Source organism: Scardinius erythrophthalmus (genome assembly GCF_964197995.2).
Source record: "Scardinius erythrophthalmus genome assembly, chromosome: 1".
NCBI classification, from domain to species: Eukaryota; Metazoa; Chordata; class Actinopteri; order Cypriniformes; family Leuciscidae; genus Scardinius; species Scardinius erythrophthalmus.
The window spans coordinates 4,835,064-4,955,252 of NC_138221.1; the positions used below are offsets into that span (position 1 = coordinate 4,835,064).

At 38.4% G+C, this 120,189-nt stretch overlaps 2 protein-coding genes across 3 annotated transcripts; both read left to right on the forward strand.

The window, feature by feature from the left end:
* Positions 1-21,306: 21,306 nt before the first annotated feature.
* LOC308703142 (uncharacterized protein) lies at positions 21,307-110,240 on the forward strand. Of its 2 annotated transcripts, XM_081386453.1 has the most exons (3): positions 21,307-21,342; positions 21,854-22,007; positions 108,321-110,240. In XM_081386453.1, coding segments are annotated over exons 2-3 (1,356 nt in total). In that variant the 5' UTR covers positions 21,307-21,342; positions 21,854-22,006; the 3' UTR covers positions 109,676-110,240. The 2 variants fall into 2 exon arrangements, with proteins under 2 accessions (XP_081242579.1, XP_081242578.1); XM_081386452.1 differs by lacking the exons at positions 21,307-21,342; positions 21,854-22,007 and adding an exon at positions 99,163-99,423 and having other exon boundaries at positions 108,099-109,864.
* LOC308703163 (uncharacterized protein) lies at positions 58,101-80,519 on the forward strand. The gene is made up of 3 exons (XM_081386487.1): positions 58,101-58,158; positions 60,376-60,452; positions 78,833-80,519. The coding sequence occupies exons 2-3, from the start codon at positions 60,395-60,397 to the stop codon at positions 80,260-80,262; spliced, it is 1,488 nt and encodes a 495-aa protein (XP_081242613.1). The 5' UTR covers positions 58,101-58,158; positions 60,376-60,394; the 3' UTR covers positions 80,263-80,519.
* Positions 110,241-120,189: the final 9,949 nt, after the last annotated feature.

Genomic DNA, 120,189 nt, shown 5'->3' on the forward strand with positions numbered 1-120,189 from the left:
AGATGGTGCCATAATAGCAGTGATCTTCACCTTGTAGAGGGGCTTCAGTATTGCGCAATATTCCCTCAGGAAATTATACTCCTTTTCTGTGATGCATTTAATCCCCATTTGATTGTTTAAATCTGTAAGTGCGATCTGAGATATTCGTGATAGTGCATCATGCAATGAATTCCATCTCGTTGCGGTGGGGACAACGAGTTTTCTTTTTATTACATCCTCAACCAGCTCCGAGGCCACTTTTGAGCGGCTGGCTTTAATCCACAAACCGGAGCATTTGCCGATGACACTTCTGTAAATAGTTTCGGATTCACTTTTGGTTGTGGCCATTTTTCTACATCATTACGCGACACCAAATTAAGCGTGTGGGAAGCACAGCTCAGTTGAGGGAGAAGAGTAAACTGTCCATCAGACTGAGAGAGAGCCTGGCGGACATCTGTGAATGTCACTTCATCATCATCCAATTTGTCTTCAGAATCAGATTCTGTATCCTCAGCAGACTTGTAGGAAATTTGACCCATTGTCTGTGATGGTCACTGTGATTTTAAATGACAATCCAAATGCTGAATACACCTGCTCTATTTCACTTGCAATCACATCATATGTGTCACTTCCTTTGATTCTTTTACAGGCTAAGGCAGCTTTTTCACGGCTGAAATTCACAGGATTAATCCAATGGGTGGTCATTCCAAGGAAGCTTTTATTATTACAAGTCCATATGTCTGCGGTTGTGGAGACATACTCCAAACGCTTGAATGTTTTTTTAAGTTCATACTCCATATCCGCATAGCATTTATGTAGATATCTTGCAAATGTCTTTCAGTCCTGCAAGGGTACAGTCCTATCCGTCATGGGTATCATCGTAAGCAAGTCTCTAAATGACCGCGATTCCACAGTCGACAAGGGCAGCTTTTCCTCCACCACATACGCTGCTACAGCTCTCTTCACCTGTCCAGAAGTTACCTTCCCTCCTAATCCTGAACCAAAAATCCAATCTTGCACCGCTCTCGTCTCAGGTGTGGGTAACGTTATCCTCCTTGGCGACGAGTTTTGTTATAGAATGCATTCTGTTCAAGTGCTTCAACAAATTGCAGGTCGAGTTAATAGCGGTAGAAAGTTCTTTAGAAATTACGCACAGTTTGCATTTAATAGTTATATTTTTGTTTTTACGCTTAATGAAATCAAAATAATGTTTTTATTTTTTTAAATTAAAAAATTTAAAGGGATACTCCACTTTTTTTGGAAATAGGCTCATTTTACAACTCCACCAGAGTTAAACAGTTGAGTTTTACTGTTTTCTAATCCATTCAGTCGATCTCCTGGTCTGGGGGTCCCACTTTTAGCATAGCTTAGCATAGATCATTGAATCGGACAGGACCATTAGCATCTCACTCATATAAATGACCAAAGAGTTTCGATATTTTTCATATTTAAAACTTGACTCTTCTGTAGTTACATCATTTGTGAATTGTACATTTTTTTTGTGAAAACTGTTTACATGTATTTGTGGATCTTAATCTTTTTATTTGTTAATTTGATATTTTTTTGTGAAACTCTTTACATCCAGCCCAGACTGATCTCATGATGGCGTATGTATGACACGCCAATTCGTATTTCCATTTTTGGCGTGCTATCAACACGCATAATTGCTTTTCAGCGTGTTTATCAACGCCGTTGATTTACGTTACATTACTGTATAAATATGACCTACCCCAACTCCGTCCCTAAACCTACCCGTCTCTGGGGTTAATACCATTCCCCTACCATCCTAGGAAAAAAAATATCGATCCCCAGATGTAGATATACATTTTGCTCCGTTTCGCTCAGATATTTAACGGCGTACACATACACGCGAAATCACTCTGACATTTAACTGCGCAGACATACACGTGGAAGATGACGGTTCGTTTCGGCGTGAACATACACGCGGATAGCTCAAAATGCGTTTAGATAACATAGATGTATGTTTACGCAAAGTCATGATGTCATGTTGTCCAGCCTGAAAAGTGTTTTGGCCTGTAAAGTCCGGCTCAGTTTATTCTGTAGCGTCCTAAGACAAATAGTAAAGGCATGTTGGTAGATTAGCACCTGTAGAATTTCCTTTTGTTGAAACCCCAGATAAAAGTAGAAAGCTTCTATTATGTTTAGATCCATGAGGCAGTTCGACTAGCGCATTTCCTTACTAAAGAAAAAACACTGAAATAAAAATACTTCTACAGAAGTCTGTATTCTCATAACTTATACTTTATTCTACTAAAAGCTACTAATTACATCTTCAACAGTGTAATAAGATTATTGTACTATTTTTAAAGAGTAATTCCTTATTTTACTTTTAGAATAAAAAGTAATTAAATTACAGTAATAGACCCCTTCAATGTTTGTAAACATCGAACGCCTAGGTTGGGTGCGCGCGCAGCATGGGGTCAGAAAAATGGTGCGGCTAATACACCGGCATATATATGCACTGTATTTGCCATCACAGGAACGGGAACAGAACCATAATAAACTTGTTTTAGCTAATGGCGATTGTCTGCCTGATTAGAGTCCTGCACGGGTTCGGACGAGTGACCCGCAAATTTTGCTCAAACGGGTGAAAAATATCCAAAGTGTGTCGGGTCGGACACGGGGGAAATACGGGTCTAAACACGGGTTTAAAACAATCACATGCAAACGTAAAAATATATTCAGATTTTTAGGAACACGTCTACACAAATATGCCTGATTGCCTGTATTTCAAGTTGATAAAATAATTTAAAATCCACATCAGTTTATTTGCCCACGCGCCACGCCCTCCCAGGAATCTTTCACTTTTAAAAATGCATCATAACCGCGTGCGCGACCTGCTTGCAGTCGTCGAGATGGATGCTGAGGAGTTGAAGAAAGAATAGCTAGTGGAGATTGTAAAGTTGTCGACAGTCATCAAAAATCAAGTCCAGTGTGTGGGAGAAATTTGGAGTTATCTGAAGAAAATATTGTGAACGGCTTATTTGCTGCATGCATTTTCGTGTTGGATAGCCGCAAATGTGGAACTTCATCGCCGAGGAAGCACGCAGATAACTGTGGGAACAAACCAAGCAGTTCTGTCGAACAGTGTTTTTTTTTTTAATTTAACACTGTTAAGTATGTGTATTTTTTATATAATAAACGAGCAGACTGGGACAATGGTATGATCAAAGATGCTCGTGTTTATTGTGTTATTGACAGTTATTGTGACAACAACGGTATAGTTAAGCCCTGGTAAGTAAACAAATGTTTTCTGTAAACTGTAGACTGGTTTAATAGTTAGGTGAAGTTCGATATCTGGCATTAATTTGACCTGTGTCATGCTACTTAGCAGATAGCTGCAGTATCTGAACCATAGACTGTAAAAAAAATAGATCTGAACAGATGTCGTCTATTTTTATTTTTTTTTAAACGGATGAGATCCTGCAGGAATCTTGAAAAACTTGACTCCACAACTGGTGTGATTTTCACAGTCCACGACGCAACAATAAGGCATTTTTTCTTGACGAGAAATTCTCTGGTTAACACACAATTCAATGGGATGGAATGAACTTTCTGACCCCGACATGCGCACTGCGAACTTAGAATTTTCCTGTGACGTCGACCGCGAAGGGGTCTATTAATTAATTAGTTAGTACTGCATTGCACCCAACACTGATTACACAATTATGCTGATAGAGCACATCCTGTATTGTATTTGAATGACTATTTAATATTACCTCTAAACTTTGACTAGGCTTGGCATGTTGCATATTAATTGTTCTAGGAACCTCAGATAAATTATATTTTAATTGTTGTGTATGTTGTGCTACTCTATAATGATGGTCTAGTTAAGGTCATTTGCAGCATATATGTAGGGCCCGAACATAAACTCAAGCCCAGGGGCCCCAGACCAGATCTTTGTTCTTTTTACTTGCACTGTTTACTTGTCTTTATATTTATTAAAATACTTACTTTTTTTTTTTTTTTTTTGTGATGGGCCAAGGAAGATTTTTTTTTTATAAAACGGTTAGTTCCAATCCTTGATTCTGATTGGTCAATAGCTGTGCTTTATTCACGACAAAACACGGCTATGACCGCTTCACCCAACGGTTCAATTTATCACTGCGATTGTGAATGACATTATCCACACCGGCGCGGCGACTGACAGCCGCACAGAGTCGGCGCCAGGGCAGATCTACTGGAGGGGCATTGGGTCATCGGCGGGGGGGCACTGACGTTTGACAAATATTTTGACGCAGTGGCGACATCATAGTCCAACACAGCACAAATGCTATATAAAACTAAACACGTTTATTATAATTATTATTATTATTATTACAATTACATGGCTTGGTTGAATTCTAATATATAACGCGGTCTGTTATTTCTTGATAACAGCCGCTGCTAAGTATAACGTTAACACACCATTGCCATGAAAAACAGAGCGTTGCTATGGACGCAGGACTTAACCGTAGAGACGGAACGGATTATTTTCTTTAGCGGAAGCAATACAATAGTTTTTAAATAAATAAACTCCTTTTTAAATCAATATTTTGTGTCAAATTATTGATTTATTTTGTTGGTAGCCATGTAATACAACCGCCTCGCTCTACATGATCCCTTACATATCTTCTTACAGGCAGCCAAGTATACACAAATGCAGATATTACTACACATTAATTGCGCAGATATTAACATAAATAAATACATAATCTCTGTATTACATACATACTACATTACATACATAGTCTCCAATACCATCTCTGCTGTTCCTCTTCGTGCAAATTTTTTTATTCCCCAAACTACTTCAGAGGACACTAACGTTAACAACTCGCTGGCAGACAGGACAGACCAGCTTTTGATATGAAACAAAGTCTCATTTGGTAATTTCAAACACTTCAACTTTCAAATTTGGTAATTTTTTAAAGAAAAGTAAACAATACCGTTTTGTGGCTCTTGAATGTGTCGGACAGATCGCTGTAGAGCCTCAGTTAAAGCTGCTCGTGAACCAACCATCTCTACCTTATAGTTAATTTATATTTATAGCATCAAATAAACATGAATGAATATAAAAAGGAATAGTGTTTTGACCATGGAAAGACGTTTGTTGCCTAGTGCCTACCCTCCGTTTTTCAAGTTCAAATCCTCATGTTAATCTACTATGATTGGTCAGATCGCCTGTCAAACAAACTGCTGTTTGAATACACCAAACACTGATCCCTAAAACTACCCGTCATTGTAACCTTAACCAATGAAATAAGCTGCAGGGCGGGATTTCTGCTTAACTGGTTTGCGCCCAGTGGGATTTTTTAAAAATATTTTTATAGAAAGATTAAAAATACGGGAGAAATTCGGGGAAATATTTAAACGGGATGATAGCGGGATAGTAAGGTAAAATACGGGAGAATCCCGGGAAAAACGGGAGGGTTGACAGGTATGGGTAGGAGGGGCATCAATAACCGCTAGGGGGGGCACGGCCCTCGAATGCCCCACCACAGCGCCGACGCTGCAGCCGCACATTCTCCTCAAAACATTGGATTCATCCGCGCTGTGCCGTTTCGAACAACCCACATAAAGTTGATAATTCTGCATTTTCTTTATCCTCCAGGCCAATATAGCTGACCTGCTTTCCCCCTGATCATAGTATGTTTGCCTAGTCCACATTAAGCTTTTAGCCACTTTGTCTGTTGTTAATTTATCATAGTTAGCTCTCATGATAGACAGGTTATGTCATTTTTCAGGATTATTATCAATACTTATTTTAATTTAAAACATTTTTTAATTTGATCCTCTAGTTTTTGTAATTCCTAATTATGTCGTTTGTATTAACTAATAATTTCTCCTCCTACGAACACCTTAAACGCTTCCCATCTAATACTTGCCGTAGTTTCATTTCATATTTAGTTCCACAATCTGCGCGGCCCTGATTGGTTGCGGGGGTGTCCCGTACGCGCGTGGCCGCGTGCTTTGGAGGCCGATGACGTCACCGCTCGCTCGCGCCGTCTCTTCTCTCATTGAGAGTTTCAGTGTCGAGTCTTGGAAATTTTGTTCGAAACATTTCGATTAGGTGGGTCGCGGGGTGGATCCGAGCTGGGGGAAGCGGGTTTACGGACTTGCTGTCGGTGGCGTTGTGGGGAGCTCTTCAAGTTGAAATTGTTCCCTGGATACTGGAGACTTACCCTTTGGAAAGTTTACGCAGGAGGAAAAGTTGAAGAAGCGATGATAAAAGTTCTTCGAGTTGCTGTCACCTAATGAAGAGAAGACAAGGAACTTTATTGGAAGAAATGGGGAAACGTGACAAAGGAGTGAAAACGATGTCGGGTAGGCAAAGCTGTGCTGGAAATGGGCCAGAATGGGCTAACTCGGATGACACTGAGAATGAAGATCATATGGAGTTTAGTCAGGAGAGAGATAGAATAAGAGAGAAACGGGGTGGTGAAAGTGGAAAAGAGGGGTCAAAGAAATTCAAAGGGATGATGACTAAAGTAGATGGAAAGGATGATAATTTGAAGATAGATGATGAGTGCAAAGTAATACTTAGATTTGAGGAAGAAAATGGAGTGCTTGGTATGAATCCAGTGAAGTTGACTACGATATTAAAAAACCAAGTGGGAGATGTCAAAATGGCCAAAGTTTTGAGGGATGGAAACCTTTTAATAATATGCAAAAATGAAGATCAAAGAGAAAGGGCCTGTAGAATGAAGGAGATAGGAAGGTTTAAAGTAAGTAGCGTTAGTCGCGTGGAGAAGAGAAACATGTGGAATAGGGGGGTGATTTGGGGGATCCCTGTTGATGTAAATGTGGATGAAATAAAAGCAAACTTAAAAGGAGGGAAAGTGAAAGATGCCCGAAGAATGACCAGCTTTAAGAATGGGGTGAGACAAGTAAGTGAAAGTGTGTTGTTGGAATTTGAGGATGAAATGCTTCCTAACCGAGTATCCCTAGGATATATGATGTATAATGTGAGAGAATACGTTCCTAAACCTTTGAGATGTTTTAAATGCCAGAGGTTTGGTCACACAGCCATGAATTGCAAAGGGAAGAGAAGGTGTGCTAGATGTGGTGAGGACCATGAGTATGAGAAATGTAGAAGGGATGTGCAACCGAAATGCTGTAACTGTGGTGGAAATCACAGTGTGGCATATGGGGGATGTGAAATAATGAAAAGGCAGGTTGAGATTCAGCAGGTCAGAGTGAAAAATAAAATATCATATGCAGAGGCTGTTGGACTGATGAATCACAGGGATGAAAGAGTAGTAAATGAGGCAAGGGAGAATCTGAATAATGATCAACATGAACAGATAAAAGGGGGTAAAGTTCTGGTTGATCTAAGGAAATTAGTCATCTTTATAGCAGGGGTCATCAATGCTACCACTGAGGCAAAGTCAAAAACGGAAAGGATACAAATAATAGTAAAGGCAGCAGTGAACCATCTTAGGCTGAATGATTTGTCCTGGGAAGAGGTGAGGAATGAGTTGAGTGCTCAGGCCAGTCAGGAAGCTTCATCTGTTGGCTGATATTATGGTTCTTATTCTTCAATGGAATGCAAGAAGCTTGGTGGCAAATGGGCAAGAATTTAAGTATTTTATCAGTTCGTTACCAACTACACCTGATGTAATCTGTATACAAGAAACATGGTTATCACAGAAATTAGATTTTAGTATATATAATTATGTTAGTGTAAGGAATGATAGGGAAGATGGTGTAGGGGGTGGGTGTGCTACATTTATCAAGAAGAGTATTCCATATCAAGTTATATCAAAAGGAAGGGAGGAAGAGTATATTATTGTTAAAATATGGACTAAGCAAGAGAAGTTTTCTGTGGTAAATTATTCCATGTAGAAGATTAGATGGTAATAAATTAAATCAGATTGTTGAACTAGCAAGTGACCGCATTGTTTTATGTGGAGATTTTAATGCCCATAGTTCATTATGGGGAGGGGGGAGAACTGATGTAAATGGGCTAATAATAGAACAGTTGTTGGATGAGTTTGATTTGGTATGCATTAATGATGGGAGAAGCACAAGAATAGATGTTCACACGGGTAAATGTTCAGCACTTGATTTAACACTAGTGTCAAAAGAGGTGGCAGGTATTTGTGAGTGGGAGTTATGGGAGGAATCAACTATGGGTAGTGATCATTTTCCTGTTTTATGTAAGTTAGGTGTGAGAAAGGATGAGAGGGAAGAAGGAAGAGAGGATAAATGGATATTAAATAAGGCTATGTGGGGTAAATTTGAATATCTATGTGAGGAGGCGAGTAGTGAAATTGATTTAAGCCAGGATATAGATGAAATTGAAGAAAAGTTTAAAGAAGTACTGATTAGAGTGGCTAACTTATGTATTCCAAAAAGCAAAGGAACAATGAATAGGAAACCAGTTCCATGGTGGACGGAAGAGTGTGGGAAAAGCATTAAAGTAAGAAATAAGGCATTTAAAATGCTGAAGAGTAATCTTAACTTCCAAAGATTGATAGAATACAAAAAGGCCCAGGCTCAAGTTAGGAAAGTAGTAAAGAAGGCAAAAAGAGACAGTTGGAGAGAATATTGTAATAAAATAGGTAGAACGACTCCATTAGGAAATGTGTGGGGAATGATAAGGAAAATGAGGGGAATTAGAAAGGACTGGCAGTTTCCAGTTTTAAAAGCAGGAGAAACTATAGCAGTAACAAATAGGGAAAAAGCTGATATCATAGCTAAGGCCTTGGTTGAAATTCATAGTTCTAGTAATCTGTCAGAGGCTGGGAAAAGAGGAAGAGAAGTGACTAGAGATGCATACCCAGAGGCACTAATAAGAAAGGAAAGTACAGAGGATGCTATGGATTCCCCTTTTACATTAAGTGAAATGAAACGGGCAATAGATAAAGCTAAGGTAACTGCTCCAGGAAAAGATCAGATTAGTTATAGTATGTTGAAACAGTTTGGAATTTTAATGCAAATGAAACTTTTAGGTATATATAATAAGAGCTGGGAAGAAGGGAGATTACCAATAAGTTGGAAAGAGGCTATTATTATACCTATAGCAAAACCAGGTAAGGATTCAACGAATCCAGCAAATTACAGGCCCATTGCCCTTACGTCGCATGTTGGGAAAATTATGGAACGGATGATTGTAGAAAGAATGACATTTTATATAGAAAGTAAATATCTTTTATCCCCTTATCAAAGTGGGTTTAGGAAAGGACGGGGAACAATGGACTCTGTGGTTTGCTTGGAAACAGAAATTAGGAAAGCTATGATAAATAAGGAATCGGTTATGGCAGTTTTCTTGGATGTGGAAAAAGCTTATGATATGGTATGGAAAGAGGGGCTATTGATTAAATTAGATAAAATGGGTATTAAGGGAAGAGTTTTTAATTGGGTCAAAAGTTTTTTATCTGAAAGGTATATTCAGGTTAAAATTGGTGCTTCAGTGTCTAATAAATTCAAAGTGGATAATGGCACCCCGCAGGGTAGTGTGATAAGCCCATTACTTTTCTCTATTATGATTAATGATGTTTTTAGTAAAATAAGGTATGATATTGGGAAATCATTATTTGCTGATGACGCTGCCCTTTGGAAAAATGGTAAGAGCTTGTTGTTAGTTCAAGAGAAGATACAGGAAGCTGTAGGTTTAATTGAAGAATGGTCTTATTCATGGGGTTTTAAATTTTCAGTGGAAAAGACAAAGATGATGGTTTTTACTCAAAAGAGGGATAGGGTGGCTAAGGTGTTATTGTATGGGAATCAAATTGAGCAGGTAAATTACTTTCGGTTTTTAGGGGTAACATTTGACTCTAAACTAACTTGGACAGAGCAGGTAAGGATAGTAGAGGAAAAGTGTAAGAAGATTTTAAATATAATGAGGTGCTTAACTGGGATAGAGTGGGGTTCTAGTAAAGGAGCCTTAAGAGGGATATATGTGGCTTTAGTAAGACCAGTGATTGAATATGGAAGTATAGTGTTTAGATCTGCATCGAAAACATCATTAAAGAGACTGGAAATTATACAAAATCAAGCACTACGAATTTGTTGTGGAGCCATAAGGTCCTCTCCGGCTTGTGCAGTACAAGTTGAGGTGGGCGAGCTTCCATTAAGTTTAAGATTTGAGCAACTGATGATGAACTATTGGACTAATCTAAAAGGGCATAATGAAAGATGGCATCCTACAGTTAAATGTCTTATTCCTTGTTGGGAAAGTGGGAAGGCTAAGATAGAATGTTTTGCTTGGGCATCTAGTAAAATAGCAATTGAAATGAAATTGCTGGAGAATAAGTTCAGTCCTATTGTTCCTTTTTCAAGTACGCCGCCTTGGTTGTTTTCGCCACTAATTATAGACTTCAATATTCAAGGAGAAATAAAAAGACTTAATGGGAAAGGAAACTGGGTAGAAAAAGTGGAGGACAGAATAAGGTCTATATATAATTCATTTATAGCTGCATTTACGGATGGTTCAAAAGATCCTAAGAGTGGTGTTACTGGTTTTGCATTCACTATTCCAGAATTAAAGATAAATGTTAAGGAAAGAACCTCTGATCATTTGACAGTATTTACTGTGGAAATGTTAGCTATTTTAAGGGTATTACAGTGGGTAGAGGAAAACAAAATTACCAAGGTGCTAATTTGCTCGGATAGTTTATCAGCATTAATGTCTCTTCAGTCGTTATCATCTAATAGTAGACTTGATATTGTGTACGAAATTTATGAGACTGTATATAGACTGCAACATATTAATGCAGCGGTCAGATTTTTGTGGATTCCAGCTCATAGGGGGATTGAGGGAAATGAGACAGCAGATATGTTGGCTAAGCAAGCTTTGAAACTCGACAGAATTACAAAAGTGGCACTAAGTAAAGCTGAAGTTAAAGTAAAAATAAAGGAAAATATTATGAAGACATGGCAGAGACAATGGGATGAAGGGAAGAAAGGGCGACATTTGTACAATATTGTGCAAGAAGTAGGGAAAAGGAAATCTATAGATCGATGTACTAGAGAAAGTAGCATTATTTCGAGGTTGAAATTAGGACATACTGGATTAAATAAAACTATGTATTTATTGAAAAAGCACCCTTCAGGTTTGTGTGATTGTGGAGGGGGAGAGGAATCAGCTGAACATGTGATTAGTGAATGTGTTAAATATGGAAATCAAAGGATAAAATTAAAAGAGGAATTACTGAAATTTGGGGAAAATGTGTTGAACCTTAAAAATCTTTTTAAAATTGGAGAGCAGGTAATGGGAGCTTTGTTTAACTTCTTGAAAGAAACTGGTTTAATGAAAAGGATTATTTTTTTTTTTTGTCGCTTGTGATGCTTGCATTTTTGGCTCACACTCCAGCACAGTAGGTGGCGGTTATGCACCTTAAATGTCGGTTGCCACCCGCCAATAAAAAAAGAAAGAAGAAAAAAAAGAAAGAAGAAGTGTCGAGTCTTCTGAGGTGAGGAGAGCAGAGGGTTGTTCCATAAAAGACGCTTAGAAAAGCGGGGATTAAACTCCAAAACCGGACTTGAATGAGCCTAACAAATGAGTTGGGGCTAAAGTGGTTCCATAAAAGGTAATTGAAGCTCACGCAATCTCACTAATTTGATCCAGGTTTATCTAGTCTAGATAATTGCGTGTGCACGCGTTTCTTAAGCAGCCCTAGAGGTCGATCGTGGATCAAATCGATCCACCATCAAACAGCGTACATATTTTGTGCTGTTTTATGCGTTTGTGACATGTTTTTTTCCCCCCTCAGTTCAAAACTTACATTTTACAGTTATATTCTCCATCTGTAAATGTTCGAAAGCCATGCAAATGTATCCATTTTGCTGCTAATTTTCATATTGAACGAGCGCTGCTGCGCGCATGCGCGCCAAATAGGAGCGCAATAATTCTTAAAATCGGAAAATTCGGAAAATTAATATGCGATATTTTATAACACTAGAAATATCTTCTAATTATAATAATTTATCTTTAGGATGTTGGATAAGTTGCACTGAACTTCAAGCAAACAGAAGTACTTCAGTGAAGTAGCCTATAATTCAGGGAAGTTTATTTTAAGAAACTAAATGCCTATATAAATATACAAAATATAGTTTTGGGTATAGGACCTATGCTACTTAATAAAGATGATGTATACTTATTTAGAATGCTGAGAATTACAGCTTTTAATGCAATATTTTTTTGGAAAGCAAGAATCCCCAGTTTTAAATGAGTAGATTTAGTTTCTAAAGTACATTATGGAGAGGATAACATTAAATTAAGAGCAAATGTATACATTTTGAAAAGATATGTGCAACTCTAAAATCAAAGAATATTCCATAAAATAAAGGAATATATATTATTAACTACATTTTTATATAACACTCCCTCCCTTTTATTTCTAGTAATTTGTTCTTTTATTTATTTTACTTATTTAATATTGCATATTTTATATTCAAATAATATTACTTGAATAACTATTAGGAATTATGTGTCATTATAAGAGTTTGATATAAATATGTTAATGTTAATTTTTTATTACTATTTATTTATTGTTTTTTGTCTTATCCCCCTTAAATCATATGTAAAAGTGTCTATGAACTTTTTGGTTATTTTTCTATTCATGTGTGTTTTTAGGCTATGTGTTGGTGGGTATTATCACAAAAGAAAAAAAGTAGAAGGAAAAATAAGGAATATTTATTGGGGGAAAATATGATGTCTTTAAAGGAACTGTCAATTTGTATAATTGTGTTAAATGTGTTTGAATTGAAAGACATAATAAAGTACATATATATTAAAATTTAAAATTTGCTTTTGTAATTATTTATTTTTAATTTTGTGATTTTAACTTATGCTTTACAAAGCTTTTTTTAGATTGTGTTCTAATGTTCTTCTAATCATAAACATGTACTACAGCTGCCAAACAAAACCAGAGAGAAATGTATTCATAAATCTTTAAAACAATCTAATTAAATCTTGGGCACAAAACATTCAGCCAGTAAAAAAAGAAAACCTGTAGTATATATATATACAGTGCTATGCATAAGTTTAGGCACCCATGCTAAAGTTGACTAAAAAGAGGAATAAAAAATCATCTTTTGGAAATTGAACTTAATGCCTTAATTTAAAAAAATAGGAAAAATCCAACCTTTAAGAACACCAATTTTCTTTGTGAATGAATAATGTATCGTAAATAAATAAATGTTCTTCCTTAAAATACAGGGTGCATAAGTTTGGACACCCCTATGTTAAATTCCCATAGAGGCAGGCAGATTTTTATTTTTAAGTATTTAAAAAAAATTTTTTTTAGGATACTATGCATCCTGATAAAGTTCCCTTGGCCTTTGGAATTAAAATAGCCCCACATCATCACATAGCCTTCACCATACCTAGAGATTGGCATGGTTTTATTTCAGTTAGCCTAATAGCTAGTTTGATTTGCATTGCTTTATCAGGATGCATAATATCCTAAAAAAATTTTTTTTTAAATACTTAAAAATAAAAATCTGCCTGCCTCTATGGGAATTTAACATAGGGGTGTCCAAACTTATGCACCCTGTATTTTAAGGAAGAACATTTATTTATTTACGATACATTATTCATTCACAAAGAAAATTGGTGTTCTTAAAGGTTGGATTTTTCCTCATTTTTTAAATTAAGGCATTAAGTTCAATTTCCAAAAGATGATTTTTTATTCCTCTTTTTAGTCAACTTTAGCATGGGTGCCTAAACTTATGCATAGCACTGTATATATATATATATATATATATATATATATATATATATATATATATATATATATATATATATATATATATATATATATATATTATATATATTGTATTTAGGCCTATCTATCTATCTATATATATATATATAGGTCTATATTGACTAATTTATCATTGTAGCCTTATTTAAGTTGATTTTCTGTATACTGTGTATTTATTTTTGGACTAATAGTGGTTAATAAAGTCCAATAATGGTATGAGAGAGTGTCAGTGGTAATATCATTGTGTTCCTATTGGTCAGTGTTAGAGGATCTGTGTAACAACTGAGGCTTAGCCTGACAGTTAGCCTGCCCTGGACCAGGCTAGTTTCCCAGCATAAGTTGCCGGGGTAACTGAGTTTGAACTTTTTTAAGTTTGATTTATGAAACCGAATCTACCAAAAATAAGCCTGACTAACCGAAATAAGCCTGGCTTATACTCTAATCTTGGTTTATGGAACAGCCCCCAGTTCACGGTATTTCTCATATTTACACAACCATCACACACACTTTATACAGTTTGATTAAGCGACAGGCTCATTTCTGTATTGTTTTCATCGATCACAGCGATACTTGTGCGTCTTTTCTGTCGTCTTCCTTCTGAAATAAACATTTAGTGCAGCAGCAGCGAGCATGAGGAGAATATGTTGAGTTCATTCAGACCTGAGCGAGTTTGTGTTCGTTTGTGTGATTGACTCGATGTTTGTGTGAGAACTGTTACTTAATGTCAAGTTAAAGTTTGAGATCTGTGAGGGGAATCGATCCCAAGTGTTTCTGTTTACCTTTATTTATTATTGTCGACATCTTTGGCAGATTACATTTACATATTAAAATTGATGTAGACACTTTTATATTGCCCCTGTATGAGTAATGAACGTGGGAAATTTCAAATCTATACATACATGCATGGGAATATATAGATACATAAATATGTATTAATATTAATGAAGTTTGACACAGGAAACATTACATTTTCTTCATTTTTAAGAGTTTTATGATCATTGTCAGTTTCTGTACAAATAATACCATGTTAATGGAATTACTTTATTGCTATTAATAGTTATTATAAAGTCAAACTATATTTAGATTCACATATTATGGTGTTGTAGTGATTTGCCTGAAGAGGTTATATTTAATTATTTTGTTTTATTATTGGTGATTTATCACTTATTTTGGTGGTTATATTGTGAGAAATAACAGTATTGTCTTTCAGTAGAGCAGTTTTACAGGCTTTTATCATCTATCCTGACTCAAATAATGTGTTTCTAACAGCAAACACTCAGAATAAAGTGAGATGATCTGCTGATGAGCCTGAATGGCTTGTTGAATGAGTGTTGATAGTCTGAGGCTCATCAATATTAACAGATCTGCTGAAAACACTCTTTATTTCATGACAATAGTTCCTGTTTTCACCTCATTTATTATGCTGATGTCTTCAGATCTCCTGTAAATTGACACTTAAAGCTCATTTCATTGGTGTCAGCAGACTGAGGGGATTTGTTGGCTACTGTACGTTTATTTCTGTCTTTATGCTTTTAACTGTTTTTCTTACCATTATTTATATTTGGAAGAATTTCAATTATTTATATTCTTTTCTATATTTCCAGATACCTGCATTTTAATGAAGAAGCAGAATAATGTTAGGATAGTAATAAAAATAATGAAAAATAATGAATTGGCATCAGTTACTGTACGATAAGTAGATAGACAGGCGTAAATGCTTAGAGGTGTCATTTATTATAAAAACAAACTCAGTAATTTATATTTTTGATTTTGTCAGATCAGCTCCTCCCACAGTAATACATCATCAGTGAAGCTCCTCCCACAGTAACTCATCATCAGTGAAGCTCCTCCCACTGTAATTCTCCAATAAATGCTGTAAATTCCCATCAGCTACAAGTGAAGACTAGCATTAGAGCATCAGGAAGAGCTGAAATCTGCAAAGACTGAGTTTATTAAAGAGGACAGAGAGAACATGAGTGATCCAGAACCCTGCAGAATGAAACACACTGAAGATCCTGAAGAACAAAGAGGTTGGTGTTTATTCTTCATTCATTCATGATGCTGAAGAACATTCATGTTAGAAACCAGTGTTTCCCACAGAATTAGATTCTATTTGCTGTGGTGTGTGGTGGGGTGGGGGGTGATTAAGGCACAACAAAAGGGTTAAATATCATATATTTTTGACACGTATACACATTTCCATTGTCAACACTTAGTGTTAGATAGCTTAAAGACATTGCCATTGCTTCATTGCTATGCCATTGCTACACTTTCTATGACTGCTCCACAGACTTCTTGTAGCAAATTTTGCACCCTTTGAACATTTTGTTTAACGGGCCTTTCTGAAAAAATATTTCAATGCCCTATCATATGGGAAGGCCTCAGGACAGGGTCCATTGGTGGAGATCCTCAAGCAGATTTAAGAAGATGAGAAGCTGGTTTCGGAGGTCTGTTTTCACCTAAGGACAAAGCAAAAGTCTGCAGTCCTCCTCCTCTCCTACATCTCTCTCTACAGCTATTGCTTTCTGACTCACTCTTGCTGCTTCAGCTGCCACAGCTAAATCTTTGAAAATATTTTTCAACATTCATCTGGATTGAGGGAGCAAACTGTCCGCATCATGATTAAATACTTAACATTAATGTTATCTACTTGTACGGGCAGTCGATATTAACTAGCAGCTATTTACAGCGTGTTAACATTATGTATTACATGCTGTAACTGTTATTCTCATGTTAACATAGCTAATTATTAGCTAGGCTCCTTACATGCTTGCTAATAACTAAGGTGGGTCTCCGAGCCGCGTTTTCCATTACCCTGCAAATCACGTCAATTGAAATTACGAATTGAAAATACGCTCAATGGAAACACGTCAATTTCGGAAAAACTCCCATTTATCGCCAAAAAGGTTTTTCGCTTGCGTTTTTCAGGCAATTCGAAAAAAATATTTAGGAAAACTGTAATGGAAACAGTTTTTGCACATTTACAGTCACCTGACTTACAAAGCGCGGTGTGTTTGGACAGAATACGAGACAGAGTTCTGTATTAAATTCATAAAAGACAAAATAATTACAGGAATACTGGATTCTAAACCCCAAAGAAATGCCACATTTAAGACCTCGGAGGAGAAATGAGTGAGAAAACACCTCATATGTGCCGCTCACATTATAAGGGTCTTTACTTGCCATTAATGCCGCCACAAATTAATGAATGTATGGGAAACCCTGGAAACATTCAAGCACTTCATCACATTTAGATAAACAGTTCAACTATGAAACGGTACAGAATGTTCTGGGTTTTCTTCAACAAATGGTCAGTAAAGGGAGGTTTGAGACATTTTTATATTGATTTTCGACATCAAATCAAGCTAAATACTATTTTAACTGCTTTATTTTACATTTATTTTATATCGGTTACCAATTAGCAACAACGTTACCAGAATTTTAGTCATTTTCAACATACGTTTACAAAATTATTATGCCTTTAATGAGTAAACACCAAGTTACTGATAAAGTTGTATTTGTCAAATATTATATTAAGTTATTCATGGTTATAGAGATTCTTCTTACAGTAACTTTGGTAACAGGGTTGATGAATACAGTCAGTGCTACAGTTTGTGTAAAAACTGAGACAATGGATTGAGATTTTGACCAAAGCCTTCACCATACCTAGAGATTGGCATGGAGTACTTCCCATAAGATCATCTCTCAATGCAAATCAAACCAGCTATTAGGCTAACTGAAATAAAACCATGCCAATCGCTAGGTATGGTGAAGGCTATGTGATGATGTGGGGCTACTTTAATTCCAGAGGCCAAGGGATCTTTATCAGGATGCATAGTATCTCCAAAAAGTCTTTAGTTTTATTATATTTATAAAAGAAAGATAGGCTGATCCGAGTCTTTCCGAAAAAAAACGAGCGGCTGGAGGCGTGCCTTGTGGGCTGTGCTTATGCGCCGATAGCTAACAACACACAGGCATTTGAAGCAGTTTTACTCACCGCCTGCGGTTCCAACGCACGACCGTGTACCTTTATCGTTGGGACTGCTCCATCCTTAAGCATTAGAGCATCGAACTGGGCCTTGTTTATAAAAAAAATGCAGGGAACAAAGTCAAAGTCCTGTGACTGCAGCGAGCACAGCGCTTTGATGGTTTCGCTCTCAGTCTCGCTCTGGTCTACGGGTGCGCGCGAAGTAGGGTTGGGCAACGATTAATCGCGATTAATCGCATCCGAAATAAAAGTTTGTGTTTACATAATATGTGTGTGTGTACTGCGTATAATTATTTTGTATATATAAATACACACATATGTATGTGTATATTTAAGAAAAATTTGCATGTATATACTGTATACATATATATATTTATACATAATTTATATTATATATGAATATTTTATATATAAATACCACATTTTTCTTAAATATACACACACATACAGTATGTGTGTATTTATATAGACTAAATAACTATACACAGTACACACACATATATTATGTAAACACAAACTTTTATTATGGATGCGATTAATCACGATTAATCGTTGCCCAACCCTAGCGCAAAGTAGTGCCCTTAGGACCCGTATAAGGAAATTCCGCCCCATCTGACGTCACAAATGCCCATACTCGAAAAAAAACTTTCCGAAACTTGTGACAAACCGGAAGGAGTATTTTTGGCACAGAAACTTAATTTTTGAAACTTTCCAACTCTTTAACAGTGTAAAAAACTCAGTATGCATGAAATAGCATTTCACCCCCCCTTTAAGGAAGAACATTTATTTATGTGATGATACATTATTCATTCACAAAAAATTGGTGTCCTTAAAGGTTGGATTTTTCCTAATTTTTTTAATTAAGGCTTTAAGTTCAATTTCCAAAAGACGATTTTTTTATTCCTCTTTTTAGTCAACTTTAGCATGGGTGTATAAACTTATGCATAGCACTGTGTATATATATATATATATATATATATATATATATATATATATATATATATATATATATATATATATATAATAAATATGACAACGATCCCATATATAGATCACACTGTCAGAGAGTTTGGGAATACTAACACATAATTTATACTAGGGCTGACAGTTAAACGCATTATTAACGGCGTCAATTTTTTTATCGCACGATTAACGCCTAGCAAACTTTGTAGGTTTTTTTTCACATTCTTTTGCAACAACTAGTAACGTTAGTAAGACTACAACACCACACTGGATCTAGCTAGACCGGAAACAAAACAACAGGCACGCCGGCGCCACACACACTTGTTTGGGCTTGCGAGCCGGCCAAAGAGTGGACGAGAAGGACAACTTGTATCGCACATTGGACTGTACACTTTCTCAGTTTATGGCCAGCAATAAAAACGCTGAATGGCGCTGCCGGTGTGTGTACACTCATAGAGAATGTGTTCGAATTTTAAATACGAGGCACTGCGCTTCACTTCTCGTCCAGTGGCGACCCCCTTTAACGTTACGTTTTGAGTGGATGAATGATGAGCGCGAGACGCCAAAATGGATGCCAATAAGATCTGAATGTAAAGTTTAATTTTTAAAAAGTGGCCAAATGGTTCAATTGACAAGACCAAAGTGATCTGTGTGTTTTGTCGTTGTGAACTGAGCGATCATCGCAGCACGTCTAGTCTGAAGCACCACTGGATGGCCAAGCACACACACAGCTGATGCGAATTCTCCGCCCCCTCGTCAATATCAGGACCTCGTCAGTATTTCTTTCACCCTTTTATTGATGGATAGTGTTACATTGTGTGAGAGATTATTTGCTTCAAGTGAGAATGTTAGTGTGAAATTGAACACTACAGTATATGCCGATGTTGTTTTGTTGTTTATATGCCAATGTTGTCAAAAAAACAATTGCACAAAGCAAGCCAATCCACTTTTCCATGTTGATAAGAGCATTAAAATGAGAAAAAATAATGGGACAAAAAGAAAAAATAATGGGACAAAAAGAAGAGACATTTAGAATATATAAAAATGTGCGATTAATCGCGAGTTAACTATGACAGTAATGTGATTAATCGCGATTAAATATTTGAATCGTTTGATAGCACTAATTTATACACACAAAAACTTAAGATCAGAGTTTTAAAATCAAACAGTTTAAAAGAGAACAGTACATCACGGTTGTTTAAACCAATGAGCATTAAGCTGTGTCATCAGCAAGTCGGTGGAGAGCAACTGCAGAATCTGACACGGCCGCCTTGCACTCACGAGAGTTTCAGACACACGTCAGCATGACATCAGAGCAAGGCGGACTGCACTCGGACACATTTATAACCGGCGATCGGTTCTGCGCAGATTTTACTCATCAAGCCTATTTTTTTCTTGTCTTCCCATCATGCAGTAGAAAGAGCCCAGATGATGTCACTTCCTGAGTGTCACAGTATTAAGAAATGCTCTGTTTTTGAAAGGAGGAAAATCATGTCAGGAGTAACAGGGTTGAGTGAAACATATAGGACAAGTTTGAGCTTGTGAAGTTTCTACAGACACTGCAACGGCCATGAAAATGACGTCACATTCTGCGGCAGCTTTTTTACAAACACAAGTTCAACATATAACAAATAATAATAATTCAAAATGTAATAATAAACAATCCACTCCACTTGAATGCTAAACGCTTGTGTTATTTCTCACAGGGTAATTCACTTGAGCTTGTGTTTCTGGTGTCCCACTTTCACATGCGCATGAATGGAAGTCAGTGCAAGGAAAAGTCTAGTGTGAACGGCCATTAATAATTACAATGTTTTAGTCAAATAAATATCAATCTCAAAGTTGGTATCGAAACATGGCAGTATTGTATATTTTAATGTTAATATCATGTTAGATAATTGTGTCATTGATCAAATATATTCAATAGTTCTTGCTAAAGAAACGGGATTTGTGCCTATAATTTCAAATTTATTAAGAGGAAACCCCTTGAGATGTAACATCTCGTTTTGGAGGGGGCCTCAGAAAAGAAAAGAAAAACTTACATAACAGGTATACATACATACATACAGACAAACAAAAGACAAGATACAAAATACAAAAGTACAAAAGCTCTCCCTCACACCAAAACCACCCATACCCTCCCAATACCAACCACTAGGTATTCAACAGTTAAGGACTTTCGTATAGACATACACATATGTTCCCGTATAAACATACACTCATATACATATACATACATATACATACACATACACATATACATATACATATACATATACATATACATAAACACATACTGTGCATGCACATATGAGAAAATATTAGGCTATATTAGGCAAGAGAAAAACAGTTGCAGCTTGTATACAAGTAGAGATCTTAGAGACCCAGGTAAACTATTCCAGTCGGATGGTGCTTTAAATTTAAAATGTTTTAATGTTTTAAAAATAATAATTAGAAGATAAATTTACCTCGTTCATGGAAAGTTTCAAGGACATATAATCAATTATAAAAAGGCATCAAATTATCATAATATTTATAGCAGTTGTCTACTTTCTACTATTACATCAGGGCTCACTTTCATGTCCTTTCACTTTATATTTCTCTGTTTGAATTATTTTGATGTACTGAAAATTAAATGTAATATTTTTTTTTATTTCCTGTCAGGCCTGATGGAAGTGAAGGAGGAGAGTGAAGAACTGAGTGAAGTGAAGGAGGAGGGAGAAGAACTGAGTGAAGTGAAGGAGGAGAGTGAAGAACTGAGTGAAGTGAAGGAGGAGAGTGAAGAACTGAGTGAAGTGGAGGAGGAGAGTGAAGAACTGAGCGAAGTGAAGGAGGAGAGTGAAGAACTGAGTGAAGTGAAGGAGGAGAGTGAAGAACTGAGAGAAGTGAAGGAGGAGAGTGAAGAACTGAGTGAAGTGAAGGAGGAATCTGAAGAACTGAGTGAAGTGAAGGAGGAGAGTGAAGAACTGAGTGAAGTGAAGGAGGAATCTGAAGAACTGAGTGAAGTGAAGGAGGAGAGAGAAGAACTGAGTGAAGTGAAGGAGGAGAGTGAAGAACTGAGTGAAGTGAAGGAGGAGAGTGAAGAACTGAGTGAAGTGAAGGAGGAGAGTGAAGAACTGAGTGAAGTGAAGGAGGAGACTAAAGAACTGAGTGAAGTGAAGGAGGAGAGTGAAGAACTGAGTGAAGTGAAGGAGGAATCTGAAGAACTGAGTGAAGTGAAGGAGGAGAGTGAAGAACTGAGTGAAGTGAAGGAGGAGAGAGAAGAACTGAGTGAAGTGGAGGAGGAGAGAGAAGAACTGAGTGAAGTGAAGGAGGAGAGTGAAGAACTGAGTGAAGTGAAGGAGGAGAGTGAAGAACTGAGTGAAGTGGAGGAACATCATGTCAAACCTGGAGAAAAACCTTTGAGTCACTCAAAAACTAAACAGATATTTTTAAAGAAAAGAAGAGCCAAGAAATCTTTCACCTGCACTCAGTGTGGGAAGAGTCTAACAACCAAACAAAGTCTTGGGATTCACATGAGGATCCACACCGGAGAGAAGCCGTTCACATGTGATCAATGTGAAAAGAGATTCTTATGCAAACGATATCTTAAAGAACACATGAAAATCCACACTGGAGAGAAGCCGTTCACATGTGATCAATGTGGCAAAACATTTCTTAGGTCATCAGATCTGAAGACACACCTGACAGTTCATACGAAGGAGAAGCCGCATTCATGTTCTGTGTGTGGAAAGAGTTTTTCACAGCTGCCTAATTTACATACACATGAGAAAACTCACACTGGTGTGAGAGAGTACATGTGCTTTGAGTGTGAGAAGACTTTTACTACAGCAAACTGTTTAAAACTGCACCAGAGAATTCACACTGGAGAAAAACCTTGCAAGTGTTCATACTGTGACAAGAGATTCAGTGACTCATCATATCTGAAAACACATGAGAGGATCCACACTGGAGAAAAACCTTACAAGTGTTCACACTGTGACAAGAGATTCAGTCAGTCAGCAGATCTGAGATCACATGAGAGGATCCACACTGGAGAAAAACCTTACAAGTGTTCACACTGTGACAAGAGATTCAGTCTGTCATCATCTCTGAAAAAACATGAGAGGATCCACACTGGAGAAAAACCTTACAAGTGTTCACACTGTGATAAGAGATTCAGTCTGTCATCATCTCTGAAATCACATGAGAGGATCCACACTGGAGAAAAACCTTACAAGTGTTCACACTGTGACAAGAGATTCAGTCAGCCATCAAATCTGAGATCACATGAGAGGATCCACACCAGAGAGAAGTCGCACACCTGTGATCAGTGCGGGAAGAGTTTCTCTATTAAAGCTAACCTGAAGCGACACATGAAAATCCATGCAGTGAAGAAACCACATCACCGCATGCATCGTTAACCTGTTAACCCTCACTATATATATTTTTACATCACTATATTAACCCTCTGGGGTCTGAGCTGTTTTCTGGGCCCTGGAGGTGTTCTGACATGCTCTGACATTTCTGGTTATTTCTGTTACTTGTGACATTTTCATGGCTAAAGTCTAATTACACTGTATTCAGCACAAACTCTGCTACAATAATATATCAGCAGCATGTATGTAAAAGTTAGTAGTTTTGAGATAATGACATTTATGCGTGGTTTGTGAAAATACAAAAAAAAATTCTCACTGAAATAAGGCCATGAAACCCATACTGATTATTTCTTCACAAGACTTTTGAAAATTGTATGACGTAGCCTAGAATATTTGCTCCAAAACTATGTGAAAATCACCCTGACTGCTCATTCAGATAAGACAATATATTGATTTAAAAATTTTACGACGTGTTTTGTGTTTAAAAGCCTTATGCGGGACCTCATTAATATGAAAGCTTTTCTCACCTGAGAAAGACAAAGACCCTCCCCTAACAGCCCTATTAGGAGCTATCAGGGCCCTATCATTCTGAGCAACCTTGCACAATACTGTAAAGGAGGAGATTTAAAAAAGAATGGCTTTTAAATTGTTTGGATTTATTTACAACACAACATAATCCAAAGATACACAACAAATGCCAAAAAAGCACTTCAAAGACAGACCTTTGTGCCATTCCTAAAAACATTGTACATACCTTTCATTTCCAAGATTTTCACTTTACCGTGTTCACGTACAGAGACTCATGTGAATTTTGAAGTCCTCAGTGGCATCTGGGCCCTGAAAAAAAAAAAAGTGAACATACTGATATCAAGAGAAAGGCCTGCACGATTTTGGAAATAAATATTAGATTTTTCTGGTTAAAATTGCTTTTTAAAATTCACAGAATACACACACACACACAAATGTTTCCAACATAATATAATGAACACCAGGTTTGTTGTGCCTTGTAGGCATAAGGTATATGCGCAGTGCCGGAAAAAATAATAATAACAATAAATAACCTATAGCAGTATAAATCTTTCAAAAGATTTCAGTAACAACTAAGCTAGAGAAAAATATATTGATTATCATGTTACTTCAAATGTTTCCATCCGTTATGATGATATATGATGATATGAAATGAGATAATAATAAAAACATGAAGCCGTTTGGTGCGTTTTGCTTTCATCCAAAATATGATACATTCAAACGCGATCGCGCAGCAAAATATTATACATTCAAAAGCGATCACTATCCAAAATATCGATCGCTATCCAAAATATGATACATTCAAACGCGATTGCTATCCAAAATATGATACATTCAAACGCGATCGCTATCAAAAATATGATACATTCAAACGCGATCGCTATCAATAATATGATACATTCAAACGCGATCGCGCTCAAATATAAAACATTATGGTTACCATATACATATCTACGTTTGAGCAGATATCCACAAACACAGTAACATTTACATTTAGTCATTTAGCAGACGCTTTTATCCAAAGCGACTTACAGATTAGGACTTAGTTAAGCGAGTCATCATGAAGAGGCAAAAACAACGCAAGAAGTGCTCAAAATACGAAGTTCAGGCATTATTCAGAGTAGCATAAGCCCGGTAAGCGAGGTTTTTTAAAGGGAAAGGGAAGGTTTTTTTTTTTTTTTTTTTAAGAGGTTAAGTGCTCACGGAAGAGATGGGTTTTCAGCTGTCTTTTGAATGTTGTCAGGGATTCTGCATTCCGGATGAGGGTGGGGAGTGCGTTCCACCAGCACGGAACTGTGAATGAGAATGTTCTGGAAAGAGATTTTGTGGCTCTCTGTGATGGAACCACGAGACGTCGCTCGTTGGCCGATCGTAGGCTTCTGGTAGGGATGTAGGCTCGTAGGAGTGAGTGAAGGTAGGAGGGAGCTGAGCCTGTGATAGATCTGTAAGCAAGCATCAATGCCTTGAACTTGATGCGAACAGCGAGTGGTAGCCAGTGCAGAGAGATGAACAGAGGAGTGACGTGGGCCCTTTTGGGCTCGTTGAAGACAAGACGAGCTGCAGCGTTCTGGATCATTTGTAGAGGTTTAGTTGCACATGATGGAAGTCCAGCCAGAAGAGCATTGCAGTAGTCCAGCCTAGAGATGACCAGGGCCTGGACGAGAAGTTGTGTTGCATGCTCAGTAAGGAAAGGCCTGATCTTCCTGATGTTGTGCAGTGCAAACCTGCAAGATCGGGTTGTCTTTGAAATGTGATCTGTGAAAGTCAGCTGGTCGTCAAACGTTACTCCAAGATTTCTGACCGACCTTGATGGGGTGATTGATGATGAGTCTAGCTGGATAGTGAAGTCGTGCTGTAGAGAAGGATTGGCAGGGAGGACGAGAAGCTCAGTCTTTGCCAGGTTGAGCTGCAGGTGATGTTCCTTCATCCATGTCGAGATGTCCGCCAGACAGCTTGAGATCCGTGCAGCTACTGTGGGATCATCTGGTTGAAACGAGAGGAAGAGCTGTGTGTCATCAGCATAGCAGTGGTAGGAGAAGCCGTGTGCCTGTATGATGTGTCCCAGTGATGTGGTGTAGATGGAGAAGAGGAGGGGACCAAGAACTGAACCCTGGGGAACCCCTGTGGTCAGTTGATGGGCTCTGGATACCTCGCCTCTCCATGCGACCTTGAAGGTCCTACCTGTGAGATAGGACTCAAACCAGTGGAGAGGAGTACCTGTGATGCCCAGTGATGAGAGGCTGGACAGAAGGATCTGATGATTTACAGTGTCGAAGGCAGCAGACAGATCCAGGAGAATGAGGACTGAAGATTTGGAAGCAGCTTTTGCAATCCGTAGGGCTTCTGTGACCGACAGTAATGCAGTCTCAGTTGAATGGCCTTTCTTGAAGCCGGATTGGTTTCGTAGCAGTAACAGTAAACACGGGTCTAAATATTATAATATTCCCCATATATCTAGCAACAGTTCAACTGCAACGTGACATTTATGCAACAATAACAAACTATATGTAAGAATTTCTTACCTTATCTTTCTTGTCTTCAAATCGCGTTCTTCTTCTTCTGAGGTAGCCTAAATCCAATGTAAGCTCAGGCACGTCTTTCAAACTCGAATAAAAAATAATTAGGAAGCGTTTGAGAAGCTGGACATCTTGTTGGTTTTATACAAATTACTTAAACAGAGAATATTTGTTTTCGTTTTGAATCCGATCATTTAAAAGTACACACTTAAATGTTTATAAAGGTATATGGCTCATAAATGTAAACACATGAATAAATTATTTACAACACTTTCTGCATCCCCTAATCTAAAGTGTAAACCATTCATCACTTCTAAATGTGTTACACATCATTCATAGATATCAAATTATCATATTAGAATGATTTCTGAAGGATCATAAGACACCAAAGACTGGAGTACTTGCTGATGAAAATTCAGCTTTGCATCACAAAAATAAATTACATTTTAAAGTATATTAAAAAAGAGAACCATTATTTTAAATTGTGTGACAAGTATACGCTGAGTTTTGTTTCAGTTTATAGACGTGCTCAAGAAAAAAAAGTTCACCGCGACGGAGAGGCAGAACGCACACCCTGTTTATTTTCTTTATTTTACAAAAGTACAGTGTTTTGATTTGATTGTAAGTGGACACATACAAAAGTAGAAATATCACAGATTATTTTTTTATATTTCTTTTTTCTGTATGTCCATAAATGATGGAGTAATTTAAGTTTAAAGTGCTACAATGTGAAGAAAATCCAGCAAAACGCGCCGGCGCCAAACTGAAACAGATACAGTTCATGAACCCTTTGTACTAAAATAGAGGTCGACCGATTCATTCATCGATTCTGTCAGGGTTTTACAGAGGATGCAGACAAGATGGTAAGGTTAATAGTTTATTTTCAGGGAGTGTGGAGATGCAGACAGATGGTGAGTAACAGAAACACAGAATAACAGTGGATGCTTAGCTGGTTGGTAATGTCCTTGTCTTTCTTTCTCTTTGCAGATGATGTCGGGCTGAAGGCAGAACAGGATGGCAGGCAGGACGGATTGGAGAGGATGAAATGACAGGTAGGAATCCAGGTAAGTGTTCGGAAGTCTGTGGGTCATGTGAACATCGACGAGACCAGACAAGGAGTGAAGGGAGAGTGCTGAATATAAAGGGTGGTTAATGAGGGAGTGCAGGTGATGATGATTGGTGATTGGGTGAGTGAGTGCAGGTGTGCGCCATGGAGGATTCTGGGGAATGAAGTGCACACACAGATGAAGGCTGAAGAACGTGACCGTGACATTACTCCCCCCTCCCGTAAGGCGCGTCCCGCGCCGAAGAAGGCAGCATACGGGAGGGGGGGTGGGCACCCTGGAGTCCGTGACGGGAAGGTGGAGCAGGTTCAGGAGTACGGACTCCAGGATGGTGGCAGGACAGACAGAGGAGGTGATCAGGACGGTGCAGGCTGAGCAGGGAACCAAGGTGAAGCAGACTGATCAGGGGACCATGGTGATACAGGCTGAGCAGGGGACCATGGCGGTAAGGACCTTTCTGGTGGCCATGGCGGTGCGGACCCTTCGGGTGGCCATGGCGGAGAGGACTCTTCGGGTGGCCATGGCGGTGAGGACCCTTCGGGTGGCCATGGCGGAGAAGAACCTTCGGGTGGCCATGGCGGAGAAGACCCTTCGGGTGGCCACGGCGGTGAGGACCCTTCAGGTGGCCATGGCGGAGACGACTGATAGCCCCCCCCCCAAAATTCCTTTGGGGAAATATCAGGCTTTAACACTGGACTGGAAGAGGCAGGGGGCGAAAGCGGCTCTGGGCTGGACAGGACCAGTGATGAAGGCGGCTCTGGACTGGACAGGACCAGCGGCGAAGAGGACTCTGAGCTGGACAAGACCAGCGGCGAAGAGGGCTTGGAGCTGGACTGGTCCAGCGGCGAGGAGGGCTCTGAGCTGGACAGGACCAGCGGCGAGGAGGGCTCTGAGCTGGGCGGAACCAGCGGCGAAGAGGGCTGTGAGCTGGGCGGAACCAGCGGCGAAGAGGGCTCTGAGCTGGGCAGCGATGAGGGCTCTGAGCTGGGCAGCGATGAGGGCTCTGAGCTGGGCAGCGATGAGGGCTCTGTGCTGGGCAGCGATGAGGGCTCTGTGCTGGGCAGCGATGAGGGCTCTGTGCTGGGCAGCGATGAGGGCTCTGTGCTGGGCAGCGATGAGGGCTCTGTGCTGGGCAGCGATGAGGGCTCTGTGCTGGGCAGCGATGAGGGCTCTGTGCTGGGCAGCGATGAGGGCTCTGTGCTGGGCAGCGATGAGGGCTCGGTGCTGGGCAGCGATGAGGGCTCGGTGCTGGGCAGCGATGAGGGCTCGGTGCTGGGCAGCGATGAGGGCTCGGTGCTGGGCAGCGATGAGGGCTCGGTGCTGGGCAGCGATGAGGGCTCGGTGCTGGGCAGCGATGAGGGCTCTGTGCTGGGCAGGACCAGCTGTGAGGAGGGCGTTGAGCTGGACTGGACCAGCTGTGAGGAGGGCGTTGAGCTGGACAGGACCAGCTGTGAGGAGGGCGTTGAGCTGGACAGGACCCGCTGTGAGGAGGGCGTTGAGCTGGACAGGACCCGCGGTGAAGAGGGCGTTGAGCTGGACAGGACCCGCGGTGAAGAGGGCGTTGAGCTGGACAGGACCAGCTGTGAAGAGGGTGTTGAGCTGAATGGGACCAACAGTGAAGGCCCTGTGCAGGGCAGGACCAGCGGTGAAGGCTCGGTGCTGGGCAGGACCAGCGGTGAAGAGGGCTCTGTACTGGACGGAACCAGCGGTGAAGGGGGCTCAGTGCTGGACGGGACCAGCGGTGAAGAGGGCTCTGTGCTGGACGGGACCAGCGGTGAAGAGGGCTCTGTGCTGGACGGGACCAGCGGTGAAGAGGGCTCTGTGCTGGACGGGACCAGCGGTGAAGGCTCTGTGCTAGGCTCTGTGCTGGACGGGACCAGCGGTGAAAAGGGCTCTGTGCTGGACGGGACCAGCGGTGAAGAGGGCTCTGTGCTGGACGGGACCAGCGGTGAAAAGGGCTCTGTGCTGGACGGGACCAGCGGTGAAGAGGGCTCTGTGCTGGACGGGACCAGCGGCGAAGAAGGCTCTGTGCTGGACGGGACCAGCGATGAGGGCTTTGAGCTGGACGGGACCAGCGATGAGGGCTTTGAGCTGGACGGGACCAGCGATGAGGGCTTTGAGCTGGACGGGACCAGCGATGAGGGCTTTGAGCTGGACGGGACCAGCGATGAGGGCTTTGAGCTGGACGGGACCAGCGATGAGGGCTTTGAGCTGGACGGGACCAGCGATGAGGGCTTTGAGCTGGACGGGACCAGCGATGAGGGCTTTGAGCTGGACGGGACCAGCGATGAGGGCTTTGAGCTGGACGGGACCAGCGATGAAGAGGGATTTGAGCTGGACGGGACCAGCGATGAAGAGGGATTTGAGCTGGACGGAACCAGCGATGAGGGCTTTGTGCTGGACGGGACCAGCGATGAGGGCTTTGAAAACTCTGGCTCTGGCTCGGGGAGAACGACGCTCACTGGCTCTGGCGGGCAGGCGACTGGCTCTGGCTCTGGCGGGCAGGCGACTGGCTCTGGCGGGCAGGCGACTGGCTCTGGCTCTGGCGGGCAGGCGACTGGCTCTGGCTCTGGCGGGCAGGCGACTGGCTCTGGCTCTGGCTCTGGCGGGCAGGCGACTGGCTCTGGCTCTGGCGGGCAGGCGACTGGCTCTGGCGGGCAGGCGACTGGCTCTGGCTCTGGCGGGCAGGCGACGCTGACAGTCACAGGCGCGGCGGGCATGACGCTCATAGACTCAGGGGCGGCGGGCACGACGCCTACTGCCTTGGTCTCGGCAGCTCTGGCGTGAAGTGCGGGCTCGGCTGGACTGGCGTGAAGTGCAGGCTCGGCTGGACTGGCGTCAAATGCAGGCTCGCTAGTGCTGGTGACTGAATTCCGGATGATGATGGGTGGCGTGGTGAAGATGGCTGGAGATGGTGGTTGAGTGGCGATGTCCTCAACCTCACCTACGGTGAACCTTGAGCCACTCAACCACAACACATGATCTAGATACTGGGCAAATGAGCCTGGGATTGCCTCCGCTGGAGCTTGCTGGTACAGATGGTTATCCAGTCCGCCCCAAAATACTGTTTTTAGGACATCATCTGTCCAGCTTACCCCAACAGAAAGCTCCAGAAAGCCGGCGACATATTCCTCGATTGAGCAGCCATCTTGAAAACAATGAATCAGACGATCAGCTGGGGTTAGGGTGAAGTGAGCAACTTCCATGCTTCGTGTGGTCTGGTCTTCTGTCAGGGTTTTACAGAGGATGCAGACAAGATGGTAAGGTTAATAGTTTATTTTCAGGGAGTGTGGAGATGCAGACAGATGGTGAGTAACAGAAACACAGAATAACAGTGGATGCTTAGCTGGTTGGTAATGTCCTTGTCTTTCTTTCTCTTTGCAGATGATGTCGGGCTGAAGGCAGAACAGGATGGCAGGCAGGACGGATTGGAGAGGATGAAATGACAGGTAGGAATCCAGGTAAGTGTTCGGAAGTCTGTGGGTCATGTGAACATCGACGAGACCAGACAAGGAGTGAAGGGAGAGTGCTGAATATAAAGGGTGGTTAATGAGGGAGTGCAGGTGATGATGATTGGTGATTGGGTGAGTGAGTGCAGGTGTGCGCCATGGAGGATTCTGGGGAATGAAGTGCACACACAGATGAAGGCTGAAGAACGTGACCGTGACAGATTCATTCATCGATTTTTTGCATTTTTAACATAATCGGCATCGGCCAATATTCAAGTGTATCAAGCCGATTATTAGGCAGGCGCATCTGTGGGCAGCCTAGTGTTGTTGTTGTGGAACACGCGTTCGACGCACGCTGCACCTAGAGTCATTCTCCAGCAGAGTGAGCAGACCTCATCCAGTGCTTAAGGAAGGAGCTAAGTTCCTTGGAGAAAACTCCTTTATATTTAATTAAAAACTTTTGATATGTTACTGCCAACTTAGAGAAAAAACATGAATAGGCGACATGACGTTCGGCTACTTTGAAATTGATAGCGTAGTTGAGGTTGCATTATCACAGTAAGTAAGCAAGAACTTTTATTTGTTCTGTTTGTGTGTCTTATAGTTGAGAGGGTTGTCACTCAATGCAGAGAAATAAGTAATAAAAAAAGAGACCAACTATATGCTAGTGAAGGACTGGCTTTGCTTTGCTAGCGTCGTTGTCGCTAGGGTTGGGTAGCTACAGACAGACCCGGAGCTAATACGGCACTGGTGCCTTAACGACCGTTATTTACCGGACCGAATATCAACGCGCATTTCTGTGCTTCATTTCAGTGCTACTGTTATGTCTGTGCTTCTCTTGGATGCTCTGAAAACGGACGTTAGAATAACAGAAACATCGCTTCGCTGCACTTGACACTAGTCAGCAGTTAACTTTAGCATACCGTTAGTTAGTAGCTGGATTAAACACAGTTAAAATGCTGGCCAAACAGTAGTGTAATGTGTGACTGTATTTCACTGTAGACTAGGGGTGGAACGGTACATGTATTCGTATTGAACCGAAACGGTACAGGCGTCACGGTTCGGTGTATAAATTTCCACGGAGAATACACGCTATAAAAATAAATAAAACTCGCGTTCAAAGTAATGCAGAACTACCGTTAGATACGCGGGTTCTTGAGGCACACCTAATCTGTAGCTCCGCTTTAGCTCCGGCTGCGATGTAAAGATTGCAATGCTGGAATATGTTGTGTGTGTGTGAGAGAGAGAGAGAGAGAGAGAGAGAGAGAGAGGGGCGCGGGCGCGGGCGCGATCGAGATCGAAAAGTCGCGTGTGTTTAAAGTCGCAAAGTGTTTACTTATATTTGTGTGCAAGTGCGCGCGCGTGTGTGTGAGGCGTGGGCGCGATCGAACAGTGGAAACATAAAAACATACTCCGTCATTTTGTTTATCAGGACATCATTCAAACTGCAAAGTGTTTAAGTTACTGTTAATTCAAATGTTAAGGAAAACAAATATATTAATCTGAAATGTAGCAAATTAATTTTCAATTCATTCAGGTACAATTACCAAACATAACTTTTTATGTCTTTTGTACAAGTGCAGATTGGTAAAGTGTTCAATAAATGTTTTTGTTGAGAAATATTGTCTATCTTAAGTAATTATTTGTGTTACATTTTATCTTCCAAATAGAGGTTAAAAACAAGCACATAATCGGCCAAGATAAATCGGCAGCATTTATCGGCCATCGGCCGACCCGGATTTCAAAAGATCGGCATTGGCCTGAAAAAAAACATATCGGTCGACCTCTATACTAAAAGCACAAGTATGATCTCATTATGATCTCAAAAAACAACCCACGCGTAGCGGCACAAACAGCCTTCTTCAGGGCATATACCCTGAAGAAGGCTGTTTGTGCCGCTACGCGTTGGTTGTTTTTTTCCCATGTCTTTTAAAATTTTCTAACATGAAATAGCCAGTCAAATAAAGGCTTTTTATTAATTTCTAAAAGAAGAGTGCCTTGGATTTTCTTCTATTATTATTCACTGAATTCCCGACCCCAAAGAGCACCTTCTAAACAAACTTTTTTGAACTCCTTGAGCACCCTGGACATTTTTCTCTTTCCAATCATTGCAATCATGTTTATTGTCTTCAAAACATCTTTATCTGCATGTTACAACGATCTATCTGTTAGCTGTGTGTGTATCAGTGACGTCCTGGAATGTCACATGATTATGGCTCTTCTTCATGTTCTATAAATGGGTTATTATTGTGCATAATAGCGCCCTCAGGCTATTGGTATGAATTGAAAACACAGTAAATCAGCGTATGCAGCGTTCATAATGATTACATCGACGCATTTGGGTATAAATTCAATAAATATTATTCCTGTCAATAGAAATATGATGTAAACCTATGAGAATCTATCAATATTTCTCCAAATCTGCACATTTTTGAGCTAAAAGCCCTGAGGGACGTTGTTTTGTGAATCGCTGTCATGACGACAGCACAGAGTTTTTTTTATGAATGAAAGCGGCTGACGCGCATAATTCATATCAAAGGTATCGACTCATTTTTTCATTTCATAACTCCTGACATAAATTAAGAAATAACTTTCGCTATAAGTTTCTCAGAATACAATAGTGGTCAAATACTGAAACTTGAGTCTTATATCTTTTTAATGATGTATAGTTTGTCAAGGTATAACATTAAATCTGATAGTAACTTTGAACTAAATAAAAAAAAAACGCTTCAGTGCGCGGGCGCACTGGCAACGGTTAACAGGTTAAAGTAGTCCAACAGACTACAGTGGCTCAACCTTAAGTTTATCAAGCGACGAGAATAGTAGTTATTTGTGTTTATCAAGTGATTAGAATACCCCGCTTTCCCCTACGCAATATTTACATATGATTTGACAGTTTACTTGAATAAATACCTAAAATATAAAAGTAGTGCAATATGCCTGACACCTACATGAACACTTTTGGTTTTGTGACTGTAAGTCATTCTCTTCAAATGTTATTGAAATTAGAAACGTGTATGGCAATAATCTTATGTAACTGTATAGACGGTCCCTAAATTTGAGAACGTCAAACTTTATGCCAGTTAATCTCCTAAAGCCCAAAGTGAATTTTTTTTATTTTTTTATTATAAATGGGTGGGCACAGGGGGAACCAAGAACCAGTCAGGGGGGACCAAGAACCAGTCAGGGGGGACCAAGAAACTGTCAGGGGGGACCAAGAACCAGTCAGGGGGGACCAAGAACCAGTCAGGGGGGACCAAGAACCAGTCAAGGGGGACCAAGAACCAGTCAAGGGGGGACCAGGGACCAAGAACCAGTCAGGGGGGGACCAAGAACCAGTCAAGGGGGGACCAAGAACCAGTCAAGGGGGGACCAAGAACCAGTCAGGGGGGACCAAGAACCAGTCAGGGGGGGACCAAGAACCAGTCAGGGGGGGACCAAGAACCAGTCAGGGGGGGACCAAGAACCAGTCAAGGGGGACCAAGAACCAGTCAAGAGGGACCAAGAACCAGTCAAGAGGGACCTAGAACCAGTCAAGGGGGACCAAGAACCAGTCAAGGGGGAACCAGGGACCAAGAACCAGTCAGGGGGGTCCAAGAACCAGTCAGGGGGGACCAAGAACCAGTCAGGGGGGACCAAGAACCAGTCAAGGGGGGACCAAGAACCAGTCAAGGGGGACCAAGAACCAGTCAAGGGGGGACCAAGAACCAGTCAAGGGGGGACCAAGAACCAGTCAGGGGGGACCAAGAACCAGTCAGGGGGGACCAAGAACCAGTCAAGGGGGGACCAAGAACCAGTCAAGGGGGGACCAAGAACCAGTCAGGGGGGGACCAAGAACCAGTCAGGGGAGGACCAAGAACCAGTCGGGGGGGACCAAGAACCAATCGGGGGGGACCAAGAACCAGTCAAGGGGGGACCAAGAACCAGTCAAGGGGGGACCAAGAACCAGTCAGGGGGGGACCAAGAACCAGTCAGGGGGGACCAAGAACCAGTCAAGGGGGGACCAAGAACCAGTCGGGGGGGACCAAGAACCAGTCAAGAGGGACCAAGAACCAGTCAAGGGGGGACCAGGGACCAAGAACCAGTCAAGGGGGACCAAGAACCAGTCAAGGGGGGACCAAGAACCAGTCAGGGGGGGACCAAGAACCACCAGTCAAGGGGGACCAAGAAGCAGTCAGAGGGGACCAATCAGAAAATTCAACTGAAAATAAATACTGGTTTAGAAAATATTAAGCACGATTTCCAACATCTTGTGCAATGCCAAGTGTTCTAACATAGATGGTATTAAATTTTTGTATTTTGCATGGATTAGACAACACGGTTCTGTTCCAATAAATACAAAATAAAAATCACACAGACATTTAGTAATTTAACATTATTTTATTTACTTTACTTTTTACATTACTTAATTTTCTACACAAAATTAAATGTGTGTGTGTGTGTGTGTGTGTGTGTGTGTGTGTGTGTGTGTGTGTATGTGTGTGTGTGTAAACGTTCTCAGCATGAAATGTGTCTGTTCCTGTGGGTTAACTGCTCCATCACATGTGTTATGCTCTGCTCTGCCTCAGAACAGCTGTATTCTTATATTGGGTCCCTTAGTCCTACAATCTAAGAAAGAATTAAAGAGCCTAGGTGTCATTTTGGACTGTGACCTGAATTTTAAGTCTCATATTAATCAAGTGACAAAAACTTGTTTTTATCATCTGAGAAATATAGCCAAGATTCGCCCTTTTTTAATCTTTGAAACTCATTCATGCTTTTATCTTTTCTCATCTTGATTATTGTAATGCTATGTACATTGGCCTACCTAAGGGCTCTATAGCAAAGTTACAATTGATACAAAATGTAGCAGCCAGAGTACAAATTAAATTAAAAAGGAGAGAACATATTACACCGGTTTTAATGGAAATACATTGGTTACCAGTTCATCAAAGGATAGATTTTAAGGTTCTTTTATTTGTTTATAAAACTCAGCACAATCTGGCACCTTTATACATTTCAGACTGTCTGTCAAGACTGTCTGTCAGATCAATAATCTTCCGGCACATTATACAGTTATTCATAAAAGATCAGGTGGTGCTTTTTTTAGCCACTATGCTCCAAAAATGTGGAATTCTTACCAAGTGAAGTGAAAGAGTTTACTAGCATTCATATTTTTAAAAGGCAGGTTAAGAGAGACAAGTAAGAGTGTTTAGAGAGGTACTGGCATGGCTTTGAGTGTTTGCTCAACTGAGCCAGATGCAAGAAACCCTATTATGAGGAACCTTTTTGGTTCTACAGCTCAATGTAAGTTGTATATATTTTGTAATTCTATGTTTATTATATTAGCAAAACTGACCAAAGTGCTGTACAATGAATAACTAAAAAGACAAGTAAAAAATAAAATGCATAGAATCAATAATCATAATCATATAAAACATAAATAATAAGAAAACTTTCAATACCAGGGCACATAACACAGAAATACAAAAAACAAACATGAGGGCCAGGTTAGGGAACAAGAAAGGCCAAAGATTAAAAATGAGTTTATAACCTGTTAAGCTGCAACCCCACTTTTGAAAAATCCCCAGAAATGACATACCCAAACTGAAACAGATACAGTTCATGAACCCTTTGTACTAAAAGCACAAGTATGATCTCATTTGAAAGCTGACACCTGGCAGTTTATTGTAAATGTAGAATTAATTATTGTCATAATGAATTTTTTTTATAAATAGCTTCAAAGTTTTGTAAAGTTATTAGAAATTTATTTTTTTAAAAAACATCCTCATGAAAATAAAATTGAAGTTGGCACTGTAGCAATCTAGAAATGCACTACAGCTAAAGCCACATGTCTATGCATTTTATATTTAAAATCTGAAGATGGTACGTCTAAAACTCTGTATTTAGTTAAAAAAAATTCAAAATCATGTCATATGCCTTTATTTTGATTAGACGCTAAAATGCTACTGATGTTTAGTCATCATCTAAGCATCCATTCAGTCTTTTGTCTCTATTGTTTTGTGGTGCAAACTGAGACCATTCAGTCTCAGTCTCTCCTGCACACATTCACACCTCTCCAGCCTGGTTATGGCTCGAAATATGCATTTCTTTTGTCCATTTCTTTTGTCTGCATTATAGTTACTAACGACTGGCTATTCACAGGCTATTCATAGGGTTTCAATCCCTAACTTCTTTTATCAAAGTTCTCAAATTTTTTCTCAAATGCCCTTCTTGAATAAAGAAACATTTCAGTAAGCATTCATACTTAGAAAAAATCATAAAATAATAACTTCTAGGTGGCAGGTGCACCCAGGGCTAGCTAGCATGTTAGCTTAGCACACCATCAATACACGACAGGGCAATTCCACGCAAAAGTCATCCTTACCATGAAAAAATAAAGTTTTTACCTAAAGATCAAAACCCCTTTTAAGTTGTCCATTTAGGTCTGTAATATACTGTATTAATGTGCTGTATCAGAAATTTTAAGAAAATTGCCTTTTTTTTCCACCACATATGAGGTGAGCAACAATGCTAAAATTTTCATTTCAACCAGCCATATTTCATGCTTTCCAAAGAGGTATCAAAGACCCCCCTTTTAAAAACTTAATTTGAACATAAAGCATTTTGCTGAAAGATGGAGGCATGCCTGAGAAATAAATATACTAATTTGGTCATAACAGCACTGCCTGTTGAATTTATAAGGGCTTTAATAAAGAGGTCTCAACGCTTTAGTGCTCTGTCACGTCCGTAACGTTTTAAAGATTAAGTTTATATAATATAACAATTATAAATGCAAATAACTTGAAACTTTATATGCAAAGCTAAACTATGTTTATGCTTACTAGGATCGACATTTCATTCCACTACTTTGCTCTGAACAACCATAATAATGCGTTACGGACGTGACCGTTACGGACGCTTCACATCAAAACATATGCACTTGTGATCGGTTTCAGGCTTATCATATATTCAGTGCATATCCAATAATCGCAATAATATTTGTGCTTTGTTAGTTTTAATATGAAAAAATGTCTCAACTTTCAAATTCAGTCTATTTTATAACAAAATGTAAACAATAGAGGCCGCTCTTTAATACGGCGTGGTATATTTCTATATATAGCGCCTCAGTGCGCGGCGGATAAAGCGCACATGAATGGATCTTCTCTTCCTCTGCCAGTTACAGGACGAAATATGAATATCAGAAGGTAGTAGCCTATATGATACAGTACAACTTAAAGAAGAGCATGTGTCTTATAGCCATAGAAATATGGGATCCTTCCTTCGGGATGTCGCGTTTTTCCCTCTTGGTTAAAACATGAATATTCATCATAATCCCACGATCAAGCTGACAAAATAATAGTGATATTGCAATCATTTTGACTCACGACTTAAAAGTAGTTTAAAAGTAGACATTTCAGACGTCCTATAGATATATTTCTCAGATATGTGAGGCAAGGCTACATTATACGCGGAGTTTCGGTTCATTTATGAGGCGCGCTCCACTTCACGCGACGGCGCCTCTGTGTCCTGATTAAATTGTGTGCTATAGCCTATTTGCTTCTTATTTAAAAAAATCCAGGCAATTTGTTGATGAAACATTGATTAAAATTAAGATACAATTTATACAAAACGAAATTCACATTAAAGAAAAGCTTTCTACAAAAAAAAAACTAAAGAATTGGTCAAAATCATGTCTGCCCGCTGATATACTGAATCCGATATATTGCGCATCTTATGATCTTACTCATGCTGTTATCCTTTCATATAATCAACATATGAAATAAAAAATACAATTATTTTATTTAAACATTAATATGAGACTAAATGCCTACTCAAATGTAATGTTGGAGCGGGATTTGAGTGAACGCCGTCTTACCGGTGAGCATGTTGGGGGAGAGGTACGGTTTTCGAACAAACATCGAATATTATTTTTGCTTATAATACCAATCCTTAATATTTGGTGTTTTAAATGCCTGTTTGAGGTCTCTGTGAACGTTTTAAAGCAGTCTTTTAGTGCCGCTTTCAGAGTGGTCACGTCCGTAACGGAGAACTGTCACGTCCGTAACATTGTTTTTTCCTCATAAATGTGAAAACGAAAAATAACATAAAATGAATATTTTATGTTCTGTGGAGAGCCAACCCTTTTTCATTCGGTGGGTACTATTACTTTTGGTTTGCGCAGTGTAATTCACAGAATTACTAAAAAATATTTTGGCAACAAAATGTTAGAGATTTTTTTTGTCACGTCCGTAACGCATGTGTATTTCCCTCATATTAAATATAAAACGCATGCGTAGACTGATATTTTTCTAATGTCTGGACTCCTTTATTAAGGGAGTATGGATATATAAACAGACGTTTACAATATATTGGTATTAAATGCATTTTCTGAGAATTTATATTTCAAGTTTTGACTGCAAATGTCACGTCCATAACACTGGAATTGCCCGACAATATACAAGATTAAAACCATGTTTGTGCTCCAAACTTACTTTCTAACGCAAGTGGAGTGTTTTAAATAATCTTCTGTGATCTAATTTGGCTTCAGATAAAAAAATAAGACAGAAAATATATTATTTTATTGTATTCTGCACGATGATAAAGTCTATATAGATTAGCATTACATTTTAAATATGATCTATTATTATGAAAATACCTGGCATGGCTTGAAGAACACAGGCAAATCAAATATCATTGCAATCATGTTTATTGTCTTCAAAACGTCTTTATCTGCATATTACAGCGAGATTTCTGTTAGCTGTGTGTGTTCGAGGCTTCCTGGAATGTCACATGATTATGGCTCTTCTTCATGTTCCATATATGGACCATTATTGTGCATATAGCGCCCTCAGGCTATTGGTATGAATTGAAAACACAGTAAATCAGAGTACCAAACGCTCATAAAGATTACATCGACGCATTTGGGTATAAATTCAATAAATATTATTCCTGTCTATAGAAATATGATGTAAATCTATGAGAATCTATCAATATTTCTCCAAATCTGCACATTTTTGAGCTAAAGCCCCGAGGGACGTTGTTTTGTGAATCGCTGTCATGACGACAGCACGGAGTTTTTTTTATGAATGAAAGCGGCTGACGCGCATAATTCATATTAAAGGTATCGACTCATTTTTTCATTTCATAACTCCTGACACAAATTAAGACATAACTGTCACTATGAGTTTCTCAGAATACAATAGTGGTCAAATACTGAAACTTGAGTCTTATATCTTTTTAATGATGTATAGTTTGTCAAGGTATAACATTAAATCTGATAGTAACTTTGAAGTAAAAAAAAAAAAAAAAAAAACGCTTCAGTGCGCGGGCGCACTGGCAATGGTTAACAGGTTAACCTAGATTTGAATGCAGCAATGGAGGGGGCAGATGTAATATCCTGGGGGAGCTGGTTCCACAATCGTGGGGCAGCAACTGCAAAAGCTCTATCACCTCTCTGTTTAAGCCGTGAGCGCGGCACAAGCAGGAGCCCTTTGTTTGAGGATCTCACTGACCTTAAAACTGAGTATGGCTGTACATGGTCGGTGATATAAGTTGGGGCGAGCCCATTAAGTGCCTTAAAAACGAACAATAAAACTTTAAACTGAATCCTAAAAGGAACTGGGAGCCAATGCAAGGAGGCCAAAATTGGGACTAATCTGGACAGAACTAATCTGTTTGTCAAGGCAGAGTTCTGAGTCAAAACTGACACCCACATTTCTGGCATAAGATTTGATAAATGGGGTGAAGTGACCTAAATTTTTACCACAGTGCATCTTGCCTTGGGAGAACCAAAAATAATTACTTCTGTCTTGTCTCCGTTTAACTGGAGAAAGTTGTTAACCATGCAAGTTTTGATGTCTTCGAGACAGGCCAGAAGAGATTGTATGGAATCCCTAGATTTTATAGGCAAGTACAACTGTGAGTCGTCCGCATAGAGATGAAAAGAGATGTTATACTTCCTTATGATGTCACCCAGTGGGAGCATATACAGGCTAAAAAGCATAGGACCCAAAATGGACCCCTGAAGGGACCCCATATGAAACGGAAGCAGAAGATGAGGAGAGCTTGCCAATAGATACTGAGAAAGTCCTATCATTGAGACAGGAACGGAACCAAAGTAATGCAATCTCCATAATGCCCACCTGCTGATCAAGGCGAGTAAGGAGGATGTTATGATCAACGGTGTCGAAGGCGGCTCCAATAATATCAGGATGGCATTATCACCTGAATCTAGTGTAAGAAGAAGATCATTGGTTACTTTGAGCAGAGCTGTTTCAGTTCTATGAAGTGATCTAAAACCTGACTGAAAAGGTTCTAGTTTATTGTGGTTGGTCAAAAAAGGGGAGCAGCTGTGACAGAACAGTTTTTTTCCAGAACTTCAGAAATAAAAGGAGGCTTAGAAATGGGACGGTAGTTATTTAGGCATTTAACATCGAGATCATGTTTTTTGAGCAGGGGTTGGACAACCGCATGCTTAAAACATGTAGGGACAGTGCCGGATGCAAGACATGAATTTAAGATGACCTGAATGGAGGGGCCGACTACATCAAAAGCATCCTTTATAATAGAAGAGGGGATAGAATTATAAGATGAAGTAGTAGGTTTCATATGTGATACTAAATTCCTCAGTTCAGCGAGAGAGATGGGCTGAAATTGGTTGAAAGTAGCCAGTGCCCCTGAGCAACCAGGTGGAGTAACAGATGAGGTGGTGGTAAACACAAATCTAAAGTTTGCAATTTTATTAGTAAAAAAATTAAGAAATTTCTCACAGGTATCAGTGGCTACATCAACAACTGGGGAATCTGAGGGGTTGATAACAGAGTTTATAGTACTAAATACAATTTTTGGTCTGTTTGAGTGTTTACTGATCAAATCTGAGAGGTGCTTTGCTCTGGCTATTTTTGCTGCTGCCTGAAAAGAAGCGAATGCCGATTTACAAATTTGAAAGGAAACATTGAGATGATCCTTTTTCCATTTCCTTTCAGCTTTACGACAGGCCTGCCTAAGAGAGCACGTATCCTCATCTAATCAGTAATGAGATTTTAATTTGGAGCGAGTGTATGTGAAAGGTGCTACTGAGTCAAGTATGGAAGAGCAAGATGAGCGAAAAGGGGTAACTAATTCATCCGGACTAGAGGAGAACGATGCCGATGTTGCAATAGTAGATGCAACATTCCCACTCAAAAAACTATCAGAAAACTGAGCTGCAGTAAGAGAATGTATCTGGTGGGAGTAATGATCCTGAACTATAACAGTTTGCAGGGGATTAAAAAGGGTGATGTCAAATATAATGGGCTTATGATCAGAGAAAGTGGCCTCCTCAATCACATTATTATCAACATTAAAACCATAAGATAAAATTAAATCAAGTGTATGTCCCAGTTTATTTGTAACTTTATCTATATGTTGCGTAAGGCCAAAGGCATCTATTTCACCACAGAATTCGCTAACCACAGGTCTATCCGGACAGCAAACATGGATATTAAAGTCACCAAGTATAAGGAGACGATCATACAGTTTACCCCACCGCTACGGATACGCAATCTCGGTTGAGCAGGGCTAACTGGCATTTGAGGTCGATGCAGGGTAATGTATACGTGACAAGAGTACCAAAGATCCCACGAACGTCGAGCCACGTAGAGATCTTTCCGACCTAGAATGTCTGCAGAGAGCTGGCAGGGACCTAATTGTGCGGGAGAAGCAATCGCTTCTCTTCTGATCTTCACCCGGATGCCTCCACGTTTGCCCCGGCGCTTCCGATGCTTCCTCCGGTTAGAGATACAGCAAGGTAGCCGAATGACGCACTCAGCGATGGAGTAAATAAACAGAGGGTGACATCAGTCGTAAAGAACAGGGGTCACCAGTGCGTTTCTGAGATCCAACAAAGTATTCCGATCATAGGACCTTGTAGCAGCAACAGAACAGTACCGACATAGCATAAGTGACAACACAAACAAACATAGTAGAAGTTGACGGAGCTGACGGCAAGCCGACAAACACACTGGCGCCATCTTGCTCAAAAAAAGAAGATATATGTGTTGATTGTGATTTGTGTTTGTCTATTTGTTTAGAGGGTTCTCTTTTGGCTTCATTCAATGTGGACACTTCATCTGGACTATGCTTTCACACCTTTGTTGATTACCTGGACTGGTGCTTGGATAGGGTTTGAAACACTTTATGTTGGACTTCTATTTCTGGATTTCTATTAAAATTTTGGAGTATTGGAAACACTCGCCTCTTACCTGAACTACTTGTGGTGTGGTGAGAAATAGACTTTATTTCTGCCTGGACTCAAACATGTGTTAAACTGAAGTGTTCTAACATAATGAAATTATGATCCTTTTCTTTATATGTAATGATCTGTTGACAATATTGCTGTTGTGTATATACATGTGACATTTGGCCAGACAGAAACCTGGCTAAAACCAGACAATTACATTACTTTAAATGAGTCCACCCCACAAGATTACTGTTATAAACATGAACCTCGTCTGAAAGGCAAAGGGGGAGTATTTGCTGTAATTTATAGTAATATTTTCAAAACCACTAAGAAATCAAGTTTTAAATATAATTCTTTTGAAGTGTTGGTGCTTAATGTAAAAATATACAGTGTAAATGTTAAATCACTTTTGAGATTTGTGCTGGCTACTGTATACAGGCCACCAGGGCACCATACAGATTTTATCAAAGAATTTGCAGACTTTCCATCAGAATTAATATTGACTGCAGATAAAGTACTAATCTAATATTATCACATGGAATAAATGTTGATGCCATTGAAATTATGCAGCAGAGCGATGACATCTCAGATCATTATCTAGTCTTGTATAAACTTCATTTAGCCAAGGCCGCAAAGCCTAGCCTGGTTCTACCAGACTCTCGTACATTTCATTTGAGAGTCTGGCCTCTCTCCATTTACAAGCGTTAACTTCCTTGTAGGCGGGTACTCTGTTGAAGTTTAAAACTATTAGTCAGGGGGCCAAAACTTTGACGGACACTTTTTGGTACAAGTATACAACCTATCCAGTATTAATATTTAACTCCTCAACATGTGTTCTAGCCAGGTTGTCAGCTTAGAAAATGTTTTTTTTTTTGTCCATTTTAATACCATATTCTTAAAAGTGGTAAAAGCGGATTTTTTTTCCAAAGTGCTTCCATTTTCTTCCATGTTACCTACTGTAATTTTGGGCAAAGGTGCAATATAATCCAACTTATGTGCAAGCATGATCATTAAAAAATAATAATCAATAAATACCACAAGAGTATCACACCACAATGGGCACTGTTGTGTCAGCACAGCTGTGATTTGGCAGCAGATTGAGGCAGCAGATCCAGAGAAGATGATCACAGCAGGTGTCAACAGTACAGTCTGAACAAACAGCCTTGTGGACTAGGTGCTGCATTTTCAATGATCACTACAGAGACCGTTTCAAATTTAGTTATTATTTAACTTGATTGTTTTTGATTATCCACTGGTTTCAGCAGTTCTTCATAATTTTTCATATTCTTCTCTGTTTAAACTAACTCTTTGAATCTGCTTTCAATAGGTACCAGTCAGTAACTGCCCTTCTGCGTTCAATAGCGGAAGTTAAAGAGATACTTCACCTCTGGGAAGATGAATGTGTATTTAAAATAGGTAATTTAAGTAGAAGAAATGTGAAGAAATTTTTGAATTTGGTGCTTTCTAGACTGAGAAAAGCCAAAAAATGTATTTTTGGCTTATGTGGATGAAAGACAACAACTCCCAGAATGCACTTGCTTCGCTGCCTTAGGAGGCCACGCCTACCGGTAAGAGTGCGCAGTTGAAAACAACAAGGCTAGCCTAAGTGATGAGTTTGCCAGGGATTTAGAGACCCAAAATGTCCGGGATTCAGCTTTTGCGTTCTACAGTCGCCATTCATTCATTATGTTTACTGTGGCGAGCAGGACGAGCCTGACGGCCGCGGGAGAACGGCTCATTACTGAGACGCGCCGGGTCTCGCGTCTCTCACAGAGGAGCAGGAATTTTCTTAGCAATGGTAAAACGCACATCAACCGATTACTTGTTTAGCGCTCATGTAAACACTACATTCAGATTCACCAATCGGAATGAATTCAGTTAGATTGAAACAAAAAGTGTGCATGTAAACAATGAATGGCGACCGCAGAATGCAAAAGCTGAATCCCGGACATTTTGAACGATCTCGCCCGCCGGACAAGTCCGGGAAAAGGAGGATGGTAAGCCCTACTTAGCTTTCTCCTACTATTCAGCTTTCTCCACAGAACAAGAGCCTGCTAGCTTAGCTTCCAAAGAAAGACGGCTGAACTGTGTGTACATTCTGTGAGTGAGATCCCACCCTCTATGGGCGGGTTGAAAACATGTGGAACAACGCCATCTACTGGCTGTAGTCTTTAGCCTCTGGCCAGAAAATCCTCCGATGACGCAAAATGACGATTTTTGCGTCATCGGAGGATTTTTTCCAGACAAAAAAAATACATAAATCTCTTGTCTCAGGGGGATATGAGGGTGGAAAGCACGGTAATTCGAAAATACTACAGGTTTTCTACTAATACAAAGCTTAATGCTAAATCCTGAAGTATCCCTTTAACATTCAGTTAAAACTGAGGCTGGATATGGCAGTGAGAGTTATGTAAAAGCATTAATAGGTTATTGACATTGCAGAATTATATGGAAAAGGAAAAATACAATATAGGCCACAAGGCGTCTAAAGAGAAATTATGGCTAGAAAAGCAAAAAATGTTGGTCACTCCATTTCATTCAAAGGTAATTTTCTAGATTCAATAGAAACAATGTTTTTTAAAGGTCCCGTTCTATGCCCCTTTTCACAAGATGTAAAATAAGTCTCTGATGTCCCCAGAGTGTGTATGTGAAGTTTGAGCTCAAAATACCCAACAGATCATTTTTTACAGCATGTTTAAATTGACATTTGTTGGGGCTCAGAAAAACGAGCCGTTTCAGTGTGTCCCCTTTAAATGCAAATGAGGTGCTGCTGGACGACACAGGGGGCGGAGCTTCATGAGCTCGTGCTCAGTCTGTCAGGAAAAATTCATCTCACGGAATGATGATAATATCAGAAACTCTCAGTAACGGTGTTCATTTCGAGTCGGACAATAATGCCTACAGAGTCAGATTGCTGTATAGAGATAAAACAGGTATGGTTTAGTAGTTTAATTACGGTTATTATAACGTATTTGTCATCTGCTTGTAGGCTATGTATCCATTATTTTTTAATAGCCTACAAGTCTGCTGTCTGAATGATGATCAAACATATACTGATGAGTTTAATAAAGTTTATTGTACATCACACAAAAGATGAAGCGTCAGTTTTACTTCAGAAAATCACCGTAAGAGCTGAGTAAACACAGTAGGCCAAGTTATAAGAAGTGCGCAAGTAGCCAGTAGAGTTGAGGGAGCATTCCTGTGGGCGGAGGTTAGTCAAGAAACGGTTCTGGTGATGTCACTAATGCAGGATGTAGAGGGGTGTAGTCCAATCGAGCCGTTTTTTGTAGTCAACTTCTGTTAAATAAAATATCTCGCTTGGCATTGAACTTTGAGCTTTATAATTTTACAGATATTATTTATGCTCTAACAGCAACATTACACACTAACTAAAGTTTGAAACATGGAATCGCATGCAACGGGACCTTTAATTCTAAACTTTTGAAATCACATGCTGTCATCACCAGGGGTACGAGATAGAAAGGTTTTTTTTTTTTTTTTGTCCATGGATCAAAGATTGTGTAAAGATTTCTAAATCTTCTTTTAAATAGCTTATGAGCAACAACAAAAAGTTGGAAAATTGAAATTGTTCAAAGAATGACAAATTGCATTTGAGAAATTAAAACGTATTCTCTCAACTGCAATTGTAGGTCTATATGATTATTATTTAAAGTGTTTAATCTATTTGATTTTGAAAAGTTAGGTTTACGCTCACAGTGTTAAACTCAATCACATGGCGACTGCATCGGACAATTGAAAATTGTATATCAGACACTGTCGCAAGGGGAATGCCACAGTGTGTCTACGTTCAGTAGTTTCTGTCGTCGTCGAACGACTTTGTTACCGTTCAGATTTGGTGGTATTCCACTCCTAATAAAAATATGTTCCCCATTCAGTTCATAAACTGCTATGGCAGACAAGAATGTATGAATCTCTGGCCAGAGAGGGGTATCTGAAAGTGTGTGTGAAAGTGAGTGTGTGAAATATGGTGTTTCCAAGACAAATTATGTCAATCAAAGCAGCTGTATCTAAATTTAACGTGGGCACACAGGTTAAAATATAATACACAGGGTAAAATATGACCCAACAGAGGATTAAATTTACCCAACAAAATAACGACCATGGATGATTTTGACAAACTATCCTGGTCTGGGTTTATTGTTGTGGCAGAAATAAACAATGCCACACACGCGCAGCGTATAACTTTGGGAAGGCAGAGAGCAAGCAAGCTTGCCCTGTCCACCCCATATTTAACTTTTTACTTTTTACAGGATGTCATGATGGATCTCCATTCACAGGTTGTTCTTGTGGTTCATTCCACAAACAAGGTCCCATCTGGGGTGCGGTGACACGTCCGTCCAAGCACATCGACTTAAACTACACCAACCAGCCCTCACCAACGCCAACGACAACGCACAGCGTCAAGTGGGGGATCAAGGACGTGCTAGTAACGTTCCTCCCTTGCCAACGAGGGAAAGCCCATTGCAACGGTTCACAAAGAGTCACCCTGGTGAAGATGGAATGTCCATGGGGCAACGAGATGATCAACACATCTGGAGGAAGATGTGGACCAACTAATGGTTTAAGCTTAGCAGAATAATTAATTTTGTGTGATTTTTATTGATGTTTTATTTGGTTCAATCAAACTGTACGACTGAGAATTGATATAGATCTCATGGTTTGAACAATTACTGATGAATTCGAAAATATTTCAGGTATAGGTAAATTAAGAAGAGGAAAATCTCTTAATTCTGTAGAGTAGGGACTCTAAATAGGTACATTACTGTAAAGATGATAAATAATCTAGGGACTATTTTTGAAGAAACTTGAGGGTTAGAACCCCAATTTCCAATATCATAGATGCTTAAAAAAGTACCCTAAATGACCCTAACCCTAAAGAAGTGAGAGAGCAATTTTGTTAGGATGGAATTAATAACTATAGTGATATGTCAATTAAATATAATTTGTGTTACAACCTGGTACACTAATCAAGTCAAAAAGCACCATAGACCACCAACTACAGTTCTAAATTTCCGCCTTGACATTAAAGTATTATAACTTGTGCAGCATTGCACTGTCTCTCCCTACAAGCTTTAAACTTTGCTTGACTCATTCCCATAGATATGGGTACTGATTGATAGAGGTTTTGGGATGCTAGATTATGTTTTCCAAGCTGATATTCACTTTGAAAACTGGTTCTCTTTAGGTAGAGATAGTTTTTTTCATGTTCTAGTTTTGTTGTCTCTTACACTGTACAATAAATGTTCATTCTGACACTTCAACAGACATCCCATGAGTGTTGGATTTCATTTGATACCATTTTTATGAATATGGTCCTTGTGGTTGTGGAGATATTAAACATTTACTGTTGGCATGTCGTGTTGAGCAGGAAACCAAAAAATTGGTCAAAAAAAAATAAAAAATTCAGCTTGACAACCACCCTAATATCTTACCTATGGGTGTCTTCTAACTAAAAAAAATAGGGTGACAGCTTGTACCAAAACATGTCCACAAAAGTCTTAACGGAAGCCCTTTTCAGAATTGGCCCCCTGACTATATTGGATCTGACCAGAGTCACTCTGGATCTGCCATAACCAATCGCTAACTTTTGGTCGTGACATATGTCAACTCAAACTAGCGCATGATCTCAACGTCAGCATTCTCAGCCACTCCCTCTGTTCGCTGATTGGACCGGTTAAAAATTGATCGGAGAAAACCAAAGAATACACCACAATCCCAGACGGAGTTACTGAAGGAAAATGAAATTGAACGGAAGTACGCAGGAGGGCGGAGCCAGGCTAGCAAAGCCGACTCCGTGTTATAAATATGTTAGACCATCACTTCTGCCACTGAACCATCACTTTTGCCACTAAAGATAGCTTTATCAATAATCTTCTTAATCAGTTGCAACATCCCAGCACACCGAGCACACTCGGGCCATTAACCCTCTGGAGTCTGAGCTGTTTTCTGGGTCCTGGATGTGTTCTGACATGCTCTGACAATTGCGACTTTATATCACGCAATTCTGACTTTATAACACGCAATTGCGTGTTTATATCTCACAATTCTGACATCGTTTCTCAGAATTGTGAGATATAAACTCTTAGCCTACTCTGTACACTAACCCAGAGCCATAGAGAAAAATCTTCGCTCTGCACTTATCTATAGACCCAAACATAAAATCGTAAATTCGTTTTTATTCCGTAATAGTTTTGATAATATGTGTATGGCTTAACCTCTAAGCGCCAAAGTCGCAAAATTGCGACAAGACGTCATACTTAATAAAACAGGCTGTAGATCCTAATATGGTTTAATATCTCATTTGTATTCCCTACCACTAGATGGCAGACATGTAATACTTCGATTCAAGACCAAAATTACGTCATGTTCCTATGGGCTTTATGCACAGCTGCACTACTTCCTGAACTTCAGGCAGGTCCTTTGTTTCCTGTCTGCCATTATTGGACCAACTGATTAATCCAGGTGGTCAGGCACACCTGGATTAATCAGTTTGTCCAATAAAGGCAGACAGGAAACAAAGGACCTGCCTGAAGTTCAGGAAGTGGTGCAGCTGTGCATAAAGCCCATTCAAAAGCTGTGTCCCAAAGTGAAGGCTGCGTCCTTCGAAGGCCGTATTTGAAGGCCGGATGGCCGTATTTGCGTCACCGCGGCGCGACGAAGGATGTCCCAATTCAAAGGCTGCATCCTTAGAAGGTCGCATTTGAAGGCCGATTGCGTCACCGCGGCTCGATGAAGGCTGTCCCAATTCAGTTATGCATCCTTCGAAGGCCGTATTCGAAGGACGGTTGCGTCATCGCGCCGCGACGAAGGCTAAAAGCGACGCCAAATGCACCCTTCTTTCCCCGTGAAGGGAAGGATTCAAAAACGGATCCTTAGTGGCCTATCCTACCCCATAAGTCATCGCGCGCCGGTGACGAAAGCATTTTCATTTGAAAAAAATGAAATAAAAAAAATGAATAAGATCACCATGATCAAGAACATAAAAATACATAAAAATCGCATCTTCGTAAGGTAACTTAGCCTATAACTAAATATTTGAACAGCTTTATATGTATTTTGTATTTTCATAAGTAGCCTATCATAACATGACTCAAGTACAGTCTCAACTTGTGTACTCCAGCAATTAAGGACGCAACTTCTGAATTGGGATGCAGCAAACCAGTTTACTTTACCTGGCCACGGTCTTGACAAAGCCGGAGATACATCACCCGGCGGCGCCTGGGATGAAACATCCCCACCATCTCCTCCAGTAAAACATAAAATAAGAAAAATAAAATTATGCAGTCTTGCTCCATGTTTATTTTTAATTGATGCCGCATAGGATGGCAGCTCTCCTATCGCACCGTTGCTAGGCGACAGCATAATGGTGAACACCTGGTGGCAATTACAATCCTACGAAGGCTAGACTCGGAGCGTCCTTCGACGGCTGGGAAGGCTGGGTAGGCTGGGTCCTTAGAAGGACGTGTCCTTCGAAGGACGCAGCCTTCACTTTGGGACACAGCTAAAGTGTTGGAGGAAACAGCAGAGCAAGTGAGCGACTGTGTCATTGATGCGGAAGCAGTTCAGTTCAGAGCGTCTGAGTAAATTGTGAGATTGGTGCGGGTGGCGCAGCGGGAACCTGTGGTTTTTGTAGCTGCTGGGTGAGCCCGGACACCTGCGTTACCAGAGCCTGAACAGCGCGAGCTGTCTCATGGAGATTCTTCTCCTGCGTGTCCATCCTCTTCATGCATTGATTCAGGAAATCCTCCATAGGATTGGGAGGACCACTCGCTGCTTCCATGCTTAGGGTCAGATCGTTCTGTAACGGTAAAAGATGAGGAAGCAATTGCAAGTGTACTCATTTATTGAGAAGGCTGAACAATGAACAAACAACAGCTGGGACACAGGATGGCAACGCAGGGACCCCGATGGTCAGATGATCCAGTGCAGACGGTGAAGTGGTGCGGTGAGTCTCCCAGGTGACGAATAATCCAGAATCCAAAGGAACACGAACAGAACAGGAACAAGGTAGGCACAAACTCGACACGAAGACTGGGAACACAACCGGGAACCACATACAACGATCTGACAGGGGAAATGAGAAAGTGGTGAGTATTTATGGGGTGATGAGATGAGCTGCAGCTGGTGACGGGAGTGATGAGCTAATTGTTGATGATCGCTGATCAGACGACCCGCCCACACAATTAAAGCACAACACACACATGACAACAGGCACGAGACAAGAAGAAGACAATGGATTTATGAACCGTGACAGGGCAACCACCCAGTAGAGCATTACAATAATCTAGCCTTGAGGTCATGAACGCATGAACTAATTGTTCCGCATCTGTCATTGAGAGCAAATGGCGTAATTTAGATATATTTTTAAGATGGAAAAATGCAGTTTTACAAATACTAGACAAGTGACTTTTTTAAATGAAAGATTGGTATCAAAGAGCACACCCAGGTTCCTAACCGACGACGAAGACTTAACAGAGCAGCCATCAAGTGTTTGACAGTATTCTAGATTATTACGTGTTTGATTATTATCACCATGGACTTAAATCTTGGAATTGGGCAACAACTGTTTTGATTAACGACGATATACCCACTTATCTATTAAAAATGCATTCATGTTTAGACTTTATATTCTCTTAGCCAATCAGAAGTCAACGATTTGTATGTCCTTGGAAAAGGTATAATTGGTGTGAGATTTTGTGTAAGGTAGAGTTAGCTTGCGACCTCCTCGTGAGACTTTGACGCTGGCTCTACCAATTTAACTGCAAACTATTCTTCAGTAAATTTTACTTGAACTTTTACTTGAACTTTTTACTTGAATAGATTGATTGAACTTCACGACTCCTGGGGCCTCATTTATAAATGTTGCGTACGCACAAAAGAAGGCGTACGCCGCTCTCTACGCAATAATTCGTATTTATAAAAAGCAAACTTGACGGGAAAATATGCGGTCCTTCACGCAAACTCTGACCCAGGCGTACGCACAAAAACGGGTGAAATGAGAAATGGCGACACCGTCGGCAGATGTGAAGAAACACGTGAAAGTGTGTGAAACTGTAGACCGTTGTTTAAAAGAAATGGCAATACGGCCTCTCATAAATAACATGAAGACTTCACAAAGCAAATCTTACAATAAGCCCACCGGCAACTATAGTTGCCGCAGTGCATAGTTGTCATTTTCCTTTTATAAGTATTTTTCTAGAGGTTGTCCATGTTTTATTTCTCAATGGCATGCAAGCAAACAACCAAATAAAGGATTTCAAGAAAAAAAAAAAGGTATTCACTTCCTCCCTGTCACATGAGGCTGCAGGCCCGGCGCCACGAGGGGGCAAAAGGGGGCATTGCCCCCTCAGATCTGATTTGTGCCCCCTCAGTTTCATTTTTGTATTCATGGTTACAAATTAAATGTTTAACCTTTTGAGCGTTATCCGGTCTGTGCCCCTGAGAGTACGGTCCCACATATGGGATTTAGAATGTTCAGTGACGTGACATAACTGCCAGATTCAAATTGTGCTTTCGCGCGTTGGTTGGCGCTGAGCCAGAGACGGACGAGCTCAGCGCTCAGAGCACTGTCATATATCACAACTATGCAGTGTTTTCAACCTAATAATGTTTATTTTAGGTTTCAGCCATTTAAATATACATAAGCACTAGTAAAACAGAACATTTGGAGTTTGTAAAATACACACTGATGTCTGTGGAAGCAGCAATAACAATCTATTCAAATATAATTTGCCGACGTGTGTTATTCACATCAGACAAACATAGTGGAAGTAACTATAAAGTTTACTCTATTGTTCTCGGAGTTCATCGGACACTTTCTTGCATTTATTTCGGGAGAAACTGATGACAGACAGGACTCTCTGAACTGCGGCGCAAAGAAACATGGTGGCGCCCATCTCACGTTCAAGATCAAGATTATTTATAAAGGTTTTTAAACGACCAAACACACTCACTTACACATTTCTGAGAATCGGAATATCAGATAGTTGATGACATGGTAAGCAAGTTTGTGAGTATTTTTAAATAAAAAAGGAAAAAGGAAATAAAAGCGATCTGGCTGCGGTGTGTCACGTGACAAATTATGACGCGTCGCCATGGAAACATTAAGGGGGAACATTCTAAAATAACATTCGCCTTGAAAAAACTCACTCTGCGGAGTCAGTCAGAATATTTTATAAAATTAAGCGTGAAAGGGTTAATATATAATAAATGACGCTGGCTTATCTTTTTATTAAGTGAGTTATCAGTGTGTTTTGTTCATTGATGGTACAAAGTTAAGCCCCCTTAACAATTTCACATGCCCCCTCAGTCATTTCATCCTGCAGCCGGGCCTGTGAGGCTGTCAACTTCCTACCCCTACTTCCAGGAAGCATAGCGAAGGCAAACCCTCCCAAAGAAAGGTCATTTTCATGTTACTAATTAGTATTTTTTGTTGACATATATATACATAATCATGAAGGTCTCTAGAATCAACCAAACAAAACAAGTCAGATCTTTTCTACAGGTTTGTTCTGGTTCAGATTTTTACTTGCCCTGCAATAATCTTCACTGGACCCACCACAAAAAATATTATAAGTATTTTAATAAATATAAAGACAAGTAAACAGTGCAAGTAAAAAGACCAAAGATCAGGTCTGGGGCCCCTGGGCTTGAGTTTATGTTCGGGCCCTACATATATGCTGCAAATGACCTTAATTAGACCATCATTATAGAGTAGCACAACATACACAACAATTAAAATATAACCTATTTGAGGTTCCTAGAACAATTAATATGCAACATGCCAAGCCTAGTCAAAGTTTAGAGGTAATATTAAATATTCATTAAAGGTACAATATGTACATTTTTGCATTAAAATATCCCAAAATCTCAAGGCCAGTGTTATATATTTTGTTAAGTTGATTACTTACAATATCCCAAATGTTTCTGGACAAATGCGCAAGTTGTAGTTGTAGCGTCTATCAAGCAACAAACGTTAGCTTGTTCGTGCAGTCGTTATGCAACACAATTGATCTTTACCGATTGCAGCTGGTTCTGTCGACAAAGCATGCTTAATTTTATATTTTCCAAATGTAGCATTCGGTAATAGTTATGTTTATGTAAGGAAAGTATTATTGCTTTAGGTTTGTGTTTAATTATTGACATTGTTTATCACGTCTGGTGTTTATGGCCATGTAAATAAATATAGCATGTGTTATACATAAAGATTAATCAGTATTTTGGCAAATGATGTGGGTATGTTCGAATATACTTTTACAACAATTGTTTAGATCATGTAAAACTGCGCCGCGTTATCCCAACAATGAATTCGACATACAGTAACATCTATGATAACCAATTTAGTATTAAACCTTACTTTTCTTGCGGTTAATTCATTTTAATTAAAATAAAAGTGTGATGAGGTTCAAGAGTCAGGAAGGAAGAAGACAGGGGTCGGCGTGACTGGGACTCGTACTTTATTAAAATAAAACAAAACAAACAAAAGCAGCGTACAACGCGCATTCACCGTGGCTAACATTACCGCGTCGGCACAAAACAGTTCATAAATGAGAGCTCGGATCCACCGGTTTTCCTTCTCTGCGTCCTATTTTCTCTCCAGTCTCTCGTACGAGTCCTCTCTCTCTCTCTCCCTCTCTCTCTCTCTCTCGCTCTCTCTCTCTCGTTCCAGAACGGTCTCTCCACGCCAATTACTGCCATAAGACACAGGTGAGGGCTGAATTTAAATTGAGACAAAATCAGTTTGACAAAAGGTTAAGATATTTTAAAAGACAGTATAATAAGGGTTGTATTTTACAACTAGAGGATATGCATGCTTCCAACCCCCAACGATTTTGGGATCAGATTAGAAAACTCGGGCCCAAAAGATATAGGGGAGCGCGGGGCACAACGTAACACGGGGTTAGTTGTAACACGCTTGTTTTAAATACTTCCGCACATGCTTGGATGACGAAACTTTGTGTATTTACTAGTTGCCATATCAACACTATATAGAAAAAAAAATTCCGCCATTTTTTTTTTTTTTTGAAGATATCTATAGACATTTATTAAACCATAGCAAAAGTACATTTCTTACTTAAGTTAATTTTTCATCTCTATTTTTTGTGTTTTTTTAAAATAAGACAAATCTGATATTATTTTAATCTCCAAGATGTTATTTAACAGTTGAGATAGTTATTTAATGCTTCGCTAACTAGCAGAAGACACTAGCCGGGTTTAAATCCCAGTTGTGCAGGCGGGGGCATGTTGTAACACTGCGTCACAATCTGCCCCTATTAGAAATATGCTATTATATTCTATACTTTTATTAATTTTATTGAGAAAACGTGAGAAAAAGGTGAATAAAAACTGAGAGTCAATGTTCAGAAATTACTAATTATTTATTTGTTTTGAACTATGTTGTACAGCTGTGTTTTCATGTGTTCGTAGTCAAAGCTCAAAAATTAGTTTATATTTAATTATTAAAAATTGCCATTATTTTATATGAAAAAGTTTTTTAATTGTATTTTATTTAGAAAATATTTTATTTTGTTTTGTATATTTTTTTTTATTAGATCAGATAACATTTTAAGTTGTCATATGTCATGTTACAATGTGCCCCACCTATGGGGCATGTTGTCACATTTCACTTCTGTTCTTTCGGGGTATATCCAGAAAAAAGTATATACTGTATTAATAAAACAAAAACACATAATTGTACTAGACATGTGGGAAATTAATGTGGGAAAAAATAAATACTCTGAACCATAAGTAGATTTACACAAACTGAGAAAGTCAAAAAGCGTTACTTTGTGCCCCGCTCTCCCCTAATAAAATACCACTTGAAATATATGACAATAAGGGTCAAATAGCTTCAGATGTCTCACAGGTATTGCAGGAATGGGAAAAGTGTTTTTCAGATTTGTTTTCGGGTAACCAAGAAATGGATTGCTTTGATTCAGTTTTTCTAAATGAAATTTGTCTTTTTAATTGTAAGTTAGAAAGAGAATCATCTCACTCCTCTGATCATGAAAATGTGCTAAACGCAGATATTAATGAGGAGGAGGTGCAAAAAGCTATTGATGTCCTGAAAGTGGGAAAGGCTTCTGGTATTGATATGTTGACAAATGAAATATTGAAATGTCCGTTATTTAAAAATCTCCTTTCTATTTTATTCAAATTTTGTTTTGAAAATGGGCTCATTCCCTCTATGTGGTACAAGTCGATTATTAGTCCAATACCGAAATCTATAAAAAATGATCCCAGAGTACCAGCTAATTACCGGGGAATTAGCTTATTGAGTACAACATACAAATTATATACATCTATTCTTAATAACAGGCTCATGGCCTACCTGGAAGAAAATGATCGTTTAGTAGAGGAGCAGAACGGTTTCAGAAAGGCAAGAGCTTGTGTGGATCATGTATTTTCTATCACTACTGTAGTTAGAAATAGATTAATGCAAGACAAACCATCATTTGTTTGTTATATTGATTTTCAAAAAGCTTTTGACTCTGTAAACAGAGACTATATTATTTTATTGTCTTTCGGGAGAAGGGCTAGAGGGAAGGTTTTATTGGGCCTTACAATCATTGTATAAAGATCCTCAAGCTTGTGTTAAAGTCAATGAGTACTATTCAGAGTGGTTCCCTACACCACAAGGGGTTAAACGGGGGGACTGTCTCTCCCCTACCCTGTTTGCCATATTTATTAATAATTTGGCACAGGAAATAAAAGCTCTTGGATTGGGTATAAATTATGATGGGGATAACACACTAGACATATTACTTTATGCAGATGACATAATCTTGGTGGCTGAAAATGAAGAACATCTTCAGAAGATGTTAAAGTGTGCCGAAAAATGGTGTGGGAAGTGGAGACTTAGAGTTAACCATAGTAAAACACAGATTATGCATTTTAGAAAATCTGGGCATAGAAGAAGTAAGTTTCAGTTTTATTTTGGGGGTCACAAGTTGGATTATGTTGAACATTATAAATATCTGGGCTTTATTTTGGATGAGTATTTGAATTACAAGCATACGTTATTTCCTAGGAGTCCACAAATTTACCCCAATCTTAGCAATAACGGGTGACATGGGTTGGGAGCCAAGTGAAGTAAGGTGGAAAGGTAGTATGATGGCTTTATGGAATAGATTGGTGAAAATGCCTGAGAACCGAGTTGCTAAGAAAACATTCAACTGGGATGTGTTTTTTACCAAACGTAAAAAACACATCCCAGTGTTTTTTACCAAGCATTACCAAACGTGGACTTTTTCCACACAAACATTGATGTATTATTTTAATTTAATACTGTGAAGCTGCTTTGATACAACCTGTGTTGTGAAGTGTTTTTTTGATTATAAGGTATTTGCCCTTGCTCTAGAAAAAGCCTGGGCAAAGAGAACAAAACGTACATTTAGGTGAAACACTAAATCTGTAATTCTTTATTTTATTTTTTCACTTTTATGTACTTCTTTATTTATTTATGCATGTGTTAACCTACTGTGAAGTATGTTAGCATCTACAGGAAGTGAATGTTATAATTTGAAGTGGTTTGTGGTGTCTTATAATCCCGAAAGGGATGGGTCCTATTTGGACATGACACAATAATAAAATTTATTCATTCATTCATTTATTCATTCACAGGTGTTCGTCACCTACTTACGTCCCGCTCGTCTCGTTTCTCTCTCTCCCGTTACAGACCGCGCTGATCCACGCCCCCATTGCCACAAAAACATGTCATTATATGCAACATTTATAAAAATAGAACTTAGCCTCATCCATGAACATGATTTTTTGATTTTTTGACTGATTTACATCCATGGTGGAGTTGAAAACGACAGTTCCCATCATTCCACGCTCCTTCACATCGTCATCAAGCTACGCCGTTGTTGTTGTTGTTGTTGTTTGGAATGTAGCGCCCTCTTGCGGCAGATCTTGCATATTGTACCTTTAAAATACAGGATGTGCTCTATCATCATAATTGTGAAATCAGTGTTGTGTAATGCAGTACTAACTAATTAATTCCTTACTGTAATTTAATTAGGCCTACTTTTTATTCTAAAATTAAAATAAGGAATTACTCATTAAAAATAGTATAGTGTATAGAATAGAATAGTGTTTTTTCTTTAGTAAGGAAATTATTCTGACTATTTTGTGCTTCACTTGAAAAAGTTCCTTTCCCCTTTAGTAACTAGAGTCACTTCAGTTCTAAAATAGTAATAATAATGGAAGGCTACTAGTAAAGCTGAATCTGCGTGGCCCTGATTGGCTGCGGGGGTGTCCCGTACGCGCGTGGCCGCGTGCTTTGGGGGCTGATGACGTCACCGCTCGCTCGCGCCGTCTCTTCCGTCATTGAGAGTTTCAGTGTCGAGTCTTCTGAGGAGAGGAGAGCAGTTCACGGTATTTCTCATATTTACACAACCATCACACACACTTTACACAGTTTGATTAAGCGACAGACTCATTTCTGTATTGTTTTCATCGATCACAGCGATACTTGTGCGTCTTTTCTGGCGTCTTCCTTCTGAAATAAGCATTTAGTGCAGCAGCAGCGAGCATGAGGAGAATATGTTGAGTTCATTCAGACCTGAGCGATGTTGTGTTCGTTTGTGTGATTGTTTCGATGTTTGGAGTGAGAACTGTTTTCTGTACGAATATGTAACATGTTAATGATGGAATTACTTTATTGCAATAAGTAGTTATTGTAAAGTCGAACTATATTTAGATTCACATATTATGTGTTGTAGTTTTTTGCCCGAAGAGGTTCATAAAGAGAGGTTATTTAATTATTTTGTTTTATTATTGATGATTTATGTTACACTGTGAGATATCTTTCAGTAGAGCAGTTTTACTGACTTTTATCATATATCCCGACTCAAATAATGTGTTTCTAACAGCAAACACTCAGAATAAAGTGAGATGATCTGCTGATGATCCTGAATGGCTTGTTGAATGAGTGTTGATAGTCTGAGGCTCATCAATATTAACAGATCTGCTGAAAACACTCTTTATTTCATGACAATAGTCCCTGTTTTCACCTCATTTATTATGCTGATGTCTTCAGATCTCCTGTAAATTGTCACTTAAAGTCCCTGTAAAGGCAATTCAAAAAAAAAGTTCTAAACACATTATAAATGTTAGAAATGTATTGCTAAATCATATTACAAAGACTGTGCACTGTGAAGTACTGAATTGTGGAGTTAGACCGTTAAACAGTTTTTCACCGTTGCTGTGTTCCGGATTTTTTGGGCGGGGCTAAAACGGGGGCTCGATGACGCACTGAGGCCCCCTGAGCTATTGGACACGCCCCTACTTGATGACGCACTGGAGCCCCATTCACATAAGTTTGCAACTCAATCGCGAGTTACTGTCAGTACGATTATTTACTACATCCTACAGTTTGCTAGCTAGCTATGCCTTCGTCACGGAAATGCGTATTACCTGGATGCGATCACGTACAAAACAGATCGGTGTCCTTATTTAAATTTCCGAAAAACTATCATATCAACAAGAGGTGGATTAATTTTGTGAAGAGCCACATGATGGAGAGCTGAGGATCACCGCCAAAACCCGCCTCTGTAGTGATCATTTTACACGGGATAGTTTTATAAACTTTCGTCGGAGACAACTGGGATTCATTCACTGATAATCCGCAGTTACTGGTGAATGTGGCCGAACCGACTATCTCCCGCCTCGGCCTTCATCCTCCCGTCGCGCCGACAACTGGTGCCATCGTCGGCAGTGCGTGCCCACCAATGAGTGTAAGTTGCCTTGTGTGCTTATGTTATAATTATAGTAGGTAGTCCAGGCTCGAACATGTATGGCTTTGTAAAACAAATTAAGCTGCTAGGAGCATCCTTTCCGGCTGTAGCGGTGACAGTTGAGTGTTGTTGTGAGTCGGCGGCAGCGTGCTTTCCCGCGAGTGGGCGTGGTTTCAGCGCAGCCAGCGGACACGCCCCCAGCGTTTGAGAGCAGAGACTACTGCTCATTTTTTCAAGATTTTGATCGCTTATTTGATTTACTTGCCGGCTTTTTTTATCATTAAAATTTGACTGGGTGGCTAATAACACATTTTTCTGTGGTGTGACAAACTCAGAACACATACTTAATTTTGACTTTACAGGGACTTTAAAGCTCATTTCATTGGTGTCAGCAGACTGAGGGGATTTGTTGGCTACTTTATGTATCTATTATTTCTGTTTTCATGATTTTGTTCTGTTTTTCTTACCATTATTTATATTGGGAAGAATTAAAATTATTTATATTATTTTATCTGATGCTCTGATGCTCGTCTTCACTTGTAGCTGATGGGAATTTACAGCATTTATTGGAGAATTACTGTGGGAGGAGCTTCACTGATGATGAATTACAGTGGGAGGAGCTTCACTGATGATGTGATTACAGTGTGGGAGGAGCTTCACTGATGATGTATTCCATTGTGGGAGGAGCTGAACTGCCAAAATCAAAAATATAAATCACTGAGTTTTTTTATATAATAAATGACACTTCTAAGCATTTATGTCTGTCAATCTACAGTAACTGATGCCAATTAATTAATTATTTTTATTATTTTTATTGCTAATCGTAACATTTTTCTGCTTCTTCATTAAAATATAGGTATCTAGAAACATAGAACATGAGTGATCCAGAACCCTGCAGAATGAAACACACTGAAGATCCTGAAGAACAAAGAGGTTGGTGTTTATTCTTCATTCATTCATGATGCTGAAGAACATTCATGTTAGAAACATTCAAGCACTTCATCACATTTAGATAAACAGTTCAACTATGAAACGGTACAGAATGTTCTGGGTTTTCTTCAACAAATGGTCAGTAATGGGAGGTTTGAGACATTTTTATATTGATTGTCAATATCAGATCAAACTAAATACTATTTTAACTGTTTTATTTTACATTTATTTTATATCTGGTTCCCAAGCAGCAGTAGCATTTTAGTCATTTTCAACATAGTTTACAAAATATATATTTTTAGGAATAGTCAGTAAACACCAAGTTACTGATAAAGTTGTATTTGTCAAATATCATATGTTATTCATAGTTATAGAGATTCTTCTTACAGTAACTTTGGTAACAGGGTTGATGAATACAGTCAATGCTACAGTTTGTGTAAAAACTGAGACAATGGATTGAGATTATTTTCTTTTCTTGCTAGCAGCCATATCACCCTGTAGCCCAAGACTGGTTGTATGTATGTATGTATGTGTATGTATGTGTGTGTGTGTGTGTGTGTGTGTGTGTGTGTGTGTGTGTGTGTGTGTGTGTGTGTGTGTGTGTGTGTGTGTGTGTGTGTCTGTGTGTGTGTGTGTGTATACTGGACAAAGCATACTGAAGGTGCCATTACATTAGTATTTCAAAAGTTCTCAAAAAAAACAGGAACGTAGAGACACAGATTAATTCATTCTTAAATGAAATCCTGCATTACAACATTTTCTGATGTGTTATTGTTGAAATATGGTACCCAGAACATGCAACTATATGTGCCGACAAAGCATACTGGAGGTGTCATTACTGTATTATTTCAAAAGTTCTCAAAAAAACAGGAACGTAGAGACATAGATTAATCCATTCTTAAATGAAATCTTGCATTACAACATTTTCTGATGTGTTATTGTTGAAATATGGTACCCAGAACATGTAAATATATATGTGCCGACAAAGCATACTGGAGGTGCCATTACTTTAGTATTTTAAAAGTTCTCAAAAAAACAGGAACGTAGAGGCATAGATTAATTCATTCTTAAATGAAATCTTGCATTACAACATTTTCTGATGTGTTATTGTTGAAATATGGTACCCAGAACATGTAAATATATATGTGCCGACAAAGCATACTGGAGGTGCCATTACTTTAGTATTTCAAAAGTTCTCAAAAAAACAGGAACGTAGAGGTATAGATTAATTCATTCTTAAACGAAATCCTGCATTACAACATTTTCTGATGTGTTATTATTGAAATATGGTACCCAGAACATCCAACTTTATGTGCCGACAAAGCATACTGGAGGTGCCATTACTTTGGTATTTCACAAGTTCTCAAAAAAACAGGAACGTAGAGGCATAGATTAATTCATTCTTAAATGAAATCCTGCATTACAACATTTTCTGATGTGTTATTGTTGAAATATGGTACCCAGAACATGTCTCTCCATGCAACTATATGTGCCGACAAAGCATACTGGAGGTGCCATTACTTTAGTATTTCAAAAGTTCTCAAAAAAACAGGAACGTAGAGGCATAGATTAATTCATTCTTAAACGAAATCCTGCATTACAACATTTTCTGATGTGTTATTGTTGAAATATGGTACCCAGAACATCCAACTTTATGTGCCGACAAAGCATACTGGAGGTGCCATTACTTTAGTATTTCAAAAGTTCTCAAAAAAACAGGAACGTAGAGGTATAGATTAATTCATTGTTAAATGAAATCCTGCATTACAACATTTTCTGATGTGTTATTATTGATATATGGTACCCAGAACATGCAACTTTATGTGCCGACAAAGTATACGGGAGGTGCCATTACTTTAGTATTTCAAAAGTTCTCAAAAAAATAGGGACATAGAGGTATAGATTAATTCATTCTTAAATTAAATACTGCATTACAACATTTTCTGATGTGTTATTATTGAAATATGGTACACAGAACATGTAACTATGTGCCAACAAAGCATACTGGAGGTGCCATTACTTTAGTATTTCAAAAGTTCTCAAAAAAACAGAAACGTAGAGGCATAGATTAATTCATTCTTAAATTAAATACTGCATTACAACATTTTCTGATGTGTTATTATTGAAATATGGTACACAGAACATGTAACTATGTGCCAACAAAGCATACTGGAGGTGCCATTACTTTAGTATTTCAAAAGTTCTCAAAAAAACAGAAACGTAGAGGCATAGATTAATTCATTCTTAAATGAAATCCTGCATTACAACATTTTCTGATGTGTTATTGTTGAAATATGGTACCCAGAACATGCAACTATATGTGCCGACAAAGCATACGGGAGGTGCCATTACTTTAGTATTTCAAAAGTTCTCAAAAAAACAGGAAGGTAGAGGCATAGATAAATTCATTCCCAAATGAAATCCTGCATTACAACATTTTCTGATGTGTTATTATTGAAATATGGTACCCAGAACATGCCTCTCCATGCAACTTTATGTGCTGACAAAGCATACTGGAGGTGCCATTACTTTAGTATTTCAAAAGTTCTCAAAAAAACAGGAACATAGAGGCATAGATTAATTCATTCTTAAATGAAATCTTGCATTACAACATTTTCTGATGTGTTATTGTTGAAATATGGTACCCAGAACATTCAACTTTATGTGCCGACAAAGCATACTGGAAGTGCCATTACTTTAGTATTTCAAAAGTTCTCAAAAAAACAGGAAGGTAGAGGCATAGATAAATTCATTCCCAAATGAAATCCTGCATTACAACATTTTCTGATGTGTTATTATTGAAATATGGTACCCAGAACATGCCTCTCCATGCAACTTTATGTGCTGACAAAGCATACTGGAGGTGCCATTACTTTAGTATTTCAAAAGTTCTCAAAAAAACAGGAACATAGAGGCATAGATTAATTCATTCTTAAATGAAATCTTGCATTACAACATTTTCTGATGTGTTATTGTTGAAATATGGTACCCAGAACATTCAACTTTATGTGCCGACAAAGCATACTGGAAGTGCCATTACTTTAGTATTTCAAAAGTTCTCAAAAAAACAGGAACGTAGAGGCATAGAGTAATTCATTCTTAAACGAAATCCTGCATTACAACATTTTCTGATGTGTTATTGTTGAAATATGGTACCCAGAACATGTCTCTCCATGCAACTTTATGTGCCAACAAAGCATACTGGAGGTGCCATTACTTTAGTATTTCAAAAGTTCTCAAAAAAAACAGGAACGTAGAGACACAGATTAATTCATTCTTAAATGAAATCCTGCATTACAACATTTTCTGATGTGTTATTGTTGAAATATGGTACCCAGAACATGCAACTATATGTGCCGACAAAGCATACTGGAGGTGTCATTACTGTATTATTTCAAAAGTTCTCAAAAAAACAGGAACGTAGAGACATAGATTAATCCATTCTTAAATGAAATCTTGCATTACAACATTTTCTGATGTGTTATTGTTGAAATATGGTACCCAGAACATGTAAATATATATGTGCCGACAAAGCATACTGGAGGTGCCATTACTTTAGTATTTTAAAAGTTCTCAAAAAAACAGGAACGTAGAGGCATAGATTAATTCATTCTTAAATGAAATCTTGCATTACAACATTTTCTGATGTGTTATTGTTGAAATATGGTACCCAGAACATGTAAATATATATGTGCCGACAAAGCATACTGGAGGTGCCATTACTTTAGTATTTCAAAAGTTCTCAAAAAAACAGGAACGTAGAGGCATAGATAAATTCATTCTTAAACGAAATCCTGCATTACAACATTTTCTGATGTGTTATTATTGAAATATGGTACCCAGAACATGCCTCTCCATGCAACTTTATGTGCCGACAAAGCATACTGGAGGTGCCATTACTTTAGTATTTCAAAAGTTCTCAAAAAAACAGGAACGTAGAGACATAGATTAATTCATTCTTAAACGAAATCCTGCATTACAACATTTTCTGATGTGTTATTGTTGAAATATGGTACCCAGAACATTCAACTTTATGTGCCGACAAAGCATACGGGAGGTGCCATTACTTTAGTATTTCAAAAGTTCTCAAAAAAACAGGAAGGTAGAGGCATAGATAAATTCATTCCCAAATGAAATCCTGCATTACAACATTTTCTGATGTGTTATTATTGAAATATGGTACCCAGAACATGCCTCTCCATGCAACTTTATGTGCTGACAAAGCATACTGGAGGTGCCATTACTTTAGTATTTCAAAAGTTCTCAAAAAAACAGGAACATAGAGGCATAGATTAATTCATTCTTAAATGAAATCTTGCATTACAACATTTTCTGATGTGTTATTGTTGAAATATGGTACCCAGAACATTCAACTTTATGTGCCGACAAAGCATACTGGAAGTGCCATTACTTTAGTATTTCAAAAGTTCTCAAAAAAACAGGAACGTAGAGGCATAGAGTAATTCATTCTTAAACGAAATCCTGCATTACAACATTTTCTGATGTGTTATTGTTGAAATATGGTACCCAGAACATGTCTCTCCATGCAACTTTATGTGCCAACAAAGCATACTGGAGGTGCCATTACTTTAGTATTTCAAAAGTTCTCAAAAAAAACAGGAACGTAGAGACACAGATTAATTCATTCTTAAATGAAATCCTGCATTACAACATTTTCTGATGTGTTATTGTTGAAATATGGTACCCAGAACATGCAACTATATGTGCCGACAAAGCATACTGGAGGTGTCATTACTGTATTATTTCAAAAGTTCTCAAAAAAACAGGAACGTAGAGACATAGATTAATCCATTCTTAAATGAAATCTTGCATTACAACATTTTCTGATGTGTTATTGTTGAAATATGGTACCCAGAACATGTAAATATATATGTGCCGACAAAGCATACTGGAGGTGCCATTACTTTAGTATTTTAAAAGTTCTCAAAAAAACAGGAACGTAGAGGCATAGATTAATTCATTCTTAAATGAAATCTTGCATTACAACATTTTCTGATGTGTTATTGTTGAAATATGGTACCCAGAACATGTAAATATATATGTGCCGACAAAGCATACTGGAGGTGCCATTACTTTAGTATTTCAAAAGTTCTCAAAAAAACAGGAACGTAGAGGTATAGATTAATTCATTCTTAAACGAAATCCTGCATTACAACATTTTCTGATGTGTTATTATTGAAATATGGTACCCAGAACATCCAACTTTATGTGCCGACAAAGCATACTGGAGGTGCCATTACTTTGGTATTTCACAAGTTCTCAAAAAAACAGGAACGTAGAGGCATAGATTAATTCATTCTTAAATGAAATCCTGCATTACAACATTTTCTGATGTGTTATTGTTGAAATATGGTACCCAGAACATGTCTCTCCATGCAACTTTATGTGCCAACAAAGCATACTGGAGGTGCCATTACTTTAGTATTTCAAAAGTTCTCAAAAAAACAGGAACGTAGAGGCATAGATTAATTCATTCTTAAACGAAATCCTGCATTACAACATTTTCTGATGTGTTATTGTTGAAATATGGTACCCAGAACATCCAACTTTATGTGCCGACAAAGCATACTGGAGGTGCCATTACTTTAGTATTTCAAAAGTTCTCAAAAAAACAGGAACGTAGAGGTATAGATTAATTCATTGTTAAATGAAATCCTGCATTACAACATTTTCTGATGTGTTATTATTGATATATGGTACCCAGAACATGCAACTTTATGTGCCGACAAAGTATACGGGAGGTGCCATTACTTTAGTATTTCAAAAGTTCTCAAAAAAATAGGGACATAGAGGTATAGATTAATTCATTCTTAAATTAAATACTGCATTACAACATTTTCTGATGTGTTATTATTGAAATATGGTACACAGAACATGTAACTATGTGCCAACAAAGCATACTGGAGGTGCCATTACTTTAGTATTTCAAAAGTTCTCAAAAAAACAGAAACGTAGAGGCATAGATTAATTCATTCTTAAATGAAATCCTGCATTACAACATTTTCTGATGTGTTATTGTTGAAATATGGTACCCAGAACATGCAACTATATGTGCCGACAAAGCATACGGGAGGTGCCATTACTTTAGTATTTCAAAAGTTCTCAAAAAAACAGGAAGGTAGAGGTATAGATTAATTCATTGTTAAATGAAATCCTGCATTACAACATTTTCTGATGTGTTATTATTGATATATGGTACCCAGAACATGCAACTTTATGTGCCGACAAAGTATACGGGAGGTGCCATTACTTTAGTATTTCAAAAGTTCTCAAAAAAATAGGGACATAGAGGTATAGATTAATTCATTCTTAAATTAAATACTGCATTACAACATTTTCTGATGTGTTATTATTGAAATATGGTACACAGAACATGTAACTATGTGCCAACAAAGCATACTGGAGGTGCCATTACTTTAGTATTTCAAAAGTTCTCAAAAAAACAGAAACGTAGAGGCATAGATTAATTCATTCTTAAATTAAATACTGCATTACAACATTTTCTGATGTGTTATTATTGAAATATGGTACACAGAACATGTAACTATGTGCCAACAAAGCATACTGGAGGTGCCATTACTTTAGTATTTCAAAAGTTCTCAAAAAAACAGAAACGTAGAGGCATAGATTAATTCATTCTTAAATGAAATCCTGCATTACAACATTTTCTGATGTGTTATTGTTGAAATATGGTACCCAGAACATGCAACTATATGTGCCGACAAAGCATACGGGAGGTGCCATTACTTTAGTATTTCAAAAGTTCTCAAAAAAACAGGAAGGTAGAGGCATAGATAAATTCATTCCCAAATGAAATCCTGCATTACAACATTTTCTGATGTGTTATTATTGAAATATGGTACCCAGAACATGCCTCTCCATGCAACTTTATGTGCTGACAAAGCATACTGGAGGTGCCATTACTTTAGTATTTCAAAAGTTCTCAAAAAAACAGGAACATAGAGGCATAGATTAATTCATTCTTAAATGAAATCTTGCATTACAACATTTTCTGATGTGTTATTGTTGAAATATGGTACCCAGAACATTCAACTTTATGTGCCGACAAAGCATACTGGAAGTGCCATTACTTTAGTATTTCAAAAGTTCTCAAAAAAACAGGAACGTAGAGGCATAGAGTAATTCATTCTTAAACGAAATCCTGCATTACAACATTTTCTGATGTGTTATTGTTGAAATATGGTACCCAGAACATGTCTCTCCATGCAACTTTATGTGCCGACAAAGCATACTGGAGGTGCCATTACTTTAGTATTTCAAAAGTTCTCAAAAAAACAGGAACGTAGAGACACAGATTAATTCATTCTTAAATGAAATCCTGCATTACAACATTTTCTGATGTGTTATTGTTGAAATATGGTACCCAGAACATGCAACTATATGTGCCGACAAAGCATACTGGAGGTGTCATTACTGTATTATTTCAAAAGTTCTCAAAAAAACAGGAACGTAGAGACATAGATTAATCCATTCTTAAATGAAATCTTGCATTACAACATTTTCTGATGTGTTATTGTTGAAATATGGTACCCAGAACATGTAAATATATATGTGCCGACAAAGCATACTGGAGGTGCCATTACTTTAGTATTTTAAAAGTTCTCAAAAAAACAGGAACGTAGAGGCATAGATTAATTCATTCTTAAATGAAATCTTGCATTACAACATTTTCTGATGTGTTATTGTTGAAATATGGTACCCAGAACATCCAACTTTATGTGCCGACAAAGCATACTGGAGGTGCCATTACTTTAGTATTTCAAAAGTTCTCAAAAAAACAGGAACGTAGAGACATAGATTAATCCATTCTTAAATGAAATCTTGCATTACAACATTTTCTGATGTGTTATTGTTGAAATATGGTACCCAGAACATGTAAATATATATGTGCCGACAAAGCATACTGGAGGTGCCATTACTTTAGTATTTCAAAAGTTCTCAAAAAAACAGGAACGTAGAGGTATAGATTAATTCATTCTTAAACGAAATCCTGCATTACAACATTTTCTGATGTGTTATTATTGAAATATGGTACCCAGAACATCCAACTTTATGTGCCGACAAAGCATACTGGAGGTGCCATTACTTTAGTATTTCAAAAGTTCTCAAAAAAATAGGGACATAGAGGTATAGAGTAATTCATTGTTAAATGAAATCCTGCATTACAACATTTTCTGATGTGTTATTATTGATATATGGTACCCAGAACATGCAACTTTATGTGCCGACAAAGCATACGGGAGGTGCCATTACTTTAGTATTTCAAAAGTTCTCAAAAAAATAGGGACATAGAGGTATAGATTAATTCATTGTTAAATGAAATCCTGCATTACAACATTTTCTGATGTGTTATTGTAGACATATGGTACCCAGAACATGTAACTATGTGCCAACAAAGCATACTGGAGGTGCCATTACTTTAGTATTTCAAAAGTTCTCAAAAAAACAGGAACGTAGAGGCATAGAGTAATTCATTCTTAAATGAAATCCTGCATTACAACATTTTCTGATGTGTTATTGTAGACATATGGTACCCAGAACATGTAACTATGTGCCAACAAAGCATACTGGAGGTGCCATTACTTTAGTATTTCAAAAGTTCTCAAAAAAACAGGAACGTAGAGGTATAGATTAATTCATTCTTAAATGAAATCCTGCATTACAACATTTTCTGATGTGTTATTGTTGAAATGTGGTACCCAGAACATGTCTCTCCATGCAACTATATGTGCCGACAAAGCATACGGGAGGTGCCATTACTTTAGTATTTCACAAGTTCTCAAAAAACATGAACGTAGAGGCATAGATTAATTCATTCTTAAATGAAATCCTGCATTACAACATTTTCTGATGTGTTATTGTTGAAATGTGGTACCCAGAACATGTCTCTCCATGCAACTATATGTGCCGACAAAGCATACTGGAGGTGCCATTACTTTAGTATTTCAAAAGTTCTCAAAAAAACAGGAACGTAGAGGCATAGAGTAATTCATTCTTAAATGAAATCTTGCATTACAACATTTTCTTATGTGTTATTATTGAAATATGGTACCCAGAACATCCAACTTTATGTGCCGACAAAGCATACTGGAGGTGCCATTACTTTAGTATTTCACAAGTTCTCAAAAAAACATGAACGTAGAGGCATAGATTAATTCATTCTTAAATGAAATCCTGCATTACAACATTTTCTGATGTGTTATTGTTGAAATGTGGTACCCAGAACATGTCTCTCCATGCAACTATATGTGCCGACAAAGCATACTGGAGGTGCCATTACTTTGGTATTTCACAAGTTCTCAAAAAAACAGGAACGTAGAGGCATAGATTAATTCATTCTTAAATGAAATCCTGCATTACAACATTTTCTGATGTGTTATTGTTGAAATATGGTACCCAGAACATGTCTCTCCATGCAACTTTATGTGCCAACAAAGCATACTGGAGGTGCCATTACTTTTGTATTTCAAAAGTTCTCAAAAAACAGGAACGTAGAGGCATAGAGTAATTCATTCTTAAATGAAATCCTGCATTACAACATTTTCTGATGTGTTATTGTTGAAATATGGTACCCAGAACATGTCTCTCCATGCAACTTTATGTGCCGACAAAGCATACTGGAGGTGCCATTACTTTTGTATTTCAAAAGTTCTCAAAAAAACAGGAACGTAGAGGCATAGAGTAATTCATTCTTAAATGAAATCCTGCATTACAACATTTTCTGATGTGTTATTGTTGAAATATGGTACCCAGAACATGTCTCTCCATGCAACTTTATGTGCCGACAAAGCATACTGGAGGTGCCATTACTTTTGTATTTCAAAAGTTCTCAAAAAAACAGGAACGTAGAGGCATAGAGTAATTCATTCTTAAATGAAATCCTGCATTACAACATTTTCTGATGTGTTATTATTGAAATATGGTACCCAGAACATCCAACTTTATGTGCCGACAAAGCATACTGGAGGTGCCATTACTTTAGTATTTCACAAGTTCTCAAAAAAACAGGAACGTAGAGGCATAGATTAATTCATTCTTAAATGAAATCCTGCATTACAACATTTTCTGATGTGTTATTGTTGAAATATGGTACCCAGAACATGCCTCTCCATGCAACTTTATGTGCCGACAAAGCATACGGGAGGTGCCATTACTTTAGTATTTCAAAAGTTCTCAAAAAAACAGAAAAAGTAGAGGCATAGAGTAATTCATTCTTAAACGAAATCCTGCATTACAACATTTTCTGATGTGTTATTATTGATATATGGTACCCAGAACATGCAACTTTATGTGCCGACAAAGCATACTGGAGGTGCCATTACTTTAGTATTTCACAAGTTCTCAAAAAAACAGGAACGTAGATGCATAGATTAATTCATTCTTAAAAGAAATCCTGCATTACAACATTTTCTGATGTGTTATTGTTGAAATATGGTACCCAGAACATGCCTCTCCATGCAACTTTATGTGCCGACAAAGCATACTGGAGGTGCCATTACTTTAGTATTTCAAAAGTTCTCAAAAAAACAGGAATGTAGAGGCATAGATTAATTCATTCTTAAAAGAAATCCTGCATTACAACATTTTCTGATGTTATTATTGAAATATGGTACCCAGAACATGCAAATATATATGTGCCGACAAAGCATACTGGAGGTGCCATTACTTTAGTATTTCACAAGTTCTCAAAAAAACAGGAACGTAGATGCATAGATTAATTCATTCTTAAAAGAAATCCTGCATTACAACATTTTCTGATGTGTTATTGTTGAAATATGGTACCCAGAACATGCCTCTCCATGCAACTTTATGTGCCGACAAAGCATACTGGAGGTGCCATTACTTTAGTATTTCAAAAGTTCTCAAAAAAACAGAAACGTAGAGGCATAGAGTAATTCATTCTTAAAAGAAATCCTGCATTACAACATTTTCTGATGTTATTATTGAAATATGGTACCCAGAACATGCAAATATATATGTGCCGACAAAGCATACTGGAAGTGCCATTACTTTAGTATTTCAAAAGTTCTCAAAAAAATAGGGACGTAGAGGTATAGATAAAATCATTTCTTAAAGGAAATCATAAATTACAACATTTTCTGATGTGTTCTTTATGAAATATGGTACCCAGAATATGCCGCTCCATGCAATTTCATGTGCCGATGAAGCATACTGGAGGTCTCATTACTTTAGTGTTTCACAAGTTCTCAAAAAAAAACAAGCATGTAGAGTTATAGATAAATTCATTATTTAACAAAATCTTGCATTACAACATTTTCTGATGTGTTATTGTTGAAATATGGTACCCAGAATATGCCACTCAATGCAGCTTTGTGTTTCGGAGAGATTGTTTTATTTCTGTTTTTAATGAAGAAGGTATTGTTATTATTACTATTAACATAATTATTATTTAATATATAGTTAACTTTATATTCACAATGCATATATAATCTGGCACATTTAACAGACTGAAGCTTTAGCAGAATACATTAAAGGTGCTCTGGATATGAGGATGCACATAATGTTTCGTTTGTCCTTGAAGTGATACTACCGGAGGTAAGATCACTTGACCACACATAATTACTATGCAGATTCTGATTATATTTGCGGTCAGTGAAAATAGAAAGTTTATTCTGTGTGATTATTCTCTTTATTGTTTTAAAGCTTACCATAATAATTCTGATTAAGCTTGAAGAATTTAATCGATTTCAAGCAGAAAGGTGTTTCAACACTGGATTATCCTGTTATTTGTAGTAAGTAGATTATTAAGCAACATCCATTGTAGTTTAATGACAACTCATAATCGGTGCCATAGATTCATTGTCTGTGTGAAATAATTTATATATTTTTAAATTATCAGATGGCTTCTGAACATGACTGCACACAAGATGTTTGGACTAGGCCTACGCATTTATTGACTTCTTTCTTCATAAAAGATTGTGATTGTTAATTGTGTTACATCACATGTTCAATATATTTGTTTTATTTGTAATAAATGATTATGGTAGTGCAGTATTGTCTAAGTTATTCTTTATTGCGTTAGAACTGGTTAGGTATATCGCTGGTTTGTGGTGATAAATATTATAAAAAAGTGTCGTCTTTCTGGCTCCTTCAGACACAGAAACCACTGATTAAAGAGTCATATGCTGTGTGCATACTCTTTAGTGAAAGTTTATCTAGACCTGTACAGGCTCATTTTTGAGAATATATTAAATCAATTACTAAGTCGGCCCATACAGTTACATGGAGAGGCATATTCTGGGTACCATATTTCAATAATAACACATCAGAAAATGTTGTAATGCAGGATTTCATTTAAGAATCAATTAATCTATGCCTCTATGTTCCTGTTTTTTTGAGAACTTTTGAAATACTAAAGTAATGGCACCTCCAGTATGCTTTGTCGGCACATAAAGTTGCATGGAGAGGCATGTTCTGGGTACCATATTTCAATAATAACACATCAGAAAATGCTGTAATGCAGGATTTCATTTGAGAATGAATTTATCTATGCCTCTACCTTCCTGTTTTTTTGAGAACTTTTGAAATACTAAAGTAATGGCACCTCCCGTATGCTTTGTCGGCACATATAGTTGCATGTTCTGGGTACCATATTTCAACAATAACACATCAGAAAATGTTGTAATGCAGGATTTCATTTAAGAATGAATTAATCTATGCCTCTACGTTCCTGTTTTTTTGAGAACTTTTGAAATACTAAAGTAATGGCACCTCCAGTATGCTTTGTTGGCACATAAAGTTGCATGGAGAGGCATGTTCTGGGTACCACATTTCAACAATAACACATCAGAAAATGTTGTAATGCAGGATTTCATTTAAGAATGAATTAATCTATGCCTCTACGTTCATGTTTTTTTGAGAACTTGTGAAATACTAAAGTAATGGCACCTCCAGTATGCTTTGTCGCCCCATAAAGTTGCATGGAGAGGCATGTTCTGGGTACCATATTTCAACAATAACACATCAGAAAATGTTGTAATGCAAGATTTCATTTAAGAATGAATTTATCTATGCCTCTATGTTCCTGTTTTTTTGAGAACTTTTGAAATACTAAAGTAATGGCACCTCCAGTATGCTTTGTCGGCACATAAAGTTGCATGTTCTGGGTACCATATTTCAACAATAACACATCAGAAAATGTTGTAATGCAAGATTTCATTTAAGAATGAATTAATCTATGTCTCTACGTTCCTGTTTTTTGAGAACTTTTGAAATAATACAGTAATGACACCTCCAGTATGCTTTGTCGGCACATAAAGTTGCATGGAGAGGCATGTTCTGGGTACCATATTTCAACAATAACACATCAGAAAATGTTGTAATGCAAGATTTCATTTAAGAATGAATTTATCTATGCCTCTACGTTCCTGTTTTTTGAGAACTTGTGAAATACTAAAGTAATGGCACCTCCAGTATGCTTTGTCGGCACATAAAGTTGCATGGAGAGGCATGTTCTGGATACCATATTTCAATAATAACACATCAGAAAATGTTGTAATGCAGGATTTCATTTGAGAATGAATTTATCTATGCCTCTACCTTCCTCTTTTTTTGAGAACTTTTGAAATACTAAAGTAATGGCACCTCCCGTATGCTTTGTCGGCACATATAGTTGCATGTTCTGGGTACCATATTTCAACAATAACACATCAGAAAATGTTGTAATGCAGGATTTCATTTAAGAATGAATTAATCTGTGTCTCTACGTTCCTGTTTTTTTGAGAACTTTTGAAATACTAAAGTAATGGCACCTCCAGTATGCTTTGTCGGCACATAAAGTTGAATGTTCTGGGTACCATATTTCAACAATAACACATCAGAAAATGTTGTAATGCAAGATTTCATTTGAGAATGAATTTATCTATGCCTCTACGTTCCTGTTTTTTTGAGAACTTTTGAAATACTAAAGTAATGGCACCTCCCGTATGCTTTGTCGGCACATAAAGTTGCATGTTCTGGGTACCATATATCAATAATAACACATCAGAAAATGTTGTAATGCAGGATTTCATTTAACAATGAATTAATCTATACCTCTACGTTCCTGTTTTTTTGAGAACTTTTGAAATACTAAAGTAATGGCACCTCCAGTATGCTTTGTCGGCACATAAAGTTGGATGTTCTGGGTACCATATTTCAACAATAACACATCAGAAAATGTTGTAATGCAGGATTTCATTTAAGAATGAATTAATCTATGTCTCTACGTTCCTGTTTTTTTGAGAACTTTTGAAATAATACAGTAATGACACCTCCAGTATGCTTTGTCGGCACATATAGTTGCATGTTCTGGGTACCATATTTCAACAATAACACATCAGAAAATGTTGTAATGCAAGATTTCATTTAAGAATGAATTAATCTGTGTCTCTACGTTCCTGTTTTTTTTGAGAACTTTTGAAATACTAATGTAATGGCACCTTCAGTATGCTTTGTCCAGTATACACACACACACACACACAGACACACACACACACACACACACACACACACACACACACACACACACACACACACACACACACACATACATACATACATACATACATACATACATACATACATACATACACACACACATACATACATACATACATACATACATATACACACACACACACACATGTTAGACTGGAGTAATGGATAACTTCTTATAAAGAACAGAAATTACATTACATTAAATCTCAGTTGGAAACATGTCACGTTTCTCCATACTTAAAAAAAAAAACATTTAGTAATTACAAAATAATAATTTAACACATAGCTTACACCATTTATAGAGGCAGACAAGATAATCTTTTCAGGAGTAAGCTATTTATTTTCACTGTTAAATGAAAAATGCTGCCCGATCCACAGGCTTGCAATTCACATACAACTGTTCCTTTAAGAAATACGGCCAAAAGCACTGAGGGGGAGGGGTTAACAACCGTCCAACATTTTTAAGGTGGAATGAATAGTTCGACGAATAAGGAGCTGGCGAAAAAGGAGCTGGAGTCAGCCTCGTAGTTCTTGCTAAAGAAACATGGGATTCGTGCCTAGTCAAGTCAAGTCATCTTCATTTATATAGCGCTTATACAAGCCGGTCCCAGAATGAGCTTCCTTCAGACGGGCCGTTTCGGTGTCTGTAGCTTTAAATACTAATGAGGAGGAGAAAGGCGGCGCAAGGTGGAGGGTGGGTGTGGCCTTGACCATCTGCGGCAACGGTACCGTGGCGTGCATGTTTACGTTGGATATAGCAATGGCACGAAGACACACAGTCTTTCAAGCATTTCAGTTTGACCCAGAATCTGATCCGGATTGAGAAGCAACGGATGAAGAAGTTGCAACTCAGCGGCTCCAGCAGGACATTTCCGAATGGTTAGTTTAAAATATTATGTCTGGATACGGTACTTTATTCGGATGGCTTACAGTTATTATCATGTAGCTAACGCTAACCTACTGTTGCCTTTTCATGAGAGATCTGTAATGTCTGTATTTATCTTATTACAATTACATCAAGCTCTGCGATCTTGAAATGCGGATATCGCGCGCGCCATTTAACCAACAGGAAAACGGTTATCCAAATAACAAAGAAGTGTACAACACTCGCGTTACAGTGTGTGTATTCACACTCATAAACTGCATAGCTGCATGGCTAATGTTACAGCCACATTCTACGTGTAACAATCTAGGTGACCATAAACAGTAAAGCAACACACTTATATATCATTAGTTGACTTACTTGTCCGAGGTGTGTAGCTGAGCCAAAGAGAGTGATCCAGACTTTAGTTTCAGACGTTCAGCAAGCCCAGCTCTGTATTGACCCTTCGGTGTTCATTTGTACATCCAATTATTGAGCAATTGTTATGCTTCGCTCGCTCAAAAGCCATGATAGATCAGAGACTTGGGTTAGGTAAAGAATCCTAAAAAATGTCCCCCTCTTAATAAGAATCACAAGCTGAAATGTTGTGAAATACATGAAGACTGTTTTTTATAGGCTTTATAGACAGACAGATTGAGAGTGACTCTTGAAGGACCAGCACCATAGCCTCTTCTACCACTATTTGAAGAATTCATCTTCTAGAATACGTTTTAATAAGTTTTGGGAGTTTATTTTTAGTCCATCGCCTACCCTGAAGTCCGTTTTGCAGAGATGGACTAAAAATTAACTCATAAAACTTACTGTCAGATTCTGGAAGATGAATTCTTCAAATAGTGGTAGAAGAGGCTATGGTGCTGGTCCTTCAAGAGTCACTCTCAATCTGTCTGTCTATAAAGCCTATAAAAAAACAGTCTTCATGTATTTCACAACATTTCAGCTTGTGATTCTTATTAAGAGGGGGTCATTTTTTAGGATTCTTTACCTAACCCAAGTCTCTGAGCCCCTGACACCTTGCTCTTCTGGAGACTCCAGGTAGGTTGCAGTTCTGGAAAATGGTGGTGCTGAAGACTAAAGGGTTCCTGATGGTTTCACACTTAATTCTTCACCATAATTCTTCATTATTTTGCAGTTAATATGTGTCTTTTCTTCTCTACCTGTTTTTGTCTGACCCTGCTGACCCAATGAGCATTTCACTGTCCAATGGTCATGCCTTAACTGCAATCTTTAGTATTACATTAATATTGCATTGTTCTTATGGGGATTTAATAATTTTTGACTTTTCAGTCTTTGTTTAATCTCTTTTTTGGCTTATTTTATCTGTAATAGAAAACTTGCCTAATAATTCTGCACACCTGAAAATAAGGCATTTTTCATTTCCAGCCTTCATGAACAGTTATATATCACTTAAAAATGATTAAATACAAAATTAATAGTAGTTATTAAGATTAATATGGTTTGGAATTGGCAAAATATTCCTGGGAATAAAATATGATCAGAAAATCAACGTGCCTAATAATTCTGCACGCACTGTAGAGATGTGTCTTTAAACTAGCTTTGAACTGACAGAGTGTGTCTGCTTCCTGGACAATGTTAGGAAGACTGTTCCAAAGTTTTGGTGCTAAATAGGAAAAGGATCTACCGCCAGCAGTCGATTTTAATGTTCTAGGTATTATCAACTAGCTGGAATTTTGAGATTGCAATAGATGTGAAGGACTATAATGCGTTAAGAGCTCACTCAAGTACTGCAGAGCTAAACCATTTAGTGCTCTGTAGGTAATCAGCAATATTTTAAAATGTATGCGATGTTTAATAGGGAGCCAATGTAGTGTTGACAGAACTGGGCTAATATGGTCATTCTTCCTGGTTCTGGTAAGAACTCGAGCTGCTGCGTTTTGAACCAGCTGTAGTTTGTTTATTAAGCGTGCAGGGCAACCACCCAGTAGAGCATTACAATAATCTAGCCTTGAGGTCATGAACGCATTAACTAATTGTTCCGCATTTGTCAATGAGAGCATATGGCGTAATTTAGATATATTTTTAAGATAGTAAAATGCAGTTTTACAGATACTAGACACGTGACTTTCAAATGAAAGATTGGTATCAAAGAGCACACCCAGGTTCGTAACCGACGACGAAGACTTAACAGAGCAGCCATCAAGTGTTAGACAGTATTCTAGATTATTACGTGAGGAAGTTTTTGTCAAATAATTAGAATCTCTGTTTTTTTTTTCAGAATTTAGTACTAGGAAATTACTAGTCACCCAATTTTTTATATCAGCTATGCATTCCATAAATTTTGTGAATTGGTAAGTTTCGTTGGGTTTTGAAGAAATATACAGCTGATTATCATCAGCATAACAGTGGAAGCTAATGCCATGCTTCCTAATGATATCTCCTAATGGTAGCATGTACAGAGTGAACAGCAACAGTCCTAGTACTGAGCCTTGTGGTACACCACACTGAACTTGTGATCGATAAGACATCTCTTCATTTACTGCTATAAACTGATAACGGTCAAATAAGTATGATTTAAACTATGCTAGTGCAATTCCACTAATGCCAACATCATTTTCTAGTCTATTTAAAAGAATGTTGTGGTCAATAGTGTCAAATGCAGCACTAAGATCGAGTAACACTTATAGAGGGATACAACCATGATTGGATGATAAGAGCAAATCATTTGTGACTCTAATGGCAGCAGTCTCAGTACTATGGTACTTGTGAATTGGTAAGTTTGTTAGGTTTTGAAGAAATATACAGCTGAGTATCATCGGCATAACAGTGAAAGCTAATGTTTTATAATAAATGGAAGATACATTTTCGTCATTCATGGAAAGTTTCAAGGACATATAATCATTTATAAAAAGGCATGAAAGGCACTTTCATGTCCTTTATATTTCTCTTTGAATTATTTTGATGTACTGAAAATTAAATGTAACATTTGTTTCTTTCATGTCAGACCTGATGGAAGTGAAGGAGGAGAGTGAAGAACTGAGTGAAGTGAAGGAGGAGAGTGAAGAACTGAGTGAAGTGAAGGAGGAGAGAGAAGAACTGAGTGAAGTGAAGGAGGAGAGAGAAGAACTGAGTGAATTGAAGGAGGAGAGTGAAGAACTGAGTGAAGTGAAGGAGGAGAGTGAAGAACTGAGTGAAGTGACGGAGGACAGTGAAGTACTGAGTGAAGTGAAGGAGGACAATGAAGAACTGAGTGAAGTGGAGGAGGAACATCATGTCCATCCTGGAGGAAAACCTTTGAGTCGCTCAAAGACTAAAAATAGATTTTTAAAGAAAAGAAGAGCCAAGAAATCTACAACCTGCACTCAGTGTGGAAAGAGTTTCACAAGCAAACATAATCTTGAGCGTCACATGAGGATCCACACTGGAGAGAAGCCGTTCTCATGTGATCAATGTGGGAAGAGATACTCATGCAAACGTAATCTTAAAGAACACATGATAATTCACACCGGAGCGAAGCCGTTCACATGCGATCAATGCGGCAGAGCATTTCTTAGTGCATCAGACCTGAAGAAACACCTGAGAGTTCATACGAAGGAGAAGCCATATTCGTGTTCTGTATGTGGGAAGAGTTTTTCACTGCTGCAATATTTACACGCACATCAGAAAATTCACACTGGTGTGAGAGAGTACATGTGCTTTGAGTGTGCGAAGACTTTTACTACAGCGGACAATTTAAAACTGCACCAGAGAATTCACACTGGAGAAAAACCTTATAAGTGTTCACACTGTGACAAGAGATTCAGTCAGTCTTCATCTCTGAAAACACATGAGAGGATCCACACTGGAGAAAAACCTTACAAGTGTTTACACTGTGACAAGAGATTCAGTCAGTCATCATCTCTGAAAACACATGAGAGGATCCACACTGGAGAAAAACCTTACAATTGTTCACACTGTGACAAGAGATTCAGTGTGCCATCATCTCTGAAAACACATAAAAAGACACATACTGGAGAAAAACCTCACAAGTGTTCACACTGTGACAAGAGATTCAGTCAGTCATCACATCTGAAAAGACATGAAAAGACACATACTGGAGAAAGACTTTACAAGTGTTCACGCTGTGACAAGAGATTCAGTCTGTCTGCAAATCTGAAAACACATGAGAGGATCCACACTGGAGAAAAACCTTACAAGTGTTCACGCTGTGACAAGAGATTCAGTCTGTCATCATCTCTGAAAACACATAAAAAGACACATACTGGACAAAAACCTTATAAGTGTTCACACTGTGATAAGAGATTCAGTGTGTCATCATCTCTGAAAACACACATGATGATCCATACCAGAGAGAAGCCACACACATGTGATCAGTGCGGGAAGAGTTTCTCTATTAAAGCTAACCTGAAGCGACACATGAAGATCCATGTGTAACCCCCTCTAATTCTTTCTTTCGACCCTTCCAGAAAGGACCAAACGAAGATGTATGCTGAGCATGCAACGTATGCAATCATCGCAGGTTTACTGAGAACATATGAAATGACACCAAACAGATGTGAATTACAGCTCATTCGGTCCCATAACATTCTCCTCAACAGCTTGCATAAAACTTTTCACCAGTTTAACAAGCAATAAACCAGTTTTTTCAATAATTAAGAGCTCAGTCTTTTTTCTGAACACAGAAAACGTAAAATCATACAAACGTTGCATCATACCTGAGAACATATGAAATGACACCAAACAGACATGAATTACAGCTCATCCGGTCACATAACTGTCAAAAATAAATATAAGTGTAAAAATAAACAACAAGAAAATACAGATATAGAAACACAATGAATACCATGCACTCTTAACCCCCTGGGGTCGACAATCGCGCCGGCGCGATAGGCTCGCTTTTTTCAGTTCAGTTCAAAAGAAATTAATTTTGCTCTGTGGACTTGATATTACAAGCAAGTTTCATACATCAATCGATTCTGTTAAATGTGTATTATTTTTGTGTATACTCACAATAAAAACAAAGTGTTGTGCTTTTTGCCAAATAAAGAAAAATAAACGTGATGCGAGTTCTGCCTTCTCTCTGTCAGTGAAGACCATTCTGAAACGCGTCCGAAAATGAACTGTAACTCAGCGAATACTCAGTCAAACAGGCATACAGACACACAGGCATGAAGCTTGAATTCTCTTCTTTTAAATGAGGTATTTATATAAAAAACAAATATTCTTGTGAAATCTGTATTAAAAGAGAGCGATCCCAGTCGAGCTAATTAGAGCTCATTTGTTTCTTGTAATGTGACACGCCCACGGAGAGCACGTGCTATTCAAACGCAAATTACTGAGAATCCAAGCAAACCTGTGAACGCCCCCATATCAGCTCGAGAAAACAAGTTTAATCATATCATTGTAGCCTACGTGTTTACACCATCTGGCAGCGCTGTGAGAAATAATAATAATGGAAAATCTACCTCAGAGTGCGGGTATTGCAGGAGAGAGGATTCGAATATTAGTAAGTTTTTTTTCCTTCTCAAGTTAATCGCGTTTCTGTGAATGAATGAACGGCAGCCGCAGAGATGCGCGCTGTTTATCACAGCTCGCAAAAAGACAGTTTAAATTTAAATTGCATCTCTGTGTGAATGAATGATGATGTTTTAGCAAACTGTATTGCTATACTGAGTTGGGTAAAAATCGACAGAAATATGTTGAAATAAAATGTAGGCTATTTGTATAAGAAACGTATTAAACTGAAAATTAACATTTATATGCCCTAATATTTCATAAAAACAATGTTACAGTCAGGCGTTTCTGTTTGTGAATGAATGTTTCGGTTTTAGCAAACTGTATTGCTATACTGAGTAAAAATCGACTGAAATATGTTGAAATAAAATGTATTTGTATAAGCAACGTATTAAACTGCAAATTAACATTTATATTTCTTATAATAAAAATGAAAGACCTATGTTACAGACATATGAAAGACAACATTTTGTTGATTAATTTTGGATAGATTATACATTTTTACTGTAAAATATCTGCCACCTCAAATAAGCTTTTGTTTGCCAATATTTGCTCATGTTAAATATAGTATGTTTTGTCAAAAATAAAGTTATCAAATAATCAATCAAATCCTTAACTTTGAAATATGTATGATAAAATGTATACTTTAGTTTTTACAAAGAAAGATTACACTTGAATTGTTGTTGTAATTGTAACCTTTTTAATAAAAAAATATATTTACAAGGTAGATGTAAACGAACTATTAAAAGGTAAATATAAGCCTTTTCTTTAAATAATTTTTATTGTGTTTTATTAGTGACAAATTTGGGGAGAGGATAAATATTCCAAAACTGAAAATACAGTATGAGAATTAACTGCACAATTGCTAGACATGTTTTCCTTGGATATTATTGGCCAAATTGCAAGCACTATATGTGGAAAAATAAAAAAGAATTGAGATGCTTGCAACTGTTGCTCTTGCATTCTTGTGGCTCAGTGACTCACCTGAATGAATGGCTAATTAAGTATGCAGGCCCCATTGTCTCCTCAAGTGTGAACCACTAAATATGCATGATCGTTGACGCCCACTCCGCATATTGCCTTTCCAAACAGAAAGTGCTTTGCAAAATTCAAATCAATGTATTGTGTTATGTGAATAAGGCAGGGTGATTTTCACATCATTTTGAAGAAAAAACACTAGGTGATGACATCCATTAGACAAAAGTCTTATTGGCACATATTTAGAATGTGTTTTATGGCCTTATTTCAGAAACTTTAGTTTTTAGTTTTTTCAATAACCATGCATAAACATTATTCTCTCAAAAATGCAGACATGTACATTCTTGTTGCTCACATATTATGGTAGCCCTGTTTGTGCTAAATAGTGTGTAATTTTTTTTTTGCCATTAACCCTCTGGGGTCTGGGCTGTTTTTGGGGTCCTTGAGATGTTCTGACATGCCCTGACATTTGTGCTTTTTTCAGTTGCTTATAATGATATTAATGGCAAAGGTGTAAATTCACTCTATGAAGCACAAACAGGGCTACCATAATATGTGAGCCACGTGTGTGTACATGTTTTCATTTTTGAGAGAGTAATGTTTATGCATGGTTATTGAAAAAACTAAAATTTCTGAAATAAGGCCACAAAACACATAGTAAATTTGTGTCAATCAGACTTTTGACTAATGGATGTCCTCGCCTAGAGTTTTTTCTTCAAAATTATGTGAAAATAGTCTTGCTTTATCGTTCACATAAAACCATACATTGATTTAAATTGATGTAAAACAGGTTTTGCTTGGAAAGCCAATATGCGAGGGGGCGTGATTGTTAAACAAAAGCTTATTTGATGTGGCAGTATATTCTACAGTAAAAACTGTACCCAAATCTAGTCAACAAAATGTTGTCTTTCATATTTCGCCTGACTGTAACGTTGTTTTTATGAAATATTAGGGCATATAAATGTTAATTTGCAGTTTAATACGTTCCTTATACAAATAGCCTACATTTTTTTTCAACATATTTCAGTTGATCTTTACTCATCTCAGTATAGCAATAGTTTGCTAAAACATCATCATTCATTCACACAGAAACGCGAGTGTGCGAGCTGTGGTAAACAGCGCGCATCTCTGCCGTTCATTCATTCAGACAGAAACGCGAATCTCTTGAGAAGGGAAAAAAAAACTCACTACAGTATTCCTTAGCTCAGTCGGATCCTTGCTCCTCGAAATACCTGCACTTCTGAGGTACATTTTCCATTATTATTATTCCTCACCGCGCTGCGAGACGGTGTAAACAAGTAGGCTACAATGATCTGATTAAACTTGTGTTTTCTCAAGCTGATATTGGGGCGTTCACAGTTTGCGTGGATTGCCTCAGCCATTTGCGTTTGAATAGCGCGCGCTTTCCGTGGGCGGAGTCACATTACAAGTAATTAGATGAGATGAGAACGACTGACATCTCTTTTCTTACAGATTACATGAACTGAGAATATTTGTTTTTTATATAAATTACTTAATTGAAAAGAAGAGAATTCAAGCTTCACGCCTGTGTGTCTGTATGCCTGATTGACTGAGTATTCGCTGAGTTATTGTTCATTTTCGGGCGCGTTTCAGAATGGACTACACTGACAGAGAGAAGGCAGAACTCGCTTTGTGTTTATTTTTTTTTATCTGGCAAAAAGCACAACACTTTGTTTTTATTGTGAGTATACACATAAATAATACACATTTAACAGAATCGATTGATGTATGAAACTTGTTTGTAAAATCAAAGTCAAAAGAGTATTTCGGGTCTCAATTCAACTGATAAGGAAAAAAGCGAGCAGATCACGCCGACGTGATTGCCGACCTCAGAGGGTTAAGCCAGCGAAAATATGTGCATATGCGAAGGTCACCATCTTTTTTCCAGCACAGAACCAGAGGTGATGCGAATTCACTTACTGACTTACGGATTATGCCCCTTTCCTCCATCTCGTTCAAAGCAACACGTAACTTCTGGTATTGTGAGGGGGGAACTCGTCTGTATGGTAAGCGAAATGGTCTCTCGTCAAACAGATGAATTCTGTGCACAAAGTCCTTGACTTCGCCACAATCAAGAGAATGTCTGGAAAAGATAGACTCATACTCAAGCACTAAATCACACAGTTTTGCCTTCCAGAATTCGTAAACTTCACATTTTTCTAAATCAACGGTCTCCAAACCACACTTTTGTAGCCTGTTGCTTAGAGTATCAGATTATCAGGCTCAGCTGCTGACTGCTGAATCAGCAGATCGAAGTGGAAGCCCAGGTTTTGTTTCGCACATTTCCTCCAACGCAATATAGGGGTAAACGTCGCCCACTCTGGTGTTTCGCCTCAGCGTCACAGGCTTGTTGCTAAGATTGATCAGCTTAAGAGGTATTCAGCCGTCACCCCAAAGCGGAGTGTCAATATGACACACTAGAACCTTCCTAGAGGCAGAACGGAGTCTAGATGGTTCCATCATAACGGTACTACCCGGTTGGCTACATGGGTAGTAGCAGGGTAGCTCTCATGGAAACCTCGGATGCCCCAACACCCGTGAAGAGACGACTCGACGCCTGTGAAGAGACTACTCAACGCTGGCGATATGTGATGCCCTAAATTTATACATGATTAACTAACTGTATTTTTATTCTATGTACATTTCTGAAATGCACTTTCTGTAAAGCTGCTTTGAAACAATATGTATTGTGAAAAGCGCTATACAAATAAATTTGAATTTAATTTAATTGAAAATTGAATTGAAGTTTAACTGTACCAACAATACTGAATGCTCAGGTAAATAGTAAACAAACTGTGTAAATCATTACTAATAAATGGTAGAAACAAACCAAATGCATGTAGCGGTTGGCCCTTTGCTGTAGATTTTCCATTTACTACATACAGTAGGCCCTCTGATTCCATGTATGGGGCACATCAGTGGCGGCTGCTGGTCTTTCAAAGAGGGGAAGCTCATTTTCGACCTACATCATAAAAATTATTTATTTATTTATACGTAAATTCTACGTTCCTTTTCAAGAAAATGCTCTGTGAAAAATTTATGTAATATAATAAAGGTATAAATAATATAAAAAAGTATAATAATAATAATAATAATAATGTTTTTTAATTATTTTAATTATTTTTGAATTATTACTACTAACAATATAAAAAATATAATAAGTAATAATATAATAAAGGCATAAATGTATAATTGTGTGAAACGTATTATGAAAATTGGCCAGCAATTTCGACAAGCAAATACCAAGAAATGATTGCAGCAGTTTGTCTTTGAAAAATCCGCGATGGGACTGAGCTCGAACAGCTTTTCAACATCAGCGACTTTTTATTGTATGAAATCGCTGTCAATCAAAAGGAGATGCAGCCTTTGAACAGACCCTCCAATCATCACGCAGAAGCCCGGAGTCCAGGCCAGCCCACTCCTCATTCACCCCCAGAGAAGCTGAATTTCCGTGGGCGGGACATAATCGCAGCATTTATCCAATGACCGTCTAGTTTCGAAGCGCTGAAAAAAAAACTGTTCAAAGCAGCCCCTTTGAAGTCTATGGAAGCAGTGCTTCAACAGGGAAATGCACTGTGACACTACGGGAATGAATGAGAAAGAAATCGATTCAGCCGACCTGCTATATGTAACTGATTCTGAACAAACTCGTCTTTGAGATGAACGTTTTCTAACGCATTTTCAGTCAATAAAATGTTAATACAATAGTACATATTTGACCATTCATTTTTTGACATTATAGGGGAAGCTGAGCTTCCCTTGCAGTCTTAAAGAAATCGCCACTGGGGCACATATATTTTATTCATATGACACAAACACAAGTAGACAAGACCCGTTTAGACAATGTTAGTATTTTTTATTTTTTTTTGTTTTTTTTTTTATTTTTAGCTGACAAAGCTAACGGCGTAAACATCCAGCTTAAGCTCGAGAGTGCTTTTCGGAAGCACTCGTCTGCCACCACACCCAATTAAGATGGCGTCTGTATCCTCTTCATTAACATTATCCTAAACACCATGTCCCCTCAATTCACTGATGACTGAATCACTTAAAGGGATACTTCAGGATTTAGCATTAAGCTTTGTATTAGTAGAAAACCTGTAGTATTTTCGAATTACCATGCTTTCCACCCTCATATCCCCCTGAGAGGAGAGATTTATGTATTTTTTGTCTGGAAAAAATCCTCCGATGACGCAAAAATCGTCATTTTGCGTCATCAGAGGTTTTTCTGGCCAGAGGCTAAAGACTACAGCCAGTAGAAGGAGCTGTTCCGCATGTTTTCAACCCGCCCATAGAGGGTGGGATCTCACTCACAGAATGTACACGCAGTGTCAGCTTTGGAAGCTAAGCTATCAGGCTCTTGTTCTGTGGAGAAAGCTGAGTAGTAAGGGTTACCATCCTCCTTTTCCTGGACTTGTCTGGCGGGCAAGATCGTTCAAAATGTCCGTGATTCAGCTTTTGCTTTCTGCGGTCGCCATTCATTGTTTACATGCACACCTTTTGTTTCAATCTAACTGAATTCATTCCGATTGGTGAATCTGAATGTAGTGTTTACATGAATGCTTAACAAGTGATCGGTTGATGTGCGTTTTACCATTGCTATGAAAATTCCCACTCCGTGAGAGATGCGAGACCCGGCGCGTCTCAGTAATGACGCCACCGGCCTCGCGCCGTTCTCCCGCGGCCATCAGCCTCGTCCTGCTCGCCACAGTAAACATAATGAATGGCGACTGTAGAACGCAAAGGCCGAATCCCGGACATTTTGGACGATCTCGAAATCCAGGGCAAACTCGTCACGGGGGCTCACTAAGTTAGTAGCCTAACCTTCTTGTTGTTTTCAACTGGGCTCTCTAACCGGTAGGCGTGGCTTGGGAGTGGCCTCCTAGGGCAGCGAAGCAAGTGCATTCTGGGAGTTGTTGTCTTTCATCCACATAAGCCAAAAATACATTTTCTGGCTTTTCTCAGTCTAGAAAGCTCCAAATTCAAAAATTTCTTCACATTTCTTCTACATAAATGACCTATTTTAAATACACATTCATCCTTCCAGAGGTGAATTATCCCTTTAATATATAGGCCATCGAGCCAGTGTCCAACATTGCTTTGACAGTGAGCGAATCATTAATAAGGACAGGTGTGTAGAAAAGTGTATCCAAGCATGCAATGCGTTGTGTATTTTGAAAGACGACTTTTTGGGACTCAGGACATATATTCTTAAAAGAGCTAAACAAAGCCTCGAAATCCGTATCCACTTTGAATTTTCAAAGTCACCCACACCGCCCCTCTCCAAATGTGGGTGAGTCAGTTTCCCTGACTGTTAGGTGACATTAATGCGGAAGTCGAATTTGGGAATTTCGCTGTGCAGTCACGTTTGGAGTGACCAGGAGCATGACATTTGAAACACAAATTATTAGATCTGCAGTGGTCGATTGTAGTGTGCGTTGTCACCACAAATCTTACAGTTCCTTGGACCAGCTAAGTTTCTACCATGCACTCTCTTAGAAGACACATACTCAGGTTTTCTCTCCTCCTTTGTCTTCAAGACCTCGATCAACTGAGCCAGCATGTCAGCCATCCTATTCAGACCGGGCTGGTCCTTTGCATCCCGTTTAGATTCACCTGGCCCATTGGTCCACTGCTTGAGACACATTAGTGTAGACTCAGAGACAACGTTAGGATTTCCACAACTTTGTATGGCTGTGTGCATTTTGACTGATTGGATAGACATTGGGGCTTGCTCTGGAAGCCGTCTAAGAGCTCTTGTACATCTTTTGCAGTCCAGCATTCTAACGGCCGTACTTTAAAAATGCGTGCCAGGTCAGGGTCTGGGCAATTTCTCACAAATATCATTGCAACTTTAGGATTTAAATTGTTCATTCTTCTGCCCTGTCCCCTGAGACACTCGCCAGCTATATCCGCTGCTTTATTAAGGCGAAGCCAGTAATCAACAGGGTTTTCGCCATGTTTAGGCAATGTGCGGGTTGAAATCATATCAACCCATTCCTGAATGTCACATCTGCCCAAACCATCCCCCCTAAATACTGGTGGACTTTTTTCATCTGATTTCAGAATGACATTTAACTGTGACAAATCAAGGTTGGCACATTGAGAGCCTGTGGTGTTATTACCATTATTGGTTCTGGCAAATTCGCCCCTGACAAAAGTCTGGCCGTGACTGAATCACCAATTTGCCGGCCCAATTCTTTAACTAAGGCACCAAGTTCACTGGCATCTTGGTCACCTGATTTCCCTACATTACATGGCTTTGGGGTAGAAGTAATAGGGAGGGTCTTGTTTACATCATGAGTCACAGTACCAACAGTAATGTCAGTTTTATAGCCAGTTTCACCCAACCCTGGCTTGGTATCCGAAAACTGCATCAGATATTTACCCCGTCTCATCCCAAAAAAGGAACTATCTGCACCACCCTCAGTCATTCTTAAAGATGAAATGCTTAAAATAGTCTAGAACTAATCACAAGAAAAACCGAGATCAATCAAAAACAATAATCATCATTCAACTCTTGTTACTTATCTGCAGTTGATTTTGTTTTCTCTCTTTTTAAAAATCCATCGAGAAAAAAATGTCTTTAACTGGGAAATCTGGCAACCGCAGTCTGATTGACCAATTGAATCACGCGATGTCTTTGCTGCTTTCTGCCGTAGTCTTCGTCGATCCCTTGGTGATCGGCCTTGCGTTTGATCACGGACGGGAATCACGGCACCATTGTGACCCCCTCTAATTCTTTCTTTTGACCCTTCCAGAAAGGACCACACAAAGACGTATGCTGAGCTCAATCATCGCAGGTTTACTGAGAACATATGTAATGACACCAAACAGACGTGAATTACAGCTCATCCGGTCACATAACTGTCAAAATAAATATAAGTGTAAAAATAAACAACAAGAAAATACAGATATAGAAACACAATGAATACCATGCACTCTTAATGTGCTCGACAATGAGTTTCGGTGTAAAGTTCAACTGGGACTGCACTACTGTCGGTCACAGAAGCCCTACGGATCGCAAAAGCTGCTTCCAAATCTTCAGTCCTCATTCTCCTGGATCTGTCTGCTGCCTTCGACACTGTGAATCATCAGATCCTCATGTCCACCCTCTCAACACTGGGCATCACAGGAACTTCCCTCCACTGGTTTGAGTCCTATCTCACAGGTAGGTCCTTCAAGTTCGCATGGAGAGGTGAGGTATCCAGAACTCATCAACTGACCACAGGGGTTCCTCAGGGTTCAGTTCTTGGTCCCCTCCTCTTCTCCATCTACACCACATCACTGGGACACATCATACAAGCACACAGCTTCTCCTACCACTGCTATGCTGATGACACACAGCTCTTCCTCTCATTTCAAACAGATGATCCCACAGTAGCTGCACGGGTCTCAAGCTGTCTGGCGGACATCTCCACATGGATGAAGGAACATCACCTGCAGCTCAACCTGGCAAAGACTGAGCTTCTCGTCCTCCCTGCCAATCCGTCTCTACAGCACGACTTCACTATCCAGCTAGATTCATCATCAATCACCCCATCAAGGCCGGTCAGAAATCTTGGAGTAACGTTTGATGACCAGCTGACCTTCACAGATCACATTTCAAAGACAGCTCGATCATGCAGGTTTGCACTGCACAACATCAGGAAGATCAGGCCTTTCCTAACTGAGCATGCAACACAACTTCTCGTCCAGGCCCTGGTCATTTCTAGGCTTGACTACTGCAATGCTCTTCTGGCTGGACTTCCTTCATGTGCAACTAAACCTCTACAGATGATCCAAAATGCTGCAGCTCGTCTTGTCTTCAACGAGCCCAAGAGGGCACACGTCACTCCTCTGTTCATCTCTCTGCACTGGCTACCTCTCGCTGCTCGCATCAAATTCAAGGCATTGACGCTTGCTTACAGATCTATCACAGGCTCAGCTCCCTCCTACCTTCACTCACTACTACGAGCCTACATCCCTACCAGAAGCCTACGATCGGTCAACGAGCGACGGCTCGTGGTTCCATCACAGAAAGCCACAAAATCACTTTCCAGAACATTCTCATTCACAGTTCCATGCTGGTGGAACACTCTCCCCACCCTCATCCGGAATGCAGAATCCCTGACAACATTCAAAAGACAGCTGAAAACCCATCTCTTACGTGAGCACTTAACCACATAAAAAAAAATAACCCTCCCCTTTCCCTCTAAAACCTCACTTATCGGGCCTATACTACCCTGTATAAAGGCTGAACTTCGTATCTTGAGCACTTCTTGCGTTGTTTTTTGTTTTTGCCTCTTCATGACTCGCTTAATCTAGTCCTAATTTGTAAGTCGCTTTAGATAAAAGCGTCTGCTAAATGACTAAATGTAAATGTAAGTTAATTTTCCATCAATTCCATGTCTCTCATGACTCAAATTTTAAATAAAACACTTTTAAAATAATTATTTTGACCTTAAAGACAAACACAATTATCTCTGACAACATTTAATTTCTGTTTGACCGGAGAGAGATTTTCCACCTACCATTCTCCTCAACAGCTTGCATAAAACTGAGGAGAAGATGGCCTACTTTATTGATAGTTTACCCTAATCGCCTGTAGGTGTCCCCATATCCCTTTCTTTTAGATGCACTTAATACATTGTATTCAATGAATATTTTAGAATTGTTTTACAACATTAACAAACAATTTTGGCACAATTCATAATCAATTTATTTTCCGTTACACATGCAGTGGAGAAACCACATCACCGCATGCATTGTTAAAATAGTCCAACAGACTACAGTGGCTCAACCTTAAAGTCCGCGTGAACCGGAAGTTGCAAACAACTTTTCTCCAGTGTTGTGACGCATTTCCCAGTGAAACGGAATATTGAACAGAGGGCAGGGTTTTACTCTAGCGCTCCTCCTCTCCATCTCTGCTCATAGCAGACTAACGGTTTGAGGGGAGTGGTTAAGCGTTGCCCAAACCAATTCCTCAAACCTACGTCATCAGAGAAGGTCCTCCAATGCAGAGGGGAGGGGCATTTTCAGATTTTGATTAAAGATTACGAAGCCAAAACATTTTTTTGTGTGGATTGACTTGCATGGATGAATTGTTCACCACAAAACGATCAATTTAGGCAAACAAAGTAAATATGATCAATTTTGATTTCATGTGGACTTTAAGTTTATCAAGCGATGAGAGTACTCCGCTCTCCCCCTACGTAATATTTACATATGATTTGAGAGTTTACTTGAATAAATACCTAAAATTTAAAAGGAGTGCATCATGCCTGACCCCTACATGAACACTTTTGGTTTTGTGACTGTAAGTCATTCTCTTCAAATGTTATTGAAGTTAGAAACGTGTATGCCAATTATCTTATGTAACTGTATAGACGGTCCCTAAATTTGCGAACGTCAAACTTTATGCCAGTTAATCTCCAAAAGCCCCAAGTGAAAAAAAGTACTTCAGTGTATTTCAAATATATTTATATTTCCGATAGTGTGTTGAAAATGTACACAAGGCAGGGCGCGTTTACACAAATTCTACTTTTTGTAAATATATAAAAAGTATCTTAAGATAAAGGTCTGAGGCACTCAGGAGGATGAAGATTAAAAAGCCTTTATTAATCCATGGCTAGTCTCATAAAAATAAAAACATGCCTACGTGTTTCAGCCAACAAGGCTTTCGTCAGGGCTTGAAGTGTTTCGACAAACAGCTCACTTCCTTATTAAGACCAGTAATCAATAACAGCTGCTTAGGTTGAGCAGGTAGGAAGTCACATGATTGAATGACTAGTGTCACAAAAATTACTTACAATCATTATTCCTGTTAAATTTAACTACAGAGAAAAAAGCATATATTTCTACTAAAATTACACTAAGAAAAAAAAAAAAACTTAAATGATTAAACTAGTGAATTTGACTACAGAGAAAAAATATACATTTCTACAAAAATTAAACTAGAGAAAAAAAAAAACTTAAAAGTAGTGTTAAATTACAAAAAAGGAACAAAATCTAGTTCTTCATTTAGACCAGGGAAACATGTAGCTTTCAAAGTGTAAATCCAAAATGATTCTCTTTGCAAGAGTTTCTTTTGCCTATCACCTCCTTTAATTGAGTTTTCAATATGCTCTGTGCCTATAATTTTAAGGGAGTTACAACTTCCATGGTTTGCATCTTTATAATGTACTGCCATAGGATATTGAGTATTTCCAGATCTTATTGCGTATTTATGCTCTGCAAGTCTTACCTTTAATTTACGCTTAGTTCTCCCGAAGTAAAAGCAACCACATGGGCATACCAGTCTGTAAACTACATATGAAGTATTGCAATCAATGAACGGATTTATGTAAAACTTACGTCCAGAGGAGATGTCAATGAAAAAATTAGCATTAGCCATATTGTTGCAATAATTACAGTGTCCATACTTATAGTTACCTTTTCTGGTAGAGAGCCATGTTTTTTATTGTATGGGGGGAAGATGACTTTGAACCAGTTTATCATTTAAGCTTGGTGCTCGTCTAAAGCTGATGGTTGGAGCGTCTGGAAGGGCTTCCCTAAGAACACTATCACTTTTCAATAAATCCCAATTTCTTTCAATAATTCGTTTAATTTTGTTTGCATGATTACTGTATTGCTTCACAAAGTATACATTGTCTGATCTTTGTTGATTTTTCTCTTTCGAAACTAGCAGTTGTTCTCTTGGGAGGCATTTTGCCTTGTTGTACGCTCTGAGTATAGTACTTTTTTGATATCCTCTTGTTTTAAATCTCTGACACATATCTTGAGCATTTCTTTCAAATTCTTCTTCTGTATCACAGATACGTTTAAGTCTTTGAAATTGGCCATAAGGGATATTTTTTTTTTTGCGATCGGTTGTTTTTCGAAAAATAGAAGTATGTAAATCTCCATTAGCTTCTTTAGTGATTTTAAGATCTAAGAAGTTAATTTCAGATGAAGAAAAGTCAAGGCTTAACTTAAAACTTCTGTTAGTGTTGTTCAGATATGAATGGAATTGAAGCAGTTCGGTTTCTGAACCAGACCAGAACAGAATGATATCGTCGATATATCTTCATCACCATATCATCTTATCAGCAAAAATATTACGATCAGAATATACAAATTTTTCTTCCCAAGTTCCCATAAAGAGATTTGAATAGTTAGGTGCAAAACACGCTCCCATTGCTGTACCCATTTTTTGTTTAAAGAATTGATTTTGAAACAAAAAGGCATTATTGTATAAAGTCCATTTTGCCAACTTAAGGATGAAGGAAGAAGGGGGCATTTGTTCTGAATGTCTCTTTTCCAAGTAATGGGATAGCGCATCTAGTCCTTCTGTGTGGTCAATGTTCGTATACAGTGCTTCCACGTCCATGGTAACCAGAAGTGCGGATCCAATGTTCTGTATATCCTTAATTTTGTTCAGTACATGCGTGGTGTCTTGAATGAAGGAAGGCAGTTCTGATACAAATGGTTTAATAAAGAAGTCTACAAATTGAGAGGCTGGTTCGGTGATTGATTCATTTCCACTATTGGTCTATATAAAAAGTATACTGGCATTACGCTTTCATGCTAACACTTTAAACACACTTTAAAATAAAGATGCAAGCATCTTAAGTGAAATAATTGATTGGACTGATTTTTCTTTTAAACTGACTAACTATTTTGGAGGGAATTTCTTATTTTTGTTGTAGTTTTCTGTGTGATTTTTGGAGTGTTAAAATAAATGTTTTGATACTGCTTTTGCAAAAACAAAGTAAAAAATAAATGTTCATCTCCTGTTATTTCTCCCGAAAAAAAAAAACTCCTGTAGCCTAATTTGCTTGACCATCAAACTTAATTTTAAAATCACTGATCTATTGAATCAATAAGACCTAATATAACGGTGGGATCGTACTAGAGCGGCGAAAAGCTTTCAGATGCCTTGCTCCCTTTGACTCAACACTGGAACAGCTAATCTTCAAGCATGTTGTGGTGTTTCCAGCGATGCAGCCGAAAATCAGCTGTTCCAGTGTTAAGTCAATGGGAGAGCGAGGCGACGAATGTTTTCCTCGCCGCTCTAGTGGGATCGCGCCGCATAGGTCATAATAATTATTTCGGGTTTACGTTGGCTTGCGGTCGGCGATCATTCTAATGCCACCATCTTCCCGATATCTTGCCGATTAGCTACCGATCTCCATAAGACATCTCACCGAGGCACTTTATGTCGGGCAGGCACACGCGCCCCAACGTCGGCAAGAGCTAATTTGTTTTCTCAAAAATAACAAAAACAACGACTTTATTCAGCATTGTATTCTCTTCGGGTCTGTTGTCAATCCGCGTTCACGACTCCGCAGTGACGCTGCTGACGTGTTATCTGGTGCGCCCGAGCTTCGTTTACAGTCTGAGGGAGACGCACGATGTATTCAAGCTATTCTACATTGTTTGAATTTTGGTATTGCTATATTTTTTAAAATGGTGCGTAAGTGTGCATGTCACGGATGTCCTAATCGCCAATACGTCAGCAGCTTCACTGCGGAGTCATGAACGGGGATTAACAACAGACCCGGAAGAGAATACAATGCTCACGCCCTGCCTCTTTTCCTATTTTCTGTTATCCGAGAGTGACGCAAGGCCAAGATGGCGATGGCCAGCTCTGCCTACTTTAGGCTTCAAAAATGCTCTTCAGCCTACAAAACTACGGGTGATGTCACGGACACTACGTCCATATTTTTTTACAGTCTATGATCTAAACATAACAGTAGCTTTCTACTTTTATCTTGGGTTTCAACAAAAGGAAATTCTACAGGTGCTAATCTACCAACATGTCTTTACTATTTGTCTTAGGACGCTACAGAATAAACTGAGCCGGACTTTACAAACCAAAACTCTTTTCAGACTGGATGGAGGTGATCCTCCTCTGCTTATTCTGACTATTTTGTGCTTCACTTGAAAAAGTTACACCAGCTCCTTTTTCGCCAGTTCCTTATTCGTCGAACTATTCGTTCCACCTTAAAAATGTTGGATGGTTGTTAACCCCTCCCCCTCAGGCCAAGCGACCACTCAATGAATTGCAGTTTAACTCACTTCCGTGTTGGTTTCAAGAGAGAGACGGGGAGGTTGCCGTTTGGTTTAGATATATGAGGCAGTTTGACTAGAGCATTTCCTTACAAAAAAAAAACTTCTACAGAAAACTGTATTAATGGATTAATGATTATTTTTTTTACATTTCTTTATACCACACAAACATAACTACAAGCCGTGTACATTATCAGGCACATACCTCCCCCCTTCCGTTATGTAAGTTTATATATTTTCTTTTTTCTTTTCCCTTTTGCTTTTACCCCTGCAGCTATCACTTCATACATACACATAGGCCTACACTATTCACACTCATGCATAACATGTTTCCAAACCCTCAAACACCTTAAACGTGACCAACTAATGTAAATCTCAGATCAACAAATAGAAATTGCTCAAGATCATTCCATTCAATCAATAATAATATGTTCTTGTGTTTGTCAACTGTCTTGTCTCTCTGTTGTCTGTCACTGTCGTTTCTTATATGTCACGTGTCACACTCTGTACGTGGTGCTATAATCCCCCTTCCCCTTATGTACCCAGGGCCTCACTAAACTGGGTGAATGGTTACACACTGTATATAAATCTTTTGTCTGTATTGTAACATTTTGTGTATATACTTTGCTTTATTAAAAAAAAAGTTGTCCTCCGAAGAGGGGGGTGGGCAACTTCGGTCCTGGAGGGCCAATGTCCTACAGAGTTTAGCTTCAACCCTAATCAAACCCAGCCACAAACACACAATCAAACACACACAAGCTAATCAACGTCCTCAGGATTACTAGAAAGTTACAGGCAGGTGATTTTTTCAGGGTTGGAGCTAAACTCTGTAGGACAGTGGCCCTCCAGGACCGAAGTTGCCCATCCCTGAATATATATATATATATATATATATATATATATATATATATATATATATATATATATATATATATATATATATATATATATATATGTGTGTGTGTGCAGGGCCGGTTCTAGACATTAGGAGGCCCTAGGCAAAATTCATGTTGGAGGCCCCCCACCCCCAATAAAAAAACACTTGAAACAAATATGATTCCTAACCTTTTTATTTATACAACATTTAATTTTAAAAGCAGTATATTTTTACTTACACAGTACATAAGTTTGGACACATTACTATTTTTAATGTTTTTGAAAGAAGTCTCTTATGCTCATCAAGCCTGGATTTATTTGATCAAAAATACAGAAAAATAATATAGTGAAAATAGTTAAAATTTAAAATAATGGTTTTCTATTTTACTATACTTTATATTTCTGTGATGCAAAGCTGAATTTAGTGCCACGTGATCATTCTGATTTATTATGTTAGAAATGGTGCTTAATATTTATTTTATAACCTGTGATACTTTTTTTCAGGATCTTTGATTATTAAAAAGTTGTTTTAAAAAAGTCTTCACTGTCACTTTTTATATATTTAACACATCCTTGCTGAATATTCCTGTTTTTTTTTCTCTGTATTTTTGATCAAATAAATGCAGGCTTGTAGAGCATAATAATAAACTTCTTTCAAAAACATTAAAAATAGTAATGGGTCCAGACTTTTACCGGTACTGTATGTACATATTAATCAAACTTTATCTAAGGTAATCTCTTTTTTGTTTAATGAAGATGTTATTGTTGTTGTTGTTATTTTGCTGTTTTATTCAATTTATTCACAGTTCCAGAATCCCACTTCAGTAGATGAGCATAAGTGATTTTATATTGCATTGCTACCTTAAATATGCTATACACAAATCAAGTGGAAGAGAAAGACACGATCGCTACTGAGCAGAAAAAAATATATAAAGTGATATTATTGGCGTAATGTCAGGAATCTAATCATCAGCAGAATTTAGAAGATAGACCCATAGATATGAGATCCTTTATTTGAAACATTTAAAAATGTTGTAGTGTGTTGGCTTTTTAACTTAGAATACAGACGTCTTGTCTTTTAATTGTGTAGCTTTTTTACTAGTCAGCTCCCGACGCGATGTTATTCATTGTACGCGCAAATTCAAAGCGTCGCGTCTTGGGCACGTTACGCTCGCGCTCTTTTAAACTCGTAATAAAGCGGTGAATGATTTTTCCAGAAATGACGCTGATCTACAGTACAAGTTTATATTTAGAATACATTGCAATCACTCCAAAATAGATGACGACAACTAACACATCCATGCTGTATGAGATGTGCTTCTTTGTGTGCTTATTAGGCTTTTGCCTCGCAGCACCTGATGGATGCGTTCTTTACACATACTTTCAGAAGCCGGCACCCGCTTTGTAACGGACACATTAATTGGTTTAACTGTAGTAATGTAACAGTCTATGGTTAAGATAAACATCGTCACTATTTTTAGTTAATAAATAAATATTGAAATAAATTGTAGATAGGACATTTGTACATTTTTTTTTTTTTTTTGTCCCTCTGTCTGGGCCCCATCCCGCCAATCGGGCCCTAGGCACGTGCCTAGTTTGCCTTTGCGTTAATCCGGCTCTGCGTGTGTGTGTGTGTGTGTGTGTGTGTGTGTGTGTGTGTGTGTGTCAAAAATCACATTACATTAAATCACATTAAATTTTCCATACTTTTAAAAATACATTTAGTAAGAAATGGAACTTAAATACAAAATAAGTACTCTGGCTGAATTTACCACGTAGTTTATGTGACGAGTGTATGTTGTTACACTAGATTATTGATATAATTTAATCAATAACAGTATTATTTTATGGGACTCTTATTTTGAAAACATTTGTTTTCGAAGTTGCACAGTTGTCAATGGTCATGTGATCATAAACTTAATAATTTGCGTTGGTTTCAATTCTTCATACATGTATATTTCTTATTTTTGTATTGTTTTTGGTTTCATTCTTGATAAATATTTCTGCACTAGATTAAGGAAGCACTATTACGTAAGCGTCGTCATGCGTGAGGGTGATGCTGATGCAATTTGCGCGCACTCTCTTTCGCTGGATTTCGTTGCGAGAGGTACGTTTTTCATCTGCTCCTCAGAGAAGTGAGTAAATGTGCTTTATTGAGTGTTGTATATGTAATGAGTTTATTTGTTGTCTTTTCTGTACTAAGAGATCAACAATCTGGGTTATAAATGTTATAAGAGTATGTTTGATCGAAGTACGAATTTGATTAATGGCCGCTGTTGCTTGTGCGGTAGGCTATGCTTGTGAGTTTAGAACAACATATTTTTCGTTAAAACATTTACAGTTGAATGTTGAGTTATACATTTGTAATTGTGTAAAGTTGTGGCTAGTCCAGAAATGCCAATTGCTTAAGTGTGATCGTGTCTGTTATTTCTTTTGACACAGGTATGTAGATGGATCATTACTATTGTTATTTTTTCTATATTTCTTATTTTTATTTCTTTTATTATTATTGAATTTATTTCTATAATTGTTAAGTGCTCTCTTTCGCTGGATGTCGTGGCGAGAGGCACGGCTAGTCCAGAAATGTCAATTACCTGTGGTTAAGTGTGATCGTGTCTGTTATTTCTTTCGACACAGACACAGTGAGGCTGAGAGTAAAGAAAAACAAAAGTACATAGTTGTGTGGGATCTCTTTCTTTAAAATCAAACACAATGCAGAAGAAAACCCACTACACTTACACCATTTATAGAAGCAGACAAGATAATTTTTACATGAGTATATATTTTTACTGTTCAATGAAAAACGCTGCCCGGTCCACAGCCTCATAATTCCCGTACAACTGTTCCTTTAAAACTACAGCCAAAAGCACTGAGGGGGAGGGGTTTACAACCATCCAACATTTTTAAGGTGGAACGAATAGTTCGACGAATAAGGAACTGGCGAAAAAGGAGCTGGAGTCAGCCTCTCACCTTTAGTAACTGGAGTCACTTCGGTTCTAAAATAATAATAATGGAAGGCTACTAGTAAAGCTGAATCTGCGTGGCCCTGATTGGCTGCGGGGGTGTCCCGTACGCGCGTGCTTTGGAGGCCGATGACGTCACCGCTCGCTCGCGCCGTCTCTTCCCTCATTGAGAGTTTCTGCATCGAGTCTTCTGAGGCAAGGAGAGCAGTTCACGGTATTTCTCATATTTACACAACACTCACACACACTTTATACAGTTTGATTAAGCGACAGGCTCGTTTCTGTGTTGTTTTCATCGATCACAGTGATACAGTTCGTGCGTCTTTTCTGGCGTCTTCCTTCTGAAATAAACATTTAGTGCAGCAGCAGCGAGCATGAGGAGAATATGTTGAGTTCATTCAGACCTGAGCGAGTTTGTGTTCGTTTGTGTGATTGTCTCGATGTTTGGAGTGAGAACTGTTACTGAATGTAAAGTTAAAGTTTGAGATCTGTGAGGGGAATTGGTGGGATTCGATCTCAAGTGTTTCTGTTGCCGTTTTCATGTTTACCTTTATTTATTTTTGTCGACATTTATCTTTGACAGATTACATTTACTTATTAAAATTTATGTAGACACTTTATATTGCCCCTGTATGAACGTGGGAAATTTCAAATCTATTCAGGCATGGGAATATAGATAAATATTAGGCTAAGTCTGACACAGGAAATGTTACATTTTCTTTATTATAGACATTTTTATTAAATTTTTATACATTTATTATAGCATATTTATTACTTTTAAGAGTTTTATGACCATTGTCAGTTTCTGTACGTATATGAGTAACATGTTAATGATGGAATTACTTTATTGCAATCAATAGTTATTATAAAGTCGAACTATATTTAGATTCGCATATTATGGTGTTGTAGTTATTTGCCTGAAGAGGTTAATAATTTAGAGAGGTTATTTAATTATTTTGTTTTATTATTGATGATTTATGTTATATTTTGAGATATATTTCAATATAGCAGTTTTACAGGCTTTTATCATGTATCCTGATTCAAATAATGTGTTTCTAACAGCAAACACTCAGAATAAAGTGAGATGATCTGCTGATGACCCTGAATGGCTTGTTGAATGAGTGTTGATAGTCTGAGGCTCATCAATATTAACAGATCTGCTGAAAACGCTCTTTATTTCATGACAATAGTTCCTGTTTTCACCTCATTTATTATGCTGATGTCTTCAGATCTCCTGTAAATTGTCACTTAAAGCTCATTTCATTGGTGTCAGCAGACTGAGGGGATTTGTTGCCTACTATACGTTTATTTGCGTCTTTATGCTTTTAACTGTTTTCCATACCATTATTTATATTGGAAGAATTTCAATTATTATATTCTTTTCTATATTTCTAGATACCTCTAGATACCCGTGTCACGCGCAGCTCTTAAAGAGATAGTAGCAATAGTAAACAAGCTGCTGCTTGTCCTTAAAGGGATAGTTCACCCAAAAATAAAAATTATCTCATCATTTACGCACTCAAATGTTGTTCCAAACCTGTATTAATTTCCTTCTAATATTTTCTAATATTTTTCTAATATTAATATTTTGAAGAATGTGGCTATCCAAACTGTAGCTGGTCCCCATTGACTTCCATGGGAGAAAAATATACTATGGAAGTCACTGGGGTACATCAACTGTTTGGTTACCCACATTCTTCCAAATAACTTTTATTTTCAACAGAAGAAAGAAACTTATTCGAGTTTAAAACAACTTGAGAGTAAATTATGATAATTTGATTTTTTTAGGAGAACTATCCCTTTAATCTTAATAAAACAACAAAATGCAAAGAGAAAATCACTCACTGCTCCTGACTGATAACTTTAATAGTAGCTTTAATAAGTATCAATGTATAATTTATAAATGAACTCTGTTTTGTTTTATTTTCATATTTGTACATTTAATTACTTTCTGCAATGCTACTGTTAAATACACCTACTGAAGCTGAAAACATAAAACACTGTTCAACCTCTTTAATTTGTATATTATGTTGTGTATATGTAATGTGTATCTTTAATCTTAATATTTAAAGGGGCACTATGCAGCTTTCTGTTTTTGTCAAACAGCGACCCCTAGAGTCGCTGTGGAGTACTTGTATTTAACGTTACTGTCGTAAATAGCACTCGCGCAGAGCCGTCTCTGTACTCACGTCCTGATCCCTTCCGCCCTCTATACCGGTACCTGTTCAATAGGATGGAAGCTGTAATGAGTGGAAATAAGGTGTGGCCCCTTTAAGAGCTGCGCGCGCCCTGTTGAACTGTCGTCGGCAGTCTGTGTTGTATCATGAGCACCTCGAACACCCGTATGCGGGTTATTTCAGTTTGATGCTCATTCTTATCCTACTTTTGTTTATCAAGTAAAGATGTGGATGGTAGAACAGGTGACAGACAGTTACACGAGTTCGACTGGGGAATAAAGTGCAAGTTGTGAGATGCCAATCGCCTCCGTGAGTCTGTCTGGCTCTCGGTAATAACCATCTGTGAGCTATCCCTATTTCTCCTCCTGACAGAACGCGTTACAAAGCGTCGGACATCGAACAAGCACAGATAACGTCTGAAGATGTCTACTAGTCCATCAACAAGAACGATATTTACTCGAGTCTGACTCCTTGCTCGGTCAGTCTGCCGTTTCCTTTCTTTTCTTTCGTCCTCTGACAAAGCTTCCCTAGCTTTGTGTGCAGTGCCGTAAAGCAATTTGTTACATCGCGAGACCTGATATCACGCGATACTTCCTGACACGACCCGCCGTCCCAAAGTTGCAAGGGTGTTTTTTCCGCTCACAGGCGCTCGGGGGATGCGCGACGACCACCATTCAACCCGAAACAAGTCATATAACTATTCCAATGACTCCGAAGCTGTTCGGTTAAGGTAAAAAAGTGACTTAGTGCACCTTTAATAGCAAAGAAAATAATGACAAATATTTTTATCTTCACCCCTGTCTGCCATTTTTTTATTTTGTTACCTTAGGCATTGTTTTTAGAATTATGGACATTAGATTGGCTGTAATGCTCAGTCACAAAATAGTAAAACCAACATAAAAAGAATTGTGATAAAATCGTTAATTGTGATTTTCCTGAAAAAAATTGTGATATGATATTTTTGCCATATCGCACCCCTATGTATAAGAGTAATGACTAATTATTTTTTAACACTTGAAATTTATAATTATGTTTAATTATATGCTCTGAACACCACAGCAACCTTAATTGACAGAATAGCTGTATTATTTTTTGAATATACTTCTTAAATTAAGAATCTGAAATAAGAATGATGACTGTTAGTCTCCATGTTCATGTCAATTACAAGATAAGGATATTATCTTCTCTATGATAGGCTGCAATTTGCATAGCCTGATTTACAGAATATGATGCTGCATGAATGGTGGCCTACAAAGTATTTGGAAAAGTTGTTTGATTTCATATTAGGCCTGCCGGTGTGTTCCTATTAAAATAATGAATACAGGCTACTTCAGACATTTCGTCCCCTTGGAATTATAAGGTTCCATCTGACATTTTTGTCAAAATTGAGTTATTCACATATTCTTATTCTGTGACAACTTATTTACATTATGTGATGTTTTTTTTTTAAGTTGTTTACATTTTGGGACTTTTTATTGAAAAAACAAAAAGGTTCTATCTACAAAGTCGAACTCTAACTTGGCTCTATAAGGTTCTATCTGCGTGAGCCAATCAGCACTTCGAATGGACAGAAGAGGACCAATCAAAAAATGAGTCGTAAAGAGTATAAGTCTGTGTTTTAAAAAATGAGTCACAGAGAGTATTATAGTTCTGTGTTTTAAAAAAATGAGTTTTTGAGACCTTGAAAAAATTAGACCTTTTTTGTGATTATATAGTCAGTGAATCATTTTTCAATGATTATTAAACTTTATGAATTAATTTGCTGATGCATGTCTGTTTTCTTGCAGTTTTTAAAGTCTTAAAATGTCTTAATTTTTACAATATTAAGCCTTAAAGGTGAAATAGTCAACAATTTAATTGATGGGGTCTTAATTACAACAATAAACATTAGCATGTTATTTCAGCTATACTGATGTCTGGAAAGCCATTTTACCTGGCCCACTTTAGGTGGAATAAAGTCCTGCTCAGATGTATTACAGTAGCTGCTTTTTGTCTAAACAAAAGAAAGATTAAAGTAACAATTTCTGCAATAATGTGTTTAATTACTCACCAAATTGGTACCAAAAATTAACATCTGCACTGGACAAAATATTTAGACCTACCTTGCTTAATTTGAAATGTCCTAAATACATGGAAGTGCTAAAAATATGAAATAAATGTCATAGAAAGGATCAAATTTTACTTTCTAACACATGTTGAGACATTGTTACAACATTAATATTTAGTGTTCAGATAATGTTTTGGCAGATAGAACCTTATAATTCTAAGCGAAAAGTGTTTTTTTAGAATTAGAAGGTTCTATCTGCATTTGACCCATTCCAAAAATCCCCATTTACAAATTTGAGAGGATTTTGATATTGTATATTTAGAATACATTTAGGGTCCCTGTTATTTTCATGTTTGAAAGAAACTTGTTCCCCATATACATTTTCCTATATGTAATGCAAAAACTTTGAAGCTCAATATCTCAAAACTGCTCAGAACGCAGATAGAACCTTATAATTCCAAGGGGACGATTTATTAGGCGTGGTGTGCTAAATATGATTAGGAGAAATAATACACAAAACTATAGGCTCATTCTACAGAAACGTCAACTTTTGGCAAGATGAAATTGATTTATTTTTCAAACATTTAAACTTACACCACATTATTAGATTACCCTTTGACTTTATGAATATGCATAAATGACATCTTAATGATTTGTTTTATATTTTGTGTAAAAAATAAAATAAAACTCGCATCACAAGGTGTAATTTGTGATTGTCAAAACATTTGGTAACTAAACTGAATTTTATTAAGTTTAGTGATAACATGGTACAATGATTACATGGTACAATGACTGTTTGGTAGGCTACTGTTTGTATTGCTTAACACAAATTTAACGATTTCAATTCAATACTTGGGATTTGATTTAAATCTTGATTCAATAGTGACTAATTTTGGATAAATATTAGGAAGGCTACAGTAGATAGCCCACATGTTATTTTTTTCTCATGAAAAAAAAATATCTCACATAATGCTATGTAACCATATAGAGCCCTATCAGCTGGTATTATTAAAGGTTACAAATAACTAATTAAATCAAATATAATGTGGTTTTCATTATAATAACAATTATGTAATGACACAAGTAAAAATATGATAAATATGTAAAAAGTGCAGTGCACATATTCAGCAAAATACTCCTCTTTATCTATTTGTTTTAGTCATCTAACATGCTGCTGGTCATTAAATGGTTTAAATGTAACGTTCTGTGACACAATTGTTCTCCTGTTTCATATCAAAAGTAACCTGCTCTGTCTTGTTTGACGGTCTTTGTGTCCTCTTTGCTCCGCGATTTTTCTCTGATTGAGAAAACGGATGTGTGGCGTGAGCGTGTGAAGAGTTTCGCGCCGAATGCGTCGAGTTGGCAGCTCTGCTTTTAGAAGCGGGATGGATCCGGATAGATCGGTGGCGGCCATAGACTGTAGGTGGCGGCGTTCCTCCTTCCACCATGCTGCTTCTCCATGTGAGGACTGTTTACATTAGACTAGAAGTGCGCAACGGCCGCATGCTTATTGCGATTGTTTACACCAGAGTGCGCACGTGTTTCGCGCAGCATATACACAGTGTTTAAGTGGTTGATGGAAAATAAGCTATAATGCGCGTTCTAAAAATCTAAATTTTTAAACTGTTAAAATTTTTAAACAGTTTTAAACTGTTCTTTATTCTAAACTGTTTTAATTATTTTTAGTTCTTTCTTGTTTCTTTATTTTAAACTGTTTTGTATATTCTTATTTCTTCTGATTATTTTTAATAGTATGTAAAGCACTTTGAATTACCGTTGTGTATGAAATGTGCTATATAAATAAACTTGCCTTGCCTTGCCTTGCCTAAATTCGGATCTATTATTTTTCATGGTATTTTGAAGTGCCCGCGATAACAATATCGTGCATAATTATTACCGCGATTTATCGCATTACCGAATACCGGCACAAGTCTAATTCAAACTAATGAATCCTTTACTTTGAAATACGTATGATAAAATGTATACTTTAGTTTTTACAAAGAAAGATTACACTGGAAATATTGTTACAATTTTAATTGTTGTTGTAATTGTATAACCTTTATAATAAAATAGCAAAAAATATAAATACAAGGATAGATGTAAACAAAATCTTAAAATGTCAATATTAGCCTTCTCTTTAAATGATTTTTATTGTGTTTTGTTAGTGACACATTTGGGTAGAGAATATATTCCAAAACTTTCTGAAAATACAGTATGAGAATTAACTGCACAATTACTAGAAATGTTTACCTTGGATATTATACAATTTGCAAGCACAATTTGTGAAAAAAACAACAACTGTGAACCAATTTTGTATATATATATATATATATATATATATATTTTTTTTTTATTTATTTATTTATTTAATTTGTCCTTGCATTCTTTCTTGTGGCTCAGTGACACACCTGAATGAAAGGCTCATTATGTATGCAGCCCATTATGCGAGTCGTTGTCTTCTCAGGTGAGAACCACTCAATATTCATGATGCGCATATTGCCTTTCCAAACAAAAAGTGTCTTACAAAATTTAAATCAATGTATTGTTTTATGTGAATGATTAGGCAGGATGATTTTCAGATCATTTTGAAGAAAAAACTCTAGGCAACAACATCCATTATTTAGAAGTCTTGTGGACATATTTAGTATGTGTTTTGTGGCCTTATTTCAGAAACTTTCAATTTTTGTTTTTTCAATAACCATGCATAAACATTATTCTCTCAAAAATACAAACACGTACATACATGTTGCTCACATATTATGGTAGCCCGGTTTGTGCTAAATAGAGTGTAATTACACCTTTGTCATCAGTGTCTTCTCGTTTATTCAAACTAAGTTGTCCTACAGCAGACGAACGTCGCACCGGCGTCCAATGACGTAACTTCAGCAGAGCAGCTAAATGTCTCTTTGTTTCTGTGTTGTCGGTCAATAGCGCACAAGGCAACGCTGTGTGCATCTAATACTCATGGGAGTTGTAGTGTCGTAGTGTCATACTGCAATATGGCTTATTTCAGATGCCTTTCGAAAAGACTACAATTAATCAACCCGCCAAAGTGGCTAGTTGGAGTGACTGTGTTACCTGCCATGAGCAAAATCCACCCACATTTGGCGGGTTGGCGGGTGTTAATGTCAAGCCCTGATGCTGCTGATATATTATTGTAGCAGAGTTTGTGCTGAATACAGTGTCATCAGACTTTAGCCATGAAAATGTCACAAGTAACAGAAATAAGCACAAATGTCCGAGCATGTCAGAACACCTCCAGGGCCAGAAAACACCTCAGACCCCAGAGGGTTAATAAGTTATTTTCCAGCTAAAGTTAGTTTCGATTGATTCGCTTCCGTCACAACGATCTTTTGTTATTAAATTAGGGGCCGCTAAGACGACACCATTCTCTCTACACAGACTTTAAACGTGAACCTGTGAGAAACGCTGATGATGCTCACATGCGCATTAAGAATTGGTTCTATAGTTATGTGCGTTTGAATATATGTGCGCAGGGTTGTAATTCCCTACAAACCAAGCCTAAACAAAGCTCTTTCCTTATAAATTTAGATACAGAATTTTATTTTATTTTGTCACTTCGGGGTAGGTACGCGAAATGAATTTTCCAGATGATGCCTTATCTGTAGAGTGGTAAAGGGATCCTCCATAGGGAGAGACTAGTTGGCACTTCAGGACTGCGTTGTCATCGGATCCAGGCGAAGGTCCTTCGTCAGATCTGGATACGGCCTGGATCCGGCAGGCTGCAGGAAAACCTTGGGATAAACAAAGACACTAAAATTAGCGTAGATGCCAGTCTTCTTATGATGTAAGGAGTACATCAGGATTTATGGGAAGTGCTTTGTAAGTAATCAGCAATATTTAAAAATGTATGCAATGTTTATTAGGGAGCCAATTCAGTGTTGACAGAACCCGGCTAATATGGTCATTCTTCCTGGTTCTGGTAAGAACTCGAGCTGCTGCGTTTTGGACTAGCTGTAGTTTGTTTATTAAGCGTGCAGGGCAACCACCCAGTAGAGCATTACAATAATCTAGCCTTGAGGTCATGAACGCATGAACTAATTGTTCCGCATTTGTCAATGAGAGCATATGGCGTAATTAAGATATATTTTTAAGATGAAAAAATTTGGTTTTACAGATACTAGACATGTGACTTTCAAATGAAAGATTGGTATCAAAGAGCACACCCAGGTTCCTAACCGATGGCGAAGACTTGACAGAGCAGCCATCAAGTGTTAGACAGTATTCTAGATTATTCCGAAAGTACATTTTTTGTCCAATAATTAGTATCTCTGTTTTTTCAGAATTTAGTTGTAGGAAATTACTAGTCATCCACATTTTTTACATCAGCTATGCATTCCGTTAATTTTGTGAATTTGGTAAGTTTCGTTAGGTTTTGAAGAAATATACAGCTGAGTATCATTGGCATAACAGTGAAAGCTAATGTTTTAAAGATAATAATGGGAAGATACATTTTCCTCATTCATGGAAAGCTTCAAGAACATATAATCATTTATAAAAAGGCATGAAATTATCATAATATTTTATAACAGTTGTCTACTTTCTACCATTACATCAGGGCTCACTTTCATGTCCTTTATATTTCTCTTTGAATTATTTTGATGTACTGAAAATTAAATGTAACATTTGTTTCTTTCATGTCAGGCCTGATGGAAGTGGAGGAGGAGAGTGAAGAACTGAGTGAAGTGAAGGAGGAGAGAGAAGAACTGAGTGAAGTGACGGAGGAGAGTGAAGAACTGAGTGAAGTGAAGGAGGAGAGAGAAGAACTGAGTGAAGTGACGGAGGAGAGTGAAGAACTGAGTGAAGTGGAGGAGGAGAGAGAAGAACTGAGTGAAGTGACGGAGGAGAGTGAAGAACTGATTGAAGTGAAGGAGGAGAGTGAAGAACTGATTGAAGTGAAGGAGGAGAGTGGAGAACTGAGTGAAGTGACAGAGGAGAGTGAAGAACTGAGTGAAGTGACGGAGGAGAGTGAAGAACTGAGTGAAGTGGAGGAGGAACATCATGTCCAACCGAAAAGCGTAAAGCCGTTCACATGTGATCAGTGTGGAAATAGCTTTACAAACAAATATCATTTTGAGCGTCACATGAGAATCCACACCGGAGATCTGTTCAAATGTGATCAGTGTGGAAAGGGTTTCACAACAAAACAACATTTTGAGCATCACATGAGGATCCACACTGGAGAGAAGCCATTCACATGTGATCAATGTGGAAAGAGATTCTCATGCAAACGATATCTTAAAGATCACATGATGATTCACACCGGAGAGAAGCCGTTCACATGTGTTCAATGCGGCAGAGCATTTCTTAGTGCATCACACCTGAAGGAACACCTGAGAGTTCATACGAAGGAGAAGCCATATTCGTGTTCTGTGTGTGGGAAGAGTTTTTCACTGCTGCAAAATTTACACACACATCAGAAAATACACACTGGTGTGAGAGAGTATATGTGCTTTGAGTGTGAGAAGACTTTTATTACAGCGGACAATTTAAAACTGCACCAGAGAATTCACACTGGAGAAAAACCTTACAAGTGTTCACACTGTGACAAGAGATTCAGTCAGCCAGGACATCTGAAAACACATGAGAGGATCCACACTGGAGAAAAACCTTACAAGTGTTCACACTGTGACAAGAGATTCAGTGAGTCATCATCTCTGAAAACACATGAGAGGATCCACACTGGAGAAAAACCTTATAAGTGTTCACACTGTGACAAGAGATTCAGTCTGTCATCACATCTGAAAACACATGAAAAGACACATACTGGAGAAAAACCTTACAAGTGTTCACACTGTGACAAGAGATTCAGTCTGTCAGCACATCTGAAAACACATGAAAAGACACATACTGGAGAAAAACCTTACAAGTGTTCACACTGTGACAAGAGATTCAGTCAGTCTTCTAATTTGAAAACACATGAAAAGACACACACTGGAGAAAAACCTTACAAGTGTTCACACTGTGACAAGAGATTCAGTCGATCAGAACATCTGAAAAGACATGAGAGGATCCACACTGGAGAAAAACCTTACAAGTGTTCACGCTGTGACAAGAGATTCAGTCTGTCAGCACATCTTAAAACACATGAGAGGATCCACACCAGAGAGAAGCCGCACACGTGTGATAAGTGCCGGAAGAGTTTCTCTATTAAAACTAACCTGAAGCGACACATGAAGATCCATGCAGTGGAGAAACCACATCACCGCATACATCGTTAAAATAGTCCAACAGACTACAGTGGTTCAACCTTAAGTTTATCAAGCGACGAGAATACTGTACTAGCTATTTGTGTTTATCAAGCCACGAGAATACCCCGTTCTCCCACAACGTAATATTTACATATGATTTGACAGTTTACTTGTAAATAAATTCCTACAATATAAAAGGAGTGCATCATGCCTGACCCTACATGAACACTTTTGGTTTAGTGACTGTAAGGCTCAATCCCAATTCACCCCTTGGCCCTACCCCTCCGTTTTGCGCGTTCCCGTGAAGGGGTAGGGCTGTCTCAATTCTCTTTTGGTTGGAGGGGTAGGGGTAAGGGGAAGGGCCAGATAGCCCTTGAAACTAAGATTTTTCGGGACCACACTTCAAACAAAGGGGTATGAAAAATGTACCTTCATACACTGGCTACAGAGGCAACATGACTGCCAATAATCATTTTCTTTACGGTCATGTTCTTCAAAGAAACGGTTGCAAAAAATCGTTAAAGTTACAATATGACGCGTAAAAAGCAAAAGTTTGAAGCGAAGTGGATGCGCGAATGAGGGGAATTCGCGTCCACCGCGCTAAATGCCTCATTCACGCAGCAAGACCTCCAGACGCGCGTAAACGTGTCTTAACATTTAAATCACTCGCGCCAGCCGCTCTATTCGCGTTTGGTGTGAAAGCAGCATTAGGCGTTGAAGATATTGTCATCTCCGTTGTTTTCTGCAAACTTCAGAAGAAAAATGCAAAATAATAGCTGTAACTCACGCAAGACTACAGCTGACGACGAAGTTTGTGATAAACATTGGCGCATCTCCTGTGACGTAGGCGCTAGCGACGATGTATAATGACATGTAACGGTGTATGAGTGGTGTCCTATTTCTTAGGGGAATATTTTCACCCCTATTATGCTTTAATAATAATACATTTTATTTGGAAAAGCGCCTTTCAAGGTACCCAAGGACACTGTACAGTTTGGATAGGCAGAGACAAGGAAATATAAAGACATAAACATAAAGAACATACAGGGTTTAAAATGTTATCATGCACACACAAGACATAGAAATACACTGCGCACAAGGTGTAAAATCAGATCAATCAAGTCAAATTATGGGACTGCAGGAAAGCTAGGCTAAAAAGATGGGATAAACCTGTGCATTGGCGCAACTCAAGTGGCAGAGCATTCCACAGTTTGGGGCCTACCACGCTGAACGCCCTGTCGCCCATGGTGCGGAGGCGAGATGTAGGGACGTATAAGAGGCATGTATCAGTAGAACAAAGGGTGCGTGAGGTCGTGTATGGGGTGAGAAGATCAGATAGGTAAGATGGGGCTAGATTATGTAGAGATTTATTGACAAGTAGAAGGTTTTTGTAGTGTATGCGATAGTGGACAGGAAGCCAGTGTAATTGCTGAAGGATAGGGGTAATGTGATCCCAGGGCCGTGTGCGGGTGAGTAGTCTTGCAGCAGAATTTTGAACATGCTGCAACCTATTGAGGGTTTTTTCCGGGATGCGTAAAGTAAGGCATTGCAGTAGTCTAGCCTTGACGTTATAAATGCATGTATTAGTGTTTCTGCTGCAGATGAATTGAGGGAGGGGCGGAGTTTGGAGATGCTTTTGAGATGGAAGAAAGATGCTCTGGTGATATTTTTAATGTGTGACTCAAAAGAGAGGGTCGGATCAAATATTACTCCTAGATTTCGAATTTCAGAATTTGTTGTAGTGAACTAACCAGGAATAGATACCTGCAGATTTTCAGGTTTCTTAAGAATGTTGGGTGTGGAAATAAGAATAGCCTCTGTCTTGTCTTGATTGAGTTTGAGAAAATTTTGAGTCATCCAGTTGTTTATGGCGTTTAAGCAATGAACCAGATTGGATAATGATAGTATATTGGCGGGTTTGGTGTGAATGTAAATCTGTGTGTTGTCAGCATAGCAATGAAAATTGAGACCATAGTGTTGTATTATCTGGCCAAGGGGAAGGATGTAGATTGTGAAGAGCAGGGGGCCGAGAACAGAACCCTGGGGGACACCATGTGACAGGGTTGAATTTGGAGATCTGTAATTCCCAATCAAAACAAACTGTTGTCTGTCAGTAAGGTATGATTTGAACTAAGACAGTGGAACACCAGTGATAGCGAGTAACGCCTCCAGTCGAGAAAGTAGGAGGTTATGGCAGATAGTGTCAAAGGCAGCTGTGAGGTCAAGGAGAATAAGAATACTGACATGGCCAGAGTCAGCAGCCAATAGTAGGTCATTGACTACCTTCACAAGGGCAGTCTCAGCAGGCCCGGCGTCAAGGGGGGGCTTGGGGGGGCTTAGCCCCCCCTAAGATGATCTCAAGCCCCCCTTGCGGTGATCTGAATGATGATTATGTGACTGAGCGTTCGTGCAGGGTTCGCCTAAACACTTTATGAATAAGATAACAATAAACGAGAACTGCCTGAACTGTTCTTTACTTTAGGCTATTAAACGTCTTTTCACACACATGTGAGAGGAAAATCCGAAGACCGTGACACCCCAAGTACGCAATGCATGACCTTAATTGCCTATCTACTAGCCCCGAGGTTAAAATGCATTGCACACATAGAACGAGCGCCAGCACATCCAGAATTAATGTGCATATACACAATCAAACATAAGGTCTGTTACAATTATTAGGCTACTTTTATTATCAAATCAATATTAGGCTACAATTAATTAGCCCCGCAATAATCTCATAGCGCATCACTGCATAACCGACGCGCAGCGATGAAGATGTTATATTAGTCCTCATTTAAAAAACAACGTGTTTAACATGAAATAATTCTCATTTTTTTCACCATGGGCCACAAGAGAAATATTAAAGGGGTCATATAATGGTACATGCACTTTTACAAGTTGATTGCACTGAAATGTCTGTTGGCAGTGCCTGTACACAACCATCCTATCATGATAAAAATCCATCCAGTGGTTTTGTTTTAATCTCCTTATATGTTTGACCCTCTCTGAAATCAAGCCGTTCGATATTGTGACGTCATAAGATCGTACGCCCCTCCCGCTATTGTGATTGACAGCCGTCTTTCAACACAAGACCCGCCCTGAGCGAGCTGTGACAGCCGTCATAGTAGTCCGCCATTGTTGTTATGCTGGAGCAGAATGGCGTCTAAGCGATTGTGGTGTTCAGTTCTTAGATGTAATAAGGAACACAGCAGTCATTTGGATGTTCCTAAATCCGAGCCGTTGAAGATGCAGTGGCTGAGTTTTGTTTTTGAAGCGATATGCCCAAAGGATTGACGCGGGGATTCCCTCACGGGGATTCCCCACGATCGTCTGTGCTTTCATGTTTGCGCGAATCATTTCAGACCAGACAGCTTTACAAACGAGAAAAAACGGATCGGTACCAACGTGTTCCTGCTGAACCTCCAGAAGATGTGAGTGTAATGTTTTATTAACCTTTATATTAGTATTTATATTAATCTTTGCGAAATTTGCAAACCTTGCTGCAGGCTTCACGATGAATGCTAAGGTTAACACTCAGGGTACATTACGGCATGTTTTCTATGTACGACGTTCTCAATATAATTCATAATCCCACGTTTATAATGAACAACGCGTGGTTATTGTGTTAGAAACGGTGTACGCACAGAACAGAGGGGCGGGGTCAGCAAAGCTCATTATCATTTAAAGACGCATGCACTGAAACGGCGTGCTGAAAACAGAGCTGTTTTTGACCAGGTAAAATGAGTGTTTTCTTACAATACTAATGAGAATTTTTAATTAAAGTATATTACAAACTTTTAATTTAGACCCTAAAGAATCATATTAGCTTGTACAAAAATGGCATTATATGACCCCTTTAAGAAAATAAATTGAGGTTAGGCCTATACGTTATCAGCACATGTTAAGTAGATTCAGCTCTCATCGGTCAGTTTTTAGTTTCACTTTCTATAGTGAAAAATTGAATGGGATTTGATAGTACTCCTCCACCGACATAACTCACCTTCGCTCAAAGTGCTAGCCTTCATAGTTTAAAATGCAAATATGTCAAATGTTGCGACGTGACGTTTTTCTTTTTCAATAATTGCGCAGAATGATGGACAACAATCACATTTCGCCGCGATATCCCCACGAAATATTTCCAATCACATTTCGCGCACGTCTTATTAACCCCCCCCCCCCCCCCCCCGTCGTCACGCAAGCCCACCTAAAAATTGTAAAAGCCCCCCCAAGTAGTTTGTCCTGGAGCCGGGACTGAGTCTCAGTACTGTGCATGGCCCTGAATCCTGACTGAAACTTCTCCCAAAAACCATGACAATTTAGGTACTCTTGGAGCTGTTTTGCAACCGAGCGTGCAAGGAGTTTTGCAAGGAAAGGTAGGTTAGAAATGGGCCGATAGTTCTTAAAATCCTCAACGGCTGCTCCAGGCCTTTTCAAAACAGGGGTGATAGCTGCCTTTTTGAGAAGCACAGGAACAGAGCCCGAATAAAGGGAGGAATTTATTATTTGTACCAGGAGGGGTGAGATGGCAGGAAGGCAGACCTTAATCAGTGCAGTCGGCATAGGGTCAAAGAGGCAAGTGGTAGGCCTAGACTTAGTGACAAGGTCATGAACATCCCGTTCGTCAACAGGTGTAAAGGCAGAGAAGGACCTGTTTAGTGTAGCGGAGGGGAAAGGGGGGGGGGGTCATCTTGGGGGGAGTGAGTTGTTTGAAGCTGTTGGTATATCAAATTAATTTTTACTGTTAAAGAAAACCAGAAATTCACAACAAAGTTCAGTGGATGGGGTAAGTGGAAAAGATTTATTCGGTTAGGTTATCTTATTAATAGTGGAAAAGAGGGCTCTCGGATTATGACGACTTTTGTCTATGATGGAGGTGTAATACAAGGTTTTAGCCCGGTTAAGAGACTCTTTGTAAGTAGTGACATGGTCATTGTAAGCTAGGGCATGAACCGTTAGGCCAGTCTTCCGACTAAGTCGCTCCAGCTGATGTCCAGCCGCCTTTATTTTACGAAGCTCCGATGTAAACCATTGGGCAGACTGAGTAAAGGAGACATGGCGTGTCTTCAGGGGTGCAAGAAGATTGAGGGAGTCAGCAAGATGTGTATTGTACATCAGGACTAAGTCATCAGTACAGACATCCAATGACTCTGAGCTGAGTTTTGAATTTAGAGTGTCTAAGAGGGCAGCTGAGTTAATGTTCTTTGTGTTCCTATATGTGATGGAACGAGAGGAACGTTGGCGATGGAGAGGCTCAGGAACAGCAAGTTTGAACATAATGGCTCTATGGTCGGACACAAAAAGATCTTTGGGACATACGTGAGTTGGCATGATGCCAGCAGTGCAGACAAGATCTAATATATGGCTTTTTGAATGGGTAGGGAAGTCAACATGCTGAGTGAGATCGAAACAATCCAGCAGGTTTAAAAAGTGTTCAGCAAAATTACAGTTTCCAGAATCAACATGTATATTGAAATCACCAAGCACCAGGATGGATGAGTACATAGGGCTGACAGATGAGAGTAACTCTGAAAGCTCGTTAATAAAAGCAGAAGACATTTTTGGAGGTCGATAAACAAGTAATAACAGGAGTGGTGCCCCACCAGTGAATTTCAGAGCAAGACATTCAAACGATAAATAATCCTGGACAGGCACTGATAGAACCCTATTGCATGAGCGGAAGATCACAGCAAGGCCACCACCCCGGCTAGTGAAACGTGGCTTAGCAACAAACTCATAACCAGAGGGGGTAGCTTCATTCAATGTAATAAAATCATTTGGTATCTGCCAAGTTTCAGTCAAACAAAATAAATCAATACCAGCATCAGTAGCCGCGTTTCCACTGTCGGGCCAGGGCCGGGCCGTGCTAGTACGTGCCAGGGCCAGTCGCGTTTCCACTGTCACTTCCGGGGCTTGATCGGGGCTTACTCGGGGCCAACGGCCAGGATTTCTGGCCCGTCGAATACCTTGGGCCAAAGCGGGCCAGCTCGGACTAGAGGAGTGGTTACTTACTAGGAGTGGTTACCAGTTTATCGTTGGGAGACGGCAGCGCCGGATGATTCTGTCAGCATTAAAGACTGAAAAATAAAATAATTTAAATCGCGTTCATGTTTGAATGCCTTCTGTTTGTGATGCAAAAGACTATGCGCGCTAGCCGTTACCATAGTAAACATAGTAAACGCTTGAAGATACGCACAGTAAAAAAAACAACAGCGAACGCTGAAGAAATCAGACCAATATTAAAGGCTATCACAGTCATGTTTTTATTTTATCTGTCATAGCCTACGTCTCGTCTCTTTAAACCGGACTATCAAAAAATAAAGTAACTTTTTTTTTTCGGGAGCTTCCTCTGTTTCTCTGACTGAAAATATCTGTATGGGAGTGCTAAAGCTCCTCAGGTCGTATGGCGTAGGCCTATATTTGTAGAAATTATCATTTTTTCTAAATGTGATGTAAATATGTCCTGTAACTAAGTTACCAGATAGGCTAAAGAAACAGACGCGACTGAAAAAGTAAGTGTGTCCTCTTTCTTTTGTGAAATAGACCTAACGGTAATTTATTTCTGAGTGACTAATGTGCAATTTTTACATAAATTAATTCATTATGATCAATGTATCACTTTTTATTGTAAACCTGTGGTAAAACATCGATGCTTGGGTTTTAAATATTCAAGTAGCTGCTAAACAAACAAACAAAAAAAAGCTAGCAAATGGCCGCTTTTATCGTGTTAGGGTTAGTTACACGGTTAGTTACGCGTTAGTTTTCAACGCTGTTTCCAGTGATTTCTGATTAGTTTTCTGATAAAACTTCCATTTGTTGGTGAAATGATGGGTTAGTGTGACGTTGTCCCAGAGAGGCGTGTTACGGGCGTGTTTTAGTGAAGCGCTGTGGAGCTACTGGCCCGACAGTGGAAACGCATGCCCGGTGCTATTGGCCCGAGGCCATTAGCCCGGCACGGCCCGTTTAAAGCCCCGGCCCGGCCCTGGCCCGACAGTGGAAACGCGGCTAGTAATGACATCATTAATAAAAGTTGCTTTCTTGTTCAGAGACCGCACATTAAGCAGACCAAACTGGGTATTTCTGAAAGTAGGGTAGTCTAAGGAAGCTTTTAACAGTTTTATGGCGTGTAGGTTCTCAACGTCGGCAGTTCGCCCCGCAGCAGCACTCTCTACGAGACAGACTCCATAGTGAATCGATGTTGTTAGTGTGGTTGTAGCGAGCAAACTTCCGACCAGAGCCCCTGTGTAAATATTTGGGACGACGCAGCAGACCGAGATGTTGGTGCGCGCAGAGAACATCTGGAATTTTGTAAACTTTGTGTCCAAGGCAATGGAGATAGGATGACGAGTATCTTAATGCCATATCGGATTCAAAGAGGTGCCCGTTCGAGTGATTAGGCTCTCTGTAGTATAAGCAGTCTGGCCCATAGACAAGAGACCAGAGCAGCGTCACGATTGTTACATGCATTAGGAGGGGGTATGATTTGAGCACCATCTGGCTCAGTCCAAACAAGCATAACGTTACCAAACACAACAGCAAACAGCCACACACTCAACCTAGCCTCTGTAAACTCAATACGTTAGCCAACAGGGCAACCACTTTTGCACTCAAGGGAACAGCGACGGAGGTAGCCAAACCAAAGAATAGCGACAGCAGTTCAAATATGCAAAACTCAAGCAAACTCGAACAAGCAAGCAGAGACTCACCAGCGAACAGTGTTAGTGGATCACTCCTGAGAGGGCTCGCATAAGCAAAACAGGGAAAGGGGAGGCACAGCAGCTGCCCGTCGGTTTGGCAACACTTAGCTAGCAGTCTTGCTCGAGTCAGCAATCCAAGATGATTTATTTATAATAATTCCACATTTAGGTACTAATCAATATGCGTGACAGGGCCGAGTGACAGTAGCAAACGTTGATCCGGTAGCCAGTAATCCAGCATGAGATAACCTTCAGGGAAACTGGGCTCAGTTCAGTGTCTGCCGTTTGAACTTGAAGTGTCACACAAAACACAAAGTGTAATCCAGTAGTTAAAACGTTATCCAGCACGGAATAGCCTCCAGGGAAATAGGGCTCAGTCCAGCGTCTGCATTTTGGATTGACGGAGCGCACAAAACACTAAACAAACGTACTGAGAAAAACAAAACAAGCAGAGAAAGCCGGCGAGTAGCGGCAGCCAAACGCGCCAGCGTTCACTCGTGACCCGGAAGTTCAGATCATTCACCGATCCCCGCTTTCACCCTAACACTTTTAACACACTTTAAAATAATACTATACTATACTATAATATATACTATATTACACTTTATAGAAATATATTATACTAAAATATACTTTAAGTAAAAGTTATGTGCACTTTCTAAAGTGTACTTATTTGAAAAAAAGTGTAAACATTTTTGATATATTTTAAATTGTATGCTCAAAATTGTCATTGTAACATACACTGCAAGCATATTTTAAAAGTACACATTTTAATATCAACACTAATATTAAGTTTGAGTGTATTTAAGTTATATTTGAGTCTAATTATGAATTGAAGTTATATTCACGCTAGTACTTAAGGTCATTCTTTTAGAAAGTGTTCAATAGTATTACTATGAAAATGCACTTATGAAATTTTGTGATGTGTGTAAATACACAGATAGCAATTATTGCAGCTGTTCTGTAATATTTAATCAGTTTTGCAGACAAATATGATACATCTTACACACAAAATTACATTAAATAAAAAATTAAATGCACACTTCAAAAGTACAGGTGCACAAAAAAATGTGTTATGCTGAAAAGCAAGGGGTTTAAATCATCTTGCATCACCCATATTGCAACAGAAAAGTTAATACTGGCTAAATTATAAGCAAAACATTTTTTTAAATTCACTCACACTGTGTTAACATTGTCAAAAAAGAACATTTCATTGGTTTTGTTTATTGGAGAAAAAGCAGGGCTACTGCAAACAAGACCAATTGAAGAGTGTACAGATCAAGAAGTCGCTGACAGAATTCATGCGTATTGGACTGATATAGAGGTCGGTTTAGCATTGATGTCTGTAAAGTAGAATCTCCCCAAGAATTTGAGTCTCTTTCAACATTTTTGGGAAGTGGAATGACATATGAGGCCCCATCATCAGATGTAAAAGCCACCAGGGTCATAACTTTGCAGAATGTTCCATCTTTTAACTGTACAACTGAAATATTTCTCTTTGTAAGGTGTTATTATATGAATGATAAACCACACTGCTACAAAGGAAAAGGTCATAAAATAAACCTGAATTAAAGGAGAACTCCGGTCAATTTTAACATTGAGCTCATTTTTTTGTACATTTGGAGTGCTGTCAATACAGAGAACAACGACAAAAATCGGTGTTGCCTACACCGTGTTATCCTCTTTTTAAAATGTGCACCCTGTTGACTTCAATGGGGCAATATTTAAACCTGCTTTTAGGCTCTTAACATCCTTGATGTGTCATTACAAGTGCACAGGTCATGTGAGTGATTCCTTCAGAGTGAATACGAGTGAATTTGACTGCAGTAGATGTGAAAGATATGGATAAAAATGATGTTATTTAAGACAGTGCAAATACCTGTGTTTACATCCTGTTTTCGGTCAAAGTCCAAAGTAGTCGATTGTCGAGTTCACGCGCATAGGTTTAGTACCTATGATCACGCGCGTGAACTCGACAATCGACTTCACGGCAAAGGTGGTGCGAGCAAGCATCTTAAGTGAAATAATTGATTGGACTGATTTTTCAGTTAAAATAAATGTTTTGATACTGCTTTTGCAAAAACAAAGTAAAAAATTTATTTTCATCTCCTGTTATTTCTCCCGGGAAAACTCCTGAACTCCTGTCACGATTACTAGAAAGTTACAGGCAGGTGATTTTTTTTTTCAGGTTTTTTTTTCTAAACTCTGTAGGACAGTGGCCCTCCAGGACCGAAGTTGCCCATCCCTGATATATATGTATATATATATATATATATATATATATATATATATATATATATATATATATATATATATATATATATATAGGCTATATATATATATATATATATATATATATATATATATATATATATATATGTATGTATATATATATATATATATATATAGGCTATATATATATATATATATATATATATATATGTATATATATATGTATATATATATATATATGTATATATATATGTATATATATATATGTATATATATATATGTATATATATATATGTATATATATATATGTATATATATATATGTATATATATATATGTATATATATGTATGTATATATGTATGTATATATGTATGTATATATGTATATATGTATGTATATATGTATATATGTATGTATATATGTATATATGTATATATGTATGTATATATGTATATATGTATATGTATATATGTATATATATATATATGTATATATATATATATATATATATAATATATATATATATATATGTGTGTGTGTGTGTGTGTGTGTGTGTGTGTGTGTGTGTGTGTATCAAAAATCACATAACATTAAATCTCATTCAATTTCTCCATACT

Coding starts and splice junctions, on each gene's coding strand:
- LOC308703163 (XM_081386487.1), top strand. CDS start 60,395: ATGAGTGATCCAGAACCCTGCAGAATGAAACACACTGAAGATCCTGAA. Junction 60,453..78,832: donor AGATCCTGAAGAACAAAGAG/GTTGGTGTTTAT, acceptor CTTTCATGTCAG/ACCTGATGGAAGTGAAGGAG.
- LOC308703142 (XM_081386452.1), top strand. CDS start 99,339: ATGACGTCACCGCTCGCTCGCGCCGTCTCTTCCCTCATTGAGAGTTTC. Junction 99,424..108,098: donor GGCAAGGAGAGCAGTTCACG/GTATTTCTCATA, acceptor CTTTCATGTCAG/GCCTGATGGAAGTGGAGGAG.